At 37.2% G+C, this 144,179-nt stretch overlaps 1 protein-coding gene across 2 annotated transcripts; it reads left to right on the forward strand.

The window, feature by feature from the left end:
- Window positions 1–7,999: 7,999 nt before the first annotated feature.
- Window positions 8,000–111,479, forward strand: TBC1D32 (TBC1 domain family member 32). 2 transcript variants are annotated; one of them, XM_084889605.1, is made up of 33 exons: window positions 8,000–8,222; window positions 12,615–12,776; window positions 14,607–14,784; window positions 15,431–15,499; window positions 18,021–18,146; window positions 21,309–21,387; window positions 21,532–21,635; window positions 21,729–21,790; window positions 22,724–22,868; window positions 25,090–25,149; window positions 34,578–34,668; window positions 38,322–38,462; window positions 39,816–39,908; window positions 44,230–44,372; window positions 47,379–47,506; window positions 48,064–48,265; window positions 48,958–49,040; window positions 51,786–51,924; window positions 54,850–54,937; window positions 56,008–56,126; window positions 58,692–58,808; window positions 66,864–66,952; window positions 74,918–75,040; window positions 77,707–77,815; window positions 78,858–78,951; window positions 81,855–81,980; window positions 82,899–82,982; window positions 90,356–90,425; window positions 92,277–92,392; window positions 93,142–93,296; window positions 96,037–96,177; window positions 102,665–102,853; window positions 109,666–111,479. In XM_084889605.1, exons 1-33 carry the CDS (start codon window positions 8,065–8,067, stop codon window positions 109,783–109,785), a joined length of 3,903 nt encoding a protein of 1,300 aa, XP_084745731.1. In that variant the 5' UTR covers window positions 8,000–8,064; the 3' UTR covers window positions 109,786–111,479. The 2 variants fall into 2 exon arrangements, with proteins under 2 accessions (XP_084745731.1, XP_084745732.1); XM_084889606.1 differs by lacking the exon at window positions 8,000–8,222 and adding an exon at window positions 8,249–8,347.
- Window positions 111,480–144,179: the final 32,700 nt, after the last annotated feature.

Raw genomic sequence — 144,179 nt, forward strand, 5'->3', positions numbered from 1 at the left:
TTCTCCAGCAGAGATAGCTTGTTTTCTAGGGCAGAGCCATGGGTCCTGACAGTTCTTTGAGTGGGAACCACAAAAATGATAGTCTGTTAATCTCACCTAATTCCCACGAGGAGAAAAAAACCATTATTACATGGAGTGGCAGAAATGTCAAGTTTCCCAAATGAGATCTTTCTCAGGGTCTCCCTTAGAGGTATTCATTTCTTCACAATAGAAAGATCCCTCACAAAAATAGCACAAAATACGTTCAGAGTCAACTAAACAGCTTTGCAGATGAACTCATCTACAAATTAAGATTTTAAGTTTTTAAATTCCCACCTTTAGGGAGTCCTATGGAACAGCACAATAGGATGGTTTGGAAATCAGCCTAGTCTAGGTGATTCTGGGAATCCTTTTTAGAATGTTACTGATGCTCTCACCATTCTCAAGATACTCCCTTATGTACTGTTTTTCCATGAGAAAGTCATTTTCTAAACAATTCCCTATAAACGTGGCAATTTTATTTCAATAACTAGAGAGATGATCGGTAAAGCCTCAGAATAGTTCATCCTCAGAGAACTATCTTTTGAGATGGTGAGGGAAAGGTCACTCCATAGCTATCACAATTGTTACCATGGTGATCATTGGATATGTTTGTCCATAGATTGACCCTTTTGGGGCTTTGCTAAGGCCATTTCCACATTTCTGTTACATGCATTACTCTCTAAAGTGACCATGAATTTTAACTGAAATCGGTGTCCCCAGGTTCACACTATTATGAACCTAAAACAGCTCTATTATGCCCCTAAAATAACAATGGAGAAATCGGATATAACTTTCTCAGGAAGCAGCCCACATTCAACAATAGGATTTATATCTATTAGTTTTGCCAAATATAGACATACTATTCCCCCCACACATACACTTACGAAGAAAAGTGCAGAAAAAAAAGTGACCTGCTTTTTTTCTCTCTCAAATAGATTTGTGTGTGCATTACTCAGTAATGGCAACAATGGCAGCTCTAGCTGGAAAACAAAGTGAGTAGATGAATTGGAGTAAATGAAATGCAGTTAAAACTATATTATTTGTATCATTGAGAGTAGGACTGTTTTGAAATTCATATTAATAAATTTTATTTCCTTATATATGCTTTGTTGTTAATTATGAAATGCCTTTATATTCCAATATTTTTTTTTTGTATTTGGGCAAGTACCAGTAATAAAATATTTTATAGTTTATAAATTAGCTATAAGCTTTGTTTGAAGAGATGGTATAATGCAGAAGTTAAGAAGTCTCCTTCTAAACCAGACTGTCTGGTATTGTTCTTTTTAAAAAATGTATTGTTTTACATTTCAAAAAATATTTTTATTGATTTCAGAGAGGAAGGGGGAGAAAAATAGAAACATGAATGATGAGAGAGAATCATTCATCAGCCGCCTTCTGCAGGCCCTCACCTGGGAATCAAACCTGCAACCCGGGCATGCACTCTTGATTGGAGCCTCTTCAGTCAGCTGATGCTCTATCCACTGAGCCAAACCAGGTAGGGCCAGACTAGTTGGTTTTGAATACAGTACCACTATCTACAAGCTGGATTGTGTGACCTTGAACATTTTATTTATCTTTTTCCTGGCTCTGTGTATTTTTCAGTGTACAGATTTTTTATCTCCTTGGTTAACTTTATTCCTAAGTATTTTATTGTTTTTTATGTTATTGTAAATGGGTCTTCTTTACATTTTTTTTCAGGTGTTTCGTTAATGTACAGAAACACATTTCTGCATGTTGATTTTCTATCCCATAACTTTTTAAAAAAATATATTTTATTGATTTTGTACAGAGAGGAAGAGAGAGAGATAGAGAGCTAGAAACATTGATGAGAGAGAGTCATCGATCATCTGCCTCTTGCACACCCCCCACTGGGGATGTGCCCACAACCAAGGTACATGCCCTTGACCGGAATCGAACCTGGGACCCCTCAGTCCCCAAGCCGACGCTCTATCCACTGAGCCAAACCGGTTTCGGCTCTATCCTATAACTTTACTAAGTTCATTTATTAATATTAACAGGGTGGTGTTTTTTTGTTTTTGTTTTTGTTTTTTTTTTGGAGGGGGGGAGTCTAGAATTTTTATCTTTATAAGATAATATAATCTGCAATACTTCTTTCTTTCCAGTTTGAATACCTTTTTTTTTTTTTTTTTTTTTTTTTTTCTGCCTGGCTGCTCTGGCTAGGATTTCCAGCATGATGCTGAATAGGAGAGGTGAGAGTAAGTACCAGAACACACCAGTACAAGCCAGTGATAGAAGACAAGGCCTGATCCAGGCCCACAAACAGCGGCGAGGGTGCTGGCTGTCAGCCTACATCTGAGTAGGTAAACCCTCACATACAGTCTCCACACTTGAACAGACCAAATTCTGTTATCTCCTTTCAGCATTCTCTTTGTCCTTGTGGGTTTATATCTTTTGTATTTTTTTAAAAAATCATTTTAGTGGAGTTTCTGTACAGAGTAGAAATAAATACATATGTTCAAGTTGCCATATCTAACAAGCCAAATAAATTTTACATCATAAAAATTCAGTAATACAGACAGACAGACCCATAGATAAGAGAGCAGGCTGACAGCTGGGTAGGTGGGTGGTAGGTAGGGGACTGAAGTGATTAAGCAAAAAAAAAGAAAACAGAGAGAATAACTCATAGACACAGACAATAGTATGGTGATTGAGGTGGGGAAAGGGTGGGTGTTGAAGGAGGAGGAAAATATATGGAGGGGATAAAAAAAAAAAAAAAGGTAAAAAAATTCCATAAGATGTTTCTTGTAGTGTGTTTCTGGTTATAACAAAGATATATTGTACAGGTGACCTTGCTTAATAGAAAAATAAGTCTTTTGAAATGGTAAGTGCATTAAAAATCACTCAGATTTTATGGTTGGTAGTCTAACAGTACTTCTGTCATTTTATTAGAATTTTATAATTCACTAGAATATTTGGGATATTAATGGGCTATGTTAGTAATTCTTTTATCTATATTAGAAAAAAAATTACAGAAAAGATTAATCATCAAATTCTATTAAATACATTCCTTTGTCCAATTCAAAGTCTATTTTAGTGCCTTTCTATCTTCAAAATGCCCTGTCCTAGTTTTCATGGTTAGTACCCACAGGATAAGAATCTGGGAAAGAAAAGATTATGGTCAGTTCTACTGTTGTGAGACTTAATATCAATAAACTTGAAAACTACAACTAAAAATATTGAATATTATAAGATATTTTAAATCTATATGTAAAATAACTGTCCTGAAAAACAGATTTCAAAAGTAACATAGGGATATGGGCAGCTCAAGAATTTAAGTTACACAATTACAACTTTTCTTAGATAATATAAACATATATGCCAAGATTAAAAGTAAAAATAAAAATCTTTATATGGATATATAATGGATGAACTGAAAGATCTCCTCAGCATAGTTCTTAGAACTAGAGAGAATCATTCAAAATGATCTGTAACATCCTGTCTAATTATTTGTACACATGTCTCCTTTACATGTGACATGTCTCTCCCACCAGACTGTGAGCTATTGAGGACAGCAGTCTTGTCTTACCTATCTCATTGTTCTCTGGGCCTAGCATGTCATGCAGCAAAGTGTCTAGCACATAACAAATATTTGATATATGTTTGACTAGTAGATGGCTGGAGACAGATTTTGTGGAGATGATCAGTGACTAGAAGAAGAAACATAATACATCTGCTTCCAATCCTTTCCTTTTGAGTTTTAACTTGAACCTTGTGGTACAGCATGCATGCATTCTATTCTGCTCTCCGCCTGCCACTGTGTGGGTAGCCTGCCGTTTTACAGCTATGCTATAGGATAGGTAAAGGCTAATTTAGTGGTGAAATATTAGCAGGCCTGTTGTGCTAGATACATAAGTCACATTCTTCAATTAAACTTTTAATGAAGTAGATATTTTATCTCCAGCTGTCTGACTTCTTTGTTTACCTCTCGGTTACTTCTGACCTTGAGTGAGAAAGAGGAGGGCTATTTATTGGTCTCCCATGAACTACCAGCTTTTAAAAGGGCATTGTGTATAAAATGAAAGTACAAATGCATGTTCATGCAAGTAGTGTAGAAGAGCATATTACAAAAAGCAAGAGCCTCATTGATGCCCCAACTCCATCGCAGTTTCAAGTTCTCAGAAGAAATCATATTTAAATGTTTGTTTTCACTTTCTTGATAGTTTTCTTAGTAAGTCAATATATTACTACAATGCCATTATTTGCCAATCTATCAACTTTAGATGTAATCCATTGGCTTTCTCTTATAGGGGGCTTAGTGAACTTATAGTATTCTTGCACTAAGATTTTTTAAGGTACAGAATGATATATACTAATATTGCAATTATGGTAAAAAAAAAAATTTTCACTTAAAGCTGTGTTATGTTTGTGTGTGTGTGTGTGTGTGTGTTGCCTAATACATGATCATGCATTGCACATTATAGACATTTGATAACTGCATATTGAGTGAATCTATATAATCTATATTCAAATTTTTCTATTTAAAATGTGAATATTTCCCCTATGAATGCGGTTAAAAATTCACAGGAAACATTTTTTAAAATGTTTAACAGCATATGGCTGCACTATAATTTATTTAACCTTCAACACATTATGAAATATTTAGGAGGTTTTCCAATTTTTTTAAGTTACAAATAACTTGTCTGTAAACATTCTTATAATGAATCTATTAACTGCATCTCTGAACCTTGGAGTAGATTCCTAGAAATGGAATCACTGAGTCAAAAGTTCTTGATAACATATTGCTGATTTCCTTTCCAGGAGGACTTTGCTTATTTGTACTCCTAAAAACACTATAAAAGAGTGAATCCTGTCCAGTACAGTCAGGGGTGAACCTGAGAAGGGGCAGTGAAGGATTAAATAAAACAGACAAGAGAATACTGTTGGGGCCAGGTGGATCACTGTGCCCGGATGAGGACACAGTGACACAGCCTGTAAAGCCGAGGCATTATTTTATAGTTAGATCACAGAAAGCAAAACAAGGGCAAGATGTTTACAGTGTTCTTGTGAATTTAAAATCTGCTTTTTTCCTGTTGTTGCCATTCTCTGAACTCTACCAAATTTTGTTTAGGCAGGACCTGCTGCACCTCTCACAATCCAGGACTGCTGGCTCCCAACTGTTTGCCTGCCTTCCAGCCTTATCACCCCCTGACAGCCTGATCAATGCCTAATTGCTCCCCTGACACCCTATTGCCCCTAACTGCCCTCCCCTGCTGGCCAGTACACCCCTAACTGCACTCCCCTCCCGGCCTGCCCCTCCAACTGCTATCCCCTGTGGACCTGGTCCCTCCCAACTACCCTCCCCTGTTGGCTATCTTGTGGTGGCCATCTTGTATCCACATGGGGGCAACCATCCTGAGTTTTGGAATGATGGTCAATTTGCATATCACCTCTTTATTATATAGGACTAGTGTGCATGGGTAGGGTCTCTAGGCCTGCTGGTGGTTAGGGCCAATCTGTGGGGTGATCAGAGAGGCAATTGGAGGAGCCCTTGCTGGTACCCACCTTGGCTGGCCTGGCAATGCCTGTTTGCTGGCCCTGCCGCCCCCACCGCCTCCACCGCCCCCGCTGCTTCTGCTGCCGTCGCCGCTGTAGGTTGCCTCCCTCTGTGGGGTGATCGGTGAGGCAATGGGTGGGGGGAGGCACCCGGCTTGGCTGGCCTGGGGTCTGCTGGCTGGGGACAGCTCCTGCGTTGAGCATCTGCCCACTGGTGGTCAGTGTGCATCATAGCGACAGGTCATTCCACCAGCCATTATACCGTTTGGTCTATTTGCATATTAGGCTTTTATTATATAGGATATGTCAGACCTGGGCAAGTTCTGTGAAAATAGTCAATTCAAAGTTATAGAAATGGGCAAATATGATAATCATATCCAATAATTTTAAAACATTTTCCCTAAATTCAAGGCCTTTATAACGCTTGTAAATGTGCTATCTCAATGCAAATCCATGAGTCCTGAGCATCTGTGCCCACAGCCTAGTTTTTGTTTCTGATTAAAGCAAACACATAAAAAAAACAACCACCATGTTTTAGGCAACTGACACATCTGTGTTCATATGTTTAAAACATAAATCAGCACCTTGGCAAAAGTCTACCCTGCACAGAACAGATATAAAGAAAACCAGCAGTTCAAGCCATCATAACAAATTCATCCTATTAGAAATATTAGGTATTGGATAATGGGATAATATCTAATTGACTCAATCAGATTTTTAAAGCATGATATTTATTTATTTATTTATTTATTTATTTATTTCCAAGAAACATGCTGCTAAGGCCGGCAAAGACATATATTTTTTGCCCCTGGAAGTAATAGCAGAGGCATCAGAGCCCATTGATCCTGGATAACATGTGGTGTCTACCAGATGCTGTTGGAGGGGGAGTAAAATATAAGACCGGATAAGAGAATTTATTGACACTGAGCCACTTTCCAGTAGCTGGGGATCGCGTTGGCTCCTTGGAGCGTGGACACGACTATGGTTTGGGGATGTATCTGGATTGAAAACCTGATGAGGAAATGTGATTATGCACTGAGCTTCCTGCACAGTGAGCTTTGCCTGTGACATCCTATGGTGTCATTCTGAAACCCAATTGTGCCCTGATGCTTGCAAGATATGTTGTATCGTAAATCAGCGAATGAGATACAAGACGCCTTAATAAGCCAATTGATTAGGAGTCATTTATTGTGCACAGCCCAGAGGGAGGTGTCTTTTCCAAATCTCTGAGCCCCACATATAGGAAGTCTCCCATATTTATACCTTTCAAGCCTCTTTGCAGATATTTCAAAGGGCTCTGTGTGTGTTACTGTTACAGACAGTTGTAACCTTGAATACATAATGAGTTTGTACTTGGCATAAGAATATGGGAATTGTTATCAGTATTAGTCAATTTTAGTCTATTAAATTGGATGCCTGGCTTGCAAGGTCGGAGAGTTAAGTTTATCTTTTTCTATTATTTGAAATAAAAACAAAGTCATTTTACAGAATAACAGACTGTCTTAAAGTGACAGAGTTTATAATGACAGAGTTTATAGGACTAGGGACTATCTAACAATAGCAGAGCGTTTCAAACAGCAGTTTTTTATACAAGATGGAAGTTACTACGCTTCAGATACATCTCTAATCCCCTAAACCTGCCAAATAGGACTCTTTCCGAGGTGGGCCATTTTCTTCTCTCCCCTCCTCATGAACTCTTTTTGCCTACAAGCTCAGTACCAGACTAGGCTACACCTTCTCTTAGGTTCCTGTTCTACATGTCCAGGGGTTTTTCCTTTTTCCTCAATTCTGCTCTTGGATGAAAAGGTGCTTCTGGGTTTCCACTGGCCATTTAGTTTTTGTTTCTGATGAAAAAGCTGTGTTCTCTCATTTCTTTCTGTGTCTGTTAGATTTTGAGGGCGCACTCCTCACACTTCTCAGCAAATCCTTACAGGATTATAGCTGAATGTTCAAGGAAAACAGCACTGCAACGGTTCAAGACCATTCTCTCTCCAACTGAGACTTGAGGGGCCACTTTCAGTTTCACTTCTATTTATTGCCTTTCTTTTATTGGCCCTTTTCCTTCGCACTCTCTCCCCCTGCCCCACCTACCATCCCCAAGGTAAGGCCAGTTCTCCCGGAACTCTGCTAGTTGGCCACCTGCACTCCCTCTCTCTCCCCTCCCTCCCAGGGAGCCACGCGGGCGTGCTGACGTCACGCGTAGCGCCGCCATCCCGCCGTCACGCCCACCCGTTAGCGCCTCGCTAGGTTTTTTTTCTTTTTTTCTTTTTTGTGGTTATATTCGGGGCATCTTGAGCTCTGTTGGTACTGAAGACGAACAGCAACGAGGACCCAAGGCGTGGCCTGGAGATCCCTGCTTTCCCGCCGCGAGGTGACTGGTTTCCCAGCCCAGGGAACGGCGCAGTCTACCCGACGCGCGTCGCGGTCTCCCTGGTAACGGCGCACGCGCGGGCCGGGCCGGCGCCGGCGCGCGTGCGCAGTGCGCGGGGCGGCCGGCCCCGGAGGCAACGGGCGTTTTGTCCGGGCGGGATGGCCTGCTTCTCCGGCGGCGAGGACCCGGCGGCGCTGCAGGGGATGCTGCGGCAGCTGTTCCAGAGCGTGAAGGAGAAGATCACGGGCGCGCCCTCCCTCGAGAGCGCCGAGGAGATCCTCTTACACCTGGAGGAGACGGATGAGAATTTCCACAAGTAAAACGGCTTTTGTTGTCTTTGCAGCAAAACGAAACAGCTGGCCCAGAAAAGTAAAATATGTAGCTGGATTAAAAAAAAGAAAAGTGCATTTGATGATGGTTAAAATAGCACCCACGTGGAAGGTGCATTGTTTCACTTACCCAGATCCGAAATTATTTATTCTTTCCTTCTTTTCCAAAGCATCTGCTTGCTCCTGTTTTTACTGCTGCACCAACATATCCTAAATCTCCATTATTTTTCTCCTCGGCAACACAGGGATTAATTATAAATTCATGTTCTTTTAGGAGTATTCCTGTTACTATAAAAAACAAAACAAAACCCACATATTTGAGTTCCAAAGGTTCTTGTTCCTTTGCTGATCTACTATCTCAGTGGCGGCACCAGTTATCCATTCTGAGGTCTGCAGGAATGCTAAGTGAGCTGGTTAATCTCCTGTGGAATAGTTCACCTTTCTATAAGGGATAAAGCCCATGCTCAGATATCTGTTGTGCAGGGAGGAATAGAAGTGTAGTGTAAGTATGGAGTCCTTCGGGTTGGGAAGGAGTAGGGGTAGGAAGTTTAGGGAGAGAGGTAACCATTTGGATAGGCTTCTTTAGACACCTGTGTTTTTCTTTTGACTTGAATCATAATTTAAATTAAGACATTGAATCGTATACATCTGGTGTCTCAAATGTATCGGTAGTAGTGGTATTTATACGTTAGTGTTTGCATCTTATTTTGACCTTACAGAGATGACATTTTAATTGTTTCTTGGGTGTTTTATCCTTCTCTGAAACTTCTATTCCTTTCATATATGGGCATCAGGGATCCTGGAGCCCTTTATTTAATATTTTAAGCAAGAGTTTGTGTTTGCCTGCAGTTTTATGGGGGAAGCATATGCTTTTTCACCAGATTCTCAAAGAAGTTTTTAAAAGCGTGGAAATAATTTTTGTTAATGTAGAGTTTCTAATTTCATTAGTGTTTCTGGCTTATACATGTGGTTTTTGTTTTGTTTTTTTGTATTTTCATGATTTTCTTGTTTATTTCTTCATTAGATTCACTACTCATCCCTATTATTGGATGTTAATTTCTGCTCTTTGTATTTTTCTTTGAGAGAAACTTTTAAAACTTTTGTAATCAATGCTCATTAATTGCAACTTAAAAAAAATGTAATTTATGGCTACACAATTGCCTATAATTACTGCTTTAGCTGTGTCAATTTTAAAATGTTTTCTTTTTTTTTTTTCCAAGCTAAAGATGGATCATTGTAGTTCTTCTCAGTAGGCTAACAAATGTTATAATAATGTAATTTACTCTTCTTCAGCAACATTCAATTAGATAATTAAATGCCTGCTAATTAACTTGCATAGTTAATGTTTACTATTTGCTAAAGATATTTACTTGAGACCTACCTAAATTAATTTAGACATACTCAAATTAAAAGTAAGATTTATAATCCTAACAGCAGTTGAGTAGTTTGTAGTGTAAAAAGTATAGATGGTAAAATTCATGTGTTATCTGCACTAGCCTGAGATCTGTGCCTTAGGCGGAAGGAATCTCTGTGTAGGAGATGATAGGGAGAGGAAATTCTTGTCTTCGGTATTTTCATAGAATCTTACAGTCTCAGATTGTCTCCCTCCCCCTCCCCCCCACTGATTTAATAACTCTCTTTGAATATTAGATGTTCTTGAGTCACTCGGCGATGTATTGATTTCCAAAGTGTTTCATACTTCAAAACATCTGTTCTCCCATCTCCACTGTCAGAACATTGCTTTCTTAAGTCCACCTGCTGTTGCCATGGTATTAGCAAGAAAAATAATCTTATTAAACAGACTTACAGGGGAACCTGCTATCTCTAGGCTTTTGGCATTTTTGTAAGAAAATGATTGCTAAGATAATTGAATCCTGCCCAGCCAGTGGTTGACCAGAGGTCATGGTTTGATTCCTGGTCAGGGCACATGCCCCATTTAGGGCTAGATCCCCAGTAGGGGGCGTGTAGGAAGCAGCCCATCAAGGATTCTCTTTGTTGACATAAAAAAAAAAAAAATATATATATATATATATATATATATATATATATATATATATATTGTGTGTGTGTATATATATATATATATATATATATATATATATATATAATTGATTTTATTTTATTTATTTTTTTTATAGAGAGGAAGGGAGAGGGATAGAGAGTTAGAAATATCGATTAGAGAGAAACATCAATCAGCTGCCTCCCGCATTCTCCCCACTGGGGATGTGCCCACAGCCAAGGTACATGCCCTTGACCAGAATCGAGCCTGGGACCCTTGAGTCTGCCCATGCTCTATCCACTGAGCCAAAAGGGTTAGGGCTCTTTGTTGACATTTTTATCTGTGTCTCCCTCTCCCTTCCCCTCTGGGGGTGGGTGGTGGGGAAAGAGTCTCTAAGTGTTGGGATTTCAGGCAGTGTAATAAAGTGGGAGGAAACGTAGTCATTTGGAGAGAAACCACAGGATATCCTGTACGGTGATTTGCCCCAGAGGGCAACTGGCCTAAACTCCATGCTTCTGTAGCCTCTTCCATTTTTCTACTGTAAACTCTTGGCATTTTCTAAAAAGCCCAAGTTTCCCCCTTTCTCTGAAAGTGGCAGCAAGGATTTGAGGCCTGTGGGTGGGGAGACGGGAGGGAAGAGAACATTGCTTTCAGCATGTGTGCATGTGTTGTGGGAATTTTTATGCTTGGACTGGCCTCTGTAAAACAGACAGCCCTGGTTTGAATCCATTGAAGGATGTTTAAAAAAATTCTGATGAATCAAAATATCCTGGGCTCTGGCAGAGGCTGAGCCTCGTGATTTTGAAAAGCTCTCTAGGTGATTCTGATATGCAGCCACGAAATACTTGCATTTCAATGACGATTGTATTATTGCAGTCCCCCTTATCCCAAGAGGATATATTTCAAGACCCCCAGTGGGTTTCTGAAACCTAGGATGGTACCAAACCCTGTGGATATACTAGGTTTTTTCAGACAAAACTTTTTGCTTACAGGAAGCACTTTACAGCTTCTCTTTGGCATATCCAAATTGTCAGCATCATTATTCTTGTGCTTTGGAGCCATTATGAAGTAAAATAAGTTTTACTCGGACCCAAGCACTGCGATACCACTACAGCTAATCTGATAACTGAGATGGCTAAGTGAGTACTGAGCAGGGAGCCTATACAGTGTGGATATGCTAGACCAGTGGTCGGCAAACTGCGGCTCTTTGGCCCCTTGAGTGTGTCTCTCCCACAAAATACCACGTGTGGGTGCGCACATACTGTGCGATTGAAACTTCATGGCCCATGCACAGAAGTCGGTTCTCGGCTCTCAAAAGAAATTTCAATCGTTGTACTGTTGATATTTGGCTCTGTTGACTAATGAGTTTGCCGACCACTGGGCTAGACAAAAGGATGATTCATGTCTAGAGAGGGATGGAGCAGGAAGGCAAGCAATTCATCGTGCCTCAATTTAAAGCTTATTGGTTCTTGTTTATTTCTTGTTTACTTATGGAGGTTTTTTTTATTTAATATTTTTAGACCATGGGTAATTGAAATGGTGGAAAGAGAAACCTCAGATAAGGGAGAACTATTGAGTAGTTTTAATTAAAAAACAAACCAACAATTTACCAAATGTAATGATTGTAACCCTGTACCTGATATTTTGGCTTGATATGGAAGGAACACAATATTTGTTGAGTTGGGTTTATTCTTTGTTTTACAGAAGAAGCTACCAGTGAATTTAAATTAGTGAACTCCAGTGTGTTTAAGTTATCTTTGTCATTTGAGAGACCCACAAAACTCTAACCTTTTAAAATCGTGATATCAATTATAATCATTGCTCTTTATTTTCAGTAAACATGTTTCATAAAATATACACTTTTGGAATTCTTAACCTCTCACGTTTGTTATATTGTCTAAGTTTGCGAACTGATTTTAATGCTAGCATGAACCTAATAATAAGAAGGAAATATATTAGATCGCCTGAGATAGTTCTCTCTGTAAACAGAAAAGAGCTGATTAGGTGGAAGTTAGGTCAGTTACCACTTTCAAAATGTACACAAACCTCTTCAAATGATTGGAGCTTAACTTTTCCTATTTATTCCTTCACAATGGCTGTTATTCCAGCTTGGTTTTCCTCATCAGCTTGAATAGTAGTAAAAATCTTTAACAACGGCTTTCCCTTTCCTTTAATGTGCATTTTAAAGATGGGAAAAGACTAACCCACTAAGGGTTGAGCTGGTCCCCAAATTTGCGCTCCCCTCACCTCCCACTGTGTTGTTCAATGATTTGGGATAAAATTTGAATGTGTCACAGATCTTTCTGTGCTAACACTGTTTCTGGATGTGGTTACTGAGTTCATCTTATTTACTGCACTTCTTCTAAAATATTGGTTTCAGCTATGAATTTGTGAAATACCTCAGACAGCATATATGCAACACGTTAGGGTCTATGATTGAAGATGAAATGGAGAAATGGACAGCTGATCGGAATCAGGGTGAGGAATCTGGCTATGACACGGTTGTGCAGCATGTCACTAAAAGAACCCAGGAATCCAAAGAGTGAGTATGCCTACAATACTATTTTATAGTAATTTTTCTCTCAACAGGGCTCCCTGAAAGCACTCCTAGCCAGTGCCCCTCCCCCTGGTCTGTGTCCCTCATGGCAGCCAGAAGATTCCCTAAAACAGCGAATCAGATGGTGCCACTCTTCACATAACACTTTCCACAGGGCTCTCATCTCATTCACAGAAAAGTCCAGTTTCTTCCGGAGCCTACAAGGCCGACCGTGAGCCTTCTGCTCCCTCTCCTGCTCCCTCTCCTGCCCATTTCTTATCATATCTCCTCTGACGTGGCTCTAGCCACACTGGCCTTGTTCTCAAACAAGCGAAGGGATTTGTATTCACCCTTTTCCTAATTGTTTGTGTGACGTACTCCTTCACTTTTCTTTAACAGACTTTGCTTTTTAGAGTTGGTTTAGCTTGATAGCAAAATTGAGCAGAAGGTACATATTTCTTTCCCTTAGACCCCAGCTCCTATACATGCAGAGACTTCCCCATTATCAGCATTCCCCACGAGAGTGGTACGTTTGTTATAATTGAGAACCTACACTGATGTATCACTATTATTCATATTACTTGTATTACTCATTATTACTCATAGTTTGTTGATTGCATTAGCATTTTCTCTTGATGTTGTGCATTCTATGGGGTTTGGAAAAATTTATAATGATATATATCTATCGTGAGAGCATCTTACAGAGAGTAGTTTCATTGATCTAAAAATCCTCTGTACTCTACCTACTACTCCTTCCTCCTCCCAACCTCTGGCATCCACTGGTCCTTTTATAGTCTCCACACTTTTGCCTTTTCCACAAGCTTAGACAGTTGAAACCATACAGTATGGGGCCTTTCTGTTTGGCTTCTTTCACTTAATAATCTTCATTTAAGTTTCCGTGTCTTTTCATGGTTTGATAACTCATTTCTTTTTAGCACTGAGTAGTATTCCATTGTCTGGATGTACCAGTATGACATATGACACATAAAATACTGGGATTAAAAAAATATATATATATATATATATACATAATGTGTATTATATTAATTTATTTATAATTACACATTATGTAAATCATATATGTGTCTGTCTGTCTGTCTGTCTGTCTATCTATTTATCTATCTATCTATAAAAGCCTAAGCAACTGTTTCAAGTGAATGACCAGAACGACTGGAATGACTGGTCACTATGATGCTCACTGACCACCAAGAGGCAGATGCTCAACTCAGGAGCTGCCCCCTGGTGGTCAGTGCACTCCCATGGCCCATCTCCTGCAGTCCCTCTAACCACTTAGCCAAACCAGCTAGGGCAGGAATCCCTGTCCTAACATCCCTGATGGTGGGTTCTCTAACCTCTACTGAAAAGAGCCACTGACAGCTTACTTCTTATTGAGATCTAAATTGTGGTTACAGGTGCTTATAGATAGAAAGAATAGGCAGGGGATAAGTAAGGAAAGAAAATAAAGGGAGGATAGAGAAAGAGAGAAATAAAACATGCAAGTATAGATTAAATAGGCTGTGTTTTGTTAGTGTGATATTAACAAATGAGTTGTTAATTACTGGAATCAGTCTTGCCTTAGATTCTGTCCAAGTAACCAGATGAAAAAAACCTTCAAAATACTTGTTTTTGGGTCCCTGTTAATTTTTATTACTGTCATGTACATTCTGTTGTACCAGTAGTTCTTTAAGAAAAACTGACTTGGATTTTTTCCCCTCTTCTTTAGAATTGTGTTCTTAAAGGGATATTACAGAAAAAGTAGTCAGATAGTTTAATTTAGTTGAATATTTCAATTTCTGCTACTAATCTTTTTCTTACTGAGACTGCTTTGAATTTAAGATACAAAGAAATGATGTATTCCCTGAAAAACAGCATGATGGTGGTGGTGGAATCTATGATTGACAAGTTTGAAGAAGATGAGATGCGAAGTCGAGAGAGGCAGAAAAAGATCCAAAAGGAGAAAAGCAGTAGTTACTGCACAGACAATTGCTCTGACAGCGATTCGTCCTTCAATCAGGTGTGTTGTTTAGTTTTGTATCTATGTCTTAAGATGGTGTTTAATAAACACGAGCTTCAGCGCATGCTGTATTAGCCAGGCTGTTTTTCTGCTTTCTAGTTTTAAGATTCAGAAGAAAAAGAAACAATAAAATCTAATAGTAAGGATGTAGCTCATGAGATAGCATCTCCTGGAATTACCTGTCCAGTGAGTGATTGCTCTCTGTCTGAGGCGTGGAGGAAGGCTCAGGGAGGAGCAGGACCAAAAGTTCACGCAGAATCGTGGTTACGTCCAGGGGGCCATCAGTGCCTTCTCGTTTATGTTGTTTTATCTTTCCGTATTATTTATCTCCCATTTCTGAGCACAAAACATTTTGGCTTTTATGTCTTTTGAGTCTTATTATGTTCTACACCTTGCAGTTGCTCAGCAAATAATGACAGTTTTCATTTGCACGAAGGTGCACTGTTCTGGGACATTCAGCTCCCATTTAAGTGCCCTGGGAAACAAAAATTCTATATTTGCTGCCAAATCAAAATACATCATCCCTTTCTCTTGCTCAGAATGCTTTTTTTTTTTTTTCTTGCTTGGAATTATATTTAAAAATCATTTATAGCAGTACTTCTGAAAGTCTACTAAATAAATGGCTGTTCTGTCGATTGTGTTACAGAGTTACAAATTTTGTCAAGGAAAATTACAATTGATTTTAGACCAGTTGGATCCAGGGCAACCCAAAGAGGTATGTTTAAAGGAGAACTGTCAAGTCCATCTGTATGTGTTTATGTATATGATTAGAATCAGAAGCAGCTGGGCTGTTTCTTTTTGAAGATTGACAGAACTAGACAATACTAGACTGATCGGCCTGCTGGACCCCTCAATCTTGAAATGAAAGGTCCGAGTAAGGGACACTCTCCTTAGAGCGTAGTCATGGTTTGGAAGAGGACATTTTTATTCCTAGCTTTAATTTTGAAGGGCTGAAGTTATGAGCAGTTTTGCCCCGAACAGTTCCTTCACTGTTGCTTTGTATTTCTTGGAAGTAAAGAAAACCACTGAGAAAAACTGGCCCCAGGGAAATTTTTATTTTATTTTTATTGATTTCTAGAGAGAGAAGAAGAGAGAGAGAGAGAGGGAGGAAAGGGGAGAGGGAGGGAGGGGTATAGAGAGGTGTGAAAGAGAGACATGGGCTGCTTCCCTCGGGTGCTCTGTCTTGGGTTGGGACCTGAAACCTGAATTGGAACCTGAACCTGGGTATGTGCCCTGACCAGGATTCAAACCTGTGAACCTTGGGTGCTTGGGACGACTCTCCACCCAACTGAGCCACACTAGCTAGGGTGCAAGTAGGGAATTTTTTTTAAAATTTTATTTATTTATTTATTTATTTATTTATTTATTTATTTATTTATTTATTTATTTATTTATTTATATTAGTAAGGTCCTGCACTTCTGACTGTGTGTGCTGTGACCTAGTTCATTAACATTCGGCTTTTCTTTTTTTTCTTTTAAAAAAATATATTTTATTGATTTTTTACAGAGTGGAAGAGAGAGGGATAGAGTTAGAAACATCGATGAGAGAGAATCATCGATCAGCCGCCTCCTACACACCCCCCACCGGGGATGTGCCTGCAACCAAGGTACATGCCCTTGACCAGAATCGAACCTGGGACCCTTCAGTCCGCAGGCCGACGCTCTATCCATTGAGCCAAACTGGACTCGGCAAGTAGGGAATTCTTAATGGTATTTTTGTCTTAAAAATTAGCTGAAAAGGAGAAATGTTTTTGGAAACTCTTCATAGTCCTCCCTAAACCATATCATAAATAAAATTGTATTGAGGAATTCTTCTTTCTAAAACACATGTATATTGTCTTTTTTTTTTTTTTTTTTTTTTTTTTTTTTTACCTAAAACCTGATACCCTGATTCAGAGTGCCTGGTTTCCTGAGGTCTCAGCTCTTGTCTCTGATTTCTCACTTTTTTATTTTTTATTTTTTTAAATCTCTAGGCATTGGTTATTTCAGCTGGGAAACAACCAGGTTTTGAGGGACAGGCTGGAATCTGTGTGTTATACTCACTACTGGGAGAGTGAGTGGGGGAGAAGCTTTGCCACCTTTCATAATTGGAGTAGAGCTATTATTCTCCACTGCTATCCCCGGGGTCACACACTTTTGAGTGAATTCTGATTGGATTTTGAGAAAAATGATTAAGAAGTAAGCTTTCTGTGAAAATACAGAAATTCAATTTTGCATCATGCTGCTGAGTGACTTTTTTTTTCTACCTCAGTGGTTAGAAGGTCAGAAAATCTGGTGTAGCAGCAAAAACAAGTATAGATTGTTTTGGGAGAATTTCATATTTCCTGGAATGGGAATGCTTCACCATGAAAGCCTTCGAACTGTAGGACCAGTCTGCCCCTTGGGGCAGCCTGTGGGACCAGCCACTGGAAAACCTTGCCCCGGTGATCCAGTTCTGCCACCACCCTTCCTCCTCTCCCACTTGGGAGATCCAGGTTACAGGTCTAACATACTTAGTATTTTCATTTTCACTTTATATAAAACTAGAGGCCCATTGCATGATATTCGTGCAAGAATAAGCCTTTCTATCCCTGGCTGCCCGGGAGCCAGATAGTCCCCCCTCTCTGGCCACCTGGGAGCCGGCACCTCCTCTCCTGAGGCACCCGGAGCCAGCAAGTCCCCACTCCCAGGATTCCTGGGAGCCGGCAAGTACTCGCTTCTGTGTGGAGCACCACTCTAGTAGCTCCCTCCACAGTCCCCCTTCCCCTCATAGCAGGCATCACTCCACTCTGGAGCCTGTATATGCAAATTTGGTTAGTTAATTTGTATACTCACTCTGATTGGCTGTGGGTGTAGTGGAGTGATGGTTAATTTGCATGTTTCTCTTTTATTAGGTAAGATAAGCCATTTATTTTTTCGTTTTAAAACATGTAGTTTTAAAAATGAGTTCTCAAGAATCTTGTATAATAATAAAAGAGTAATATGCTAATTAGACCAGACATCTTTCCAGATGAAGGCAGAGAAGCCCAGGTCCTGGGTACCAGAGGGAAGCCTGTGCTGGCAGCTGGCGGAAGGAAGGCCTACTCTTGCACAAATTTCATGCATTAGGTCTCTAGTTGTTTTATAAAAGGACATCTGATTCTTTTCAGTAGCCTCTTTAAAATAATCATCCAGACTTTCAATGTTTGTTAAACATTTGGAGAATTGGTCTGATTCTAGCAGCTGAGTATTAATGAAACTCTTTTAAAAAATTACAGGTCAGGTATGAAGCCTTGCACATGCTGTGTTCAGCTCCGCCGTCTGATGTGCTGAACTGTGAGAACTGGACCACTCTCTGTGAGAAACTGACAGCGTCTCTCTCAGATCCGGATCCTGTGTTCAGTGTAAGGAAACAGAAATATTAAAAATAATTTGTGTTCCCTACCAAAAGCAAAGGGAATATGATAATCTTTAACAGTAGCTCAAAAATTCATGAAATGTCAGTTTCAGCTTTTGAATTGTTAGGAGTTTTTAAAGGAATTAACTTACTATTGCACGATTAGATTCAAAGTATGGTCAATATCACCCTTCATTGACAAATTATAGTCAGTTGTTTTACCTGGTTCATTTTGTTTTATCTTGTAAAGGGATATCCAAATATGTATCACTGTTTTTGAATTAAGAAAATTATTTTAAAGTAATTTTAAAGTGTTTTTGAAAGAGTTTGTGGTTTATTAAAATTTGAACTAAAATGATTATTTAGAATTTATTCCAAAGGATTCATAAGAATACTTATGCATGTAAGTATTATTTAGAGAATACTTATGCATGTAAGTATTATTTAGAGACTGCTTAAAAAGATAAGTTAGAAAAGCATAAAGTTAAGAGTTAGAAGATAATTGAGGTGAATCATAACGCAAATACAGAAAATTCCCCAAATTCTATGAAGTCCATAGAGATAAGTGATTGTAAAAATGATTTGTATATAAGTTCTCAGGAATACTTAGCATCTGATTTAAAATAAGATGATATTAAAAAGTACAGTAATTCTTGGCTATATTTAGATTTGAATTAAATAAAAATCCTGATTATATCCTAGCATCACATTTGAATACAAATTGGGTCTTTTTAGAGAGTCTTTTTCTTCATAATTGTTATGTCAGTGAAGAAAAATTTGGCTTTAAATTTGATACAGCATGTTTGTACAGAATTTTTGAGGCATTAGTGCCGAGTTAAATATTTTTAACTGTTTAATCAATATGTGTTGAATACTTACAGTGTACATCATTTTAGTTCAGATGCTGGGAACACATTGTGTCTGACTTCATAGAACTTACATTCTAGTGGAGAAGACAGTACATAAGAAAAATCTCAGTACATTTGTGTGTTTAAAATCACTCTTCCGTTGCCCTAGCCATTTTGGCTCAGTGGATAGAATGTCAGTCTGCAGGCTGAAAGGTGCCAGGTTCAATTCTGGTCAGGAGCACCTGCCCAGGTTGTGGGCTCAGTCCCCAATAGGGGGCATGCAAGAGGCATCGGATCAGTGATTCTCACTCATCATTGATGTTTCTTTCACTCTCACTCTCTCCCTCTCCCTTCTCTGAAATCAATAAAAATACATGGAAAAAAACAACACTCTTCCATCAATGAAGATATAATTATACTAGTAGCCCTGAGCACGAATCTGTGGGCCAGTAGCTCACTGCTGCCCTCCTGTAGCTCTCCTCCTGCTGTCCCACTCTCCAGTAGCTCCCTCCGCCCCTCCACCACCCCTCATAGCTTGCTGCCCTGCCCCCGCCTGTAGCTCTCCACCACCTGCTGGTAGCTTGCTGATCCATGATCTGGTTGTTACCTGGTCGGTCAGTATGCTTCACAGTATAACGAACATTTGCATATTACATCTTTATTATATAGGATTTGTAAACAGAAGTAGGTTGTAAACAATTGGTTTGTTATTTTTATAAGGAGGGGAGGTGTTTAATTACTTAATATCTTAATACAATTTAACCTTACTAACACCAGAAGGTGATGCAGACTTCTGTAAAACAAAAACAAAAACAAAACAAACACAAAAAACTCCAAACTCAATGATTCAGGAACTTCAACAGGGAAAAACGTATTTTAGGGTCACCTTTTAATATTTCAAGGCTCTCTGACAGGAAATACAATTGTAAATTTTCCTGTTTCTTCTTTTACTTAACAAAGATAAGTTTTCTGTAATTATTAAAAAAAATTATATAACAATTTTATAAACACAGTAAGGATCCTAATGGGTCCATATAAGTGGTTTTATTTGGGCCATTATAGATCACTGGGGGTCCAGTGCATGAAATTTGTGCAAGAGTAAGCCTTCCTTCCCCCGGCTGCGGGCACTGGCCTCCCTCTGGCACCTGGGACTCGGGCTTCCCTCACAGCCTTGGCTTCATCTGGTAGGGCGTCTGGAAGGATGTCTGGTCTAATTAGCACATTATACTTTTATTATTATAGATTACTCCGTAAGAGTCAGTGTCAAGAGGTAAGTTAACCAAATTGGGAGAAGTTGTTAAAGAGGGGAAGTGGTAGTAGAACACATCATTTTGGAGTATAAAACTAGACATGGTAATTTTTTCATTTGGAATTTATGCTTGATCCAAATTCATTTTTGAGTTTGATTCGATTCATTTCCTATACTAAAGGATTCTTAAGGTGTAACTGACTGAAGTGTATAATATTTGAAGTGTGACAGTAACCCATCAATTGCTTCAACTGTAAAAATAGACTTCCCAAATAATTTAATATTCCTGTATATAGCAGGAATCTTTTGGAATTTTTAGAAAATATTTTAGTAAGTTGGGTAACCATTTTCTGTAAGCATATTATGATAATATTTAATATAGATAAGGTGGTTATTCCCCCCCCCCCCCCCCCCAGAGTATAACATTTGACGCAATTTTATGTTTTCATTTCGTTGGAAGTTGAATTCCACTAACAAGGTTAATCATATCTTAATATTAAAGTTGGTATAATTGAAATGATTGTAATGCTATCATTTTTAAGTACCTACTAGTGCCAGGTACTGTTCTAACTATACCTCTTATCTTAATTAATTTACCTTGTGCCAGTTTCTACTTTATGTTTTAATAATATAAAGTTCTAAAAATATATTAATACATAATACTTTTTCTTGGGAATAGGAAATATTATTAGAGTCCTACATATGTCAGCAATTAAATAAAAGGCAACAAATGTTGGACTCGGAAACAGGTGTTTTTTGTTTGTTTGTTTGTTGGTTTGTTTGACAACATTACATTGTATTATACCTTCCTCTGTCAAACCTCACCATCACCCAGCCCATGATTCTGTCTGCTATTACCAGATTTTACGACAGTATCCTGCTGCCTTAGATTTACTATTAGTTTAGTCAGTTTTACTTTTTATGACCAACACAGAATGTGTCTTTTTTTATAGGTACTACACAAGTTCCTGCATGATTTATTTTAAAAATTTTTTATTGTGTGAAAAATGATTCATCTCTAATTTATTTCTGTAAGAATTTTGGATGCAAATCTTTTGTTTTATTTCCATAGGACCGGATTTTAAAATTCTATGCACAGACATTTACACTTTCGCCATTCCATATGACCAAAGAAATTTATACAAGCTTAGGTATGTTGTTAACATTGTTTAAAAAATATTTTTTCCTTTTATTTGTGTTTAAGAAAAATGGATCAGAACTAACTTTTCTTTTCAGAAAGCACCATAATTCAATAGTATACTAGTCATATATATATTTTTTATTTTTCTTTTCAGCTAAATATTTGGAGTTATACTTTCTTTCTAGAGAAAATCATATTCCTACTGTTTCAACTGGCATAGATGTAACTAATCCTAATGTGATCCGCTTACTTAGAAAGGTATTCATTGGCTGTAATACTCTTTTATCTATTTAAATAGTTCTATATTTAAGAATTCTTATTTTTTGAGAACTGTCATACCCTGCTTTATAGGTTCGTCTTCTCAATGAATATCAGAAAGAGGCTCCATCTTTCTGGATTCGTCATCCTAAGAAGTAAGTCCTCTAATTTATGCCCACATAAAATATAGGAGTGTTACTATCCCACATATATTTCAGAGAAAGAGTAGAGTGTGTCTTAATTGATTTATGTAATTGGGAAAGAATTCATAAGGTTTTATTTTTTTAGCTTTTCATTTTTTTAAGAATATATTTTTTATTGTTGATAGTGTTATAGATATTTCCCATTCCCCCCCTTTACCCCTCCCTCCCAGCCCCTAATGACCCCTCTCCCCAGGTCTTCACTATCCTATTGCCCATATCCATGGGCTAGGCCTATAAGTATATAAGTTCTTTGGTTTCTCTCTTCTCTTTCTCCCAAACCCTTATTGAGGTATGTCTGTCTGCTCCATTGGCTTCTCATGCTTTGTACTTAGCTTTGTGAATGGCTCTATGCAGGTTATCATTTTCCATCGATTTATACAAGGTAAAAAGAGATGTTGTAGCTTCTGGCTCTTTCATTATTGGTCTCTGCTACTTTGGATAAGTTCCTTAAGTGTTCTTTAAATGTTTCCTTTTAATTTAATCGTTTTTAATATGGCTATAAGAGCAACTGTGAGTCTTGAAAAGTTAAATTTGGAGAGACAGTGTTGAAATAGAAAGAATATACATAAGTCTCTAGAGCAAAAAAAGCCACTTTCTGAAATATAAAAAAAAGTTGTTTCTAAAGGTTACTTAACACTATCGTTTCATAAATATAAAGTGTATCACCAGTTTTTACCTTTATATACTAGAGGCCTGGTGCTCGAAATACACGCAAGGGTAGGTCTTCTTTCCCACAGCTGCTGGCATCGGGGACCCAGGCTTCCCTGGCTTTGTCCGGAAGGATGTCCAGTTTAATTAGCATATTACGTTTTTATTACTATAGACGTGTATTTATATATATGTATATATGTAGTTACATTTGTTTTTTCTTTCCCAATCTTTAAGGTACATGGAAGAAATTGTGGAGAGTACTTTGTCCTTATTATCAGTTAAACGTGATCAAAGTCATCTTGCCTCACAAAAGATTTTACATCCCATCTACTTTCTTGTATTGGTTGATGCCAAGGCTGTGTGGTTCAAAAAGTGGATGGTGAGGAAAAATGAAATAAGTTTTTATACCTTTCAGTGCATAACTGTAGTTCAAAGAATAGGTAATGTTTGATGTTTATTGTGTACTAAAAGTTATAATTGTGTTTATATGTGTTAACTTATTTACTTTTTATAACAATATATGAGATAGGTAGCATTATTATTCCATTTTACAGATGTAGCAATGGAGATATAGAGAAGTTAAATGACTTGTTCAAGCTTTATATTTAGTAAAGATTGCTTATCTTGTAAGCAACAAAGCTAGAATAGATTTGTTTTTAAAAAATATATTTTTGCCAAAACCTGTTTGGATCAGTGGATAGAGCGTCAGCCTGCTGACTGAAAGGTCCCAGGTTCGATTCCGATCAAGGGCATGTACCTTGGTTGAGGGCACATCTCCAGTAGGGGGTGTGCAAGAGGCAGCTGATGATTCTCTCTCATCAATGTTTCTCTCTATCCCTCTCCCTTCCTCTCTGTGAAAAATCAATAAAATATATTAAAAATATATATATATATTTTTATTGATTTCAGAGAGAGGAAGGGACAGGAAGAGAGAAACATCGAGGAGAGATCTTGATTGGCTGCTTCCTGCGTGTCCCTACTAGAGCCTGTAGCCTGGGCATATGTCCTGATCTGGAATCAATCTGGTGACCACCTGATGCATGGAATGATGCTCAACCAACGGAGCCACACTGGCCAGGCCAGAATAGGGTTTTGAATTCATTTGAACTTACTAAGCTGAATGACCTATTCAAATCTGGTCATCTTTAGTTTAAAAGCATCAGATTTTTAAAGCAGGTATGGTAGAACATAAAGATTCTATGCTCACTTTTCTCTGACTTAGGCGATATGTCTGAAAATATTCCTTGATTTGCCTCTTCCTGAGCCTGTAGTTGGGAAATGTGTTTAAAGCTTATCATTGTCCTTAAACTGAAACTAATATTAAGAGTACAGAGGTCTTTATACTGTTGTTGAATAAGAGTGGTCTGTGTCTGGCAGTAGAAGCAGCAGTGTTGGCTTATGTTCTCAGATCTTTGTCCCTTTCAACCTGTCTACTGAACATCGTGTATTTGTGGGGAAGGGAAGGGCTGGCCCCAGGACTTGCCATGCTAATCAGCAATATGTTCACTTATTACTCAGCACAACAGCTTAATTGTAGGTCAACATATTTCTCTTATTAAGCCTGAAAAGGATTAATGGTTTTGAAAACGTATTTAGCTATGAGTTTAAAACACACAGGATTTGATTAATCCTCAATTAACTAAACCCCCATTTAATTAAACTCTATTCCCCAGAATTTTGATATATTTTACTTAATAGTATTATTTACTAATTTTTATTCTCAAATAAAATGAAGAAACCACATTGAACACTAATGATATCTAATATAATTTAGGGAAATAATATTCATGTGTATTTTCCCCTTGCTTTGTACAATGCAAATGAAGCAGGTTTTAATCATATCCATATTTAGCTCTAAGGAGAGAATGAAAGATCTTTTGGCACTTTGAATCATTTGAAAAATGTAATTGGCAGAGCATGATTAAGATACTGTCCCTTCAGAGCATTTCATCATTGTCAAATTTCTGCATATGTAGATAATACAGTATCTTCTATAGTCTAAGGGTTGAATTTTCAACCCCCATGCCCACTTTTGTATTTTTCCTTTAGGCTGTGTCATGCACTGGTAGTCAGATTTGTTTTTTGGTGGTGGTGGTTTTAAAATAGCTTAGTATGGCCTGGGCAGTGTTGCTCAGTGGTTGAGCATCGACCTATGAACCAGGAAGTCATGGTTCAATTCCCAGTCTCAGGGCACAGACCTGGGTTATGGGCTTGATCCCCAGTAGGGGGTGTGCAGGATGCAGCTGATCAATGATTATTTCTCATTATTGATGTTTTTATCTCTTGCTCTCCCTTCCCTCTCCAAAATTAATAAAAACATATTTAATATAGCTTAGTATGGAGACTGGTCACAGTTGAGGGTTAGAAAGTTTTTCTATTGTTCTGTCAGTAAACCCATAGTTTTTTATATAATTTGGATTCTTCTGATTGCTGTGCTCATAATCTATTATACATTGAAAAACCTGTTTGGCACTGATTATAACAATTTGAAACTAAGTTATTATGTAATATATGATATTATTGGAAATTATGTAAGAAAAATACATTTTGAATGGTATAGCTTGAATATTAAATACCGTTTTTTTCTCTCCTAATTTTAGCATGGATATTGTAGCAGAACTGTCATACTAAGACTTCTTGAAAAGAAATATAAATCTCTGGTATGTCTATATTTCTCTTTTTATGTTGAGACATATTATCACAAAAAATATATGATGTAATAACTTGAATGTGCAAAGTTGAGTGATAATCAGTATTGAATAATGAAGGAGTTGCCTTTTCATGTGACTTTTAAACTGCCTTTGCATGAAACATAAAAGGAAAAAAGTAGAGATTTAAAATACAGTCAAAATAACAATTAGGAAGTACATAACTGAATAGTACTTTGGTTGCTAAACAAGCTGGTTTGAGATATAAGCCATTTTTTGAAAGTATTATGTAATTTAATTCACATCAGGTACTTATAAAGGAGTGAGTTCTACAAAGTATATCCATGATTTTGACTAAAAGTTGAATGAAAAACCTCAGAATGATATATGCTTTTGCAAAAATTGATCCAAATTACACCAAATATAAACTAATACTATAAAATTATTTTAGCAAAAATGTTTAATATTTCTTGCTGCTTAGTAGAAATATATGTAAGGACAGTGAAATAAATTGAAAAGAAGCAATTCAGGTAATTGTGACAAACATGAAAAATTTATTAAAATATAATAAATTATGCTAATGTGAGTTTGAGATGATAAATATGGTTTATGTAGTTAGAATCTCGAGTTTAGAAGTCAGGTGAAGGGAAAGATGCATGAAATTGTGAATTTTTGGGTGAAGGTAGTAGAACATAAAATAAAAGAAAGAGAACAGTTATTGTTTTGTGTTTGAGAATCAAAAGAATGGAGCTTCAGAAATGAGAAGAGGGATATTGAATAAAAGGAATGGAATTTATTTGTAGAGGTAATAGGTGCTTCAAAATCTTTAGACAAACTGAATTGAAATAAAGTCTTTCCACATCTCATTTCTCTCTCATTCCCATTTTAAGTGAAAATTTGTTGTTACCATATGATCATAGACTGATCTTGTTAGAATAGAGAAAGGGGAAAAACAAAGAATGGAATGGTTATTTTACCCCTGTGGTTTGGGATACAAATAACTCACTGTTACTAACACAGAGGCCCTGATGGGAGTATTTCAAATATGGTTTTTATAGATTAAGTTTTAAGTCCATTTGTTGCTTGAAAAGTTAATTATGCTATCACCAATTTTTAGCCTGCAAATAGTTACATTATTATAAACAAATTTACTATTTTATTGACTTGGTCAAATATTTTATTTCCTGAACATAATTGGATCAAACTTGCAGGAGATTTCAACTTAAATTTCATTTCTCTTAAAAAGCTTTCCTAAATTTATAAAATATAAAAGTATCCTATCTAATAAAGAGGGAATATGTTAATTGACCCTCATACTGTTGCAAAGATGGCGATGCCCACAGCCAATAATGAGGGAATATGCTAATTGACTGCCCCACCCTCAAAGATAGTGGCACTCAGAGCCAATAAGGAGGGGCTATGCTAATTGACTGCCCCATCCTCAAATATGGCAGTGCCCACACCCAATAAGGAGGGAATATTCTAATTGACTGTCATGCCCTCAAATATGGCGGTGACCAGTCCTCTCAGCCCTGCCAGGGCGGCAGGTGCATGGGAATGCCTGGGGGTGGGCCTGGTTGCTCTGTGCACATGCCTCCAGAATTTCCCAGTCCCCTCAGCCCCCTAGCCGCCCAGGGTCAGCCCAAGGTGCAAGTAAGCCTTGGATGGTGGCTACCCAGCCACCCAGGGCCACCCAAGGCTTAGGTAACCAGGGCTGACCAAGGCTTGTGCTGTTGTCATTGGCAGCAACAGAGGTGTGATGAGGCATCTCCTTCCCCTGATCACCAGGTTGCCTCCTGCCCCTGAGGGCTTTCAGACTGTGAGAGGGGACAGGCCAGGCTGAGGGACCCCCCTCTCCAGTGCATGAATTTTCATGCACCAGGTCTCTAGTTTAATATATATATTAAAGAGAACTAAGCCCAACTTTTGTAAAAAACATTGGGAAAAATGGATGCAAGATCTGTTTGTTCCCATTTTCCTTTCAGAATTGATCAGATTTTTTGCATCTACAGTGGAAACTTTGGACCACTCCATGTATTTATCTTTTTAAAAATTCCTGTGATAAGGACTTTAGTCATAGCAGCCTATTTAGCCTGGTTATCTGCTATAGCATTTCGTTTGGCTTCTCTTAAGTGCTGTCTGATAACATTTTCTGTAAAAATGGAATGTCTGCATTGTCTAATAGGGGACCCACTAGCTATGAAACTGAGAAAGTGAGTTTCTAATTTTCTTTAATTTCATTTTATAACTAATGTCTGGTTTGTGGCTTCTCTGTGCAGTTCTATTTGTTACAGTTATGGCATGACATTTTCAGTAGGTAGCATTAGACAAATAATTTATGTGTACGTGCTCTCATTTAAAAAATATATTTTTATTGATTTTAGAGAAGAAGGAAGCGAGAGAGAGAGATAGAAACATCAATGGTGAGAGAGAATCATTGATCTGCTGCCTCCTGCTCGCCCTACATTGGAGATTGAGCCTGCAACCAGGCATGTGCCCCTGACCGGGAATCATACACAGGACGTGTTTCGTACACAGGTCCATGCTCAACCACTGATCATGCTGGCCAGGCTGTGTTGTCATTTTTTAAAAGAGATAATCTGAGGAAATTGAAGGCTTTATTTCCATTGTAAAGTCATGAAATACTTGGAAAGCATTTGGCTATCAGCATAAACATTTAACCTTTTATTTTTGACAACTTGAATCTTTGCACACCCACCCTTAACTGAACAACTTCTGAAATGGCTTTGTTTAGTACATTTCCTGTTTTTCTTGTCCTCTCAAAGACAACTAGGTTATTTAAATTCTCTTTGTTTTTCCTATCATAGGTTTTTCCTACTATTTTTATTTATTTTTTAAAATATATTTTTATTGATTTTTTACAATAGGAAGAGAGAGGGATAGAGAGTTAGAAACATCGATGAGAGAGAATCATCGATCAGCTGCCTCCTGCACACCCCCTACTGGGGTTGTGCCCGCAACCAAGGTACATGCCCCTGACCGGAATCGAACCTGGGACCCTTCAGTCCGCAAGCTGACGCTCTATCCAGTGAGCCAAACCGGTTTTGGCCCATCGTATATTTTTAACACATACCCACCTCTCGTCTTGGTATATATTGATTGTGCAATAGAATGAGTATCAAATTAGATCCTGAATTTTACAGCAAATTTCTATCTATTTTCCTGAGGTTTAGGAAAATAATTCTTTATACTTTTAACTGGATTTTGTAGACTAGTTTTAATTTTACTGACTCTAAATATGCTTTCTACTCCTGTAATTTAAAGGGGATATTATATAATGTGATTGTTTCTCTGCTGAGATTGTACCTTTTCCTGTGATTGTTACCTTTTCTCAAATAAAATGTGGCACATTTAAGAAGTGAGGAAAGGAGTAGTAGGACCAGAAGTGGGTGTAAGTGAGTTGTAAAGGTAAAGCTGGGTAGAGATGGGTGTGAGGAGTTGGGGGTTTCAGAAGGCTTGAATGGAAATGGATGAAAGAGTCTTTGAGAGATTATTTTAGAGATCGTGTTTCAAGTTCACAGTTAAGGAAGCTGACTATTCTTTGCTGTTTTGTGTCTTTATTCTTTAGGACTTCTGTTAAATGTATTTATTTTTTCCAAAACGGCACTTGTCATTCTAAGCCATATTTGTGGTTGTTGCTTTTTACCAAGGTGTTGACTAAGAAGTAGGCTTGCAGGAGCAAGTTTATCTAGAAAGAGGAATTCTATCAGGAGGTTTCAGCTTTGACTTAGAGAAACTCATGACAAACAAACAAATCACTGAAGTTTTTGGGGCAATAGTGTGTGCTTTTAAATGTTTTCTCAGGTTCTGACCAAGCAGAAGCTAAGACAGGGGTGATATGGTCATTGGTATGACAATCATTGACTGCCCTCTTTCATGAATTGACAACCAGGGAATGTTCTCATGAAATTTTTGTAGGAGTTCAAGGCAACTTGCCCAGGTGCTTTGCACTATGTTTTTGCTGTTAGCTGGTAATCTCAGAGTTGGCTTGCATTGATTGATTGGATTGGACTATGCGCTTCCTGTTCACTATTGGATACTCAGTACATGCAGGGCAAACTGGGATAAAACAGGAGTTAAGACTGTACAAATAGCAAGCAAAACAAGCGAAGAATAAACAGGTTAGTAGCACAAATTTTTACCCAATGGTGCCTCTCCAGAACAAAAAGCTACTTTGTACAAATTTCATTACAAATCATAGGAAAACAAATTTTGCAACGAACGCCCATGAAGCAAGTTGGAGCTCAGGTTGTTGTTGACACAGACTCACAAGATGGCAGATCTGAAGGGCTATGAGAATTTGGGACTCGAGGGGGCTCAGTGAACAACTCTTGGAAATTCCCACTGAATGTTGGCAAGTCAGAGTCTTCAAGGTAATTTTAATGGTAGGCCCAGGATTAAGGCCATCATTCAGTCTGAAACAGTGCATAAAGCTGAATGCGTTGCTTAAGTTAAGCAAAGCAGATTCTTCATCGGATAGGGTTTGGGGAAAAGCTTGGAATTCAGGGAGTGATGTGCTCTCAGATGAGTTTCCAGGGGTCCTCAAACTTTTTAAAGTGGGGGCCAGATCACGGTCCCTCAGAGAGCTGGAGGGCCGGACTATATGAACTACTAATTCCTACTGTAACACCTCGGCTGCGCTCACTGCCCAAAAAACCTGGCGGGCCGGATCAGACTCCTCTGCGGGCCGCATGTGGCCCGTGGGCCGTAGTTTGAAGACCCCTGGATCTCAGGTGAGATTATTGCTGGCTGATTGGCTTTTACAAATGTGCTTCCTGGAGTGTGTCTGTTATTGGCTGATTTTCAGAAGCAAGTAGCTAACACTATTTGCTCGGCTTTCAGAAGTATGTTCATTGAGATTTTTTGACATATATTGATTTACAAAATTTTAAACTTGCTCTGTTGTACACCTGTTACCATGGTTACATAGCTTTATCGTTGATTTATTAAGTAAATTGAAGTCATCTCTGAAACAAATTACACTTTTCTGAGGATGGTGGGGAACTTTTTATTCCTAATGAATAGGTGCTTTCCTGGAAAAGTGAGGGGGATGCTTTTGGTAGTGGTAGAAAAATATTTCAAGGCAATATAATAGCATGTTTAAAGGCTTAGGATTTGGAAAACACGTAGTACGGATGGAAATTGCACATATTTTATATGTCTGGACATACATTGCTAAGATAAATGTGAATTGGAGTTAGGGAAATTTCTTGAAAATTAGTTCTCCGAGAGGAGAGGATCCAAGATGGCTGCTCGGGTAGACACCTAGCCGCAGCAGCTCACAACAATTTCAATGGAATACAACTAAAATGTAGAGTGGACATTGCCCAGAGCTGCAGGTGGTCGACTGACTGAAAACTCTACAATAGGAAGGAGGGAGAAAACCAGAAGGAAAATCAGAGGAGCTGAAAAAAAGCCTAAGGTACGGAGACATGCTGCGCGCTCGCACGCACGCGCGCGCGGAGAGGTCACAGCCGGAGAGGAGGAGAGGGCTGGGTGCTGCCTGGCGTTCCCTAGCAGGAAGGAAATAGAACCCCCAGCCTGGGCTGAACCCCCGAACCGGCAGCGCTGAGCCCCAAGTTATGGGCCAGACCCTGGGGACCCAGGCTCCGGCAGGGGGAGACGGGGCTGTGAAGAGGAATCCCGGGGGACGGCGGGGCCCCCGGAGTCGCGCCCATGGCGCGCAGAGGACTGAATGTTGACTCTGATGCTGGATTACCCTAGCCGGAAGAAACAAAGCCTCCGGTGGCGGCGCTGAGCCTCAGTCCAGACCGCCCCGAACTCCAGGTCTGGGCCAGTCCCTGAGGACCCAGGCTCGGGCAGGGGGAGACGGGGCTATGAGGTGGAGTCCTGGGAGCGCGGCGAAAGGCCGAGCCCCCAGAGTCACACACACTGCGCGCAGAGGACAGTCTGTTGACTCTGATCCTGGACTCCCCTAGTGGGAGGGAGAAAGAAAGCTCCAGACTGGAGGAACGCGACGAGGAGCAGGAGCCCCTGCCGGACACCGGCCAGCCGGGCGCCAGCACGGAGCCGGGCGACGGGGCCCCCCGGGGGGGGGTGCCCCTGAGCCTTCGACTGCTGAGCGCAGGCAATGGAGCCAAGGACAGGGGCTGCTTCCTGGGCGGCGCCGACCCCGGTGGCAGGCTGAAGCAGCGCAGGAGCCTGCGGAGAACAAAGGGGTGCCACAGGCCAACCTGCTGAGCTCCCAGGACAAGGACGAAGAAACCAAAGAAGTTCTCAATGTGAAGAAATCAAGTGAAAGCAAATGATAGTAAAATTACTTAAGAAAGAATACAAAGAAGATCTTGAAAAATCAAAGACTAAGTCAGAACTCAACTCACCAGCCAACATTGCAACATAAATGCGTGTTTGTTTTTTTAAAAAAAAGAAGAAAAAAAAGAAAAAAGGGACAGAATGTTGGAACAGCGGCGACCAGGCCTAGAATGGCCAGGCACAAGGCAGTGGCAGCTGGGCCCGGAGCAGCAGTGGCCAGGCCCCAGAGCAGCAGCAGCCAGAACAAGAGCATCAATGACCAGCACTGGAGCAGCCAGACCTGGGGCAGTGGCAGCCAGGCCTGAGGCAGAGGCGGCCAAGCCCAGGGTGGCCAGTCCAGGAACACCCAGACACGGAGTGGCCGGGCCCGGAGAAGCCGGGCCCAGAGCAGCCGGGTTGGGAGCAGCCAGGCCCAGAACAGCAGTAGCCAAGCACGGAGCATCCAGGCTGGGAGCGGCCAGGCTCGGAGCAGCCGGGTTGGGTGCGGCCAGGCCCGGAGCAGCGGCTGCCAGGCTGGGAGCGGCCAGGCTCGGAGCAGCCGGGTCGGGTGCGGCCAGGCCCGGAGCAGCGGCTGCCAGGCTGGGAGCGGCCAGGCCCGGAGCAGCGGCTGCCAGGCTGGAAGCGGCCAGGCCCGGAGCAGCCGGGTCTGGTGCGGCCAGGCCAGGAGCAGTGGCTGCCAGGCTGGGAGCAGCCAGGCCCGGAGCAGCCGGGTCTGGTGTGGCCAGGCCAGGAGCAGCGGCTGCCAGGCTGGGAGCGGCCAGGCTCGGAGCAGCCGGGTCGGGTGCGGCCAGGCCCAAAGCAGCAGCTGCCAGGCTGGGAGCGGCCAGGCCCGGAGCAGCTGGGTCTGGTGCGTCCAGGCCAGGAACAGCGGCTGCCAGGCTGGGAGCGGCCAGGCCCGGAGCAGCCGTGTCTGGTGCGGCCAGGCCAGGAGCAGCAGCTGCCAGGCTAAGAGCAGCCAGGCCCGGAGCAGCAGCTGCCAGGCTGGGAGCAGCCAGGCCCGGAGCAGCGGCTGCCAGGCTGGGAGCGGCCAGGCCCAGAGCAACAGCTGCCAGGCTGGGAGCGGCCAGGCCCGGAGCAGCCGGGTCTGGTGTGGCCAGGCCCGGAGCAGCCGGGTCTGGTGCGGCCAGGTCCGGAGCAGCGGCTGCCAGGCTGGGAGTGGCCAGGCCCGGAGCAGCCGGGTCTTGTGTGGCCAGGCCAGGAGCAGCGGCTGCCAGGCTGGGAGCAACCAGGCCCAGAGCAGCTGGGTCGGGTGCGGCCAGGCCAGGAGCAGCAACAGCCAAGTCCAGAGCAACTAGGTCGGGAGCGGCAGTGACCAGACCCGGAGCAGCTGGTTGTGGAACGAACCAGAGCAACAGAGGCTAGGCCCAGAGCAGCCAGGCCCGAAACAGCTCGCTCCTCGCCTGTCCCTGCCCACGGCTGCCTCTCAGACATGGCTGAAAACTTTTGCGGGAACTTGAGGGTCTGCTGAATCAAGTGATGAAGGCTTAGATCTGGATGTGATGAGATAGTATAGCGCTGGGGTGTTGATCTGTGAGTGCCTTGGGTGGGGCCTGGATGAGGCTGGTTGACCTATTTGGAAGTGTCTTTTGTGTGAAGTGTATCATTGGGCATGTGGAGGTATTATTGATATGAGAAAATGCTAAGTAACAGATTTACTATCTGAAAAGGGATTTACTATCGGGGAAAGGGAGGGAGGAAGAGACTGAACATAAACTGTGCACCTATGGATGAGGACAATGGGGGATGGGGAGGAGGCAGAGGGTGGGGTGGGAACCTGGTGGAGGGGGGAAGAAATGAGGAACCTTTGTAATAATATGAACAATAAAGATTGATTTAAAATAAAAAAATAAATAAAAAAAAAGAAAATTAGTTCTCTGAAAGCTAATATTAAGTGGGTAAAGGTGTTTAAAACATTCTTGGGTGCTTTAAATTGGGTACGTGTCAATTAACTTCACTTTATTTCACACATGCGTAGGGCAGAGCAAAATTCCATAAAAATAGAAAAGGTATTAGTCAAGGAAATCTTCAGCTCCTTCCCTTTTGCACAGTGTTGATTTAATATAAACGTCAGGTTGGAGGGTGTTTCAAATCTAATTGGTGTGTTTTGATTGGTGAAATTTCACAGTGAATTTGCTTTTGATGAATTAGTTATTTGGTTGCATGTTGAGTTTGCTTTTGGTGACTGATTTTTACATAGATAAATGTACTTCTGTATTTGTTTGCGCAAGTGAGTGATTAGGGCAGGGGGATATCTGGAGGATCAGAGGTATGACCGTCTGATCATAAAGAGTTTTTGTATAATGTCAACTTTAGGATATTGGCATTTATTCAGAAGGTGTGGTGAGCCACTGGTAGGTTTTTAAGTATTGAAGTAACATCATAGTAAGGCTTGGAATATTTGGAAAATGGGTTTAAGGTGCTAGGTGGAGATAGGGGAGAAGTGTTGAAGCAGAAAGATTAAGAAGAGTCTTCTCAGTAATCCAAGCAAAAAATGATAGAAACATGAATTGGGGCTCTTAGCAGAGTGAATTGGGATGAATGGATGGACTCGGGAGTACCATATTTAGAATGTAGGATTTGAAGAACTTGGCTTTTTGAATGGGGCGGGGTGAGTGAAGACTTAGTTGAGTGACTAATGTCATTCATGGACATAAGTAACAAAGTAAGAGAAAAATAGGGGAATTGGGAAGGTTTTAGATTTGATCATACCTAATTTGAAATTTAGATTTTTAGGAAGCAGTTTTATATTATTGATCTGAATCTCTAAAGTTTGATTTAGAGTAGATAAATATGGAAAGGAATCCCCATGACCACCCCCAGATTTGATGATTTTCTGAGAAGACTCAAAGTACTCAGTATATAATGATAATCCCAGCTATGATTTATAACAGAAAGAGGATACAAAGCAGAATTGGCATAGGGAGAAGGCTCATTTGGAAAAGCCTGGTGGATACCAACCATAAACTTCCATGTCTTTTTCCAGTATCAAATGGGACAGCTCATATGAAATGAGGTCTACCAAAGAAACTCATTAAAGACTCTGTCCATTTTTTAAAACTGGGGGTTGGTTATGTAGGCACCTTCTGCCTAGCACATAGCAGGGCTAGTAGGCTGCAAATTTCTATAATAAGTTATTATTTTATTAGATAACTGCAGCAGTTCAGCAGTGTGTTCAGTACTTTGAGTTATGTGAGACTATGAAGACCAATGAGATTGTGGGACATTCAAAGCATTGTGGTAAGTTTAGTTTTCTTTGTTCTGTACTTTAAAGAAATGGTATAGCTTAGTAATAACTTTTATTTTTTTAAATTGTTAGTAGCGTGGTAAAATTAGATCTAATGTAAAATATTTTTACAAATTTACAATATATACCATAATGAAGGCTTTTTATAACTTACCTACATTTGAAATTAGTGTATCATCATACTATTTCTTACCAAAGGCAGTTCTTTAATTTATATTAGAGTTTATGTCCTAATATGTTATCCTGCAATAATGTTTATTTTTATCTCGAGTGTATCATTCATTTAATTGTCACTTAGACATTTTAGTAGCAAGAAAATTCTATAAAATACTATTTTATTATTAGAAAACTCACCCCACCCCATGATTTTTCTCTGATTATCCTCAGTGTGAGCTATTATAGCTTAGATGATTTATAATCTGGCCCTGTTCTCTCTTTCTCTATCTAAATTTTATCTCTAATTAGTGATTAAAATGAATCTTCTTTTACAGACAGATTATTTTATTTTATTTTATTATTTTATTTTGTTAATCCTCACCAGAGGATGTTTTTCATTGATTTGTAGGGAGAGTGAAAGAGAAACATTGATGTGAGGAAAACACACTAATTGGTTGCCTCCTGCACGAACCCTGACCAGGGCCCAGGCCAGGAAGGAGCCTGCAAGCAAGGCACATGCCCTTCACTGGAATCGAAACCTTTGGTCTGCAGGCTGATGCTCTATCCACGGAGCTATACCAGCAAGGGGTGCAGTCTACATCCTTTACACTAATATATATCTTATTTATTGCGAAAGAATAAACTTTACTTTAAAATGTTCACAAAAGATTATCTGCCTAATTTGGATTTATATTGCTCTTTTGCTTACATCACCCAACCTGCCATGTGAATTTTTCATTCTGTTATTTTGTCACTCCTCTAAGTAAAGAGTAAGTTTTTTGATTATATGAAGATACTTTATTTTATTTATTTTTTTAATCCCTGGGTAAATTTTTCATCTAACTCAAGCAAGAAAAATGGTTAAACACCAATAGTTAATTAATGGGCTTCAAAAGCCAGTGTTTTATAGTGGAGGAGGAAATACAGAAGCCAGAGTTTATTCTTCAAGTGGAAGAAAAAGTTAAAAAAAAGAAGGGTAGATAAGTTTATATAAATATCTTATTTATAAATTTATAGATTTTTCTAATTTCTTGATATTAAAATGTTTTTATCCAGTGTTTCTACCCCCCTCATCCCTCATTCCACCGGCCCTTAGTGACTCCTTTCTTTCCTTTTTCCCACGGTGCTACACTGCTTTCTCCTGCCATTTCTTTCAACATTTTTGCTCTTTATTTTCTTTCAGAGTTTCCTGCCTCCGATTTCCCAACTTTAGATCAGTCCAAGCTTCCATCTCCTCTGGTCCTTAGGAAATTGAGCAGAGAGCACTTGTATTATAAATCAATAGTGCACACATCTTTTTCTAACCACAGCCGCTCTCTTTGTGTTACTTTGGGATCTTAGATGTTCTTTCTTCGTTGTTTCATGATAGCGTATTGCAAACCTTCACCAGTCTTGTCAAGCCCCGTGCCTTGCCCCTGCCCTCTTTTCTCTCGATAGAAGTCCTTGCATCCTACTTCCCTAAGAAAAATGGAACTTTGCAGATATGAATTCCCCACGTATCCTGCTTCTGTGCATGCAAACACATGTTTGTATGCCATTATTGATATCTCCTTTCTCTGAGCTACAATGGAGGGGCATCCTTCTGGTCCAGATTGGTCTCCATCTGTTCCTGATTTTGTTTCTGTTTGGTGTTCTTTGTTTTTGTTTCTAAACCAGGACATGGCTTCCCTTGTTACTGTGCCTCCCTTTATATTGGTTCCTTCCCCTGCATCCTCTAGACCTCCTTGTAGGTCTTTCATATAAAAAACTGAGCAAGTTCACATGTACCTTATCTCTGCTTCCCTTCAGAGAAAACTCTTCGAATTATTCTTTATATACCCAGGCCACATTTTTTTTTTTTTACCTCTTACTCGCCTTTTCTTTCTTATTCACTTTTTAGCCACAAAAATGAGGCTTCTATTTCTGCCACCCCATGACCTTCCCATTGTCAGTTCCCCCTCTTTCTTGTCCTTGTTTTACCACTTTGGTGTCTGTTGACCCTTTCCCTTCTCTTCCTGGCACCATTCTGTTTTGGATTTCCTCATTCTTGTCCAACAAACTCTTAGTCACTTGAAGGCTCTTTTCTTTTCTTTATATGTTTGTACTCACAAAAGTTTTGCCCTTTGTTCTTTTCTCACCTTAGTCTACCTGTTCTCTCTTGGGAGAGCCATTCACTGTCATGGCTTCAAATATTCTATATTTATATGTATATTGTAACTATCTGGATGCTCCATGGGCTTTCAGTATTAAAATATTGAGGACTGAAATAACTTCTTTCTCTTTTTAGGACTGTTTTTATTTCCCCCATTTAGAATTACTCAAATAGAAGACAAATTCACTACATACACAGATATTTGAGTTAGGAACTTGAAAATTTTTTTATTCTTTAATACTTCACATATAGACCTCTCTAAGGCATATTGATTTTCTTTTCTTAAACATTTATTTTTATCTACCTGCTCTTCTCCATTCTTGCTGATGCTTTTGTTCATGATTTTTTTTTTTTTTTGGATGAATCTTATTTCAAGCCTTGACCTTCTTCCATTCATATTTTATGTTGCCATCGGAGTCAGTTTTTCACATGCATATTTGATAGTTACTTTTCTGCTTAAAACTCCTTTGTATCATCCCAATTGCCTCTCGATAAGGTCTATGTTGCTTCTGTAGTTAAATCTTCTGTGCTTTGCCCTGATACCTGTTACCCTCTTGTCTTTCCCATTTGTCCTCCTTATTCTCTGGCTTTTTCACACTATTTGCTGTACTCTGAATTGGAAGCCCAATTTAATTCTTCTTACTGGTTTTTGACACCAGCAAATATTCAACATCTTGTATAAAACAGGTACTCAGTAGATCTTGAATGTATGGGTGAATGGATAATAAATATTTAGAGGGTTTCTGTATTTCAGAGACTTGTTTCATTTGCTAACAAGATTATAATAGGAACTTTTGTAGCATTGACTTAATTGGTAGAATTAAACACTAAATGATGTTTTCTATTGATTTCCTCCCTTCTTTAACTTATTCTTGAAGTCTTTCTTGATGACAGACAACTCTGACAAACTTAGGCTTTTTTGTTGTTGTTTTGTTTTAGAATGGATGCTCTATGTATATTGCACTTTTCTGAGTTTGTTAAGTTTTATAGGAATGCTTTTCTCCAGAGAGTCAGGTGTCAAGGGATGTTAGGAAACAGTAAGAAAATGATTTCTTACAAACAAAGGACTTGTATGCATGCAGATAAGCATAACCAATGGATATAGATATTAGGGGAGCGAGGACAAGTGCTGGGGGCTTGGGGGGCAGGAGCGATCAATGGGGGAAAAAGGAGACATATGTAGTACTTTCAACAATAAAGAATTTAAATTAAGAAAAAAAATGATTTAAAAAAATTTATGCCAAGTGTCTACATTATAGACCGCAAACTTGTTTAATGTTTAGAAGGGAATGATGACAGGTACTATAAAACATAATGGCATTAAAATAAATGTAATTGTTTGTTTGCTTCTCTCTTAAGGGAACAAACAGAAAACTTTCTACTACTCAGGGCAAGAATTACAATATATTTATTTCCTCCACTCATTGTGCCTTTTGGGAAGATTATTGATCTATACACAAGGCAGAAAGCTGTTTCCCATAAAGCTGAGGAATAGAAAAGGTACGTACAATCAGGATAAATGAGTATGCGCATATATGGTAAGATTAATGTACAATGGATTATTAGAACTTGGAGATGTCATATGGTCTCTTCTATGGTACTTAGCAACATACCTTTTATATTTTTGTTCTTTTCCAGTATGTGCTTTTTCTTTCATGTGTATTTTTTTTTTTTTTTTCTATTTAGCCTTTCATGCTTACCTTATTTCTCTGCCTTTCAAAATCCTATACCTACTAAATGCGCTGTCCAGTTCTGGATTTAGAACTAGTCTATATTATCATTTTAAGTTCTGGTTCCCTATAAACTGGTGGTGATCTTTTGGGCTAATCACTTACCTGTAGTTTCATTTCCTTTATTGGGAATAATAGACTAATGATATCAGTGTGGCTGGGCTCACAGAATTTTTGTGGTGATACCAAAGTGAGGTTTGAGAGCACTGTTTTATAAACTGCAAAGCCTTGCATCATTTGATACTATTTTGCTACGTTATATCCCAATTCCCACTTAATGTTTTCCCCGTCAAACTTCAGCACATGCTATGCATTATCTTCTTTACCTCCCTTAAAACTTTAAGTCTATACTCAGTATCATAGGTCTTCTATAAACTCAGTTTTGAGAAATCTATTTTACTGTATTAGTCTAGGTCAACATTTACTTTTAAGTTTATTAATTTCACCAGAATTTTTTTAGGTGAAGTTTCGGTAGTAGAGGTTGGTAAACTGTAGCAATTGGGCCAAAACTGGTACATCGTTTTACATGGCTTGTGAGCCAAGAATGGTTTCTGTGTTCTTAAATTATTGTAAAAAGTAAACAGAATATTTTGTGACATGTGAAAATGATGTAAATACCAAATTTGCTATACATAAAGTCTTATTGGAAAATGGCCACAATTGTTCACTTGCATATTGTCAAGGTCAGAATTATTTATGAGAGATACTATTTGACCACAAAGTCTAAAATAGTTAATATGTGGTTCAAAATTTGTTTTCTGACCTCAGTTCTACAGTGTTATTTAGATAAGTTAGCTGGACCAACACATTAAGCTGAATTATATTGCTCCTAATTGAATAAAATAAAACAGTCCTGATCAGATTGGTAGATCTTCCTATGGTAGGTTTATATTAACTTATTTGTCCAACATAAATAGCAAAACTTCACTGTCACTAAAGCTTACTTGCCGTCTTTTAATTTTCTATGTTTAATTTGTTTTTTTTCTGGAGTCTTCTTTCTTCTGATTATAGCCCTGATTATACTGTAGTCTCTGTGAAAACTCAGAATTGGAAGCTCAGTTAAATTTTTTTTAAAGTTGTAAGGCTGTTCTAGAAAATAATTACTTTCTGTTTCTTTTTGAAGATTCAGTATCCCTTACAGATCTTCTGGTTCTGTTTATCCAACTTATCTATTACTCACCAAGTTGTCCAAAGATGACATCAGCTGCACATTTAGGTAACTCTATGCTTCTGTTTTAAAATATTTAAACATTTTAATATTTACATCCAAGAAATATGTAAATATTTTATTGTCTAGATGTTTTGAATGATTGACCTAGTTAAGTTGAGAGGTTTCCTAAGATGCAGTATAATTCATAATAAATTACATTGGTCCTGGAAGTAAAGCATGAAATTAAAATTTTTTCATTGATGTTTTAGGATGTTTCTAATCTACCTTTTTATTTAAAATCAATTTTGCTGGGAATTTTAATATTGTTGTGTATTAAGATTAAGATGTTCTTAAGAAATGCTATTAAGGGACGATCTGTTGATAGGTACTGATACATATATGTATATTTTATTCATTTAATTTTTTAATTTTTTTTATATATTCCTGGATGTTTTGATTACCTTGCTTGTTTCAGCTCACACCCAAACCTTCAGGATCTTTTCTTCTTACTAAAGAATAAAACCAAAAAACCCCAACATCACATCTTTATGTTTTTTAGTAAAATGCATATTAGTTTTTAATTTTTATTTATTTATTTTTTTTTTTTTTTTTTTTTTTTTTTTTTTTTAAATAAGTTTTTATTTTTCAAATTATTACAAATGTTCCTTCCCCCCCCCACCACCACCATTGCTCTCCTCCACCAGGTTCCCACCCCACCCTCTGCCCTTTCCCCTCTCCCCATTGTCCTCATCAATAGGTGCACAGTTTATGTTCAGTCTCTTCCCACGCCCCCCTCTCCCCTTTTCCCCAAGAATCGTCAGTTCACTCCCCTTCCATACCTCTGATTCTATTATATTCAACAGTTAATATTGTTCATCAGATTTTTTTAATTTCCTTGGTTTTTAGATTCACTTGTTGATAATTACGTATTTGTTGTTCATAATTTTTATCTTTGTTTACTTTCTCTTCTGAAAGAACCCCCTTCAGCAATTCATATAATTCTGGTTTGGTGGTGATGAACTCCTTTAGCTTTTTTTTATTAGTGAAGCTCTTTATCTGGCCTTCGATTCTGAGTGATAGCTTTGCTGGGTAGCTTATTTTTGGCTGTAGGTTCTTGCTATTCATCACCTTGAATATTTCTTGCCATTCCCTTCTGGCCTGCATGGTTTCTGTTGAGAAGTCAGCTGACAATCGTATAGGTGCTCCTTTATAAGTTACTACCTTCTTTGCTCTTGCTTCTTTTAGTATTCTCTCTTTATCTTTTGCTCTTGGAATTTTAATAATGATGTGTCTCGGTGTGGTCCTCTTTGGATTCCTTTTGTTTGGAGTTCTGTGTGCTTCCTGGACTTGTAAGTCAAATTCTTTCACCAGGTGGGGGAAGTTTTCTGTCACTATTTCTTTCAGTATGTTTTCGATATCTTCCTCTCTCTCATCTTCTGGGACCCCCATAATTCTGATGTTGGTTCGCTTGAAGTTGTCCCAGAGGTTTCTTACATTATCTTCAATTTTCTGGATTCTCTTGCCTTCTAGCTTCTGTGGAGGAGTGTCTTCTGGCTCTTTATGTTCCAAATCTTTGACTTGATTCTTGCGATCTTCCCTTCTGTTTTTAGGACTCTGTAGAATATTTTTTATTTCAGACAATGTATTCTTTATTTCTTGTTGATCCCTTATCATTTCTTGTTGACTCCTTATTAATTCTAGTTGATCTCTTTTCATATCCTCATAGGCCTTATCCATCTTTTCTAGGAAATTCTTGAAAAACCTTATAAGCATAGATTTGAACTCTATATCCAGACGCTTTTTGTCCTCCATTTCTTTCGTTTGTGATCTATTTTGTTGTCGCATTTCGCAGTTACACATGGGACGGGGTTTCAGGGTGGAGCCTGCAGCTTTGGCTTCCGTCAGCCCCGCCCTATGCGGGTCCTTCAGTGCTCGCTGCCGGCGCCTCCGAGAGAAAGGTGCCCTCGATTTTCGCCTGCTGCCAAACAGTCTATGCTCTCCCACAATGAGCCCGGTATTGGGGTTCAGTTCAGTTGGAAGTGGAGTTGGAGGTGGCGTTCAGAGCAGTCTGGAGCCCCAGTCTCCTTCCCATCAGGGCAATCCCGCGGCACAGCCGACCGTCCCTTCTCTGGGGGCAGTGTGCGCGCCTCCGGCACCTCCTTTCTCCGCTTCCCCAGGTTCCGCCTTACAGCCCAGCTCCCTATGGCTGAGCCTGAGTCCCCGGGGTCTGGCCCAGATCTGGGGTTCAGAGCAGTCAGGGGCCCAGCACAGTCGGAGTTTTATCTCCTTTCCGCTAGGGAACGCCCGCCAGGCACTCGGCCTCCCTCCTCTCCGGCTCCGTCCTCTCCGCGCGCCGCGTGTCTCCGTACCTTGGGCTTTTACAGCTCCTCCGTGCTTCCTTCTGGTTTTCTCCTTGCTTCTTGTTGTAGGATTTCCAGTCAGTCGACTTTCCTGTAGTTCTGGGTAATGTCCATTTTATATTTTAGTTGTATTTTATTAAAATTGTTGTGTGCGGCTGTGGCTAGTTGCCTACCCGAGCAGCCATCTTGAGAGTCTCCTAGTTTTTAATTTTTAAAAAGTATAATATTTTAAATATTAACTTTAAAAAAAATAACATATATATTTTTTTAATATCAATGAAAACTTCCAAAGCTTTATCTGAACACCCTCAAAATCCATAAGCCCATAGTGACCTAACGCTGGAAGCTACTCTAGAAATGCTGGCACAAATTCTGAGAGGAATTCAACTGAATCATAGAAAAAATGGTTTGGGCCATATATAATTGACAGATGTAGTAATTGATAGACTAGTATAGGTGTGCAGTTATAACAACTGGTTAGTCCTAACAATGGCTCTCAGACTTTCTGCCTTACAGCATTTATATCTATAAAGTACTAGGCTAGGTTCCCCTGCGCAGTGGTCCTACAATATACTATGCTTCCTTTATGATAAAAATTTTCTTCTTTGTTATAACATTTGTTAATGTCTTGGCTTACCATCTAGTTGACTTTTACAAAATATTTTTATTTCTTTTTAGAGAGTGAGAAAGAAAGAGGGAGAAAGAGAGAGAAGGATAAGGAGAGAGAAAGAAGGAGAGAGAAACATCAATGATGAGAGAGAATCATCAATGGGCTGCCTCCAGCAGGCCTAGGAATCAAGTTGTAACCGGTCATGTGCCCTGACTGGGAATTGAACCAGTGACCTTTTGGTGCATGGAACAACACTCCACCAACTGAGCCACACTGGCCAGGGCATAGTGTACTGTTTTTAATCTTATTTATTCCTGCCTACAGTGTTCAGTATAGTGTCTGGCATACAGTAGACACCCCTGCAGGCTTGATCACCCCCAACTACTCTCCCTTGCAGGCTTGGTCCTTCCCAACAGCCCTCCTCTTCTGGACTGATCCCTTCCAACTTCCCTCCCCTGCTGCCATCTTATGTCTACATGGGGCAGCCATCTTTAATCACATGGGGCAGCCATCTTGTGTGTTGGAGTCATGATCAATTTGCACATTACTCTTTTATTAGATAGGAGGATAGAGGCCTGGTGTATGGGTGGGGACCAGCTGGTTTGCCCTGAAGGGTGTCCCGGATCAGGGTTAGGACATGGGCTGGCTTGAAATGAGGGATCTGTGGTGGTTTTCAGGCTGGCCACACCTCTCGGCTACCCAAGCGGATGCCCTGGTATCTGGGATTTATTTATCTTCTATAATTCAAAGTTTGTAGCTTTGAGCAGAGGGCTGGGCCAACCAGGGTGTGCAGAAAGCTTGGCTTCCTCCATTGCTGGGGAAACCCAAGCCTCCTGTTCACTTCGTGGCTGCAGCCATTTTTGTTGGGATTTATTTATCTTCTATAATTGAAACTTTGTAGCCTTGAGCGGAAGGCCTGGGCCAGCCAGCGCTTGCAGGAAGCTTGGCTTCTTTCATTGCCAGGGAAACCCAAGCCTCCTGTTTGCTCCATGGCCACAGCCATCTTGGTTAGGTTAATTTGCATACTTGCTACTAATTGGTTGGTGGGCGTGGCTTATGGGTTTAGCAGAGGTATGGTAAATTTGCATATTGCTGTTTTATTAGATAAGATAAAAGAGAAAGTATTTGCTAGGAGGAACAAAGCTCTAAATATGCTTCTAACCCCATCCTCTCGGTGTCAAGCAATGATTTAATGTCTTTTGGCATTCATATTTTGTCACTTTTATTAACTTGAAGATATGTTAAGCTAGGTGATACCTCCTTAAGTTTTAGGTTAGAATTTGGTATTACATGATCCTTTGGGCATTGAGTTATGTGATTTTTCAAACTGTTTAATCTTGATGTTGAACTTTTTTTGGGAACAGTAATAGCCAGTCCATAACCCATAATTAAAAAAAAAATACTTCTTCCATTACAGAGGATTACTCTCCTGCAGGTATGGTGACTGAAGTTCTGCAGATACTCTGTGATCAAAAAGAATGTGCAATCGAATGCTTATGTAACAAACCTGTGGTTGAGGCGCTTCTTCAGCCTATTCATAATGTAACGAAAGGAACTAAGGTTGGTATTATTTACTAAAGAGAAAAAGTCTCTTAGTTGGGTTTTAGTGACTATTCAATGGGGTTTTATTTCTAAATTTGATATATTTAAAATTATTTTATTACACAATCTTTCCACACATGAATGTATTTTATGCCAACAGATGTTTATTTATTGCTAAATTATAGTTTATGCAGTCAGTTGATTTATTAGTTATGGCAATATAGGAGAAAAATACATATTAACATTTTAAAATTCTTTTTTTTTTAGCTAGGCTTAGAGCTGATGGTTGTAAGGACTAAGAAAAGTTATTCTATTAAAAAGCTATTTGTGTTTTAAATCTAATAAATCTTGTGAATGTTTTATTATTTGTTTTAATGGCAATTTTATAGCCTTTGGAAATGTGATTGTTTTTCTAAAGAGCCAGCTCGGTTTTATTTGAAGAACTAATGTTACTTGAGGAAAAAAGCTTATAAACATCCTGGTTCCTGACATTTGTATATCTCTCTACAATTTATACATTATATTTCTTCACATTATGTAATGTAATGAGCGACTTGTTCAAGGTCACATTTTTAAAAATATATTTTATTGATTTTTTTACAGAGAGAAAATGAGAGGGATAGAGAGTTAGAAACATTGATGAGAGAGAAACACCATTAGCTGCCTCCTGCACACCTCCTACTGGGGATGTGCCCATAACCAAGGTACATGTCCTTGACCAGAATCGAACCTGGGACCTTTCAGTCCACAGGCTGACGCTCTATCCACTGAGCCAAAAATTAGGGCTCAAGGTCAGATATTTAACAAGTGGCAGAACTGGTACCACTACTAGTACTGCTGTCTGTAATATATTCATTCCTCCACTTCTGTGACTTCAGATTCTGGGGAATGACTCAGAATTTATCAATGAGTTTATCAATAAGTAAAAGTTGCCTGGCCAGTGTGGCCCAGTAGTTGACCATTGACTCATGAACAAGAGATCACCACTTTGATTCCTGATCAGGGCACATACCTGGGTTGTAGACTTAATTCCCAGTAGGGGCTGTGCAGGAGGTAGCTGATAGATGTTTCTCTCTCATTGATGTTTCTGTCTCTCTCCCTTTCTCTACAAAAATTTAAAAAACAAAACAAAAAACAAACAAGAGAGACCATAGAGTGTGTGCTCCCTCTCTCTCTAAAAAAACAAAAACAAAAACAAAAACCCAACAAACCCCCTCCCTCCAAAAAAGAAAAAAGAAAAAAATTAAGCTAAATGTTTTTGTCCTTTTATGTCTGTGTTATGTAGTGTTTTTATTGGTTTCATCTCTCTCAAAGGACTGGGCAATTGCTCACCCATCCATATATTCATTATTCACTGCCCATTCAGAAAACATTAAGCATTTATGTGAATATAGTACACAGTATGAAATTCTGGGAAATTAAGAGGATAAAATGATAAATTATTTTGATGGTCTTATAGTCAAACTTTAAAAACAAAATAGAGAAGAAACAAATGTAATACCTAATACAGCTTAAATTAATAAAATGCCATAATATAGTGTTGTAAATATAAACTGAGAAATGTGTTCTTGGATTTTAAACCATAAATATTGTGTCTTTGCTTTTATACATCTTTAACTTCTTATTTTCTTTTGACACATCGATTGGTTGTCCCTGCAAACTTTGTGTTTCTATGAGAGAAAGATTTTAGGCAGAGAAGTTGCTCTAAGAAAGATATTTAGTATGAAATAAACTAACATCTATAATAATAAAAGGGTAATATGCTAATTAGACCAGACGTCTTCCAGACATCCTTCTTGATGAAGCAGGGGCTGGAGGGAAGCCAGCCTGGGTCCCGGGTGCCTGCTGGCAGCCAGAGGAAAGCCAGCCCAAGTCCCCAGTGCCTGCTGGCAGCCGGAGGAAAGCCAGCCCAAGTCCCCAGTGCCTGCTGGCAGCCGGAGGAGGGAAGCCTGGGTCCCAGGTGCTGGAGGGAAAGAAGGCCTACTCCTGCACGAATTTTTGTGCATCAGGCCTCTAGTGTCTGATAGAATTAGGAATTCTTCAGGTGAATATACTTGACTCATAGTTAAGTTAAGCCACTCAATTTATTGGAATTGGAATACTAGTTGCAATGTATATTCACGTTTGCTATAGACAATATGAATATTGGCATCCATGCAGGTACAGGTAAATAAGTAGGTCCCAGAAAGAATAGGAACTTTAGTAGACTTTGGCACCTTGATGGGGTCTAGCATTAACATGAATCTCTAGTTTTTAGTATTTGCTTTGTATAATTTGCTATACACTGGCAAACATTTTTTAGTACATTCATTTAAAATAAAAAATGAGGATATATGATTGGTCTAGCCTATGTTTTCTCATTAGGGGACATCATTGGCTATTGGCCAGCCCATGAATTGGCTGTCCTTAAACCTACAATTTATGTCTAGTTAGTTGTAGGAAAGGATGGTGTCCCTTAAAAAGGATGGTAGTTTGTTAAAGACTCTGTATAATAAAATTAGATTGGATACACAGGTAAACCTTATTTTATTCTGCTTAGATTTATTGCACTTTACAGACGTTACATTTTTTACAAATTGGAGGCAAGACCCTCCACCAGCCAAAAGATTACCCCTCTTTATTGCCATGGTCGGGACTGAACCTAAATATCTCCAGGTATGCCTGTACAGGAGCCCAGTGAGTGGGAAGTAAAGGGAAAAATGGAAATAGAGAAGCTATTGCATTTGTCCACAAGAATTACATATAAAATTGTAACAGTAGCAGTTCTCTCAATTGTCTTAATAAACAATAACTGATTTGCGTAAAAAGTCTGTATGAATTTTCCTCATCGACTCTGCTGGTAAGAGACACTAATCTAATGTTACTTTTAATTCAGACATATTATTTCACAGCCAAACAACCATAACATTCTTTTTGTTGTGGCAATATAACTTTATTAGATTACACTGCTGCCCTTGAATTTTAGTCTGTGCTATGCTAGCATGTCATCAAATTATGTGACTCTGTGCTCTTTTTAATGTACAGGCTGCTCCACATTGCTCCGGAGCAGCTTTAATTTACACAGCTGATATTTTGACAAGAATTGCATCTGTAGAAGAAGGGCTTACCTTACTTCTTTATGGAGAAAATATGAACTCTTCTGAAGAAAAAAGGTATATGTCTGTGTTTTAAACAACTTGTGGAATTATTAGCATATTTTGTAAATCTGACTCAACATTTCCAAGATGCCATGCTATATGTTAATTGAAAACATGGATAACTATTTTGGGTATAGTTAGCTTCCTGACCTGCCACTAATAACATATTAAGTCATCAGAAAGTTGAAGGAGTAACCAGGATTATGGACTGTGCCGAGGAAAGAAGAGTATTCTGGGAATAGATGACAAGAGCTAGCTACTGGGCTCAGAGAGATTTGGAAAGATACCACAGCCATTAAGTAAAAACCAGATGAGCAGAATAGCCGATTACTCATGATATTAAACCAGATACTTTTCTATTACATTTTCCCTCTGTTCTACTGAAAGCGCTCTTATTATTAGACATCTGCATGTGGGTGGGAACAAGAATATTGATATGTCAGGGAAAAGGTTAGAGGAGAACTAAAAGTAAGCCAAGCAGATGAGGCATTTGTGATAAAGCTAGCCTTTGGTAGTGATTTATAAATTCGTGATTTATAATCTTGGAATCACCTGTAGGTATCTTCTGTTAGTTCTACAGGTGCTCATAAAATAGCCCAGTTTTTGAAAAAACTTCTTGATGGAGATATTTCTATTTTTTCTGCATCGGAAATGTTGCCCATGGTGAAAGGAGCTTTTATTTCCACATGTTGCCAAATATATGGTACATGTGAAGGCTTGCAAGTGTTAATTCCTTATGGTCTGCATGAATCTATGGCAAATGTATGGAAGAAGGTAAGTATTTTCAAGTTTTTTCTCCCTCCTTGCAAATCTTTATTTTAAATATAATTACTATTGTAGTGTCGTATTGCAGTTAAAATACAATAGTATTTTACTGGGCACATGTGACTTCTTTAGAATCATAGTTCTCTGGAGGGCATAATGCTTGTTAATTTGGCACAGGATGACTTGAGTATTTCCCCTCTCTAGAACACAGTTCTGGGACCTAACAGTACTACAGAGTCTTTTCTTCTGGCAGGAGAAGCTTAGATAAATTATCTCTGCACAGACTGACATTCCTCTTTGGAAATTATTTCTGTGCAATTTTTACAGATGCTGGATTTTTGTTATGGACACTGTAGATTATAATGTAGCAATAGTCAAATATAATGTATATCAATAGACTGTCTTTTTTTCCACATTCATATGTTTATTTATGTTAATTAATGAAGTATTACAGATGTCCCAACCCTCCCCCCCCACCCCGCCCACCCATTAACTCCTCCATCCCACTCCCATTCCCTCCCAGCCCTTCACTGCACTATTGTCTGTGTCCATGGGTTATACGTATATACATATAAGTAAATACTTTAAATGACATTTAATTAAGAACCAAATTTAACTTTGGTAGGTAATTTTTAAAAAGTTAGGAATGTGAGTAATGCTATCAGTGAAAAAAGAGTGCAAATTAATCTGTTATGTTTTAGACGAATTTGGTATCAGAAAGAATTCCTACTCCAGTAGAGGGTTCCGATTCTGCCTCTTCGGTAAGCCAGGAATCCCCAAACCTGTAAGTATAATTGATTAAATAAATTAAAAACATAATTGCTGAAACATTTTTAAAAATGAGAATGTAACGGACCACTATAGCAAAAACATTTTATGGGAAGGTAAATTATACATAGGACCAAGGAAAATTATACTTGGAAGTTTAGAGATCAGATTTATAACTTTAAAAAATCTAGCAATATTTATTATACTTGCTTCATTCTGTATTTATATTTTGGGTTAGGAAATTTGACGTGTGGAGCTGTTTCCAGAAAATCTGGAGAATTACCAAATACTAACATTGGAAACTTAACTAGGGAGTTCAGTAGAAGGAAAGTATTTTCGAATGCCAATGAAGTCCATGTATATTTAAATTATGATTTTTTCAAAGTATGCGAAAATGTGTTTTAATAAGACTTTGGAAGGGGAAATAATTTACATCAGTATTTATACTCATTTTAAATTTAGAAGTCCCTTTGTTTCTTCATAGATATCAATAAGTCAGATTAATGGGGGAAATATGCTTTATTTATTTATTTATTTATTTATTTATGTAAGAGAACATTTATTGGGTAAATGACAGAGGTAGAAGAAGTAATTCCTAGAAGAAATGGGCTTAGGAAATGAGTTATGGAGGTAAAGAAAGGGCCCTTGGAACTTGGGAGTGAGGAGGGCAATGGTATAATTGTGCCCGAGGAAGGAATGACAGGGAGAGAGAAGGAAAAAGGAAAGGCCACGGGCACTCCAGGAAGGAAGAGTGCACTGGGTGCTCCATCCTAAGGGTTTGAAGGGACTTTCAGGGAGGTCTCAGGGAAAGATTTCAATAGAATATTCAGTAAGCCTTCCAGGTGTGTCCCCTCAGGTTTGTGGTCTCCACTGATTGACAGGCGGCACCAGGGCAGGGGGTCAGCTGGTCCTGACGTCAGCCATGGCTGGTTTGTTGCTTCTCTCGGCCTGGAGTTTCTTGGCTGCAAACTTCTGTGGTGTCTTAATGGGCTTTGATGTGCACAGGTCAATGGACCACTTCAGTCCAACAGCAAAGGCTGATCATCCCTCCAGCGATCCTGGATGAGCCCCAAAGATGAGACAGGAGTGTGAGCTGTTGGGTTCATTGTCTCAAGAAGTTGACAGATAAATCGAAATACATATATGTATTTTTAAATTAGGATGTGGTGACAAATGTTCCTGGATTCTCTTCTTGAGTGCTGGCATAATCTAAACAGATCATAATTAGAGAAGAATCTTGAAGGATACTCTGAATAGAAATCCAAACACTAACATTTGTAGATAAAAACAAACGAACCAGTTAGTAAAAAAGCCTTTTGCATTTTTTAAACAGTGTAATAGTTTAAAAAACAATTATAGCTAGTTTTTAGAGAATTAACTTTTTATGATATAGTTGTCATAAACTTAAAATCAACTGGCATTTTTTTTCTTTGGTGAAGGAGTGAGGAAAAAAACATTTCTGCAATTCATTTTTTGAGGTGAATTTTAGATCTGTATTTTTGGAAGTCTATTTTCGTTCATTTTGTACTCATTCATTCAGCTATTTATTGGACTAATTTTTTTGCTGAGTTCTGAGGATAACTATATACTTTAGAGAACTTATTTAGTGGTATAGAAAACAAATGAATAAATATAATATAGCAATATGGTATGTTCAGTTTATATGATAAGGGTCATGCAAGGTACACTGGGAGTCAAATATTTTAATCTCTACAGTTTCTTTCCAGGCAATTAGGAATATCCAGTAGGTAGTATGTTGTCTCTTAATTCTGATATTTCTGAATGAAATTCTCATATCCCTTCTGTATTTCCAGATTTCTATCTTTCACTCTCTTATTAACAGTATGCCTTCTGACTGTATCAGGTGTTTTCTCTAGAGAATGTTACTAGCTTTCCTTTTAGAACTGTTCTGAGGGGGGAAAAAAAAATCATTCTTTAAAAGTATAATAAAAACTTATGAAAATAAATATAATATGCCTGGGATGCTTTAGAAAGTCAGAAAACAGATATTCTATAATGAAAAGGAAGTAAATTTCAAAATAATGGAGAGTTTGGGCTCTGGAAATCTAGGCATAGCGGAATTATAATAGGAAGGCAATTTAAGCATGGGTAAGAGAATCTACATACACTAAAAGTGATGACATGTGCAGGGAATATTTGATTCATTCAGTGAATTAAAATTATTGGGATGGACGATGTAAGAATAAAAGAATTATTGTCCTGGCCATTTTGGCTCAACAGCTAGAACGTTGGCCCACAGACGGAAGGGTTGTGGGTTCAATTCCAGTCAAGGACACATACCTTGGTCATGTTTGGGAAGCAACCAGTTGATGTGTCTCTCTCACACTGATGTTTCTCTCCTGCTTCTCTCTCTTTTTCTCCTCTTCTACTCTCTCTAAAAATAAATGGAAAAATATCCTATTGCCTGTCTAGTGTGGCTCATACCATGCACTGAAAGGTTGTTGGATCAATTTCCAGTGAGGACACATGCCTGAGTTGCGGACTTAATCCCTAGATGTTTTGCTCTCATATTGATGTTTCTCTATCTCCCACTCTCCTTTTGTCTCTCTAAAAACCAATAAAAGTATTAAAAGAGTTCACTATTGAGGAAACTACGCTTTTTATCATATTTTAAAACATTTATTGAATACTTTACAACCAATATGTACTCTTAAATTTAATTATCATTAGTATTAAGGTAAAATATTTCCTATTCCACTTGAGTATAAATAAACTTATACCTTTTCTTTACCTGTTTCAGTATGGCTTGGGAAGAGAATTTGTTAGATGGTTTATTGAATTTTGCTGCCACCCCTAAAGGACTACTACTTCTTCAAAAAACAGGTGCCATCAGTGAATGTGTGACATTTATGTTCAACCGATATGCAAAGAAATTACAGGTACGAATTACCATCTGCCACAGGCAAAAGGAGTTTTTGTTGCTTTAAAAGCCGTTCAGAACATTATCCTGTTTTCTGTGCTTGAAGAGGTTATTAAACCCGAGTTAAAAAACCATACAGCACTGTAATGTTGAACTTGGTTTTGTTTTTTTGGAAAGCATTAGAGAGTTGATGTTGGTATCTATGGCTGTAGTTAACAGGATGGCAAACAAGCCTATGCAATTGAAAAATTCAGTTAATTATCCAGGTGTTTTATAAAGGGGCTATCAAACATCTGGTATACTAAAACTGGGTGGAACCTCAGGAGAAAAACCTATTGGGTTTAAATGTATGTGCCAATGGCAATGCAGGCCTCACATTTGAAAAGAAACAAACATGTGAAGAGGGATTTTATTGTTGCTACTGTTACATAAAATTTATAATATAATACAGCCTTTTCTCAGATAGAGGTGATAGAGGTATATGCAGTTTTTGCTGTCACAGAGAATATCCCTAGACCTCTGAGCTTTTCAGGATCATAGATAGTATGCCTTTATTCTCTGTCCCTAGCAGCTGTGGTTTTTTGATGTTATTAGGTTGCCTGCTTATAAATATCAGGAGAGGCCTGGTGCATGGATTCGTGCACAGATTTGTGTGGGGATCGGACCTAAACCGGCAGTCAGACATTCTCCAAGGGATGTAGCAGTGCGCCAAGTGGCAGGCGGCCAAGGAGGAGCCTGAGCCGGGGACAGGAACCGTGCTGCTTGTGCTCATCCCTCCCGCAGCACTTGTCACTCCATAGCGCTGCTGCTGCTGCAGAATCAGGAGAGGCTCCCGCCACCAGAGCCGTGCTAGCCAGCCGTGAGCCCGGCTTCTGGCTGAGCAGCACACTGACCACCAGCTCCTGCCTTGAGCATCTGCCCCTGGTGGCCGGTGCGTGTAATAGCGACTGGTTGACTGGTTGTTCTGGTTGTTTGGTTGTACCGTCGCTTAGGCTTTTATGTAGATTGTATTTGTTCTTTCTTAGTTGTCATTGTAATTTCCTGCTTTTGTTTAAGCCTATAAAAAAACAAAGAGTTAACTTTTAAGGATTGCTTTTGCCAATGTAGATTAAGTAGTTCCTGAGGGAGGGGCCAGAACATCTCTTTATAAATAAAACATATGAACATCTGCTTATTACACTAGGTTAGTATGTGCAGATGTGTTTTTATTTGTTTAAGTGGACCTCAAGTATAGAGAATTTAGTTGTTTACATGTTTCACTTCATGGCATAATGTTCCCATCTGTCCATGCAAGATTTCTCTCTTGATTAATTTTATTCTCTTATCAGTCCTGATTTACTCTGCATGAATCCCCCTACTCCAGGCTTCATACCAATGTGCTATGTGTAATATTTTTGAATGTGCATACTTCTTGTGTAATATTATCTTAGCCTATGCAGGCTGCTATTCCAAAATACTACAGTCTGGGTGGCTTGTAAGTAGGTTTATTGCTCACAGTTCCAGAGGCTGGAAGTCCAAGATCTGGATGTTAGCATGGTCAGGCAAAGGCCCTCACATGGCAGGAGCTAGGAAGCTCTCAGTGGTCTTTTTTTATTTTTTATTTTAATATATTTTATTGATTTCTTACAGAGAAGAAGGGAGATGGATAGAGAGATAGAAACATCCATGAGAGAGAAACATTGATCAGTTGCCTCCTGCACACTCCCCACTGGGGATGTGCTCACAACCAAGGTACATGCCTTTGACAGGAATCGAACCTGGGACCCTTCAGTCTGCAGGCGGACGCTCTATCCACTGAGCCAAACCAGTTTCGGCTTAACATGAATTTTTTGAGGACGTACATTTAGACTATATCAAATATAGTTTACATAAATGAAATTGTGTTGTTCTAATTGGAATTTATCTGATGGTGAATTTTAATCTCTTTGAGTACTAGTTAACCACTCTCCTACCTGCCAGCCTGATGGCCCCCTAATTGCTCCCCTGCTGGCCTGATCAATGTCTAACTGCTCCCCTGCTGGCCCAATCGCTCCCAACTGCTCTCCCCTACTGGCTCAGTTTCCCCCAACTGCCTTCCCCTGCTAGCCTGGTCATCCCCAACTGCCCCCCTCTGCTGGCCTAGTCACTCCTAACTGGCCCTCCCCAACCAGCCACTCCTTACAGCCCCCATGCCAGACTGGTTGCCCCACGCAGCCTGCTTGTTCAGTCATTTGGTTATCCCTCACCCCTGCCAGCCTGGTTGCCCCACACAGCCTGCTTGTTCAGTTGTTTGGTCATCCCTCACTAAGCCCCCTGCTGGCCTGGTCGTAGGCAGCCATCTTTTGAAGATGTGTGGGTTAATTTGCATATTGCCTCTTTATTATATAAGATTCCCTTCCCTAGGGGGAAAAAAATCATATTGCCTTTAAAAGTAATTATAATTTTTAAGAAGATACCATTGTACTTTTTAAAGTTGTTTGATTACTTAAAAGCCATGTTAAAAAAGTTGTTGTCAATACAGATTTATTGATGAGGAAATTTATCATTGAAGAACCAATCTAAAAAATTAAATAATAAGCTAATAGAATTTGGAGTTTGAAGGAATCTTACTTTACATCTTGTCAAAGTCCCTTATTTTATGTATGAAGAAGCGTTAGACCTAAAGAGAAAAGTGACTTCTTAAGGTCAAAAGCTACTTAGTTACCTAGCTGGGATAAGAACCTAGATCTGAAATTAAATTGTCAAAAATATTATATTAATATTAACTCAATTATGATAGTTTCTGAGTTTGTTTTTGCCACTCTTATCTTTACTTGAAATAAAATCTAGGTTTTTGTTTGTTGGTTTGTTTTTTGTCTGGTATTTTAATAGGAAAAATTAGTAACTCTACATGTAACAGGTAAGTAAATACTAACATGCTATGTTTTCCTGTCTCTCATGGTTGTTCCTTATTTATGTTGTTTAGATCAGCAGGCATAAAAAGTTTGACCATGGAGTTTTGGTTACCGAAGTGGCATCAACAGCAGCAGGTACAATAGCACTACAAAGTTCAGGTACGTTTTTTCTTTTAATCCTATATAATAAAGAGCTAATTGCTAATTAGACCAGACAATGAAACGACCTTCCGGAATGACCAGTGGGTAGGGGGCGGGGCTGTGAGGGCACGAGGCAGCCAGGGCCATGAGGCAGCCGGGGCTGCGAGGGCCAATGTGGCTGGAACTACGAGGACTGAGCCCCTTGCATGAATTTCATGCATCAGGCCTCTAGTTAAAATTATAATAATTTAAATATAATGAGTAAGCCAATGGAAAATTTAACTGGCAAGGTCAAGTATCAGGAAATTATTCTAAAGTTATTTTTCCCACATTAGGCCTTAGGTCACAAAAAGTTATAGGGTTTCCATTTTCCAGGTCAACCATCAACATTGACTGCAAGGCCAAATCGCTTTGGAAAGAATGCTTTGTAAAGAATGCTTTGTGTTTAGTGGGATCAGGAAGGTGTGGTGTATTATGAGCTTCTAAAACAGGGTGAAACCGTTAATACTGATTTCTGCCGATAACAAATAGTCAATTTGCACCACGCTTTGATCATGAAACAACCGAACTATGCTAGAAAACATGGCAAAGTAATTTTGCTTCATGATGATGCACCATCACACACTTCAAAACCAGATAAAGACACGTTAAAAGATCTTGCCTGGGAAGTATTAACCCACCCGCTGTATTCACCAGACCTTGCTCCTTCAGATCACCACTTGTTCAGATCGATGGCACATGCACTTTCTGAGCAGCATTTCAAAACAAACAAATAAGTGGAAAATTGGGTCTCTGAATGGTTTGCCTCAAAAGAAGAAAAGTTCTATAGGGAGTGTATCCACAAATTACCTGAAAGATGAGGGAAATGTGTAGCTAGCAATGAACATTACTTTGAATAAAGCACTTTTGATGTTTCTCTTGAAATTATCGTATTTTCTTTGATTAAAAAATCTGCCATTATTAACTGGGATTCCTAGTATGTATCTTTTGTCAATGTGAACCAATCTAGTTAAAGGGATAGTTGTATCTTTCCTCCATAATCCAAAGGAATAGCATACTATAAATAGATTTAAAACACTTCATTTTAGGGTTCATTAATGCACTTATAACTGAATTGTGGAGCAATCTGGAATGTGGAAAAGATGATGTTAGAGTAACCCATCCCAGAGCCACTCCAGTGGATCCTATTGACCAAAGCTGTCAAAAGGTAAGAGATGATTTTCATTGAAATGGTATCATAAAGTTATCAAAATTAAAACAAAAAATAGAAATTCTGCTTTTTGTATTGGTGGACTAGTCCCCTCCAGTAGAAAACACAACTTGGGAAAAATAACTTAAAAATCAAACTCAGGAAAAATAACTTAAAAATAAGTTTTTTGTTTTTTTTGAATGGCAATAAACAGAGAAGAAATGGAGGGGAGTCAGTACAGATGAAGAAAATCTGCCTGAGATTCTACATTTAACAGATATATTTGCCTAAGGATCAGTTTGTGATCCACTGAAGATTGGATAGATATTAACAATAATGCAATAGTATGATCAGCTTTATGTTATGAATTCAACTAAGATAAAAATGGCAGGTTTCTTAAAAATATGCTTACCAAAATGGACCAAATCTAAAACAGAAAATCTAAATTGCTATTTATTATTTAAAGAAATTGGATTTGTTATCAGAAACCTCCAGCTAAGAAAACCAGATAGTTTCACCAGTGAATTCTGTGAAACTGTATAGGAGAAAGAGTACCAATGACACACACATTCTTTCAGAAAACAGAGATAGAGAAGTCAGTTTCTAACTTGTGTTATGAGGCCAGCATAACCCCGACATGGAAATGAGACAAATGTTACCAAAAAAGAAAATTATAGACTAATATTTCTGATGAATATAGACTTAAAAATACTTAACAAAATATTATCAAGTTGTATATAGCAATATGTAAAGTGATCATTCATTATGATCAAGTGGTGTTTAGCCCAGCCATTCAAAGTCCAGTTAGCATTCTAAAATGAAAATCTAGTTCACCATATTAACAGAATAAAGAGAAATATCATCCAATGATTTCAATAGAAGTGGAAACAGCATTTGAGAAAATTTAATACCCATTTATAAAACTCATCAGATTCAATCCTCAATCTGATAATGCTGTCTTTGAAAAACATGAATCTTTAGCTTTTCATGGTAAAATATCATACCTAAAATTTGTTTACTCAATTTGTCTGATTCTTAAATTTTCTGAGTTTAGTAAAAAATTTTTAAAAATGACAAGCAGGAAATTTAATAGTTACAAATTAGTATAATCAATACAATACAAATTAATATGTGAGTATTGGCAAATATAGGGCTTCTAGAGGTGGGTAGAGTTCATTGGAAAGCCTTATAGAAAAGAAGGATGTGACAGCTCATGAAGTGTGATAATGAGGATGTGGGAGGCTAGGAGGGGCATGTTCCTGGGTAAGAAAAGTTTGTTTATGTGTCAGTCACTTAAAAAAGACCACAGGGGCCGAAACTGGTTTGGCTCAGTGGATAGAGCATCGGCCTGCGGACTGAAGGGTCCCGGGTTCGATTCCGTTCAAGGTGGTACTATGTACCTTGGTTGCGGGCACATCCCCATTAGGGTGTATGCAAGAGGCAGCTGATTGATGATTCCTTCTCATCGATGTTTCTAACTCTTTATCCCTCTCTCTTTTTCTCTGTAAAAAAATCAATAAAATATATTTAAAAAAAAAAAAAAAGAAAGAAAAAAGAAAAAGACCACAGGGCCCTAGCTGGTTTGGCTCAGTGGAAAGAGCATCTGCCTACAGACTGAAGGGTCCTGGGTTTGATTCCAATTGCAGACTCTGTCCCTAGTGGGGGATTTTCAGGAGGCAGCCAAGCAATGATTTTCTCTCATCATTAATGTTTCTATCTCTCTCTCCCTCTCCGTTCCTCTCTGAAATCAGTAAAAATATGTTAAAAAAGAAAAAGACCACAAGCAGATTCGATTGATTCAAGTGGTGACTTCATGCTGAGGAATTATGGGCTTTTGAGACTGAGAGAAGAGAGGGTCAATTAGTAAAGTGCCTTGAAATCATGGAAAGGAGTTTAGATTTGATGTTTACTGACGGGCAACTATTGGATGCTTTTGCACAGAGGATCCAAAGGATGCAATGTGCCTGAGAAAAAGTATTCAGGTTGTCCTGAATAAGGCAGAATGAGATTGGGAGTTTAAAAACGTCATGGAGAGATTAACGTGGGAAGATTGCACCAGAAAATGGGCTGATTTTGATAGGAAAAGCCATGGCTTTAAAAAAATTAATTACAATTAGGGTAATTGGATTTCCAGTGAATGTAGTTAAAGGATAAAGATGGCTTTGTGTCCTACATGAAGAATACATAGAATTTATTTTCTTGCTCCAGAGATCCTAAGTATTATTCTCTGGTATTTTCTTACACATCAGATATAACAAATGCAAAGAATGAGAAATATGGATCACTTAATATTTTTTCTCAGAACCACGCTTTTCAAGAGATACATGATATTTTAAAGTATTTCCCAACTCTCAAGGTTGTTCTATTACAGTTGTTCTTACGCATTGTCAACACAGATTATTGTTAATGTTAACTATTTTGTTCTTATTATATATGCGTGTCTTTCACACTTATGTGTTAATTTGGCTTATTTAAAAAATTCTTGCATTCATACTGCTATAAAACTTTAATGATTCTTCTGTGGATGTGGTTGAAGAAAATGAGCCGTTTAAATGGCTTTTCCTTCTTCTCCCTCCCCCCCAGTCTTTTCTAGGGTTGGTGACCTTGTTATCTTATCCTGCTATTTATGAGCTGGTCGGCAATCAGGATCTTCCTAATAAAGCAGAATATTCTCTTCGTGAAGTTCCCATATGTATTATTGTAAGTAATCTTTTAACTTTTCCCTGTTATAGGTCATTCTTATGGAGATTGATAGTGAAAAAGCAATTTGACAGAAAAAAAATGATACAGAAAAAAAGAAACACATTTAAAGACTGATTTACTTACTCATGGAATATCAGTTTCTGAGTTATCTGCCAATGGAATCTTTGATCCAGGCCACCTAACAGTTGCCACACCCATGGGAGTGAATACAACATTAGCACTCCCCAAGGAAAGAGATTTGGCACAAATAACATATATGTGTGAATGATTTTTTGGTGACTTATCATGTTATTAGTCACACCAGTGCTGCTCTCTTATTGGCGAGGATAATTAGGAATAAGCTGCATTTGAGGAGTGCAAAATGTTTTCTCTTTATATTGTAATGAGCTATATATTAACTGCCCCATGAGGGCAGTATATACATATTTATTTAATTTGAGATTTATTTCATAATCTTGCTCCCAGATGAGCTTGTTTTAAACATCCAGAGATATTTAGCTCATTATCTTAGGGTAAGTTTTTGGATTAACACACATAAATGTATATATGTATTAGTAAAGAATTATTTGGTTAATACTGAAATCCCATTATTAATCTTCACTTTTTATTTTTCTGGTCACTTGTCCTGTGTGGTGGTATCTTTTCACAGTTTTGTTCTTTTAAATACTTTTAATTCTTATTAACTCTAAATATTTTAATTTTTTTTTAAACTTTCTCTACTTTGGGAAACTTTTGATAATTTATACGAATAAAATATAAAAATAGGTACTCTTTCATTCAACTTTTATTTTATATTCTCTGTTCCTTGAAGTGTGTCAATTTGGACTTCTGCTTATTTGGATCATTGTGTTTCTGAAGTAGTTTTATAATTAGCCATTTCTGTGCCCGTCTTGCCTTGAATTCATTTTGCCACCTTGTGGCATTTGGCTCAGTGGATCCAGTCCTTATTGTCCTCTCCTCTGTGACTGGTTCTGCTGCTGGTTCCTTCAGGCTTCCCTGGTCTCTCCTGCGTGCTCTCCTTTCCTGGACTTCTCTTCCCCTCTGTCTTGTGTTCTCATTGTGGCTTTATTGGAAGGCATTGCACAGTGTAGTTGTTATAAATTTGTTTTCTGAAGCCAGACTGCTTGGATTAGATTTCTGGCTCTGCCCTCTTAAAAGCTGTGTGACTTTGGACAAGTTAGACCTTAGTTTTTTCCCCCCATTAAAAGTGAGCAATAACATTCCTATTTGAGGGTTGTTGTGACAATTAAGTGAATTAAGTGAAACATAAAATGTCACTGCCTGGCAGATAACTGTTATCTAATTTTTTGCTGTAATTATCATTAGTAAGCTCTTCTTCTCCAGATGGCATTCTCAGTGGGAGAGGACATGGGGCTACCTGTTACTCCATATTGACATCTTCACTGTCTCCCCTGGTATTTATTTCCTAGAGATTTCGTAACAATCACCACCCACCAGGTGGCTTAGAACAACGGAAATGTATTCTCTCACAGCTCTGGATGCCAGCAGTCCGAAAGCAAGAGGGTAGCCGGGCCACATTCCCTCCAGAGGCTCCAGGGGAGACCCCTCCTGCCTCTTCCTGCCTCTGGGTGTTGGAGCATTTTGTGGCTTGTTGCTGCATCACTCTACTTTCTGCCTCTATTTTCACAAGGTCTTCTCCTCTTCTGCCTTACATCTCTCTTTGTTTTTCTGGTCTAACCCAGGATGGTCTTAATTTAATTTACTTACCCCGGCCGGGACCGGTTTGGCTCAGTGGTAGAGCGTCGGCCTGCGGACTGAAAGGTCCCGGGTTCGATTCCGGTCAAGGGCATGTACCTTGGTTGCGGGCACATCCCCAGTAGGGGATGTGCAAGAGGCAGCTGGTTGATGTTTCTCTTTCATCGACGTTTCTAACTCTCTGTCCCTCTCAATTCCTCTCTGTGTAAAATCAATAAAATATATTAAAAAAAAATAATAATTTACTTACCCCGGCGAAGACCCTTTTCCCAAATAGGGTAACAATTATAGGTTCTGGGAATTAGGACATAGACATCTTTTTTTTGGGTCGGAACAAAGTCAGGATTGAACTCACTATCCCTCCGAACAGAAGAGGGGCCTTTTTCTCCACGCTCTGCTGTAGACTGAATATTCACTTCTTGCGTTGAAATCTAATTCCTCATGTGATGCTATTTGGAGGTGGGGCCTTTAGAAGGTGATGAGTGCTTTATAAAAAGAGACCACAGAGGAATCCCTTGCCCCTTCTTCCCCCCCCCCCCATAATTATTTACAATTTTATTTGCTAAAACTGAGGTTTCTTTATCCACAGTCATGTTCACTTCTGCAGTAGGTCCCTTGCCCCTCCTTGCCATGTGGAAACATAACTGTCTATGAACCAGAAAGTAGGCCCTCACCAGACACAGAATCTTCTGGCACCTTAATCTTTGACTTCCCTGCCTCCAGAAATAAGATTTCTGTTGTTTATAACGTACCCAGTCTGTGGGATTCTGTTATAGCAGCCAGAGCGGACAGAGAAACTCCCCGCTTTGAATAATTCCAAGGAAGCACCTTCCTTAACAGACCAAGTTTGTTGATGGATGTTCAGGGACTAACCAGTCACAAGCCACTCCTAATGGAGCAGCTGCAGGGATACTGGCATTATGATTGACCAGTCTTACCCTTCAGTTGGCCCTTTCTTAAGTGAACGGGGACAGATAGTACACACATGGTCATTGAGACAAGTGTACAGAGAGTAGGCACTCAAATGTATTATTTATATAGAAGAGATATTCCTCTTGGTTTTTCTAGTCTTGGTCTCATTTCAGCCTAAGGCTTGTTGAATATATCCTCAAGCTGGATAGTGTCCTTTAAAAAAGACAGAGTTGCAGACTGGTTTTGTGAACTCCAAGCCTTTCTTGCACTAGCTTGTTGCCGGGAAGCTGCTGATTGAGGTGACTGCCTCCCTGACACGCGCTGCGGTGCTTAGGAACTGGAGTTCCCCATAAGGCAGGCTTCCCGGGAGCTACGTTCTGTTCCCTAAGTGGTGATCCATCAATGCAATCCCCTTTGAAGAAGACATTATTTACTGTAGCATTTGTTTTCTGAAAATGCATTGTCACTGATAGATGGCTGTAATCTGTTCTTCCCTTAGCTTGTTGGTAACACATTCTATATTTCTTTATTCTTACTTAGATCCATAGCTAGAACTTTGGAGTCACTGGGTATCATTAGCTATCAAATAGTCTGAATTTAGTACTCAGATGACTATTCCAGTTTCAGTCACTTGTATCAGTACCCTGTGAATGAAGAGACATCTATAATAATCCTTTCAGAAACTGCCATGCACGGAACTCATTGGCAGTCTCCCTCCTCTCAGACAAAAGAAAGCTAGTGATGCATGATCAATTCCAGATCACTCTGTGAAGATGTACTATGGAAAAAAGTGGCAGTAGATTGTTTCTTAAATTTTATATCAAGCACTAAAAGTCTGTACCTATTTGAACAAATACTGTTTGAAAAACCACATAGCATACAGTTTCTCCCTGTGACTACTGCAGCGACTACTTACTAGATAGTATCTGGTGCCCGGGCAAAGTCAAGGAGAGCTCTGTGGCTCTGTCTCCAGAGCTAAATCAGGGCTGTCAGAGTGGGAAGTTAGTAAAGAGAGGGAGAAAGCAGGGGGGCAAGTAATGAGACTCTAAATATGAAGCTGGGGATATGAATGAATTGTATTCTTTTTTTTTTTTTAAATATATTTTATTGATCTTGTACAGAGAGGAAGGGAGAGAGATAGAGAGTTAGAAACATCGATGAGAGAGAGTCATCGATCAGCTGCCTCTTGCACACCCCCTACTGGGGATATGCCCGCAACCAAGGTACATGCCCTTGACCGGAATCGAACCTGGGACTCTTCAGTCCCCAAGCCGACGCTCTATCCATTGAGCCAAACCGGTCTCGGCGAATGAATTGTATGCTTTCACAATGTTTGAAACAAGAAATGTCCAAGCTACAGCAGTAGACAGTAATGACACATTATTTTAAGATCTCAGTCTTTTTATTCTTGATTATTGAGGCAGTTTATTTAATATTTGATGATTGTAGGTTCTTGTGCTAATATTACTTACACATTTAAAAAAATATATTTCATTGATTTTTTACAGAGAGGAATAGTTAGAAACATCTATGGGAGAGAAACATCCACCAGCTGCCTCCTGCACACCCCCTACCGGGGATGTGCCCACAACCAATGTACATGCCCTTGACTGGAATCGAACCTGGGACCCTTCATTCCGCAGGCTGATGCTCTATCCACTGAGCCAAACCAATTTCGGCAATTACTTACACATTTTTTTATAAGCTATCTGTAGAATGGTAAATGCATTCCTAAGTGTTAGGTGTCAACTTTTACTAGATAAGTAAAACCACATACAATCTGGTTTTTACTATGTTTTGATCAGTATTTTTTAAATGTGATTTTGAACTATCTATTACATCCTCCTAACAAACTCATTCCCTGGTCTAATGTTTATTTGATAACATTTGTTCTCTCACCCACATAGACAGTATATATTATATGACTTTACTCCATGGCAAAGCCTTCCTTCTTTGCCCTATTGGTCACATAATTATCTTGATTTTAAACACACTGGAGGGAAGCAAGTTTCTTGGTTAGGAAAATGAGCAATTTGAGAAACAAGTGTTTGCTTATGAATAAATTTCTTAGGCCTGAACCCAAAGATATATACAAAAGGAGGGCATTATGGGAAGAAAGGCTTTTATAGAGTGCTCAAAATTGGGTGGGAGGCTGAAATTGTCAATGTTTGGGACAGCTGGTGGCACGTAGGTCATCAGGCTTTCCCTACACGTGCATCAGTGATATTTATGCCTGTCTACCCATTGCAACAACTTGGAGAGCTTTTAAAAGAATTTTTAATGCCAAAATCATACCCTATCTATCTATCTATCTATCTATCTATCTATCTATCTATCTATCATCTGATTCCTTAGGTGACTCCAACATTTAAACAGTGTTGGAAACCACTGATTTACGTACATAGAGATTATATATGAACAAAACCTCAAATAATTAGTAGAGAAAACTGTTCAAATCTGTTCATGCTTCGCATTTGAAGATTTCATATTTGTTTTTCAAAGTAATTTACATTTGAAGCAGTTCAATCAGTATTTAACTGGTTTTATAAGCTTTTATAATAATAAAATTATAATATGCTAATTGGACTGGACATCCTTCCGGATGACCTTCCAGACCAAGCTGGGGCTGTGAGGGCAGCCGGGTCCCGGGTGCCAGAGGGAGGTCGGTGCCAGCAGCTGGGGGAAGGAAGGCCTGCTCTTGCACAAATTTTGTGCGTCGGACCTCTAGTGAAATATAAATTAGTATTTCTTTACTTTGGTTAAACATTAGATAATTTATTTCAGGAACTTTCTTTTTATTTATTTATTTATTTATTTATTTATTTATTTTTAATATATTTTATTGATTTTTTTTTTGCCCCCCTCCCTCCCTCCCACACATCCCCTCCCTCCCCAGAGTTATGTGTCCATTGGTTGTACTTATATGCATGTATAAAAGTCCTTCGGTTGATCTATTATCTCCCCCAGATCTTCCTCCCCTCCCCGCTGTAATTTGACAGTCTACTTGTTGATATACTGTCTCTATATCTATCTTTTGGTTCATCAGTTTATAATGCTCTTTATTATCCACAAATGAGTGAGGTCATGTGGTGTTTCTTTTTCTTTTTTTCTTTTTTTTTTTTTTTTAAATAAGTTTTTATTTATCATATTATTACAAATGTTCCTTTTTTCCCCCCCACCATTGCTCTCCTCCACCAGGTTCCCACCCCACCCTCTGCCCTTTCCCCTCTCCCCATTGTCCTCATCCATAGGTGCACAGTTTATGTTCAGTCTCTTCCCACGCCCCCCTCTCCCCTTTTCCCCAAGAATCGTCAGTTCACTCCCCTTCCATACCTCTGATTCTATTATATTCAACAGTTAATATTGTTCATCAGATTTTTTTAATTTCCTTGGTTTTTAGATTCACTTGTTGATAATTACGTATTTGTTGTTCATAATTTTTATCTTTGTTTACTTTCTCTTCTGAAAGAACCCCCTTCAGCAATTCATATAATTCTGGTTTGGTGGTGATGAACTCCTTTAGCTTTTTTTTATTAGTGAAGCTCTTTATCTGGCCTTCGATTCTGAGTGATAGCTTTGCTGGGTAGATTATTTTTGGCTGTAGGTTCTTGCTATTCATCACCTTGAATATTTCTTGCCATTCCCTTCTGGCCTGCATGGTTTCTGTTGAGAAATCAGCTGACAATCGTATAGGTGCTCCTTTATAAGTTACTACCTTCTTTGCTCTTGCTTCTTTTAATATTCTCTCTTTGTCTTTTGCTCTTGGAATTTTAATAATGATGTGTCTTGGTGTGGTCCTCTTTGGATTCCTTTTGTTTGGAGTTCTGTGCGCTTCCTGGACTTGTAAGTCTAATTCTTTCACCAGGTGGGGGAAGTTTTCTGTCACTATTTCTTTCAGTATGTTTTCGATATCTTGCTCTCTCTCATCTTCTGGGACCCCCATAATTCTGATGTTGGTTCGCTTGAAGTTGTCCCAGAGGTTTCTTACATTATCTTCAATTTTCTGGATTCTCTTGCCTTCTAGCTTCTGTGGAGGAGTGTCTTCTGGCTCTTTATGTTCCAAATCTTTGACTTGATTCTTGCGATCTTCCCTTCTGTTTTTAGGACTCTGTAAAATATTTTTTATTTCAGACAATGTATTCTTTATTTCTTGTTGATCCCTTATCATTTCTTGTTGACTCCTTATTTAATTCTAGTTGATCTCTTTTCATATCCTCATGGGCCTTATCCATCTTTTCTAGGAAATTCTTGAAAAACCTTATAAACGTAGATTTGAACTCTATATCCAGACGCTTTTTGTCCTCCATTTCTTTCGTTTGTGATCTATTTTGTTGTCGCATTTCGCAGTTACAGACCAGACGGGGTTTCAGGGTGGAGCCTGCAGCTTTGGCTTCTGTCAGCCCCGCCCTATGCGGGTCCTTCAGTGCTCGCTGCCGGCGCCTCTGAGAGAAAGGTGCCCTCGATTTTCGCCTGCTGCCAAACAGTCTATGCTCTCCCACAATGAGCCCGGTATTGGGGTTCAGTTCAGTTGGAAGTGGAGTTGGAGGTGGCGTTCACAGCAGTCTGGAGCCCCAGTCTCCTTCCCGTCAGGACAATCCCGCGGCACAGCCGACCGTCCCTTCTCTGGGGGCAGTGTGCGCGCCTCCGGGACCTCCTTTCTCCGCTACCCCGGGGTTCCGCTTTACAGCCCAGCTCCCTATGGCTGAGCCTGAGTCCCCGGGGTCTGGGCTAGAACTGGGGTTCAGAGTAGTCGGGGGCCCAGCACAGTCGGAGTTTTATCTCCTTTCCGCTAGGGAACGCCCGCCAGGCACTCGGCCTCCCTCCTCTCCGGCTCTGTCCTCTCTGCGCGCGCCGCGTCTCTGTACCTTGGGCTTTTCCAGCTCCTCCGCGCCTCCTTCTGGTTTTCTCCTTGCTTCTCGCTGTAGAATTTCCAATCAGTCAACCTTTCTGTAGTTCTGGGCAATGTCCGTTTTATATTTTAGTTGTATTTTATTGAAATTGTTGTGTGCGGCTGCGGCTAGGTGTTCACCTGGGCGCAGCCATCTTGTCGGCCTCTTTTTCATTGATTGGCTTATTTCACTCAGCATGATGTTCTCCAATTCCATCCAGGTTGCTGCAAATGATGAGAATTCCTTCTTTTTTATGGCAGCATAGTATTCCATTGTGTAGATGTACCATAGTTTTTGGATCCAATCATTATTTCAGGAACTTTCATAAATGTTAATTCCAGATCATAATCAGACTAGTTAATTCGGAATCTTTAGGAATGAGACTTGGGCATTTTTTTTTTTTTAAACACTTCCCTAGGTGATTAAAATGTAAAGCCAAATTTGAGAACCACAAATCTAAATAATATTTGTTGATTTGATTTTCTTTAAATGTTTTCAGTCAAGCACAGTCTCACAGAAAGGCTTTCTTTTTCAGGATATTATTGATAGACTTATAATTTTGAATTCTGAAGCTAAGATCCGTTCTTTATTCAACTATGAACAATCACACATCTTTGGCCTAAGGTAAGGTGCTAAGTTTTACTTGAGAAATAGTTCAGTGTTGCAAAAGCATGCAAAAAATATGTTCTATATTCTTCCAAAAATATTTAAAATAAACTACTTTAAAGCATATCTAAAAGTGGTTTATCTTCCTGTAATATTACACATGAAATAAATTATAGCCATTAGGTTTTTATATTAAGGCCATTGTCCACATTTAGGTTCTATATTATTACAGTGTCTTCTACTTCTAGATTTACTAGAGACATTTTGCAGACTATTCAGTTTACTTAGGAGTCAATTGGGGCTTCCTGGGTTGGTATTGGATTGGACTCCTGCAGTAATATAGTCTTGAAAGAGGCTCAGAAAAACCTGATTTATCTTGAGGCCCACATTCTGCTCTTTTATGTTAATCATATTATTTACTAGTCATTTCAGTTTCCCAAGTTTTAAATCTTTCTGGTTGAGTGTATGTTTCTTAAGATGTAATTTGGCATGTTCAAATGGCTGGGGTGAAGGGGGGTTAGTAGAAGTGTTTGTTTGGATTATAGAGACGCATAAATTCTTAATCTTTTGGTCATATTTAGACATATAACTTGCTTCTTTATCTACTAATTACTACCTTGAAAAGCAGCTGAATTAAAGAAATTTTCCTAGGTTTGTGATTTTTTTCTTCTTTCTACTAGCAAAATAATGTTTTTGGGCATGAGGGAGTGAGTCAGGGAGAATGCTCTATCTAAGAAATAAAGCAATTACTTTTCTAAAATGAGAATTCTCTGATAGTAGTATATAGTATAGATCTTGTACTGAAACATATATATTATAGATCTTGTACTGGAACTTTTCATTAATACCGGCACTTCATTTAACCATTCATTAATACTGCAAAGAAGATAGGAAAAAAGCTACAACTGTTATAATTCATTGGATCATATGCACTTTATCTTTAAATGAATTTTACATTAAATTTTAACTTTCTGTGTAGGACATCAGATACATCATATAGCAATCTTTGATGAGGAATATTAGTAAAAATCCATTCAGTAGAACCTCTTTTTGCATAACAAGTATGTGTCTGAGTTTTGTAATGATAGAACATAGATTTTGGCCTCTTGCTATTGATATATTGAATGAATTTCTTCCCTTTTCTGCATTTTTTTTTTTTTTTTGATAGACTAGTGTTTTTATTATTCTGGCAAAAATTCTAGCAATAGGATTTTAAATCATGTACTAAGCAATCCAAGAAGTGAAATGCTCCTGGGAATAAAATACATTAATTTTCATAGTGGGCACTTTTTCATAATATCCAAACCGAGTCAAGCTATCCCAACCTAGGAAATCTGCCATTCCATTGTTGACACAGTAGTTGAGTCATGCATTATAGTAGTAACGAGGACGGTGGAGTCAGACTGCCTGCTGGCATTGTCTGGTTCAAGTGCCACAATCTCTGATTTGAAATTCTGAAGTTAAGAAAAAGTTTTAAAAAACTAAAATTTTTTTAATAATGTATTTTTCTATCTGTACCTAATCTTACCTGAAATGATATAAAACTTTATAATTTCTATGTAACCTGATAGATTGGAATATAAACATCTTTTCCCAAAGAAATATTAATGTGCTTGATTATGAGGTATTGATCCAGAGTCCACATGTACTATATTTTGTTGCTGAAAAATTCTAAATTCTTTGTCTTAATGTTTAAAGATAAGGAATTATCGACCTTTACATCATGACTTTGCAATTTTTAAATCACTTAGGTGTAAGGAGTTGGAAAGGGGGGGAGAGAGGCAATAAATTATACAGTGTGTTGTATTTCAAAATCTAGCTTTGCAGTGATATTAAAATGCCCATTTTCAGACTAGATTGGGAGGCGCCCTTTGCATCTGAGGCAGAACAATGTCTGTATCTTCCTGTTAATAGCAGAGTCTCAGGCTCAGCTACAGAACTCTTGTCATCATGGCTCTCTTAGGGTACTGCGGCCTCTCCTCCAGTCAGCAGTGACAGGGAACCTACAGAGGGCTCACAGCATGGTTGGTGTGAGCTGGTGCCCCTCACATCCTGACCAGTTGATAAGAGAACAATCTAGCCCAGGTCTGTTCTAGATTATGCTAGCTATGCTTGTTGGTGCATATTCAAAGATACATTGATGTCTGCTAGGAAGCATCAACAATTTATGCAGCTGTCTGTGGTGCTACAGTGATAAATTGGATGCTTGTAAATTATTTGGGGTCATACAATGAAACATCTTAGGAGCATTTTTGCAGTGCATAAGAAGCTCTTAATTATCGATAGTATATATATATTTGATAATATTTATAAAACATAAGTGTATCATAAAAATTTTAGGGTCAGTTTAAGTTAATATTAATGTTATATCCTTAATGTGTACATATTATCTTTTAAGAGCAGTGAGCAATTTGAGTCTTAATGTTTAGCAGAAAATCCTGCAATCTTGGCACATCTGGAAGATGCTCTAATGAATTGAGCTATCCAGCAAGGGATAAAGTTAATCTATTTATTTTTTATTAATCTTCACTGGGGGGTATTTCTTCTATTGATTTTAGAGAGGAAATAGAGAGAGGGCAAGAGGAGAGATGAAAGAGAGAAACATCGATGTGAGAGAGCCACATTAATCGGTTGCCTCCTGCATACACCCCAACTGGGGTGGGGAACCTGCAGCCTGTGTACATGGCTTTGACCAGAATTGATTTGAGACCCTTCCGTTCTTGAGCCGATGGTCTAACCACTGCGTAATGCCACCCAGGACAAAGTTAATCTATTTTTAACTGTATCCTGGGAAAGACACACACACATACACGTAAATACTTCTTACTTCTGAAATTTGTCTGTGTAATTGTTGATATCTTTACATTAATATAGTTTAAGTTTACTTTTAATACTTTACCTCTGTTCATAAAAGAACAAAAATGTACCATTAAAATTTTATCTAGTTTATCCATTAATTTGGATTCACCTTAGATAATTGTTTGCTTTCTTTGGAATACTTCTTGATATAAACAGCTTGCATTATGTGAGAAGTAAGGAGCAGAATCTTTTTTCATAACTTGGGAGAATTTGGTTTGGAACTAAAAAAAATTGAACTTTACAATTTATTGCTTATAAGCCTCCGTAATATGTACATTTCAAGACATCATTTTTTTCTAGATTAGTATATATAAAATAATCTGTTCACTTTGTAAACCCAGCCTTAATATTATGGTTAGGCTAAAAAAATAAAATTATCTTAAAGTTACTTTTCTTTTCATGTTTACACTAGCTTCTAGCTTATACAAATATGCTGGTATAATTAATGAGTCATTAAGATCTGTTTATTATACAGTTGCATAATTTAATGTTAAATGGCATTAGTTGTTATCAGGTCTTACAGTAATCTTTATGCATAATCTAATATTCAAGTATGCATTGTTTTATTAGTATTCTGAATTTGTTCATTGGTTTAATACACATGTATATTTCTTATGGTGATATATCTTTCCCCATTACCTACCCTAGTATAACATTTAATTTTTTAAACGAAATATTAAAAACATAAATCTTGCATAAAATATAAACTTAACAATTTGTTGTAAAATAAATGTCCACTTAATCCCAACCAAGTAAATAAAGAAGACTAGTGTGGGGGTGTTCTCACTTTTCATCATTCAGAACGGAAAAGGAATGGGTCCAGTTCCAGAGTAGAGGAGCTGGGGATTAAGAAATAAAAAAGAAAGAAAGAAAGATGCAGAAATAGAAGCAAGCTGGGAGCCTGGTGGGTTGCTGCCACTCTGATAGAGGGACAGGCGCATTTATTTTATACCCTCAAATACTGGGAAGCATCACCAAAACTTAGGATCAAAGGAGCTTATTTGCATTCTTGAGTAGGCCCGAGCATTCCTGGATTTACATATCAAAATCACAATCTAGCCTAGACCAGTTTGGCTCAGTGGATAGAGCTGTCAGCCTGCAGACTGAAAGGTCCCAGGTTCTATTCCAGTCAAGGGCATGTACCTTGGTTGCAGGCACTTTCCCAGTAGGGGGTGTGCAAGAGGCAGCTGATCAATGATTATCTCTCATCGATGTTTCTAACTCTCTATCTCTCTCCCTTCCTCTCTGTAAAAAGTCAATAAAATGTATTTAAAGAAAAAAAAATCACAATCTACCCCGACACCTGGGCTGAAATGAAGGCCAAGCTGATAACATGTCCAGCCTTTTTGGGGAAGCATGTTCCCAGGGCGTGGCTCGGCCTATAGCCCTGAGTTCAGCGACAATAATTAAAGAAATGCCCCTGTGCCTTCCCAGGGAGCCCTCTTCAGACTAGCACCAGGCATTTGTTTGATCATGACTCCCACCCTTGTCCCCAGTAATAACCACAATTTTGACTTTTGTGGTATTTACATTATATTTTTTATTTATTTTATATATTTTTATTACATAGCTATGTATTCCTGAAAAATATATTTTAATTTTTTTAACTTTATATTATTGGTACAATTGACTATATATCCTGTCATGTTTGACCTTTTCTCTGCAGTCTTATGTTTTGTTTTCTAAAATTAATGTTGCATACATTTCAATGAATTTATTTTTGTTGCTGTATAATATTTCATGGTATGAATATACTGTGTTTTGTTTATGTATTATGCTACTAATGTCCGGTTTTCCAGTTTTGGCTATTATAAACTATTCTGCTACAAATAGAATATTAGCTAAGCTATATATCTCTTTGCAATACATACATATATGATACTTTAGTGTGTTATAAAAATCTGAATATTCTGTTTTCTATATATCCTGTATAAATATCACATTATTTTAATTGCTACAGCTCTGTAATAATTTATAATAATTGAGGGAGAAATTCTATTTCACTTTGTTTTCAGAAATATCTTGGCTACTTTTAGTCCTTTTCTTCCACATAAATTTTAGGTTCCATCACAGAGCCATTCTTTTAATTAACAGATCGTCTACTGACAATACCTGGTGTTAAACCATTATGTCATCTAAATAATTGCTATCGCTTTTTTGTTTGTTCGTTCTAAACTGGTTTCTCTAACTCTGTCCCAGCCAGAGTGAACCTAGTAAAATACAAATCAGATCATCTCAATCCTGTACTCATTTCATAGAATAAAGCCATGCTCCACTGTTTCTCATGCCCTCAATGAAAAGCTTGACAGGGGCCTTACAGAGTCCCAGGTGATCTGGACCCCTAATATTACTTTGGCCTCACCTCCTCACAGTTCTTCGTTATTTATTCTCCTTCAGCTACGTGGCCCCCCTTCCTGTTCTTAACACAAGCCAGATGTGCTCCCCCCTTCTGTCCTCGGCTCAGGCTGCTTGCTGTGCCTGGAGCCCTTTTCCCCAGATCACTTCCTGGTTTGCTTCCTCAATCCCTTTAGGTCTTCACTGAAGCACCACCGTGGTGAGGCCTTTCCTAGCCCTCCTGTTTAAAATTGCATGCAGGTATTCATCCACACTGCCCCCTTGTTAGAACTTTATATTCACGTTTCCAGTTTTTGTCTTAGCTTTCACTTTTTATTTTGTTCATTGTCTGTGCCCCTCCTCTAGTATTTGCATCCCATACAGACTTGGATTTTTGTGCATGTGTGTTCAGTGAGGTACTTAAAACAGTGGTCGATACTTAGTAGGTATTTAGCCAGTATTTCTTAAAATTAAGTAAATTTAATTTTATGTCATGGACGAAGTAGTGTCCAAGAAAACAGTTTTATCATCCCCTAGTAATGGTTATCATTATCTCCTTTCAGAAAGCATGCCTTTCTATTTTTTTTTCTCTCATGTTCTTTGCATTGGCTTAAACTTTTAGAGCACACTTTTAAATAATAATGGATGATTTTGCCTTCTTCATGACCTTAGTGGGAATGCTTTTCCTGTTTATGCTTTTAGCTCTTGCCTTGAGATAGATTTGTTTTGTAAATCAAAGAAGTCACCTTTCTTTAATTTACTTAGGAATTTTTGGAGGACAGAGACTAGAGAGTGGATGTTGGATCTTAAATCAAGTGGCTTTTAAGCAACTGTGGTCAGATGACAATGTGGTTCTTTTCTATTACATATTGATGCCATGAATTACATTAAGAAATGTTTTCTTATTAAACTATTCTCTTCTTCCTGGAATGAACTGTACTTGGTTGCAATATGCTATTCTTTTAATTTACTGCTGGATCAAATTTGCTAAGATTTACATTATTCTCAGTACTTGTGAGATCTTAAAAGTCTTAACATCATTTGTTGAAGTTTTGATTTACTCCTGTAATGAGGAAAATTCAGCTCAGATATTTTTTTTGCCTTCTGAATTTCTCCCAGTTCATCTTGGATTATCTTATTGTCCTTCTAGATCAAGCATGTCAAACTGATGGCCCATTGGCTGCATGCCTCATTTATTTGGCCCATGTTAGCCTTTGAGTTTGACATAAGCTGGAGTACATTGGGGTTCGTTTTCATTACATGCTCACTAAAGTAGCAGCCTAAAGAAAAGAGAAAGGGCCTAGCTGGCATGGCTCAGTGGTTGAGCATCGACCCATGAGCCAGGAGGTCATGGTTCAATTCCTAGTCTCAGGGCACATTCCTAGATTGTGGGCTTGATCCCCAGTAGGAGGCATGCAGGAGGCAGCCAACCAATGATTTTCTCTTTCATCACTGATGTTTCTATCCCTTTTCCCTCTCCATTCCTCTCTCTGAAATAAAGAAAAACATTTAAAAAAAAGGAAAACAGAAAGGCTACTAGGTTCTCCCTAAATCTTCATGTTAAAGAGAAGTTAGGGTGTTACCGGATAGCTGGCATTTTTCAGTATACCCCAAGTTTATTTGTGTGGGTTTGTCCCTGCTGACCTTATCATGGAGGAAGTCAATTTTATTTATTAATAATTGCCTCTTCAGCCAATAACCAATAATTAATAATTGGTTTGTCTGTAACTACTAGTTCTGCCTTGTTCCATCTATTACTAAGAACTATGATAGAACTGGGGATGCGCCTGATGCTGTATTTCCACTGGTGCAAAGGAGGGCTAGGTTTGTTGAAACTGGTTTGGCTCAGTGGATAGAACATCAGTCTGCGGACTGAAAGGTCCCAGGTTCGATTCCGGTCAAGGGCATGTACATTGGTTGCGGGTACATCCCCGGTAGGGGGTGTACAGGAGGTAGCTGGTCGATGTTTCTTTCTCATCGATGTTTCTAGCTCTCTATCCCTCTTTGTGGAAAATCAATTTTATATATATATATAATTAATATATAATATATAATATATAATATATAATATATAATATATAATATATAATATATAATATATAATATATAATATATAATATATAATATATAATATATAATATATGGGGTAGGTTTTCTGTCTGAGTATCCTCCTGGGGTCGATTATTTTCAGGTTCAGTTTTCTTGGCAAGAGTATTTCATGGATGGTGCAGGCACATCTTCTTGTATGGCAATAGGAGCCACATGATTTCTGTTTACCTCTCTTTTATTTAATGTTAAGGTAGAGCAGTGTATTTAGGTATTCTCAGATTGACCTGACAATTATAAAGTTATCCATTGACATTTCACCTAATAAAAAGTTCCGGGACTGGTAGCAAAATGATTTTTGTTATTTCTTTTATAACTAATTGTGGGGAAAGAAGTAGTGGCAATATGCTGTTTTTATCAATTTGCTGATGTTCACTAATTAACTTTTAAATTAACTAGCAATTGAGAAAAAAACACCAAAACTTACTATTTCTAGATTTAATTAAAAAAAAAAAAAAAAAAAAAAAACTTGAGTAGAAGTTACCCAGGGTTTTTAAATAATATTTTCATAAGAAAAACTTTTGAAGTCATTTGCTATTCAAATTAACTAAAATATATCTGATGTAACTATTTGATCCTTCTTAAAATTTCTAATTTTATAAGTATATATTTAAGACACTAAGAAAGTCTAAATATTTAGGATGTATTTTATAAAATCTACTTTTTATTTTTCTCTCTACATAGGTTATTAAGTGTTGTATGCTGTAATCTAGACACCCTTCTTCTATTAGAGGCTCAGTATCGCGTGTCTGAAATCTTACTAAACGCTCAAGAAGAAAATATCTCAGAGACCTCTGAGAGCCACAGGTAAAATGAAAGGAAATAAAGTCAGTTATGACATGACGATAACAACAGTTTTCTTTACAGATGCTCTGTGATGAGAGTAATTTTCTGTATAGTTTGTTTAATGTTTCTGGACTACCTGAATTCAACAGATTTAAGTAAACAGTAGTAAAGCAATTAAAGCATAAATGTCACAGCTAGAAAGATTGGGATAGATATTCTTGGAGGTGGTTTGCAGAGTACCACTTTCTGAGTTTTTATTTAACTTAGTTTCTTGTTTGTAAATTAGTTAAGTGTTAACTTTTTGTTATTGTTGCAAATATTTTATTTTATTATTTTTATTGTCTAAAGCACTTGTGTCAAACACAAGGCCCGCGGGCCAAATCCAGCCCGCCAGGCCTTGCAATGTGGCCCGCACCGCGCTGTCATCACTGCACTCCGCTGTCAGTTTATGACATTGTCAGTTTATGACTGTTCAGTAAACCATTCGGCCCGCGATTTAGGCTGGATTTTAGATTTTGGCCCCTTCTCTGATTGAGTTCGACACCCCTAGTCTAAAGTGTTACATATGTCTCCTTTTTCCCTGATTCACGACCTCCCCTCCCCACACCAGCCGTATCCACCCCGGGCAAGCCCCTACTGCTCCACTGTCTGTGTCCGTCGGTTATGCTTATATGCATGCATACAGGTCCTTTGGTTGCTCCCTACTCCCCCCAGGAGTGCTAACTTTTTTAATGGTTCCATGAAGTTGTATCACTTTTGAATTCAGTTTGCATGTTGAAGATGACCCATTAAACACATTTTATTTTGTGCCCCTTGTAGAGGAACTCTTTTCTCCATTCTCTTAGTTATGTTAGTTCATAGTCAGTAAATACTGATTATTACAAAATGAGGTTATGAAATATCTTGATTTTGTTGTTGTTAATCTTCACCCAAGTATGTTTTCCCATAGATTTTTAGAGAGAGTGGAAGGGAGGGGGAGAGAAACATTGTTGTGAGAGAGGCACATTTATTGGTTGCCTCCTGTACACACCTTTATCAGAGCCAGGGACTGAGCCTGTAACCAAGGTATGTGCCCTTGACTGGAATCGGTGCTCTGTCCACTGAGCCAAACCAGCTAGAGACTTGGTATATTTTCCTGTTAATGCTATATCATACATGCCGTCACCTCAATTTGGCTGACATGTATTGAATGCACATTCAATAGTTGGCATTATTTTTGGGTCTGTAATTTTCAAAAAAGTTTGCCTCCCCCTACCTAGGTCTTGGAAAATTATGGAAGACCAGGCACATACCTGGGTACTCTAGATTTGACACAGAAGGATAGTATTGCCAGCTGCAGGAAGTGTGGAGGCTGCTGAAAAGCAACATTCAGATTTTGAATTTAAGGCCCTAGTCTAGAACTTAAGGAAACCTTGACTAAAAATGTAATAAAATCATTGTGAAAATAACACATTTTATTCCCATTTCTTTAAACGCAGTGATATTTGTCAAGGAAATATTCTTTTATTAATCTCATTTCTTTTCTGATATCAATTATATTTCCCTCAATTCTTTGCTTTCTAGCAATGAAAGCTAGAAGATAAAAAGTGAGTTTACTTTTTTTTTTTTAAAGGTATACATAGATAATCTTAGAGATATATTCAAACAAGCACAATGGCTTACATATAAAGATAAGTTTTGATAAAGAATTATCTCCAAGATAAAGTTAAGTGAAAAAAGAAGAGGCATGGACATTGCATACAGTGGTATCATTTGAGTAAATATAAAGAAACGTTTGGATATATACATGAACACATATTTGTCTTTATACAGACCCTCCAAGGACAAAAAAGAAACTAATTGTTAGCTCTGTAGGGGTTGGAGGAGAATCTGAGAGACTAGAAGAGAACATACTTCTCACTGTATATTTGTTATGGTGTTTGAATTTTTGTGCAGTTGCATGTCTTAGCTACTTAATAGCTTTATAAATAAAAAAATTTTTGGTGGATTCCTTTAAGAGTCAAAAATACCAATTCAATATCATTCCCCAGAACCTGACAAAAATAGCCAAATGCATATAAAATTAAATCTGTCATTGATTTGGAGAAATGTTCTGTACTTAGTTTATTTTGCTAGATACAGTGAAATGGAACCAAAACAAAGCAATACTTCTAGTTTAAATAGGATAGTGTAAGTTAATATTTCCCCTTTCTCATCCTGGAAGTAACTTCAAGGATTGAGTGGGAGTGGAGGGATAGCATAACATCAAAATTTGTAGCCACAAATGTGTTTTGAAGGTCAGCCAAGGGCAGTCAAAATAAGACAAATACTACTAAGGCAGCTGAAGAACTTGAAAAAGGATAGCATGGCTGCCATCAGTGTGAAAAACAGCAAACTACGATTCTCAGAAAAAAAAGGAAAAAGAAAAAAGAAAATGAATATACAGGGTGGGTCAAAAGTAGTTTTTCATTTCAAATGGAAAATAATATAGTAATAAATAAATAATAATAATACAGATATAAGCTGTGTTTTGTGTATTCACAAGTATAATCCACGTTTGCCCATCTTTATTTCTAAGTAAAAATAATCTATTTTCCAGACTTTTCTATAGAATTTTATCTGCCTTTTTTTCTTTACATTCTAGTGACTTGATTTTAAAACTAAATTATATCCCATTAGATAACAAAATTGCTATGTTTCTTTTTCAGAGGTTTTATAATTGATGGCTTATCAGTAGAGAGAAATCATGTTCTTGTTAGAATAAACCTTATTGGTGGGCCGATGGAACGAGTTTTGCCTCCAAGGATACTACAGAAGGTGAGTGGGTCAGAGGAAGGGGAAGTGTTTTCCTGGAATATTTTGAAGCAACAATGACAACTAAGATGACACTAAACAGCAACTATCAAATGTCTACACCACAGAGGTGAACTTTTATTACTAGAAAAACTTTAGGATGAAAGAAAATACTTTAAGACAAAAGTACTGATTTTCATGGCAAAGAGTCAAGAGTACTAGTTTGTGTTGCAGAGTTGGGTACTACGTTATTAAAAAGTTGTCATCTTCCTTTTGTGTCTTTGACTTTTTTAGTTTTAATTTCTTTCCCTTTCATGACACTTAGTTTTTGTTAGATGTCTATATTCTTTTGTATTTAATTGGCAGTATTGTGTACCTCTCTTTCTATCAATATTAATAGTTTGTTTTTTCTTTTGAAGTTTTAAAAAAAAATTTATTTACTTATTTGAGAGAGGGGGGAAGAGTGGAAGGGAAAGAAAAACGGAAGGAAGAAGGAAGGGAGGGATCAATTTTTGTTGTTCCACTTATTTATGCAATAATCATTGGTTGATTATTATATGTGCCCTGAACAGAAATTAAATTTACAACTTTGGCATATTGGGATGGCACTCTGACCATCTGAGCTACCTGGCTAAGGCAAGGGCTGGATTTTTTATTGTTCTTAAGTACGTTTTACTTTGTCTGTCACTCTTTGGACACATGAGGTGGAAACGATTGACAGTACAAAAGAAACAGTTTTGTGAGTGACATAGGAAATGCAGGTTTCTTTTAAAGACCATAATTTCCCTTTCATGACAGAAATACTAAAGCCATCATTCTCCGTCCTGCTTGCTAGAACAAGTTATCATACATTTGTCTTTATTGCTTATTTAATGTTGTTTCTATTGTATTTCGTTTTAGTCATTATTCATTAAGGTATTGAATTATAATGTCAAATAGCTTTTGATTAGTTGGACCACAACTCTAAAATTTTTATGAAACAAAGCCAGTTTCTATGAATAATATTTCAGAAAACCTTAAAATTCAATGCTGTCTTCAAAAGTGAGTGGTCTTGCTTCATTTTTAGGGTGATGATCCATATCCTTGGCCAATGTTTTCATCATATCCTTTACCAAACTGCTATCTGTCAGAAGGTACAAGAAATACTGATCAAAAACAAGGTAAAATATTTGCTATCAAATGCCATGTTATTTTAGTGCTTTTGTTATAATTTCAAAAAAGAAAAATATTGAGAAGGGAGATTAAAACTATTTTCCTTCTGTTTGTAATTGTGGATATAGATACCTATTTATTTGTACATTTTCATTTTTCAAGTTTTTTATAAAATTAACATTTGTATGATAACAAATAATTTTTATCAGAACATTTTTTTTGGTTTAAAAAAGTAACTAATGATTTTTATTAATTCATTCTATTTATATAGAACTTTATTCAGCAGAGTAATATTTTTTAGTGTCTGTGTGATCAAAACTTATTACATTTATACAATTTATACAAGTATATAAATTGTATAAATGTAATAAAATAAAAACTCAGATAACCACTTTAGAGTATTTTATGAATTTTTAGAGACTATATTCAAATAATCAGGTAATTGGATGGAAATAAAGTGTGATGGAAGTAAAATAGACAATAAGAAACTATGTTTAAAGCAAGGAATAAAGTATAAATATGTGTTTTCTGGTTTATAGAAGATAATTTTTGACAGAAAAAATGACAGAGAGGTTCGAAGGAGCAAATTCAAAGAACTAGGGGTAGGTCAAGAATGACTGAGATTTGTAATGTGAGGGTAAGAGTCACTAGAGATAAGACGAGACAGGTAAGCTAAGCTCAGACATAAGGCCAGTTGTAGCTCAAGTTTAGGTGCTTAGACTTTTTCATAAGAGCAATGAAAATCCAGACAGTTTTTAGGATAGAGAATTATAAGATGAAATATAAACATATACAAACAAACTGTTCATTAATTTGAGAAGTTTAATCTTAAATCAACATGAATTCCTTTATAATGCCATCAAACGTACATTGGAAATAAATAATATAAGATTGATTTCACATAGGTTAGATTCTATGACATGATTGTTGAAAAATAAGGATTTTTTTCTTCTTTGTGAGACTTTATATGCCATTTGCCTTTCCCTACATTTATTTGCTTTAAGAGAATCAATAGAAGCCATAAATCAATATACATTATTTTTATTTCTATCCAGTGTTTGAGATATATATTATATATTTCACAACTGCATAGAAACAAAAATTCTATTTATTTTTCTATTTACTTAGTGGTTAGGGAAAGAACACGAGGGAGCTTTTAAAGTTTTTAATATTTGTCTTTATGGCTCACTTTAAATTTTGTCCTTGTGTTTTCCTCTTGCGTGACCTAATCTATTGCTTTCAGAGGTGTGGGAGTGATATTAAGTAGTTTTCCAGAAGAGACTCTTGAGAGAGTATCATTTGGACTCTTTCCTACTTGGCTCATATCTTTCCATGAACCCAAACTGTTCTCACTGTTACTCTTCATTTTCCAGTCTAGCTTTTAGTCTTTTTAATAAGTCCTTATATTTTGTCATCTTGTTTTAGGTTTCATCAGTCATTCTTCCACTCACTCCTTTATTTGACATGTTTTAGGAGCGTTGATTATCAGGTGCTTCCCTAGACATTGAAGATAAAATGATGTGTGGGACTTGGTCCATTCTCAATGCCTCCTGATCTCTTTTCCTTATTATGATATAACATGGTGATCTCTGCTAAGTTTCTCTTGGGACCAAATAGTTACTTATCAGTTTTGTTTTAACAATAAATTCATGATTAGTTTTATTGAGTGACTACCACATTTGATAATTTTCCCCAAAAAACAGTTTGGTAAAAAAATAATTGACTTATTTTAAGTTGAACAAGCCAGACAGAAATAAAAAAGCAAGAGTAAATGGACACTTACCTAGAATAGTTTACCTCCTTAGGGATTTCTAAGAAGTAAACAGAGTGACAGCTGATGTGAGCCACGTGTATAAACAAACGTATGACTTCCCCATTATTTCATTTCCCTTGCCATTTACTTCATGTCTTGTTTTTTTCTGTTTCTGAAGTAGTTTATCCTACATATTCTGTATCAACCATGTGGGTCTTAATTTGTACTTTTCAAAAACAGCTTTATTGACACACAGTTAACATACCATACACATCACTAATTTAAAGTGTGTAGTTTTATGGTTTTTAGTATATCCACAGTTAGGTGCAGCTATCGCCACAGACAATGTTAAAACATTTTATCCCCTCAAAAAGAAACCCAGTGCTCTCTTTTCCCTCCTTTCCTTACCCAGTCCTGAGCAACCACTAATCTATATTCTGTCTCGAGAGATTTTTCTAGTCTGGACTTTTGTAGGAATGGAATGATATAATAGGTGATACTTTGTGACTGGCTTATTTGCCTTGGCATAGTGTTTTCAAGGTTCATCCATGTTGTAACAGGCATAAGTACTTGCCTTTTTTGGTCAAATAATATTCTGTTGTACAGCTATCATATAATTTGTTTACACATTGGTCTGCTAATGGACAATTGGGCTGTCTCCACCTTTTAGCTATTATAAAGAGTGCTGCTATAGACAGTCCTTACAAGTTTCTGCATGTTTTCATTGATCTAGAGTATGTTACATACCTAGAAGTGGAATAAATGAATTATTTGGTAATTCTATATTTAATAGTTAGAGTATAACGTCCATGTCAGTTTAGTGAAATCTTAAGGTCCACACTGTTTACTAAATCAAATACTCAGTAATGTGTCATGTTGTATAAAAACAAGAATACTCAGGAATTATGATTATAAGTCAATCAATTTTATAAGCTTTGAATATATCAACAATCCATTTTTATGAGTTTTTAATAAATGTAAATAGTAATTGATAGTATAAGATGTGATTACATAAAATTGTTTTCCTTTGAAAGCCATATATATTCTGTTTTAAAAATAGAATTTGTATTTTTATATGCTTAACAATAATACTTATTTTTCAATGTATCTAGCGTGTCTTATAATAATAATACCAGTACATGTTATCTTTCTAATTAGACAATGATCTTGGCAAAATTTTATTACACTTCAAGATGTCTGATAAGCAAACTGAGTGGATAGAAAACTGCCGAAGACAGTTTTGCAAAATTATGAAGGCCAAACCTGATATAATCAGTGGAGGTGGTAAGTGCACTAATTTTTGTGTTTTTATTTATATATATATAAAAATTATATTAACAGAAGCAGTGTTTCCTGAAGATTAGTGCTAGAATACATAATACTAAATTCCAGAAGTCATTGATTTCTAAAAATGCGTGACCCTGGAGAACTAAAATTAAAATTTGAGATTACTAAGCTTTTTTAAAAAACTGTCTAAGAGGTCTCGGTAAGCAAAACTTAAACACTGTTTTATCTTTGCCCAGGTTTTGCCTGGTTTTACTCACTTTCACCAGCACATAGCATACTGCTTTGGATAGTAATATCCTAGAGTTAGTTTGTTTTTAAACTTAAGAAGGGTTTCATGACATAAATTAATTTTCTTGAGTTATGGATAATGGAATTTCAGGGAATTGAAGAGCTTCACTGCCCTACAAATCCTGTGCGCTGCCTACCCTGGCAAGCTTATTTTTGGTTCAGTTGCCTTGAACATATACCATCTGTTGCAAAGTATATAAAACAAATAATATGCACGGGTTTTGAAAAGGACATGAGCTATTCATTGATCTTGGATATGGAGTTCACATAATTTTTTTCTGTGTGCGTGAATAATTACGATAAGATATTGCAGTCTAATTAGTGATAATTTTCTTTCTGTATTGAAATCATTTAGCATTCTGAAGTAATCCTTAGAGGATCTAAAGATAACAGATGATTCTTTTCCAGTTTTACATCCATAGGTTCTCAGTGAAGCTATTAAAATTTAATTTATATCAGACGCATTGTTAAGAATATTAAAATGCTATGTGTTTTGAATTGGACCCCCTTAAGGGCGTAACTAAAGATGTTCAGATGACTTTTATGTACCAGTCTGTTATTTAAAGATGCATTATCATGTATTATTCGTGTTCTTTAATATTCTAATTATTCTCTTGTTTATTACAGCTTTAGTAGAATTACTTGAAAAATTTGTGCTTCATCTCTCTGAAAGCCCATCGGAATGCTATTTCCCCTCCATAGTATATACAGGTACAAATTAAACATTTTGAATTTTGAAAAGTATTTAGTGTGCAAATAGCTATTTCATAGAGATGTGTAATTAGATTACAGATATGCACAAGGTTTCTCATCCTAAAAATCTCTCATATACATTCCATATATCTTTCAATCTCTTCTGTGTAAATGTCTGAGTTTCCTTATAACTTTCTAACTTTAAAAACAGTGTGATTTCAGTGAGGAAGGGAGAGGGAAGGAGACATAGAAACATCAATGATGAGAGAGAATCATCGATTGGCTGCCTCCTGCATGCCCCCATTGGGACCAAATCCAAAACTCGGGCATGGAATCAACTGTCCAGGAATCGAACTGTGACCTCCTCATTCACAGGTAGGCACTCAATCTCTGAGCCACATCGACTGGGCTTTTAACTCCTTTCTGGGCCCTTTTAATCTGTCTACCTCTTAAAAATTGTTTTTCTTAAGATGATGTCTTCCTTAAGGTGAAGACGTCATTTAATCTACTCATCCCCACTTCCCCATGATCTCATCTGCTCATACTGTTTTACAAACCTCACATATTGATGGTTTCTACATGTACATCTCCCACTCAAAGACCTGTAAGCTTTATTTTCATATTTCCAAACTGCTTAACAGGTAAACATCACCTGGATGTGCTACAGAAACCCTCAAATTCTAAATGTCCAATAGGGACTTTGCCTCATCGTACCTTTTGATATACATCCTCTTCTTACCTTGTCTATTTTGGTTGGTATTATTGTCATCTACTGTCCATCTAAACCAGAAACCAAGGAAGGATGAACTCTCTTACACCCATATTTTCCTCCCAGTTACCAAACCATTTTAATTCTGTGTTCTTAATCTATCCCAATATTATCTACACACACACACACACACACACACACATTTAAATCGTTATTATTGAAATTATTATATGAGGTCCTCCTATTCCCCCCATTAACCTCTTCCAGCCTGCTCTTGTCCTCCCCCAACCTATCCCAGGCCCTCACTACCCCATCTACTTATATTGATTTCTACTCTTATATTTTATGTTAGTTTATGCTACTATTACTTCTGTTTAGGGTATTATAACAGTCTCTTCACTTTGGGTCTCTAATTGGAGTCGATTTTCTTTCAAAGGTATTCTTTATGCTGCTTTCAGAGTGATATTTGAAGCCCAGATCTGATCCACTCATTCTTTCCCCCATAGAAGCTCACCATTGACCACTGCATAAAGTATAGGACTCTTACCATGGTACCCGAGGCCTCAGATTAGGCTTGCCCTTTGTTCCTCTCTAGTATCATCTCTTTCTCTCCATGCCTCACAATTATTTTTTTAGGAACACTAAACTGCCAACTTCCTCTTCTCTCCCTCACCACACACACATTCGTTTATTCAACAAATAGATATTGTCCTCTGCTATGTGATGGAACTTCTCTAAGCATTCAGACACAGCATTGAACAAAAGAGAGAAACAAAATCATGCCCTAATAGAATTGACCTTCTGATAGGAATACAGATGATGAACAAGTACAAGATTCAGTATACCAGATAGTATAGTTGTAGATGAGAATTTTTCAGCAGGACAGGGAGCTGGGGCCTGCTAGTTGAGGTTGAGGATTACAATATTAAATAGTGTTCAGACCAGCAAAATGAATACAAGACATATGGCTATTTTCAGGGAAGGAGAATTCCAATAAGTGACACTAGAGGACTAGTATGGCTAAAAGGAAATAAGAGGGAAGAATTGTTTGTGTGGAAGTCATAGAGGATATATTTTGGAAGTTACTGCAGGGTCTTAAACATAGGATTGACATGCTCTGATTTACATTGTTAAAAGATCACTGTGGTTGCTATACTGAGAAAAGAATGAACTCAGCATAATGATTCCATTTAAAAACAGAAAATTGAGGTAACTAGGAAAGAAAACAGAAATTGTGAAGACAATTGTGAACAAAAGCATTTATGAAAAGAATTATAACTTTTTAAATGAACCTAATAACGTACATGACAAGAACACAGGGAATAATGACCAAGTCAATGAGTAAGAGAGGAAATCTTTAAGCAGTAGTAATCATGGAGATTTGCATGGTCAAGAGTGGGGATCTCCAGTCTGCAGCATAATAATCTCCAATTTCTATAGCTTTCCTTTGGCACATTGTTCTCTCAGATTATGTTTTCTGTATTATCTAAAATTAACATTATGTTGTATGTGCTATTCAAATATTCAACCTGATTGCTCAGTATTTACTGCCCTCTGTTGGACTTAATTATGCTGAGGGAGATCTCATGGGTAGTCTTTTTTTTAATGTAGTATCTAGGCAGATAAACCCTGAAGGTGAATTTAAATTTCTTTAAAGGCTCCATTTGAACAACTATCCATTAGAATTTTAGAGTACAGCCAAAAGTAAAGTGGCTTCCTATTGGTTAACTGTTGAGTATTTATTATAATATGATCATTTTGATGGTAGTATTGTTTTTTTCCCATGGCCTTAGCTATCTTCATCCTTTATCATTTGTTTTTTGGCTGGTGGAATAATGGCTTGCTATTATGAAATTTCACTTTATTTACTTTAAATTATAAAAAAAACCGGTTTGATATAAGGATATTTCAAAGCAAATGCTGGATAGATATATTCAATGCTTTTTCATGTTTCTGGAAATGAGAAATTGATTGTCTTTTTAAAAATGACAGGTTGCTAAACCCTAAGGTAGCTGAAATTAGAATAACACAGTTATCCATCTGTTAGCTCCCTCGGGATTTCAATCTATTATAAAATTTGAAAATCTGAAAAAAAAATCAAATTAGTTTGGCTGTTTATCTCCTTGAACAAAGAGGAAAGAACAAACAGAGAAAGTTCTGCACATTTGCAGGTTAAAATTGATACAGGTATCTTTCCAAATCTTAACAGACATTAACATTTTGCTGGCTCAATTCCCTGAAACAAGTTGGGGATTTTCTTTTACTATAATTGCATCTTTGAGATGATAAATTAAGTAGTCCTTTTAAGGTAGTAAATATTTTAATGTTAACTGCTTTTGTCTTTATGTTGTTAATCAAAAGGCTGAAAAGGTATTTAAAAAGTTGCAGTTATGTTTTTTGACTACTAAAATATTTTTAAACTTAATATATACAGTTAAACATCTTTATACTTTCTTTGGGCATTCAACAAATATGCTCTTTTCTATTACATTTATGGAGCATGTTTGTATGTTCTAACATTGCAAATATAAATATCCCTCTCCTCAAGGAAGGAAGATAGAGCATGCATCTAAAATGATGAATTAGCCGAAACCGGTTTGGCTCAATGGATAGAGCGTCGGCTTGGGGACTGAAAGGTCCCAGGTTCGATTCCGGTCAAGGGCATGTACCTTGGTTGTGGGCATATCCCCAGTAGGGGGTGTGCAAGAGGCAGCTGATCGATGACTCTCTCTCATCGATATTTCTGGCTCTCTATCTCTCTCCCTTTCTCTCTGTACAAAATCAATAAAATATATTTAAAATAAAATAAAATAAAATGATGAATTAAGTAAATGGCATCATAGGGAAAGATAGAAAATGAAGAAATGAGGGAAAACTGATCATTTTTAGCTGGCTACTTTGTTTCAAATTAAGGGTTTTGCTGTGAGTGCCATAGTGTTTAATGGAAAGGATGATTATTGTTGACTATACTGGAAGATAAGAGGAGGAAGTGGTAATAGAGCAGGACTGATGGCACTAGCACTGCTATTACAGATGAAAGAGATAGGAGAGGAGAAGACTTACGGAGCCAGCATAATTGCATAATTAAAGACATGGAAAGAGAAGTGCCAGTTAGGAGACAGACTCTTATACTAGTAGTAGCTTTGTCACCAGGAATTAGGTTTTAAGTCATTACGAATTGAATAAAATAGATAGATACAACCACATGTAGAAAAAGAAGCAACAGAATCTTCAGACTTGCTTTGGGGAAGGAAGGATCTAGGAGGAAGTATACTGACCGGCTAATATCTTTGAGTGATTGAGAGTTTCTCACTTTATAACCGATAAAGCAGCACTTCAGGAGAGTCAGTAAACAGGCAAGCAGTCACTGCTTCTTCAACCAGGAATTCATCTTCGAGAAAGTCTTTACTCTTCTGAAAATTTATTTTTTCCATGCCATTAGCCAAGTGCCAGGCAGGCTTCTTCTACCACTACTCTTTGTTCTGGCTCTGCAAACCAAAAAATAGAACAGAATGCATGGCCAGAGTGAGTGCTATCAGTGAATATTAAGTAAAACTTTTCAACTCATTTTGTTCTGAGACTATGATATTATAATTAAAATGACTGGTTATTTCAAATAGTTGCTTGAGTATTAATGCTGAGATTGAGTTACACATTGCTAAGTAATTAGGGTAAGTAGGGTACTATAGGTATCATTGTTTGGTTGAATTTTTTCAACAACTTATTTCATTAAGCTTTTTATAGATTCAAGGGCTAAGTGAGGCAGATTATCCACTTGTTAATTTATTTCAATATACAGAATACACACACACACATACAAATATATGTGTGTGTGTGTATTTAAATATATTTTAATTATGTTTTTTACAGAGAAGAAGGTAGAGGGATAGAGAGTTAGAAACATCGATAAGAGAGAAACATCGATCAGCTGCCTTCTGCACACCTCCTACTGGGGATGTGCCTGCAACCAAGGTACATGCCTTTGACCAGAATTGAACCTGGGACCTTTCATTCTGCAGGCTGGTGCTCTATCCACTGAGCCAAACCACTGTTCTATGGGAATGCAGACTGGTGCAGCCGCTATGGAAAACAGTATGGAGATTCTACAGAAAATTAAAAATGGAACTCCCATTCAACCCAGTAATCCCACTTCTGGGAATATTTCCCAAGAAACCAAAAACACCAATCAGAAAGAACACATGCATCCCTATGTTCATAGCAGCACAATTTATAATAGTTAAGATTTGGAAACAGCCTAAGTGCCCATCAGCAGATGCGTGGATTAAAAAACCATGGTACATCTATACAATGGAATACTACACTGCTATAAAAAAGAAGGAACTTTTACCATTTGCAACAGCATGGATGGACCTAGAGAGCATTAGGCTAAGTGAAATAAATCAGTTGAAGAAAGATAAATATCACATGATCTCACTCATAAGTTGGATATAATGAACAACATAAACTGATGAACAAAAATAGATCCAGAGACTAAGAAACACTGATCAGACCATCCATCCTCAGCGAGAAGGTGGAGGGATGGGGATAGAGGGGGGCAGGAGGGCAGTAAGAGATCAACCAAAGGACTTGGATGCATACATATTAGCATAACTAATGGCCACCGACACTGAGGCAATGGGAATTTGTCCTGGGGGGACAGGAGTGGCGCAGGGGGCAGGTGTCAATCAGGGAGGGTGGGGGGAGAAGACAAATTAATACAAAAGAAGAAATAAAATATAAAAAAAAGAAAAAGCCACTCTAGGCAGATAGATGGCCAGCTAGTTTAGTTTGGTCCTGTGAGGAATTCCTGGGCATGAGACTTTCAGTGTTAAAGCCAGGAAAGTCCTAGGTAATCTAGGAGAAGTAGGTTACCTTAACTCTAAGAGTGCTAACAGATGAAGTATTGCTGGTACAAAGAGTAGATGTTTGATAACAGCAATGCTTGATTTGTTCTTCCCTATCTCTATAGATCTCAAGTCTACCTATATTTTAAGGTTCAATTTAAATGCCTTGCCTTCCTAATCTCTCCCTTTTCTGAATTCACATAACATTTTATCTGTACCTCTCTTACTCTTCTGAGCACTTTAAAAAATTAGAGCTATCTATATACAAATTTTATCTCTGACACTACATGGAAAGTTCCTTTAGAACATGATGTATTATTTATCTTTTATCCTTACATAGCTTCTAGCCTGGTGTGCTACACCTACTTTATCAGAAAGGTCTATTACAAGGAATGAATGAGTCCATGGGTTAAGCAGATTATATTGATAGTATGCGATGCATCAGTATGTAATGGGAGGAAAAGGAAATTTGTGATGTGAGATTCGGAAAATGTAGCCTTTGGTCTGCTCTACCACTAGATAATACGTGATTTTGGACAATTTCCTTAATCTTGTATATTTGTGTATATGCACACTACCATTTCTTCAGCCCAAAACTGAAAATTTCAACTGGACCTTCAGTGCTATCTAGTGATGCTTTTAGTGTTCATTGTTAGCTTGGCCATCCAATGTTCTCAAGGACTAATCTAAACTTTCAACCTCTCTTAATGGTTCTCCATCTGAACAACCCCTCCTTTTAAAAAATGTCTTTGTATTTTTATTAATAGGTAAATCTTTCCAGGTGCTTTTTTTAAATCGAATTTATTGGGGTGACATTAATAAAATTATATAGGTTTCAGGGATACAGTTTCATAATACAACATCTGTATATTGTATTATGTGTTCACCACCCCAAGACAAGTCTCCTTTCATCACCATTTATCCCCATTTTACCCTCTTTTATCCCCACCCCCCTCTTCCTCTGATAATCACATACCGTTATCTATAAGGTTTTTTGTTTTATGTGTTTTTTTTTCTTAATCCCTTTTTTTTCACCCAGTTCCTCTCTGACAGTCTATCTCTGTATAACTTTGTTTCTATTTTGTTTGTTAGTTTATTTTGTTAATTATATTCCACATATAAGTGAAATCATATGGTATTTGTCTTGTCTGACTGGATTATTTCATCTAACTATCATCGTAAATCAACAAACAAGAAGTGTTGGTGAGAATGTGGAGAAAAGAGAATCCCTTTTTCACATTTGGTACTTCCTACTTCACAGAGAATTCGCCTGAGGAAGAAACTTGTTCACTCCACCCCCATACATTGTTGTACATTATAAGTAGAATACTGATTATTACTTCCTGACACTCATGCCTAAATCTTTAAGAAGTAAATGGATATATATATATATATGCATATGTATATACATATACACCCACTCATATACATACATACATGTATACATATATACACATATGTGTATATATATTGTATTTGTAATTCAGAATGTTATATATAGTTTGCTTAATGAAAGTGAAATACTCTAGACTGTTTTGGGGTTAATAGCTTTTGTGTTCTGAGAACCGAGTGAAAATAGATTGATTCAAAACTATGATTGTTTTGTATTTAATATGCTTTTAAAAATGCTTTTATAGGAGAAAAGTTATTTGTAAAAATTTTCCTGTTAATTCCTTTGAAAACATAATTAACAGTTCTTAAAAGAACAAATTCATCAGTGTTTTCAAAATTCACAGTAAAATATGTAAAAAATATTGCTTTCATCAATTTTCAATTAAAATGTGATTATTACGTAGACTTTTGTACATTTTTATAACCCAGTTTCCTATTGTTTTTAGCTACTGATGCAGATGTGAAGAATGAAAGTCTTTCATTGGTGCAGCAGCTTGGCGTTAAAATAACTGTCAGGTGGGTGGGTGGTTAGAGATCAGCAAAGAACTTGTATGCTTATCTGTGTAACCCATGGACACAGACACTAGGGAGGTGAAGGCAGGGGTGGGGGGCAAGGGTGGGCTGTGAAGGTCAGTGTGAGGAAAAAGGAGACATCTATCATACTTTCAACAATAAAGATTTTTTTATAAAGTGACTGTCAGGGGAATATATCTCCCTTGTGTATATCTAGAATTTTTTTTATCTACCTGATATGTGTTTAATAGTATTTAATTTAACAACCAACTATTTAGTATATTTTATTTTGGTATATTTTAAATGCAGAATTTATCATTCAGAAGATAATTTTATTTTTAGAATATTAGAAATTACCTCTATAGGTAAACCAGTTATGATATATTATTATTTCAGAATTTAATTTCAGTGTATTTAAGCCTCTATGACTATCAGATTTCCCCCCACAAATAACATTATAAAAATCAGAACACTGGCAGCACAATGATGCCATTTCTAAAATATGATTAGCTTATCAAGCTATGGTGATGATTACAAAAGTATCTTAAGGATAGATGCAGAAGTTAAAATGAATAAACCAATTAGAGTAGTTTGAGGTTTTTGTACTCAAATTGTAATTTTCAACGGAGATGGACAAGCTAAACAGCAGTCTGGGAGTTAAGGGCTAAGTCCTCGACCACCTCCACCCTCATTCTTGCTTTTAAATGGGACCTTGATAGTCTCATTCAGAAGGAAAAGAATCACAATCAAGTTTTAGGAATATACATGTGAAAGATGTTGAAAAGACTGGGTGTTTTTGTAACTTCATAGCCTTGGAATGAAAACTATGGTACTCAAATAGCTCACCCACCTTTATCACATAAGGCATATAACACAGGGATTAAGTTTTGAAACCTTGTTTTTATGTTAAATACCCTATTTCTGTTGTGAAATGGAATCCATAGATAATGTAAGTCACATGTTTTAAAAAATTATTATAATATCTTATTGGTAAGAAGTAAGTGGAAAATGGTTTATAATGAAATGTTTGTATATAAAATTACAGCCTAAGACATAGCTGGCACTCCTCTTCATGACTGGCAGCTGCAAACGGAGGCTTTATTTTGGGGCTTCAAATCCTGCAAGAGTTGCCACTGGCAAAACGACTTTCCAAAATGGTGAACAGTGCTTAGAAAGGCTTCAGATAAAGTACTAGCTTTCCCTGTTTTGCACCCAGTTGCATTCAGAATATGTAAAAAATGTAGGAAAACATTTTATATAAAACAATTAGTTTCAGATCCAACCCATGCAAAATAACAGGCGGGGCATTGCACGTTGTTATCATGTTGTCCCATGTCTAACCTCCTGGCCCTCACTCACCGCCTGCCACTGGTGCCCCAGTCACTATGACAATAAAAAATGCCCCCATGGGATTCCAAAGTGGCCCCCTGGGAAGTACCACTCCCATTTAAAGTCATTGGAACAGATGAACTCAAAAATTGCTTCTTAGATTTAACATTTGACTTTGTCAATTTTCTGTGTTTTAGATTAAGTTCTGGTTAAAAAAAATACTTATATTCTATTTGTCAATCTATGGTATGTATGTTTTCTCTCATTATTGTTTTATTTTCCTTTAAGGTTACCAGTATTCACCAGATGAATACTGCTAATTCAAATATATCATAATTATTGGTACCATACTAGTATATTGTCATTTTTTTCCTAAAGTAGCTATGCCGGAAGTATTATAGAAATTTGAAAACTTAAAATCTTGAAATTTTAAGAGGACTCCACTTAGAGAGATTTCTATAAACGGATTTACCATACAGGGCCTAAACTTTATCCTTTTGTATGTTTTGTGGATTTTTAATGTAGGTATGGCAAGTTCCTCAACCTGTTAAAAGAGAGTGCGGAAAGTGATCTGACGTGGGTGTTAAAGCACTGTGAGAGATTCCTGACACAGCAGCAAGCTCACGTGAAATCTTCTCTTCATATCCTTTTTTAAGTGGATTCACAGTTCAACTTTATTCATACACTTAAGTTCTTGATGGGATATATTTTATAGAAAATATTACTTAAACCTATATTAGTGATTTATTTGTTCTGATATATCTTCATAGCATTTTATTCTGTATTTTAGATGTGCATTTTATTAAATTGAATAGTGATTAACTTCATTCTTAGTCATTGACTCTGCAACTGAATAATTGAAGTTAACGGAATATGTTTTCAAACATACATAAGAAAGATTTAAAATTAGATTGCAATCTAGAAAAATAATATTCTATTTGCATCGGTTTTATTGCAGAAATAGGATTTGACTTGAAGAAAAAAAAAATATGCAAACTATTTGCATTCCTGAATCTAAAAATGTGTGATTTTAAAAATACTTGGTTGTGCCAGTAATTTAGCGGACAACCTGAACTGGAGAAAGATGGTACTTTTGTGTCCATCACTTCGCGAAGAGTATTCTACAAAGCAGAAGGTTTCCTTCCAGTTGCTCGTGCCATTGGCCTCCACAGGACATTATAGAAAACGGTACATTATAATAGTTAATGTGAATTTTATTAATAAAATTTAATTTTACATCAGTATCTTATAAATTGATGAAAGACAAAATGAGGATTAAGTATCATTAATATATCTTTCCTTATAGAGATCCTGGAAGTGAGTATTAATGGAGTTATATTTCATTTTGTAACGTAAACTATTACAACAGTTCCTTAACTGTGCTTTTTAGTCTGCCTGCAGGGGAGTTATGCTGGCCATGACTGGTTTGTATCGTCTTTGTTCATGATAATGTTGGGGGACAAAGAGAAAACATTCCAGTTTCTTCAGCAGTTCTCCAGGCTCCTGACCTCTGCTTTCCTTTGGGTGCCAAGACTGCATGTTTCTGTAAGACTTTTTAGCCTGTTTTTAAAGAAGCATTTTAAATCTTACGGCAAATGCTGTTTAAATTAATTGGGATCTTATTTTCTTTGTAGAGAACTCTGTATTAATTTATACATATGGTACTCATACCAGCTCACCCACAGGTTGAGAACTGCTAACAGGGTCACCTAAGACCATCGGAAAACACAGATATTTACATTACAATTCATAACAGTAACAAAATTTACAGTTATGAAATAGCAACAAAAATAATTTTATAGTTGGGGGTCACCACAACTAGATTAAAGGGCCACAGCATTAGAAAGGTTGAGAACCACCGCTCTAGAGCATTGTGACTAAGCAAAATACATCAAAAACACTAAATGTATAACAAACATAATTTATAATTTGATGATTCAGAATACTCTTTGTTGTATCTGTATGGCTCAGAGCTGTCATTGATCTGGGTTTATGAACATCATTTACTATAAATTAGAGTTCTGAAATGGAAATTAATAGAGCAATTAATAAAATTAGTATAGTTAAGTTATTGGGATTGTGTGCAATTATTAGAATATTTTCGTGTCATTTAGGCAATAATTTGTTGCAAAGCTACTCTATGCAGGGTTGGTGCTAGGAGCTTTTTTGGTTACCCAAAAGTGTGGCATAATTTTTTCCAATCCTCTATAATAAAAGGGTAATATGCACATAGACCGAACAGCAGAACAACCGAATAACCAATCAAAGTGTAGTATAATGATATGCTAAGGTTGCTCAATCGCTCGCTGTGATGTGCATTGACCACCAGGGGGCAGATGCTCCGACCCGTAGGTTAGCTTGCTGCTGGGGTCCTGCAGATCAGGACTGAGCCAGATGGGCCAGATACGCCCTGGAGCTCTCTCACAGTCCATCTTTTACCTGATCGTGCACAGGTGGGGTCCCTCAGCCTGGCCTGAGCCCTCTTGCAATCTGGGACTCCTTGGGCGATGTTAGAGAGCCGGTTCCAGCCCAGTCGCACAGGCCACTCCCTTTGGGAGGGTGCCAGATGCAGGGCTCATGGCTTGTGGGTGCTGCTGCGGCAGTGGGAGCCCTCCAGGTCAGGACCAATTGGGTGCAAGCCTGAGGCAGGCGCAGTGGGGCTGGAAGGAGTGGGAGCAGCAGGTAGGAGCTGCAGGCGGCATTGGACTGCAGGTTTCAGCCCATCCCTGCAGGCCACCCAGAGGGACCCCACCCAGGCACGAATTCATTATACATATATTCAGAAAAGTATTATCTAAGTTTGTATTGAAAATTAACATGTTATGTATGTATAAGTTGACTTTTGCTTTTATATATGTTTATTATATTATATTCATTAATCTTACTCTTTAAGTACTCATTAATGAAACACATTGTGCAGTCCATATTATTATTTTTATTTACTCAATAGAAAGGTTAGTTTTTGGTTTTAGACATTAATCTGCAATTAACTACAAGAAGTCCATTTAATATGCTATGTAATGTCTTGTCATCAGTATGGAGAGTTAATGTTTTGTGTGTGTGTGTGTGTGTGTGTGTGTGTGTGTACTGTGAGGTATCTTCCTGAGAGCCTATCATAAAATATGTTTTCCTACAAATATATATTTCTGCATGTGAAATGGTAAATCATCATTTATGCTGATGAATGATAAAACTGGAAAACCATTAATAAATTATTTGACTTCTTTTGTAATTGTTTTATGTTATTTTTATTTGTTTTAATTTAAAAGTTATTAACATTCTTTCATTAAAAAGGTTTAAAAATAAGAGTTGCACAGTAAAGGCAAGAACATAAAATGTCTTTCTGAAACTTTCTTAATTATGTATTCTTCAGATCTAATTTGAGTATCAGTTTTTATTATAAGTCTATAAGATATAATTGTGGATCTAAGAATTTTTCTTCAAGTTTCTTCTTTGTTTTTAAAAGAAGCTGTTGTGGTTAAATGATGTATTTATACTAACTCATTAAAACATTATGAACATTCATGATAATAAATTGTATCTAACAGCTAAATTTAAAAATAACCAGCTTTATGTAGATATTGCTGAAAAAATACAAGTTTGTAAATATTTGTGTTTATATATCTACACATATATAGTATATGGACATATAAATATACATATAAGTATATGTATAAAACATTTATAAAATATGTGCTCTGAGAACTTCGATGTGAATGCATTATGTATTTCAATGTCTACCCCCCTTTTATTTGGGGTGGGGGAGCAAATTTCTTATAGAGTTCCCAATTTCAGTTATTAGTAACACAAGTTTGTATTTGGATTAACATTAACTTAGAAAAAGAGGATTAGGCAAATACCTCTAAGAGCTGACAAAAACCTTTTAGCATTATGGAATCATTGGCCAAAGCCAAGGAAAGTAGGTATATTGAAACATCCTAGGTATTAAAAAAATAAAGCATGTATTACTCCTGAACTCACTCATTTAGTCTTTAATACAACACTTGCCTTCATCATTCCACAAAGGATTGAAGTTGCCAAAATTACAAAGTGTCAACTTCATTCCTGTGTCTCGGAAAGTATATCATATTGCCTTTATTGAGATTTATGCTTTCTACAGAGTTTAACATTCTGACTTTTAAATTTATGTAACTATAATATTTGCATTATTTGTGATCCCACCGCATTAATTTTGAAGCAGCAATTCAGAGGCAAAGATTTAGGTGTTTGATTATTTTAAATTAGCTGCATACTCATTCACTCTCAATTTCTTTTTTTTATGCAGAGGTACCTACCTGTTGACACTATAGAATCTGGCATCCATCCCATCTATTTCTGCAGCACTCACTATATTGAAATGCTGCTGAAGACAGAGGTGCCACTTGTGTTTTCAGCTTTTCACATGTCTGGTTTTGCACCATCACAGGTAATCTATAAGGGAGTAGCATTTCTTCAATTCCCAGATTTCATTGTTAAAGAAAATTACATTCTCATCAGGTATAGGAAATACATTTAAATTAATAAAACTATTTTTGTAAGTATTTATGCCTTTGTGTTTAAATACCCAAACTGGCTTCTTTTCCTTGGACCTGTGGTAACAGATAGGTTTACTTTATAGGAGGTACCAGCCATTCACAAAATTCAAGTTCAAGTTCAGTTATTCAAAGGTATAGACATTCTGAAAGTCTATGACTTGTAGGCTTTTTACAGATAATGGAAACTATCTTTTTCAGAAGGCTAATTTATGGATTAAGTAACTAAGGGCAATAATTGGTATTAGCACTGAGTATCTGTTATGTGAGATATTGTGTCTTATCTAACAAGAAAGCCTAGAGCTGTGTCTGCTGTTGGAATCAGAAAGGTTTTAATTAGTTTTCCAGGGCCTAGAATTGTATATGTGGTCACATGCCAGTAGTTGCAGATGTTTATGGTTAAGAATATCTTGACCTCGGAGCTTATTGGACCTGTTTATGTGACATATTGGGTAGATTTCTTAACAGTAAACTATACTCCATTCTCTTGTATTTGTCCTACTAAAAACACTTTCCTCTTGGTTAGATGGTATTTTTCTTAAAATGACATGTGCTTTTATACTTATTTTGAAGAGCCCTTGTGGCATTTTTTTACATTTACTTTTATCCGGTTATTAGAACTGCTGAGTTTTCAATTTCCTAAAATTAATGAGAAGTCTAAATATAGCAAGGAATGCATATAGTGGAAAGCGACCCGCTTCCTCTGCCAATTCTAGCTCTTACTGTGTCTGTACCCAACATACTTCTGTGAATTTTGAATCACAAAATGTTTAATTCTGGTTGAAAGTAGTTACTTAAATATTTACTATAAGCTCAATAATCCATTCTTTCAGTTCTAAAAATCCAAGTCAGGGAGCAACAGGTTCTTGAGAATTTATTTTTGCCATGATTATCTGGATTAATACAATGCATTGTCTAATACCTCCAATCATTCCCTGGTCCCTAACATATATCCTGTAATTTAAAAATAGACTACCAAAGAATGTGGGAAAAACTTGCAATGCCTTAGGCCTCACTGTATCAATTTGGTATCTATCACTTTGGATTCTGCTTATCAATTTGACATCTTTTTATCAATTTGATATATTTTTATTAATTTGAAACTGCTTACATGTAACAAACAGATTTATCTAATACAAACCACAGCATTGTTTCTCATCAGTAGTATTATGTTTCTTAAGTTATCTAATTTAAAAATGCCTTTTTAATGGTTCTCTTTGTGAGCCACTTTAATAAATTTAAAGTATATGCCATTGTTTTATTGAAGTATTTGCCATTTTATTGCTATTATAGAACATGAAAACTACTTTTGTACGTGGTTAAGTAATTATTTGGGTATTAATTTTGTATTTAAAAGCTTATTCATTTTGATCTAACTGAAAGCAGTGCTTTTTCAAGTTGTTAATTTATAGACAACTAATGGGTTGGGATTACTTGATTAATGAAAGATTTGTAGGTAGGTTGCTAAATAAAATAACAGTTCTGTAGAGTAAAAATAATCTCAACTAGAATAAAAAATATAGTTAGAATTATATATTTATTGAAGAGTTTCTTTTAAAAGTGAGGTTGGAAAGGAAATAAAAATTAAAATATATATTCTTTCCTTTTAAATGAACAGAAAATTACATGTTCTAATTAACCTTTTGACCAGTTTTACTTTTATTAAAAACTGTCCTCATTGAATTTTTTTTAACTTTCCTGGCTTAAGTAGAACATATATTTAATGATTTATCTCTTGTAATTCCTTTGGAACATCATTTGGCATATCACTCATTATTGCACTGTGCTGTGTCAGCAAGTGGGCTAACCTGGATAATCCTCAGGATATACTCTAGAAAAACCTCTTGATTTTTCTCTTTTGCTGGATCTCTGCTACCACCACCACCACCACGAAACATGTGCTAATGTTGCTACTTGAAATTAAACTGTCTCGCTCCCTGTGTCCCATCTTTACTTGTCAGATTCTTATCCTTGAATGTCTGTCCAAATATGGTGCATTTCTTTCCAGATATTTTGCAAGTGATTTTTCTTCCTTATGAACCCAAAAAGCTATTTAAATGTTTTAAGTGTAATTAGGTGTAAAGAACATTGGTTTACTATAAAACAATGCTTGAATGTATTGGGTCGGCAGCTAAGTAATTGCGGGTTTCACACATATATGGCTTCAGTTGAATTTTTAGGTTTGCAGACGTAGTACAAATGTAAAACACATTTTGCTATTTGATAGTTGGCTATTCAGCTGTTAATCAGTAAAAAAAGTTTTTTGATCTGTTTTGTAGTTTTCGTTTGGCATTCGTTGAAAAATGGAAAATCAAAAGGAACATTTTCGTCATATTTTGCTTTTTTATTTCTGCAAAGGGAAAAACGCATCGCAAGCTCATAAAAAGTTATGTGCTGTTTATGGTGACGAAGCCTTAAAAGAACGGCAGTGTCAAAATTGGTTTGCCAAATTTCGTTCTGGTGATTTTTCACTCAAAGATGAAAAACGCTCTGGTCGTCCAGTTGAAGTTGATGATGCCCTAATCAAAGCAATAATCAATTCGGACTGTCACAGTACAACACGTGAGATTGCAGAGAAGCTTCATGTATCACATACATGCATTGAAAATCACTTAAAACAACTTGGCTATGTTCAAAAACTCGATACATGGGTTCCTCACGAACTGAAAGAATCACAGTTAACGCAACGCATTAGCAGCTGCGATTTGCTAAAGAAACGTAATGAAAATGATCCATTTTTAAAACGACTGATAACTGGCGATGAAAAATGGGTTGTTTACAACAATATCAAGCGGAAAAGATCGTGGAGCAGGCCAGGTGAACCAACTCAAACAACATCAAAAGCTGATATTCATCAAAAGAAGGTTTTGTTATCAGTTTGGTGGGATTACAAAGGAATTGTCTACTTTGAACTCTTACCACCCAACCGAACGATCAATTCTGATGTCTACATTGAACAACTAATGAAATTAAACAATGCAGTTGAAGAAAAGTGGCCCGAATTGACAAATCGAAAAGGTGTTGTATTCCATCATGACAATGCAAGGCCACACACATCTTTGGTCACTCGGCAAAAATTAATGGAGCTTGGTTGGGATGTTTTGCCACATCCACCATATAGTCCTGACCTTGCACCATCTGATTACTTTTTGTTTCGATCTTTACAAAACTCCTTGAATGGTAAAAATTTCAATAATGATGATGATGTCAAATCGTACCTGATTCAGTTTTTTGCTAATAAAAACCAGAAGTTTTTTGAACGTGGGATTATGATGCTGCCTGAAAGATGGCAAAAGGTCATTGATCAAAATGGGCAATACATTACAGAATAAAGTTATTTAGTTCCATAAAAAAATTGTCTTTGATTTTCTTTAAAAAATCCGCAATTACTTACTTGCCGACCCAATATATAAATGCCAGAAAATTGCAATGGAATTAAAAACTATATCAAAAAGAACTAATTGCAGATTCTAGGGAGACTTTATTTTAACCAATTTGGATAAAGGAAGATGGATAAATATCTCCTTACATACATTTGAACTTCGGGTCTATTGTTGGAACATATGAAGTTGGTAGGTTTAAAGGTTAGACAGAGTTAGTGATCAGCAGTTTCACACCATTCAGCCAGTAGTAGAGAAAGGCCAACTAGAAAGATGGACAAAACCTGTGACCTTTTTCATCTTTGTCTCCTTGCTAAGTTATCTCTGAAACTTAGAACTGAATGAGACCTTTTTCTCTGGCTACAGGGACTATTGTATTAATTTCCACTATTCAGCTGTTTCTCCTTCCTTTATCCAGAGATTCTCATTTTTATTTACAAAGCGTAGTCATAAGTTGATCAGCATTAGTAACTGTAGCAAAAAACACAGAGAGAACCCTGGCAACAGTGCTTTAAATGAATTGAAAGTATCTCTTCTAGTCAAAGAATCATTGACTGCTTTAACATATGTAGTCAGGTATTTTTCTTCCCAGTCCAGTAGAGCCACATTATGTGGGTATTTGCTGGGCAGTGAAAGTTGGTAATGAGCTCTGCATGCCAACTTACCCTCCTGGCCGAGGTCTGGAAGAAGAATCCTTTCAATGTCAAGTGGACAGTGAAGTTGGGACCAAAGAAAATTAACTATATTCTGCCTATTGACAAATATTAGACATTTATAGACATACTCTGATTCAATATTGAATCAGAGTAAGCTCAATGAAGAGATTTTGGAGCATAATAGAAGGGAACTTAATATTTATAAAGGAAAATTTTATATCTGAGAACAGAATTACAATAAAAAACAGAAGGAAATATTTGATCATATATAGTTGGCATTATCAATAACAAAATAGAAATTATTACCAGAAGATGAGATGAAGAGATATGCCCATAATGGCTGAAATTTGAAGTTTAATGGCTGACATGAGTAGTATATGGAAAACAAAAATTCATTGATACCATCTGGTATGGACTGAGTTGTATCCCCCCAAATTCATATGTTGAAGTTTTAACCCTCAGTACCTTAGCACGTGACTACTGTGTTCCCCCGAAAATAAGACATCCTCCAAAAATAAGACCTAGTGCATGGAAAAATAAGACATCCCCTGAGAATAAGATCTAGTGCATCTTTGGGAGAAAAAATTAACATAAGACACTGTCTTATTTTCGGGGAAATAGGGTATTTTGAGATAAGGTCTTTAAAAGTGGTAATTACACTATAATGAGGTCATTAGAGTACCCCCTTACCCAGTATGAGTGGTGTCCTTAAAGGAATAGCAGATTTGGATGCAGACATGTACAGAGGGAAGACCATATGAGTGTGAAAGAAAACTGCCATCTATAAAGCAAAGAGGTTGGCCTCAAGAAACCAACCCTGCCAGCACCTTGATTGTGGACTTCTCTAGAATTGTAAGAAGATAGTTTTCTGTTGTGTAACTCACCCAGTCTCCAGTACTTTGTTACAGCAGCCCTAGAAAACTGTTACAACATGTAAGGGCAGTTAAAAACAGAATCGGTGTACCAAACATTTGAATCAGAGGTATAAAACAAATTTTAGAAACTATTTTTAAAGGGACAAAGTGATAGAGTAAAAGACAATTTGTGTCTCTGTATCTTTTGTATCTATGATAAATTGAAATAAGCCACCCTATCTGTTCCCATTTTCCCCTCCCTTCTCTTTAAGACATAAAACTTTAGAAGAAGATAGGTTCAAATAAAGGAAATCTTTCCTTCATGGTAATTTGTTGATCATTATGAAAACTAAAATATTGGAAAATAATTGTCTTAATTTCTCAAGACTGCAGTATCAAAGTATTATAAACTGGGCTGTTAGAACAACAGAGAAAAACAGAGAGGTACTGTCCCAGAGATGCGGAGACTGGAAATCAAAATCAAAGTGTTGGCAAGGCTATGTTCCCTCATAGGGGAAGAACTGTTAGGAAGAACTTCCTAGCTCCTGGTGGCCTTAGATGTTTCTTGGTTTCCACATACATCAATCATTTGTCTTTTAGTCTGACATTTTCTGTGTGTGGCTTTCCAGAATCTTCCTTCTGTGTGTGTCTATCCAAATTTTCCTTTTTTTATATGATTGCCAGTCATATTGGAATAGGGTTTACCCTATGACCTCATTTTATCTTGATTACTTCTTTAAGACCTTGATTCAAAATAATGTCACATTTATAGGTAGTGGTATTAGGACTTTGATATACTTTTTAAGGGAATACACAATTCTATCCATAACATTCATGTACCAAAATGTTAGCACTGTTGATATCTGTGTGATTATTTTTTCTTAAACGTTTCTGTTTGTCTACAACAGCATGTATCTCTTTTATAATCAGAACAAATATTATTCAGAAAGTAAGAGAAATTATTTTTTTAGAAAGACTCATTTTTTAATCTCTTCCTCAGCTTTCAGTTTTTATGTTATATAATCCTGTTTGGTTTAAATTGTTTTCTGATTCAGCAAGAGTCCATTTGCATTAATGTAACATTTAGCAATCTGTTATCTGCATAATTATACATCTGTGATTATAGGTAGGGTAGAAAAAATTCCACCTCTGAATTAATACAGTCTCTCAGCATTTGTTATCTGTAGAGAGCAGACTGGTGTTATGAAGAAGAAGAGACAAGATGAGTAAAGAGGGCATTTAGCAATAGGCATTTGTACAGTGTGAACACCATCAGTTGCCCCGAGGTCCCGAGTCCCAAGGCCATGGGAGTTTTCTCATGCACTAAGCGAATAGGTGAAACATACTTTAGGCTTATGTGCAGAATGTCTTTCTATTTTTATTAAATGTTAAGCTCTTCATTGGTTTTTATGTGTGTTATTGGTTATTGCTTTTTGAAAGTCAAATATGGCCATATAAACTTTCTAAAGAACTGCTTTCTCTTTTTTCCAGATTTGTCTGCAGTGGATAACTCAGTGTTTTTGGAATTATTTAGATTGGATAGAAATCTGCCATTATATTGCTACTTGTATTTTCCTTGGTCCTGATTATCAAGTGTATATCTGTATAGCTATCTTCAAACATCTACAACAAGACATTCTACAGCACACCCAGACTCAAGATCTTCAGGTCTTCCTAAAAGTAAGTGTCTTTCTATCTGAAGGGAAAGTAATTAAGAGTTAATAGCTAATCTTTATGGGGTACTCAATGTCATATACTCTTCTAGACTCCCGTATAATCCTACAGACAACCTTTTGAGGTAGGTACTCTTATCATCCTCATTTTAGAGATGAGGAAACTGAGGAACCGAATTAAGTAAATTGCCCCAAACATAGTTGCTTACTTTCTCATTTACAATATTTTGACTTTTGAAGTTCTGGGCTCTAGGAAACACATATGGAAATATCATGTATTTTCTGTGTGCAGTTTTTTATGGCAGTTCAACTCTATTTGTTTTAAGTTAAAATCTTTCCTTGAATTTAAAATGTTTTCCTCCATTTATTACCTCAATCATCCCACAGACACACATTGACATACATACTCCAAAACCAATATTTATCATTTGCTAGTTTTTCTCTAGGTCAGTGACTAATGTCTATGTAAATTAATTTTATTTTTATTCTTTACCATTACATATTTGTCTGAGCTCTTTTCCATTAAATGATGATTTTCTGTAAATAAATATTATTGATAATTTGATTGCCAAACTTTTAAGTATGATTATTTCATAAGTACTAAATTAAAAAGGTCTCAAATTATCATATATCACTAGAATTATGATCTTAGAAACATTCTTAATGAAAAAGTATACCAAGACAATGCTTGTACATATAGGAAGAAAAACTAAGGTAGAAAATGAAAAAAAGGACCTGCAAGAGGTAATTGGAGTACAGGGGGGGTTAAACAAAAGGGAATTATGATGAGGGCCAAATATGAATTTCTTTTCAGTAAGGAGTGTTTTCATCAGCTACATAGTCAGTTAGAGGGGCTTCCGAGTATGAAAATGTCCCGAACTCGTATTTGTGTATTCCCCAATTTTCTAACCTCTTATCCTATTTTAATTTTGCTTGTATTGTTTATAACTAGCTGAAATTATTTTATATATATTTTTGTCAATCTTCCCCAGTGAAATGAGTAAGCTCCCCAAGAATTTTGATTTTTGTCTATGTTGTTTATAATGTATTTTCAATGTCTGGAACAGTACCTAATACATAGTGGGTGCTCAATAAATAATTGTTGATAGAATAAACAAAAATATAAATAAGTATAAAGGAAAAGATGAATGAACTTAGTTTTAGTCACATTGAATAAGAAACGTTACTGAATTCTTCAAAGGGTTGTCACGTATCTTCCTTCCTGCCACAATTGTGTCTTTATATTTTATCATCTCTACATCTGACTAATGGTGATTATTGCAGTTTTATCTCTTTCTTGACTACTGCCGGGAAAATTGTAATAGAGTTTGCAAACAGTGACCTCATTAAATGTGTCCCAAAACTCTGTTGTTCTCTACGAATAGTGCTATCAATTTAAAATGAAAGAATTTTTAAATGAGAGGAGAAAATTATCTTTACTAACTAAGTCATATTTAAATTACTAAAATTTTAATTGAATTGGTTTAAATCCAAATTAAGGACACACTGGCAAAGAATTAATCGTTAGTACTTGTCCTGGAACAAACCTCATTTCTTACTCCTGTTGTTTGCAGCCATCTAAGGGATTAGAAAAAAATGCCTGTCGGATATTGACTTTACTTTTTTTTTTTTTTTTTTTTTTCCCAGCAGGTAAGTCTCAACTTCACTGGTCTCTTTGGTGGGCAGTTGTTTTTCTTGTGAGATAAATTCCAGTGTAGTTTATTTAAATATGCATTCACTACCCTTTTTACTACTCTATTAAGCCCTGTCTTCTTGTTTGCAAAGTACATAAACTTCTGTACACCATTTTTCACTTACTGATGTATTAACCAATAATGAAAATTTGATTAATGAAGTGGTTTTTTTTAATATATTCCTTGGGAGATCCCTTAAGTCAGGAATAGCTATATCATTCAAAAATTCCTCCTTTAACTATAGTCATAGGGATTAAACCTTGGAGATTATGCTTTATACTTTCTGATCTAAAATCTCAGCCTAGTACTAAGGGAGAAAAAACAAAAGATCTTAACAATTCTCCACTAGTACTTGTCATAGACATGCTAATATTCTTTTAAATTACATGTTATTTTCTGACTCTACATATTTAGTAATAATTGCTTCTGAGAAGAAAGAAGCTGTAGTATAATATGAGACTTTTACTTGTTATATATATACTTCTGTATATATAATATATGTGGACTTTTTATTTTTAAAGAATGGGCTCATACTTTCTTTGTAAAATTTTTATATTAATATTTATTGTTGAAAGTATTATAGATGTCTCCCTCTTTTCCCCCCATTGACCTCCTTCACCCCTCACCTGTCCTCCCAATACTTCTTTTATAATAAACTAATTTTCAAAAGGAAATGGAATCCTATATAACAAAGAGCTATTATGCTAATTAGACTGAACAGCCAATCACCCTTCTGGACGACCTTCCAGATGAAGCCAGGGCTGCGAGGGCCAGCTGGGGCTGTGAGGGCTGAGCCCCTTGCATGAATTTTGTGCATTGGGCCTCTAGTCATTATATAGAAGTAGATAAAACAAATATCTGATTGTTGTAAATCAGTTCAAATAATCAGGCCCAATTGAATTAATTTCCAAAATATTGACAAACACAAATGTTTTTCACTATTATCAGTTATCCTGATAATCTATACTAATAAAGGGCCTGTGGTTGTGACGCCATAATGTGGAATGACCCAATGGGCAGCGGCTCTCACAGCTGGTGGGGTGGGGTGGGGCTGAGCTACTAGTGATGGAGAGCTATGAGTGACAGAAGGCGGGGCAGCCAGCTGAGGCAAGCAGAAGCGACCTACCTGCACACGATTTCAAGCGTGGTTGGCCTCTAGTTTTCAGATAATGAAATGGTTCCAGAAGATTGAAATGATGCAGTTTCTTTTCCTGGTTTAAGTTTTATCTATAGACAGAAAGTGACATGTTAGGAAAATAAAGAAAACATCAACCTATTTGACTTTATTTGGGTTTCAGTTCAAGATTTTATATCAGGTAATGGAGAGTCTAGATGCAATGCCTACATATGTACTAGCCTACTGAATAGTTCTTCATGATCAGTCAAATACTACTTGGAATTTCTTATACCAAAAGCTGCTGAACACTCATAGGCAGCGCAAGTTTACCAAAAAATAAAACAACAGCAAAAACATAACAAAACCTTATTTTTTCTCTTTTGATTAAACCACTAAATATTAGATTATATGAATAACAGGAATATAAATTGATATCAGCAAAGAATTGTCTTCTTCACAATATCATTGCTGACAACAAAAATGTGAGTTGGATAATACATCAACTAAGTGCATTATTCCCACACTATGGTGATTAATAGGTCAATGCTGAGCTAGATGACAGCTTCCGAAAGCATGCTAAAGAACACAGTCCTGCCTGGCTGGTGTGGCTCAGCAGTTGATGCATCGACTTTTGAACCAGGAGGTCACGGTTCAATTCCCGGTCAGGGCACATGCCCAGGTTGCAGGCTTGATCCCCAGTATGGGGCATGCAGGAGGCTGCCAAATAGTGATTCTCTCTCATCATTGATGTTTCTCTCTCTCCCTCTCCCTCTCTGAAGTTAATAGATGATATATTAAAAAAAAAAAAAAAAGAAGAAGAACGTAGTCCTTGGAGCCTGGGGTCCTGGACATTTTTATCTGTGACAAATGGTGGTTTAGAAATTCTGGAATCCAGACAAAAATACCATCCAACAAAATAAGTATTCTCAAATATGTCAGCCAGCTTGGATACCTAACGTACAGAAGACACACATACAGACTGGCCTTATTGCATTCCTCTCAGCATGCCAATAGGCTGGCAGTGAGCTTGGTTTTAGTTTGTGAATTCCACCTGGGGACAAATGTCACTGAAATGCCAGGCCAAGAAAAGATTGCCTCCCAGTGAATATTAGACTGTGAAGGCTCAAAATTCTTAATTAAAATGCTTCAAGTAAATCTTGCATATTATGGCAAAATCAATTTAAAATTATGAAAAAATCAGATTAATTTCATCCCAATCAGTCAGTCATCAAGCAGGATTTTCTTTGTGTGTTGCTATTGCAGCTGTAGCTCCAGGACACATTGGCAGGCTCAGATATGGAGATCAGACTGAGAAAAACCAATGGAGGGCTAAGCTTTCAGAGACAAAAGTATACATATTACAAATAACTCACTGTCTGAGGGGATAGATGCAATGTGTTCATTATCTTGTAAACTGTGGTTTACAGATGTTTTCTGCACCGTCCTTATATCACTTGAGGTCACCTGGATTAAAATTCTGGCTCCGTTGCTAACTGTGGGACCTGGGGCATGTTGCTTTACTTTTCTATGCTTCTGTTTCTTCATCTGTATAATTGAATGTGGAATAAAACCTATTACATAAGGTTTTTTGAGGAATGAAATGAGATGATATCTGTATAAAAGTACTTTTACACATTATCTGGCACATAACAGGTTCTTAAAAATAACTTATTTGAGTTTCTACATCCCTGTTCATTCCTCTCCCATCCCTCTCTTGTTCTCGTTTAAGAACGAGATGTGTAGAGCATACAGCAAAAGAAACGGTTTTCTACTGAGTTAAAAGCTAGACTATATACGTTTGTTCCCATTTCTCCCCTCTAGCCCCAAGAGGTCTTAGTATGACATATCATAGTGATACCTGGCACTGACATAAACTTCAGTTCTACCTCAGGAACATTCATGCACATTGCATCTGATCGATGTCTGTTTCTTCATGTACCCAGCCAAAATGGAATCGTCTCTCTAGTCATTACATATGCCTTTCAGCTGAATTAAAAATCTTTAAGAGCCACATACTCTATTCTAAATGTTTAAGAACCTCATATTCTATCCAAAACCACAGTATTTTAACTTCCCTGATGCTAAGAATCACTAGGGGGCTTATCAAAGCTCAGATATCTAGACACTCCCAGACGTTTTAAAACAGAATTCTCATGACAGAGGCCTCAGTTGTCAGATTTCAGTACAAATTCTCAAGTAGCTTGAAACTTTCAGACTATGAAAAATGTCAACTTTGGAGCTTGAATCCAGAATGCCAAAATCGAGATTTAAAACTTTTTGAAATATGATATCCAGGCATTGTTTTTTGAAATACGTTTTTATTGATTTCAGAGAGGAATGGAGTGGGAGAGGGAGAGAGATATAGAAACATCAAAGATGAGAAAGAATCATTGATTGGCTATCTCCTGCATGCCTCCCACTGGAGATCAAGCCCATAACTCTGGCATGTGGCCTTAGCTGGAATCGAACTAGGACCCTTCAGTCCTTAGGCCAATGCTCTATCCACCGAGCCAAACCAGCTAGGACGATATGCAGGCATTTTTAATTTTACCAAGTGTCTCAGGAGGGACCCACCAGAAGAAACAACTTGTAGATTGGTCGTGTTTCGACCCCTTTGATCTGGTGAGGTTATTTTTCATACTGTAGGTCATACACAGCATACAAAGGGTTATGTCTACCAAGGGTAAAGAGCAGAGCTGTGTTCACAAAACCCTTTCTCTTATGTGACTGTTATTATATCATTTGTTGCTTCTTATGTGAAATTTGACATCATTATAAACTCTTTAAGTGATCTCAATGTAGAGTCAGTTCTACACCTTTTGTGGTAAACTTTTATATCACTTCCTGGTGATTAAAAATCAACTCTTTATTCCTATTTAACATCTCAAAATGACTTACCTTACTTTTTTCCTTTTTATTGGGTGGCATTGGTTAATAAGATTATATAGGTTTCAAGTATATATTTCTATTATACATGATCGGTATATTGCATTGTATGCCTACCACTCAAAGTCAGATTATCTTTCATCACCATGTATTTGGCTCCCTTTACTCTTTATCCCCTCCCCCCCCCCCCCCCATCCCTTTGGTAACCTCCATACTGTATCCAGGAGTTTCAGTCTTATATTCCACTTATCAGTGATTTATGGTTCTTAGCTTTTTTCTGACTGACTGACTTGGCTCAGAATAAAATTCTAAAGGTCCATCCATGTTGTCACAAATGGTAGTATTTCATCTTTTTTTTACGGCTGAATAGTGTTCCATGGCATGTATGCACCACATTGTCTTTATCCATTCATCCATCGAAGGACACGTTGGCTAAGTGATCTCAGTGTAGAGCAAATTCCATTCTTGGCCACTTTGAATAGTGCTGCAGTAAACATAGGGGAGCATGTATCTTTGTGCATAAATGTTTTCAAGTTTTTCTGACGGATACCCGGAAGAGGGATGGCTGGCTGTATGGTAGCTCTATTAGTTTTTTGAGGAGGCTCCTTACTGTTTTCCAGAGTGGCTGTACCAGCTTACATTCCCATCAGCAGTGAATGCGGATTCTTTTCCCCACAACCACTTGGATGGCTATTACTTGATTGGTTGATAATAGCCATATTAACAGTTCAGGGGTGTTATCTCATTGTAGTTTTGATTTGCATTTTCCTAATAGTGAAGCAAGCTTCTTTCCATACATCTGTTGGCCATTTGTATGTCTTCTTAGGAAGATTTCATTATCTCTTAGGAAGATTTCATTATCTAAGAGTCTGTTTTATTTTTTGTTAGCTGTATAGCATTTTTTTTTGGTTTGAAAACAGACAAACTTATTTTATAGGTACTTGATTTCTTGCTATCATATACAATACACTGCCTACTAAATAAAAAAACAGCACACATTTACCAACAACATGAAATTCCTTGTTTGAAAAAAGGGATACATCAACTATTTAAAGTTTATAAATTTAGAATTGTGTCTCTTTATCTGAACTAATGAACTGTTCCCTTTACATTTTTTGACAGGAAGAAGCACTGCATGGGTTTCGAGTGAGTGATTACTTTGAATACATGGAAATTTTGGAACAAAACTACCGACCAGTGCTGCTGAGAGACATGCGGAACATTAGAGTACAGAGCACATAGATCATGAAACACACAGTTTAATTTATGTTTTATTTATTTTAAAAGGAAATGAAGCGACAGTATTGTTTCCTATCTGTATTCATAACATATGCTTTGTGAATATACATATTATAAATCAATACTGAGAGTTTATTAATATAATAATGTATTCCAGTAGGCATTTGCTTAATTTTTTATATGAAATGAATTCATTTTTATAAGATTGCTTTTTTTTTGTATGTTATAGAATCAGATCTAGCTAACCTATGGCCCTTCATGTTTCATAGGTATTTCCTGCCTACATATCCTGTTTCACCAGATGTTTAAAATATTTTCTTAACGAGTTTGGAAAGAAACAGCAATATTGTAAATGATTGCTTTCCTAGCCAGAAAGAATCTAGAGAGTCAAGGAAAAGACAATTGTTTTCTTTATTATTATTTTTTTGTCTGAATATTTAAGGAAAATAGACAAAACCACAACTGCTTATTTGACATGTGGAGGAACAAATGATATTTACCATGGCAAGTTGTAGGAAAAATGTCATCCCCAGACATAATTGTTTTTCTAGGAATTGTTTTTGATACCTATATCAATTTGTAATTTTCCATATGAAATGGAGTCTCTACATGGTTCATTTAAAAGATAGATTAGTTATTTCATACTGATAAGCATTTCACTCTCATTAGTTATGCATTTTCCTTGGTGATAGATTTGATTTGTGCTGAATTGAAAACATTAAGAAGAATGGATTCTAAATTATTTTAAATTATCAACAATATGTCTTATTTAAATAGAAGTCTCTGTTTCAATGAGATTAATATAATATGTTAAGGTCTATTTTCTTATAACCGTCACATTTAATACATGAAAGATAATACATAAAAATATTAAATTGTTAATTTTTCAGTCAGCAATTGCAACAAGTTTTTAAGTCAACCCCTCACCTTTTCAACCCAAAATGGCTCACTCACAATCTCAATTTCCTTTTAGGATGTTGAAACATCTGGTACTGTGCAGTTTTCAATTTTGTGGTATTTAAGCTATTGCAATACCAACCTTCCAAAACCAGGTCTTCTGCTGTAAATGCCAACGGTAGCTTCTCAGTAATGGTGTTCCTAAAGGGCATTGAAAAGGTAGAGAAAAGAAAATTGAGCAAGTTAATTTGACATATTGTTCACTTTATCTCTGGCTGATACAAGTAAGGGAGTCCTAGGTGACCCAAAACACCAAGTTTATTATATAGTAGTGTACTTCAAACTTCGTTTTGAAAAGCTGTTCCACAGAACCTGTAATACATGTTTATGGGTCCATTCCCTTCCATTCTGTTCCCGAGTATTGTTATTGGTGCTAAGAAATCTACAGCTTTATTTCTTTTTAAAATTTCTTACATGGTAATTAGAAATGCGAGCGCAGAAGAAACTAATTTTGTAATATCCATTGGTGATTTTGACTGGAAACTGAAGTAAGATGTAGATAATAACAATTACATTTTGGAAAAGTGACTTCAGCTGGAGCCAGAAAGCTTTGATTTTCATTTGATAAGTATCTTATGAACAGTGACATAAACGATGAACAATTTGGTGAATAAATTCCAATGATAGCTATGCTATTAACATGTTAGCTATTGTATTGCTAACACTGTGAATTATTTTTGCACCTATTTTTATTTTAAGAATACTCTTTAGAATAGAAATAAATACATTCCTCTCTTGCCTCTCAGTTTTCAATTATTTAAAGTACTAGTGTCCCGGTGCACGAAATTTGTGCACATTTAAAAGGGAATTAGAGGAAATATTTTAACGTCGCTATTTGCCCTTTATAATAGAAGTGTCAGAGATGTAAGAAAATTAGTAAAATGTATATGAAAATCTTCCTCCTGTCAGAGTCTGAGGCGCACTGCGAGACCCAGAGTCAAGTCCCTGCCCAACTTCGCATGCGTCGAAATTGTGCAAGACCCAGACCCAGCTGGCCCAACCCCCATTGGGCAAGATCCAGACCCATCAAGCCCCAGTGGGCAGAGGGCGCAGCCTCAGGTCCCCTGCCAAGCTTTTGCAGGTGCAGGGATACAACCTCAGGGCCCATGTCAAGCACAGCCAGGTGTGGGGGTACAGCCTTAGGTCCCCCATCAAGCTGCACTGGGCGGGGATGGGAGGATGCGCAGCCTGAGGTCCCCTGTCCCAGCACCGGGGAGGGGGGTGTGGCCTGAAGTCCCCAGGCCCAGCATCAGGGTGGGGAGTGCACCTTGAGCCCTGTTGGGTGGGGGAGTAATGGCCTGAGGTCCAGCGTCACACAGCCTCAGGTCTCTGGTGATTGCTCATTAAGGCTCCTTACGGAACCCGGCCTCAGCTTTGGGCACAGCCATCTTGTGTTACGGGGACCCCAGCTCTGCTGTGGGTGAAGCCATCTTATATTATGGGATCCCTGCCTCTGTTGTGAGCACAGCCATCTTTGTGATGGCGTGATGCTTAATTTGCATATTACCTATTATATAGGGTAAAATTTATTTTTAATTTGTGAAGGGACCTCATACATTGTACAGAATTGTAATAAACTATTTTTATAAAACAATGTATATAAATTTATGAAAATTTAAGTGCACATATATAAAACTTTGAATATCTGTTTTCAAAATATAATCTTTATAGTTATGCCTTCTCATGCTAAAGAATATGGGAAGGTAGAGTAAGTCTTACAAATTCATGTTAACTTCCCAACAGAATTCTACTTAATTTAGATTATTAAATTATGGGATGCTCTAATTTTCTCTTCTAAGCATTCAATTAATTATACCTATTTGCCATTGTGTGGCTAGTTGGTGTTAGCATGGTCTGGAATCTTTAAACTCAATCCTCTTTCAACTTTATTATTTATTTATTCGTTTAGTCACTCAATATGCCTTAATTAAATTCCTACTGTGGATAAGGCACTTGGTTACCTATGGTTCTATTCCCTCATTCAGATTTTTGTGGGAGTAGCAAATTATATTTTTCTCATGTTTTCCTTACTAGTTAAATATGACAGAGAAGAAATAAAAGTCCTGAACAATCCAATGTTAGACACATTTTTGTAGTTTTTCCAATTTTTCTTTCTGTTTTAATAGATTAATTTTTCATATTCTAGATTTAGTGATGTAGACCAGATTGATGTATTATGGGCTTTCAGTGCATTTTTAAATTGTTTTCTATTTTCAAGTGATAAATTAATATTTCCTTTTATGTGACATTGAATTTCACTAATGTTCTTTGTAGCAAAATTAACATCTGTTTTTCTTTAGAAGGCTAGTAAGAGAGTTATTACTTAAGTCGGTGCCAATATATTTACTTATCTGATGAGTTTAAACAGGGTCAAGGTCGTTAGCTTCATATAAACCTAAATTTTCAGCACTAGCAATATTTTAGCCTTTAAAGTCATTTAACTTCTTTGGCATGTTTCCCATCCCATAATCTTCTATTGGCAATAGGCCATCATGAAATGCTAAGCACCATGGAAATAATTGAACTGTCGTGTTTGCTAATAGAGTGCATTTGAGATACATTGGGGGAGACAGTTATTAAAATGTTGGCTGTTCAAGTTTGATCATCTAATCCAGGATTTAAATGTTGAACTGCTGTTATCAGGATATATATCTGCTATTTTTTATTGAATAGCACATTTTTATTTAACCTTTATTTATAAAAATGCTGAAATTCATTTCTTATAGGGCACCTTTAAAATATAATCTTTTCTTTTACATCAAATATAATTAACTACAGTTTTATTAGAAATCACCAGAAAATGGAAAACAAAATGCTTCATATTGTGTTCCATAACTGTCTACTTTTTTCTTTCAGTTGCCCTCAAAGCAAAGTTTTCAAATTAATATTTTGTTTACTGTCATGAAATTATTTTGACTTGAAAAGTGTATTCATTGGAGTGGATGATGGGTATGGCAGAGGTTGGTGATACTCTCCAGTCAGTTTCCTCTTCTGGGCTAAGTGTAATGCAGGGTGTTTGATCAGCTTCACCAGGTTAATGAGCGAACCAAAGCATAAATAGCAGGTGTGCTTTCTCTACGAGTTTCTTTTCCCTCTTTCTTGGTGCTCCCTGGAGCCTGGATGCTTGAATTCATGAAGAGCAAAATCTCCTGCCAACCCACCTTGGGCCGTGAACTGAGGAAGAAATCAATCTTGCATTAAGTGATTGAAATAACATGGTTGTTTATTATTGTATACTAGGAGCCCAGTGCATGAAGTTATGCAGTGCCTCCCACCCACCGGCCCCCCCCTGCCTTGACACCCGAACCTGTCCACTCAGAGCTCCAGTGTGCCTGGCCCAGCCCCCAAACCCTCTGGCCTTCTCTGGCCACTTCAAGCCCCGCCCTCAGTCTCTCAAGTCACCTTGGGCTGGTCCCGCCTTCCCCAGATGGCCTCCCCGCTGCCCTATCCCTCTACCTCCCCTCCCCCCCCCTCTCCAGAGCACATGGTGGCTCTGCTCAGTCACAGGAAGAGAGCATGGAAGCCTCCAGCCTGTGCACTATGCTCCTTCCCCTGGCAGGTGGGCTGCGGGGCCCTCAGAGTGCCAGCGGTGGGTGGCGAAGGACTGGTGAGGGGGGCGCTATGGCTCTCATCCCTGCCCTCCTGGCACAGGATGGTCCCGCCTCCTCCGGGCACCTCCCTGCTTCCGCCCTGTCTCCAGAGCAACACCCAACTAATATGCTAATGACTTGGTCATTACCCGTTAGGGCATATCTACTATTAGCGTGTTAGCTCTTTATTAGTATGGGTAGTATGGAATACCCTGTTTGCTTCTTTGAGTTTCCCCATTCCTGTCCATCATTTTTAATAATTTTTGAAGTGTGCAGATGGGCATGTTCTTACTTTCATAGTGTTTTATTAGATTTAATATTGAGAATCTAAGCATATTGTCAAGTAATGACAATTAAGAAAGTTTTTTTTTTATCCTTCATTGATATCTTTGCCAACCTGCAAATAGTTCTGTGGAAATAATGGATAGCATTTTGCTATTGATGGAAGTGGGGTACCCCCTGGTGGAAGTGGGGGATCCCTTTTCCCGCTGAGTATTGAGGGGTTGGGAGAATTTTCTAAGATTCCTACGGGAGGATGAGTGATCTTTATTTGCATGGAATTACATCCCTGCATTTCTGAAGTTCTATTTCCCTTAAACCAGTCCTGGAAGTGGCACAACCAGGGGCTCAGTAGAGCTAGAAGCAAAGCCAGTGTCCAGAGTTTCCGTTCCATGGCGGAGTTGGGTCCAGCACAGCATCAGGCTAGTTCCAGTCCATCAGTCCATTGAGTGGCGTCCACATGGCTGTGGGTGAATGAATACAGGAGTGCAGCCTGGAGCAAGAACCAAGAGGAGAACTCCTTTGTTTAGGCCCTTATGTATCTCAAATCTTCCTGGTTTGCCTCAGTCATGCCTCCTCTTTGAAATGTCCTGTTCCCAGGGTGTAACTGACAGGAAAATACCTTCCCTGTGTCACCCAGACTTGCCTATAATATTTGCTTTCCCTTTGCTCTTTCCCTGATAATTAATAATAAACCTGCTGTTTACAACAACATCAATTAACTAGCAGATATGTGTACTATCGAGGAAGTCTTGGTTCTGTAGATGAAGGCTAGGACATCTAAAGAGAGCCATTAGGGTAGCAATCTCATTAGCGAACTTAAATTTGATCACAGTTATGTATTTTAAACATTATCCTATATGATAATTTTTAGCAAATGTAACCTAATTCTACTTTCTTCATTTTTATACTTAGAATCATTTGTACATTGAAAAAATATTGCCAAGTTTGATTTTCTTCAATGAATGTAAAACCACTGCGCAATGGGAAATTGTAACAGGGATCAGAAAAGGCACTGGAGTGTGCAAATAGAAGGGCTTTTCAGTTGGGCTCAGGATTAGCAGGAAGACCAAAATAAGCATGCAGATAAGATAAGGTTAGAATAAGTTTCTGATCTGTTTAGCCTTGGATGTAGAAAGTTATCAGGATGTAGAAAGTTATCAGGATGTAGAAAGTTATCAGGATCTGTTTAGCCTTGGATGTAGAAAGTTATCAGAAAGTTAACAGGATTAGGTGCAGTTTATTTAATGCAGGTTCTCAGGCCCCTCAGTCAGCAATTAGGGAAGCTGATCTGCCAGTGAATCTGCAGATTCACTGTGTGATGTAAGATTAGAAAAAAAAGCCCCTTTCCCTTGTCCCCATTATTTTATGTTTGAGCTTATACCTGTACTCAGAAAGAGCTTGCTCATGCTCTTCATGTTTCTGTGGTTGAAAAAATGTTTACAAACTTTGGCCCTGCTGGTTCTTGACCCACACTAGAGTCTAGTGGAACAGACCACTTTTCCTCTGGGAAGTCAGTGCTTGAGATAATTACTGACATTAATGAAGCAAACTCCTGAATTTAATAGAGCTGGGTTTATGTTGTCATTCATCACTGTGCATCTTCGATCTTCTCTTCTGTTACTGAAAATGTCCCTAAATGGTTCAAGATATTTTAATATCCCAGCAATTTATTTTAACTATAATACAACACGAAGCAAAAATTCCACATCTCTGAGTTTTATGTACATTATGGTAGGTAGCATATATACATATATATAATCTATATGTATATCATCTATAATATGTATTATAGATTTTATATATATGTACATATCTGTATATATGTGTGTGTTTATTTTTATTTTTTAATATATTTTATTGACTTTTACAGAGAGAGATAGAGAGTTAGAAATATCGATCAGCTGCCTCCTGCACACCCCCCGACTAGGGACATGCCTGCAACCAAGGTACATGCCCTTGACCTGAATCAAACCTGGGACCTTTTAGTCCACAGGCCAATGTTCCATCCACTGTGCCAAACCAGTCTCAGCTTTGTGTGCTTATTTTTGCCAAGACTTGAGAACAGTGGATACTCATAAGCTCCACACACCATGTCATCTCAGTTTGTCATGTGCGATTTGACCTTATACTACAATAAACTGTTACTACTTAATAAACACCTGGTTCAATAAATATTTTTCTAGTCTTCAAAGGGAGAATTTTACCTAGCTTTGTTAGATAACTTTGTTCAGAATTGGACTGCCTTTTCTGTTACTCAAGTAGAAGTACAATTGATTTTCTTGAGCTCAGTAGCAAAGCGTGGGCTGGAGAAACTTCTAGCTTCATGGCTCTAGGGCTCCCTCTTCTGTGCACGTTCGGAAGTGTCAAAAATGTGACCTTTCTGCGATGTGTTTCCTTTTGATTTTTTATCTGTACCATCTCTTTTCTTAGCCACTTTGTCCTCGTCTTGCTCAATTTAGATTCAGTGTAAAATCTCCTCTTTGGTAGGGCTTCCCTCCCGAAAGAGAGCTTTGGTTGGCTAGTTTCAAAAGTTCCTAAGGCTCATATTGCCCCAGCAACACCTGACTGTTGTGTTCCCCTCTCCCTTACCCATGAGCTCTTTCACAGATATCTCAGATCCGCCTACTGAGGAGGACTCTGTTTTAGGGGTGAATGCCTGGTGACAATTCAATTTCTGGACTTCTCAAAGTTCTTTTGCTTTACCTTTGCTTCTTGTTGGGCACACTGATACCACATGTCTTGTTTTATTTTTGAGTTTGTGGTGTTAACATGCCCTTTAGTTGTAGCTTTGTTTGGATTTTTTTTCTTTAATTTTTTGGGGGAGGTAGGGGTGGGAGTTTATCCACTGGTCAGCCCCATGTAGCTACACTTTTAATTTAAAAGCATTTATGGAACTTCTTAGGCTACTATTTCTTTTCTAAGTTGGTAAGTTACATTTTTAAGAAATATATTTTGCCCTGGCTCAGTGGATATAGCATTGGTCTGAGAATTAAAGGGTCCCAGGTTCGATTCCGGTCAAGAGCAAATGCCTGGGCTGCAAGTATGGTCCATCGTGTAGGAGGCAGGCAAGCAATGATTCCCTCATTATTGATGTTTCTATCTCTCTCTTCCTCGTTAAAATCAATGAAAAAATATATTAAAAAAAGAAAAAATATATCCGTTTTATCAAGTATTTAATTATATTGGCATGAAGTTAGTTTTTTTCTTGTTTCCATAGTTAGGTCTTCTTTTGCATTCAAATACCCTTTGTCTGTGCCTTCTTTCCTCTTTTTATGAGATTTTTGTTTAGTATATTACTCTTTCCAAAGAACTGAATTTTGACTGTTAATTATCCCCATTGTGTCTTTATTTTTAATTTTTTTTTAAATTGCTTTTAACTGTATTATTTCTTCCCTTTTTATTTAAGTTTATTCTATTTTTATTTATTAAGTTCTAAGTGAAGAACTTAATTTATTAATTTTAAGGATATCTTATTTAAAATGAAATGGCTAAAATTTTTTCTTGCAGGTCTGCTGTCACTGCATCTTTAAATATTTGGTATGTTAGTCTTTCACTATCATTTACTTCTATGGATTTGTATTTGTTTATTTTTAAGTTGTTTTTTTTTTTGTGTTTGTTTTTGTAATCCTCACCTGAGGAGAGACAGTGACAAAGAAACATCTATGTGAGAGAGACACATCAATTGGTTGTCTCTCGCAAGTGCCCGACTGGGGCTGGGATTAAGCCTGCAACCAAGGTAAATGCCTTTTGATGGGATTGAACTGCTACTCTTCAGTCCACAGGCTGATGTTCTGTCCACAGAACCAAACCAGTTGGGCTACTTTTATGGATTTTAAAGTTCACACTTATGATAGTTTGATTACTTAGTACTTTAAAAGAGTTTATAATCTTTAAAGTATATGAAGATTAAAAAAATATATCTTTTTTGTTATTAACTTTATTTCAATTGTCATTAAGGAATGTGATCTGCACCATTGTTTGTGTATACTAGGTGTACCGGATACTAATGCAATTTTTTTTTCAATAGATGGAATTATACATATGTTATATGTATGCTATTTTGTTGTTAATCAGCTTAACAATAACCTACAACCTTTGGACCAACTTATTTTGTTGTATTGACAATAAGCTACAAATTTCATATGTCAAATTTTCTGAAGGTGTTAACATCATAGATATTTGTATGCTTAAAAATGTCGAATTTCATGCCCCAAAAAGAGGATTTGCGAGAAGTCTTAATTCATGCCTTTATTTTTGAAGAAAAGTGCTGCTGAAAGTTATTGTATACTTCGGGAAGCTTATGGTGAACATGCTCCATCTCAAGATACTTGTGAATGCTGGTTTAAATGGTTTAAAAGTGATGATTTTGATGTGAAAGACAAAGAACATCCAGGTCAATTTGAACCACGCTTTGATCATAAAATGATCAGAATGGTCCAGAAGACACGGCAAAGTAATTTTGCTTCATGATGATGCACCATCACACACTTCAAAACCAATTAAAGACACATTAAAAGATCTTGCCTGGGAAGTATTAACCCACCCGCTGTATTCACCAGACCTTGTTCCTCCAGATCACCACTTGTTCCAATTGATGGCACACGCACTTTCTGAGCAGCACTTCAAAGTGTACAAAGATGTGAAAAATTGGGTCTCTGAATGGTTTGCCTCAAAACAAGAAAAATTCTATTGGGACAGTATCCACAAATTACCTGAAAGATGGGGGAAATGTGTAGCTAGCGATGAACATTACTTTGAATAAAGCACTTTTGATGTTTCTCTTGAAATTATCATGTTTTCTTTGAGTATAAAATCCACATTATTAACCGGTACAGCTAAAATTATGCTTGTTAGTAGTTTATAAATGTGTTTTTACTTGCTTCGATGACATAGCAGTGATTTAGACCTGTATTGAAATCACCTAGATTTGTTAGTTTCTTTCTATAATTTAATTTTGCTTTGTATATATATATATTTTTGAAATATATTTTTATTGATTTCAGAGATGAAGGGAGAGAGAGAAACATCAATGATGAGAGAAACCACTAATTGGCCACATCCTGCATGCTCCACACTGGGGATGAAGCCCCAATCCCGGGCATGTTCCCTGACGGGGAATCCAACCTTGACCTCTGGTCCATAGGCTGACACACAACCACTGAGCCACACTGGCTGGGCCTTGCTTTGCATATCTTAGTAGCATTTTATTTTATTTTATGCTTGTATGTCTACAATAGTTTCATCTCTTCTTGATGAATTAAATATTTTACTGTTATTTAGAGACTCTAACGAAGCTTTTTGACTTAAAGTGTTTTATCTGATGTGAGCAGAGCAACATCATTGGTTTGATATACACTTTTCCACTCCTTAACTTTCAAGCTTTGCATATTTTATGCTTTAAATGTATTTTTTTGTGATGAGCATGTAGCCAGATTTTTTAAATACAGTTTGACAACAGAGCTTTTCAACTTTAAATCAATGTAAATTTATAATTATTGTGCTTGCAATCTTTAAATCTCATATTTTAATTTGTCTTCCTATTTGTTTTCTACTTTCTCACCTATTTAAAAATTAATATTTATATTTCATTTAACAAAACAATAACTTTAACATTTTATAAATGTGTCTAATTCTCCCTTATCTTTTCCCAAATACTCATAGATTTATATTAAGTAGGATTTTCTCCTTGGGGCTCTCTCTCAGCCTTGAAGGTAATGATTTTTCTTTCTTTTTGGCATTCTTATATTACTTAGAATTTTATTTGCTTTCTACTAGCTACTCCTTTGCTACCCTAATCCCCTATTATAATAACAATTCTTTATCTTACTCTATCCAAATTACTAAGTGGTTGATCTTAAATAATTCAATCCACAACATGATTAAATAAATTTAATGTGAGACGCCAAGTGAATCTGAATGGTATAAGAGGTGGATTTAAGTGAATAATGTCAGTGTTCCACTCAGAGTCCCTCATATTTGGTGGGTTTTCTTTTCCAACAGCAAGTGCCCACAGCTCTTTTTCAGAGGACTACTGGTAGATACTGGAGGCCATTGGCTGTGGAGGGCCAGAGGGCTACAAATTGTGCCTTTCCTCTCTCTTCCCCATAAATGTTGTGATTATTAAGCTTCTGCTACCTTTTTTCAAGTCAGGAGAACTCGGAGGTGTGGTAACCTTTTTTCTTTCTCTCCCCTCCCGCCAGTGTTGACACTATTATAGTTGTACCCCCTCCCTTTCCCTGCCTTCACCAGATTGTTGTCTGTGTCCACGGGTCATACATATATACATATATGTTCTTTGGCTAATCTCTTCTGTCTCCCCCCCCTGCACTCTGAGATCTGCCATTCTGTTCCTTGGATCCATGCCTCTAGTCCTATTTTGTGAGGTGTGGTAACTTTTATTTTTTTATTTTGTTTTTTAAATATATTTTTATTGATTTCAGAGAGGAAAGAAGAGGGAGGGAGAGATAGAAATATCAATAATGAGAGAGAATTGTTGATTGGCTGCCTCCTGCACAACCCTACTGGGGATGGAGCCCACAAATGGGCAAGTGCCCTGACCAGGAATTGAACTATGACCTCTGACCTCCTGGGCCATGCTGGCTGGACAGGTGTGGTAATTTTTAACTTTTAAGTGACCAGACTGAAGCTTTCTATAATCTGCACTTTGTCTGATACCACATTCTTGACACTTCTCCAGCTATCTTTTTTTTTTTTTTTTTTACCAGCTTCTTCTAGGAATCATTTGCATGGGATTCCTCATCTCCGGTTCTGCTTCTGAGGAAGTTGATTTAGTCCATCTGTTCTACTACCACTGAGCCACACCAGCTGGACTAAAGTAGTGTGTTTTAACTGTTTGGATTTTAGTTATGATGTAGAAGTTGTACTTCTAAACTGTTGTTTGTTTTTATTTCCACTGAAGAACATAATCTGACACCCTGTCCTCTCTCCCCTTCTCCCCACAACCGATCCAACAAAAGAGGCATAATTTTCACCAGCATACTGAACAACATCAAAGACAACCAGTGACTCTCAAAGCAAAACGATTGCTTTCCGGACTTGTCTCCAGCTCTGGAAATAATCTCCAACATGGATCTGACTGGCATCACGTGAACTCATATAAGGGCCCACTCTCTTCATGTCCTTCCGCTGAGCGCTCACTTCCTCTGGTTGGCAAGCTGGACCTTGTTCAGGTCCTGGTACAGTCGCTAGACCAGTGGTTCTCAACCTTCCTAATGCCTTGACCCTTTAATACATACAGTTCCTCATGTTGCGGTGATCCCCAACCATTAAATTATTTTCATTGCTACTTCATAACTAATTTTGCTACTGTTATGAATCATAATGTAAATATCTGACATGCACCCCTGTGAAAGGGTTGTTCAACCCACAAAAGGGTCGCCACCCACCGGTTGAGAACCCCTGCTCTAGAGCAAATGTTGAGGGAACTGAGATGGCGATACTTTACAGAGCTGGCTGGCAGATGTGTAATTAAGAGAAAGTCCAAATGGCCATGAGCAATTCCTTCTTAAGAAGAAATCCTTTTCATTCTCCTCTTCTACTCGGAAGAAGCCTTTCCAGCAGGTAGGAATCTTTGATTTTATTTCCCTTTTTAAGGTGATGGCTGGGTAACTCTAAATAACCCAAAAGTCACTGAGCAGTAATAAGTGGTAGTCAATAGTTTCAAAACTCATGGGGGTTTACAAATGGCAGCAATTCAAACCAGCTGTCAACTCGGTGCTATATTGGTAGTATTGGGTCCTCACACTTAGTGACCCAAACTTTTATGGTAAATTGATACCAAAAAAAAAAAAAAAAGCAAGAAACATTTATTGCACATATTTGCTCTACTCATGCCATGAATGTTTAAACAAACTCAAATATTATTGGGGCACCAAGAACAATCTCATGCAGGTTTGCACTGAGAACAGTGCGTATGCTTCATTTGATTTTATATTCAGAATGAATGCAGACTCCTTTCATCCGGTGTTCCACCCATTAGCAATTAGAGTAGAAATAAAAGGTTAATCAATTTCTACTGAGAATGAAAATTATATGTGAGAACAAGACTGTATTGTTAATAGTAATCCGAAGACAAGACACGCTCTTTAATTAACTTTCCCCCCTCAATATCACTTGCATTTTCATATTTATAAAATAAATATTTTCATATAAATATGAAAATGCAAGTGATATATATATTCATATATATATTCATATATATATACTAATATATATTTTCATATATATCTACTATCTTGCACTGTACCCAGTGTCTAAACACATTGTAGAGTTTTAATAAATGTTAAATACATACATAAGAAAATGTTTAGCTATGTCATATTTTATAATATTTAGATTAAAAAAAAAACAAGTATTCCTGGTTCTTTTGTTTAATAATGGCATATAATTGGACCAATTTTAGAAGTGCATAATGAAATAGTTAAGGGTGAAATCTCATAGTAAATAAAAATATTTTTTAAAATTTTTAGCAAAAACAACATAAATATGGCAAAGTGTAACAGATATTTCTTATATGCCTTTCTACTTTTCTGCATGTTTGTAATCAAAATTACAAAGACAATAAAAGACAAAAGGAAAGGGGAGAAAAAAGGAAAAACATCATTGTGTAATAGAAAAAGTAAAGAAATAATTATAGACCCATGAAACCAAAATAGGGTTCATAACTTCTACTATATATTAAATTATGGGAAAGCCATGTAATCGCTCTAAATTTAGTTTTCTCATTTTAAAAATGAGAATAGCCCTGGCCCGTTTGGCTCAGTGCATAGAGCATCAACCTGCAGACTGAAGGGTCCTAGGTTCGATTCCAGTCAAGGGCATGTACCTTGGTTGCAGGCACATCCCCAGTTGGTGGTGTGAAGGAGGCAGCTGATCAATGTTTCTTTCTCATCAATGTTTCTAACTCTCTATCCCTCTTCCTTCCTCTCTGTAAAAAATCAATGTACACTTAAAACAGAAGTTATTTATACACTTTCCTATATCTCTGCTATCCTTCAATTAAATAGAGTAAATAAAATTAAATATTAATATCTAAATCCTGGGAAGGAGGAGCAAATAAGATATTATAAACTTGTTTACTACATTATACAACACTATACAAATTTCATATGTTATCATTTCCTAAGCTAAACTCTAATGTTTTTACTAAGAGCAAGGGTCTAATTTTAAGTTCTGACCATTAATATTTGCATTAAGTTTGACCCACATTTTCCATAAATCCAATCCATTTTCTACTCAGTCTTGCCACAACCTAGTTCTTAAGTGAGCATTTTTACTATTTTCTTGGAAGTGGAAAAATAGATATCTATGTATTTTCCATTGTCAAACATGCATACAGCAGTTAGTTACATGCCTAATATGTGTCAAACATTTTGCTGGGCACTGGTGACATAAACTTAAATAAGATATGATCTCTTCTCTTTACATCTTCACATTTTAGTTCAAAACTCAGTTGTAATACAATTACTTGAGTACAAAGGAGCCTATTTTTTTTTTAAATGAAAGAAGTCAAAATGATTATTATACATAAAAAAACAACATATTTACCAAATATAATTCTCATTTACATATGAACTGAAGAACTAAATGCATTTATCTTTTTTTGTTTCTACTAAGTTTCTAAAAGCTAAACGTACTTTAAGTTGAATATGCTTTTTAAATAGGTTAAAATAATAAACTTCCAATGATTTAAAAATACATTAAACATTATAATCATTAAAAGGTAGTTTTGACACTGCAAATTACTATGCAGATGATTTCTTTTACAATATTAACACTTCCTTAGAAATGTATTAGTTGTGTCTTATTTTATAAATAATTATTTTAAATTTCTGTCTCTCTCCTGTGTTTTCTCTTTTTTAATCTTCCACGTCCTCAGTAGTAATCACTCAGAGAATAAAATGTGCTTTTATGCCTTTAATATTCTCAGACATATTAGCTTGTTTCTTAAGGTTTGAAGCTTGACTGTTAAGTAGGGGATTTTAGTGTTCAGACCTTCAGATGTTACTCATTGAAAATACTTGATTTTTTAAATGAGTACCCTCTTGACTATAAGTACTCAGCTCCCAACATTCCCATCTTTCAAAGCACTAAATACAAATTGGTTTTTCAAGGAAGTGTGCAAATGATGCACAATATGTCGAACAGCATGTGATCATTTACACAAAACATTTGAAAACAGTGAAGTCACTCAGGCAGAGTCCCCATTCTGAAAGGTAACATATCTTTCTAAAAACCCAGTTATCCTGCACTCATCTCCCAAGATTTCTTTTCATAAGGAAAAAAAAAAGTTAGTTGACTTTATAAACAGATGCTGGAAAGCACTCATCCAACTCATGAAAAATTCAGCATAAGGTTTAAGCAAACATAGCAAAATCACTTATTAGGGAAAAATGCATAGTCTGATAGATGAGCATGATTATCAGATAAATTATTCATTTCTCTTTACAAAGCAATCACCCAGTGAAGACTCACTCATTATTCACAGGTTGTCAGAGAATAGGGGATGAGGAGTGAAGATGTAGTGTGAGTGAGCAGCATTGCCCTGTCAGGTGCAGAGAAATACGGGAACACACACACACTGAATGCAATGTAAGAAGTCCTGTAGAAGCCAGGCTAACCAAAATCTGAGGCCATTAACTCCCAAAGGAATCACGCACTGTCAAATTAGCGCGTCAGTACTGTAGAGAGAAACTAAATCAATGTGGAATCATTAGAAACTATTTCCTTCCAGAGACGAAAATATAGCTGCATTAGAGATGGAAACAAAAGTTCAAGACAACTCTATTTTCAAAATCCCCAAGAACACGAGTAGATTCCATGTTAAATATTTGCCAGAGATTAAATGTTGAATTGATCATCATTCCGTCCATCAGGGATATTTTATTTCATACTCTGTATTAGAAAACCCTAAATGCTACATCTGAATTAGTTGATACAGTATGCACCTTGCTAAGCAATGTATTGATTTCGGTGGGTGATTTGTGGTAAATTATTTGATAGTTACATCTAGTCCAATTGTGCAAGAAAAAAGTCTTTTCGCTTGATCCAATTACACACCTCTTTCATTCATTCCAATAGCCAATATTTATAGCCTGGGCTGTTCAGTGGTATTTGACATTGGCTTTGAGCATGAGTTGTCAGATGGTCTGTCCTCCTATCTCTACAAATAGTCAAGGAGGGCAATAAGATAGATGTCACCTCTTTTAACACAACCATTTTGCTGTCTCACTAGAAAATAATGTCTTCACCTCTCATTACCCATGATTCAATCCTAGTTTCTCTTAGGGTTTGTCTCTACCATAGCATCATGTGGCTTCTGGTTCTGACACTGCAATATGCCAGTTTATTTTGCAAGCAGAGCTCAACTCAATTCTTTTTTTTTTTTTTAAGGTAGGTAATCTTTTTTTTTTAATATATATATTTTTATTGATTTTTCACAGAGAGGAAGAGAGAGGGATAGAGAGTTAGAAACATCAATGAGAGAGAATCATCGATCAGCTGCCTCTTGCACACCCCCTACTGGGGATGTGCCCGCAACCACGGTACATGCCCTTGACCAGAATCGAACCTGGGACCTTTCAGTCCGCAGGCTGATGCTCTATCCACTGAGACAAACCGGTTCCGGCTCAACTCAATTCTTACTTCACATTTAAAATTGGGTCATAGTTGCAAGTAAGTATGTGTCCCCCACACATAATCCACATTCCAAGAAGTTCCACTGCTGCAGAGATCTAATAACAGATCCAGTAGGAAATTTATAAAAAGTAAATTTGGAAATATAGTCCCATCTCAATAAAAAAGGAATTCCCATTGGGGGAAACTGTGGACTATGACTGCTCAAGTTATGCATAAGATTAAAATAGGAAACCACTACAGAATAATATTCAGTTGTAAGGAAATTGAAGTTTCAGTTCAATTTCCCCCCTGATAAAACCCTAGCAAGTCCAAATCTGTCCTAGAATTATAGAATTAGAGGAGCAGAGCAATGGGCATCAGAGATGGCCTGACCTATCTCCCCACCTTGGTATTTGATCACAGTAAAAAGGCCAGGTGTAAACTGGGTATATAGTAAGTTCACCAAAGAATCCATTTATTACAGATGAATGCTTACCATTGCAAAGACAAAGGAAAATTTACTGAAGATGTTGGGTAGATTCAAACTTTTTCTGCTTATCTTTCACGTCCTGCTTTGCATTGCCTTTTGAATTCTTTGATGCACAATTAATGGCTTTTTTTTTCCTCTTATTAATGGTTATTTTGGATGTGGTTGGCCTTTAAAAAGTTTTAAACTCTTAAAATGACTTCCGTGAGGTGCATTCATTTGCACTCTTTGCATTCAAAGTGCCCAAGACTAGACGTGGATTAACATTTAGGAATTGAACAGTGACTGCAGGGAAGCCCACGGGGTAACTCTGAAGTCAGCAGAGAAAGAGCTGTTGGAGACTGGGAAGCAATACGAGCACCGAATAATTAGGAAGGAAGACTGAGTAGGAACGAAGGCTTGGGAATGAGTGGCCGAAAGCACGTGCAAAAAATCAAACCGGCCTTTTGCATACTGCTGACACTTGGTTAACTCCATAATCCACAGAGGCTTTCTCCATTCTGGCAGAATTTTATTACTTAATCTCATTTTCCTACCTTTTCTCTCTGGAAGGTCCCTATCTTTGGGCTCTCTTAGAGATCCTACTAGAGGGCATGAGTTTTCACATCATTGAAAACGTTCAGTTTTTTTTACCCCCTCTTGCCTTCCTTTCACTCTTCCTGTAGTAGTTAGTATGGCTTAGAAAAAGGCCATGGTCCATGTGCTGGGGATCTGCAGTGAACAGAACCCCTGCCTCGAGGTTGCTCATACACTAATGTGTGGCTCAGACAAATGCCCATATTTGTATTTTTGTACACAACTAGCATTCTAATTAAGTCCTGGAAAAGTGAGACGTCACCTGTATTAGTAAGCCCAGTTTGCCATAATAAAGTGCCATAGAATGGGTGGTTTCAGGGAGAGAAATGTATCTTCTCACAGTTCCGGAAGCTGTAAGTCTGGGATCAGGGTGCCAGCTTGGGCAGATGCTTTTGAGGGTCCTCTCCCTGGCCTGCAGACCAGTGCCTTCTCAGCATCTCCTCCCTCGGCAGAGACAGTGCACTGGCTTCTCTTCTACTTCTTATAACGGCATCAGTTCTAACGGATCAGGGCTCCACCTTTATGACCTCATTTAACCTTACTCACATTTTTAATGGCTCTGTTGCTGAGAGAGTCACATGAGAGATCAGGGCTTCCACCTGTGAAATTTGGAGGACAAACTTCTCCTAGTTTGAACCCATCAAAGCTTTTGTCAGCCTATGTCTCCATTTGTCAATTATTTTTTTGTGTGTGAGCGGTTAATGATCACTGAGGATATTTTTTTCATTGATTTTTAGAGAGAGAGGAAGGGAGGGGGGAGAGACAGAGAGAGAGAAAGAGAAATATCGATGTGAGAGAGAAACATCAATTGATTGCCTCCTGGAAGGGCCCTGACCAAGGCTGGTGATTGAACCTGCAAACAAGGTATGTGCCCTTGCCCAGAATTGATCCCAGGACCCTTCAGTCTGTGGGCCAACACTCTATTCATGAGCCAAATCAGTGAGGGCTCCTTAATATTTAAAAATTTCCAGTTCAAAAGCCTTCAGCCCTCCTTTTGCTTACTTCCTAGCTCATAAATTTTGATACATAACCAATATAGCACTTTGTTTTATAATTGGTCATGCATATACCCAGCTACAATGCCTCAAGGCCAGTTCCTAATAATCTATTGTTGTGGAACTAATCACACCAAAGTTATTTACTTCAAACAGGGTCACAATCCCTGCGGATCAAGAATCTGGGGGAGGCTTGGCTGTGTGGTTTTGGCTGAAAGTCTCTATGAGTACGCCATGGCAGGAAGTCCAAGATCACGGGGCCAGAGGGCTTGCTTGCTGTGATGCCCCTCTTCCTGGCTTGCAGAGAGCTGACTTCTCACAGAGTCCTCGCCTGGTCTTTCCTCTGGGTGCCTGTGAAGAAAGAGTGATCTCTGTTGTCTATTGGACTAGGGCTCCACATTATGAACTCACTTAACCCGAATTACTTTCTTAAACGACTGGTCTCCAAATATAATCACCGTGGAGATTAGAGCTTCAACGTATGACTTTTGGGGCACACCATTCAATCTGTAACAGTGTTTGTACGCGGTTTCAGTCAATCTGCGAGTAGAGCTGAAACAGTAGCGAAAAACGAACCTGGCACTAGTAGCAAAACAGGAACCCCAACTGGACACCTCCGCATTCTCTTTAGAGCGGCCTCCCTGCTTCTTGATCCGGCTGTGGCACAAGAGTTTCTCCTTTCCATTCTGTCACATACCTAAAGGATAGTGCCTCTATTTTAACTATGCATTTTATTTTAAGTCTTTAGGAAGAGAGGGTATTTTGCAAAATTTCTCCTTGCTGGGAAACAAAAAAATTAAAAGCAAGACTCCAGGCTCTGGATCAATCACGGGTTCCATCTGGTGTATGTTCTCTTTGATGGCCTCATTTAAAACTGCAAGAGATTTCGCATGGATTTAAAATTCTCATTAAAACCCTTGCCAAAGCATCTTAAATGCAAAGCAATCCTAACTTTAAAAATTTAGAAATTGCTGAAGGAGCCATACCAGTTAGAGCCAATAACTGAAAACTGTGAGATAAAGTGAGTCAGAGGGAGAAAAAAAAATTCTAGACTATCTTCATTATGATTTTTAAAGTTATTTTATATATATATATATTTTCATATAATTTTTTGAAGATTAGGTCCCCTCCTAATTTACAGGGAGATGTGAGATATAGCCTGTAGAGATTTTCCCTGACATTTGCCACTCTCTTCACCTTTAGAATGAATCCCAAGTGAACTAGGTTTTATAAGTTAATGTTTCTTCTGCTCTTCAAGCAATATTGATCTACAAATCCATTTATTTCTCTCCTCCTACGACAAATGGACATCTCCATTTCTGTAATGAATTCTATATAGCCATTTTTTAGTGGACAAAAAAGTACATTAATTTCTTTCCCCAAGAAGCACTACATTTTGTCATTGAATTAACCTTGGCCTACCTTAAAACTCCTCAGTGGCTACTGATTTTAAGCCTTCCCCATAACATCTTCTTCTTACTAGGTGTTAGAGATATTCCGGTAGCTTAACTATTTTATCTATGAAGGTTTTTTCCATATTTTATGTGGACTGCCATAACATTTCCCCCTCCCCCAAATTTTAATGTCCACCCAATTCCCATTTGTATAATTTTTCTTGCACATTTTCCTACCTGGATTTCTAATTTTCATGACCTTCTCTATAGTAAAAAGAACCATATAATATCCTTTAAAAATAAAATAGGAGAGAATAAGCAGCAGAAAAGTGTGCAGAGCCATCATAGTGATAGATTGGCAATATCTTTATAATTATTTCTATCATAAGTCTTAAAGTGATAGCATGCAATGTGTTCAACAGAAGATATGTGAATTTAAGTTTTCTTGGGAATGTCAAACACAGTATGCTAAAGCGAGGTGTAAGGCATATTGCTGTACATTTATAAAGCCAACAATTTGGAAACAATTCCAAAACCAGATAAAGACACTACAAAGGAAGAAAATTACAGGCCAAAATTCCTCATGAACACATATGCTAGAATCCTCCACAAAATATTAGCAAATTGGATCCAGCAATACATTAAAAAGATCATATACCATGACCATATGGGATTTATTCCAGGGATGCAAGGCTGGCACAATATTTTCAAATAAACAAATGTGACACATCACATAAAACAAAGGATAGAAATAACATGATCATATCAATAGACACAGAAAAGGCATTTGACAAAATACAGCACCCATTTATGATAAAAACTCTCAGCAAAGCGGGAATAGAGGGATCATACCTCAACATAATAAATGCTATATATGACAAACCTACAACCAACATCATACTTAATGAGAATAACTAAAAGTGTTTTTCTTAAGACCAGGAAAAAAGCAGGGATGTCCACTTTCACCACTCTTCCTTTTTTTATATAAAAAATATGTTTTTATTGATTTGAGAGAGAGAGAGGAAGAGGAGAGAGAGAGAGAGAAAGAGAGAGAGAAACACTGAAACATTGAGTAGTTGCCTCCTGCACACACTCTACTAGGGATTGAGTCCGCAACCCAGGTATGTGCCCTGAACAGGAATTAAACCAATGACCTTTTGGCGCATGGGAATAAGCAGAAGGAAACCAAAGGAGCCACAGCAGCCTGGGCTGTTTTTACCAGTCTTATTCAAGATCATACTGGGAGTCCCAGCCACAGCAATCAGACAAGAAGAAATAAAAGGCACCCAAATTAGAAAGGAGAAATGAAAGCTGTCACTATTTGCAGATGACATGCTATTGTACATAGAAACCCTAAAGACTTCAACAAAAACTGCTGGATTTAATACATAAATTTGGCCAAGTAGCAGATACAAAATTAAGATACAGAAATTGATGGCATTTTTATACACCATTAATGAACTCTCAGAAAGAGAAACTAAAAAAATAAAAAATAAAAATAATAATAATAATAAAATCCCACTTATCACTGCAACACAATAAAAAGATCCAGGGAATAACCTTAATCAAGGAAGTAAAAGACCTTTTCTCAGAAAACTATAGAACATTGAAAAAGGAAATAGAAGAACATATAAACAAGTGGAAGCATATACTGTGTTCATGGATTGGAAGTATTAACATAATTAAATATCCATACTAACAAAAGCAATCTATAAACTCAACACAATCTATTAAAATACCAATGGCATATTTCACAGATCTAGAACAAATATTCAAAAAATGTATATGGAATTAAAAAAAGAACCTGAATATCCTCAGCAATCTTGAGAAAGAAGAACAAAGTTGGAGGGATCATAATATCAAATATCAAACTATAATACAAAGTCATTATAATCAAAACAGCCTGGTACTATAATAAGAACAGACATATAGGCCAATGGAACAAAACAGAGACCCCAAAAATCTATGCATGCTAGTATAATAAATTAATATTTGGCAAAGGAGGCAAGAGCATACAATGGAGTAAAGACAGTCTCTTCAATAATTGGTACTGGGAAAATTGGACAGGTATATGCAAAAAAAAATTAAACTACACCAACTTACACAATACACAAGAATAAACTCAAAATAGATAAAAGACTTAAATGTAAGTTGTGAAACAATAAAAATCCTCAAAGAAAACATAGGCAGTAAAATCTCAGACATCTCACATAGCAGTATTTTCACCAATATATCACCCAGGGCAAGGGAAACAAAGGAGAAAAAAAACAAATTGGAAAACATCAAACTAAAGAATTTCTGCACAGCCACCAACAAAATGAAAAGGGAATCCACTGTATGAGAGAACTTATTCACCAAAGATAGATTTGAAGAGGAGTTAATTTGCAAAATATACAAAGAACTCATACAGCTCAATACCAGGAAGAAAATCCAGTTAAAAAATGGGCAAAGGACCTGTATAGATACTTCTCCAAAGAGGACATACAGAGGGCCAATAGACTTATGAAAATCTGATTAATCTTAGTAATAATCAGAGAGATGCAAATTAAAACTACAATGAGATATCACCTCACACCTGCCAGAATGGCTAGCATCAATATATCAACAAACAAATGCTGATGAAGATGTGGAGAAAGGGATCCCTAGAACACTGCTGGTGGGACTGCAGACTGGTGCAACCATTATGGAAAGCAGCATGGAGTTTCCTCAAAAAATGAAAAATAAAACTGCCATTTGATCCAGTAATTCCACTTTTGGCACTATAGCCTAAGGATCTTGAAACACCAATTAGAAATATTATATGCACCCTTATGTTTATAGTAGCATTATTTACAATAGCTAAGATCTGGAAACAGCTCAAGTGCCCATCAGTAGATGAGTGGATAAAAAAGCCCTGGTAGGCTGGCTGGTGGCTCAGTGATTGAGAGTCAACCCATGAACCAAGATGTCATGATTCGATTCCCAGTCAGGGCATATGCCTGGATTGCGGGCTGGATCCCCACTGGCGGCTGTGCAAGAGGCAGTTGATCAAAGATTTTCTCTCATCATTGATGTTTCTATCCTCTCCCTCTCCCTTCCTCTTTCTGAAATCAATAAAAACATATTTTCTTAAAAAAGCAAAAAAAAAAAAAAATAGTGGTAGTACATTTACACAGTGGAATATTATTGATTGTAAAAAAGTAGGAGCTCTTATCTTGTGCAACAGCATGGATGGACCTGGAGATTACTACTTAAAAAATATATATATATATATTTTATTGACTTTTATAGAGAGGAAGAGAGAGGGATAGAGAGTTAGAAACATCAGTCAGCTGCCTCCTGCACACCTCCTACTGGGGATGTGCCTGCAACCGAGGTACATTCCCTTGACCGGAATCAAACCCAGGACCTTTCAGTCCACAGGCCAATGCTCTATCCACTGAGCCAAACAGGTTTTGGCATGGACCTGGAGATTATTATGCTAAGTGAAAGAAGCCAGTTAGAAAAAGACAAAAATCACATGATCTCACTTATATGTGGAATCTAATGAACAAAATAAACTGACAAACAAAATAGGTCCAGAGGCATGGATGCATGAAACAAAATGACAGATCTCAAAAGGAAGGGGGTGAAAGTGACAGGAAGAGATTAACCAAAGAATTTATATGCATAACCAATGGAAACAGACAATAGTGTGGGAGGCCTAGGGTAGTGCTAGGGCTGGGTGGAGTAGGGCAAGAGGGGAAAACAAGGGACATAAAAAACAACAACAACCTGATTTTAACTTTTTTTTTTAAGTAATGCATTTATTTGCTGTATAAATGAAAGGTAAAATAGACAAAAAAAAGTAGTCTCAATTTGTAATGGAAATGAAATAAAGGGAAGGTTTCACATATAGTGAGTATCCTTTTTAGGTCAGGCTCTTTCACACAAATCATCTCATTGGTTCTGACAACAATATTCTAATTATTGTGTGTATATATAATTATACCATACTTATGAGGAAATGAAGTCTTAGATCAAGTAATGAACAGAAGGCTGCATTGCTAACCAAAGGTCATGTAGGGATTTGAACCAACTCTGTGTGACACCAACTCTTGATGGTTATGACACTAAGACTGTGGAGCCTGAAGAAGACAAAGAAGCAAAACCACACATAGGATGGTTTTGAGCACATTAAGAAGTCATTTATAAAAAGAATATTCGGCGTAAACTGGTTTGGCTCAGTGGATAGAGTGTCAGCCTGAGGACTGAAAGGTCCCAGGTTCGATTCCCATCAAGGGCACGTACTTTGGTTGTGTGCAGGAGGAGGTGTGCAGAAGGCAGCTGGAAGTGTGCAGGAGGCAGCTGATCGATGTTTCTCACTCATTGATGTTTCAAACTCTCTATCCCTCTCCCTTCCTCTCTGTAAAAAAAAAAAAATCAATAAAGTGTATTAAAATAAATATTCAGCCATTTTCAAATCTATCTATTCCAGCATTTGATAAAAGCTGAGCAAATTTTATTTAATTGGTCATGATGTGGATCATGTACAAAGTGACAGTAAGGCCTATGACTTTGAACTTAACTAGATATATTTTCCATTATTCATGGTTGTATGAATTAAAATAGCTGAAGGATCATTAAACACACAAGACTGATTACTGAAGCAGCCTGCTGAATTGTTTTCTTTAGCACTGTGAGAATGAGAGAAAATGGTCATCTTTTCCAAGTTAACAGATCAGAGGGAGAGCTTCTTCAACACAGCTCCTCTGATAGCTCTACCTTAATGAATTACCTTAACAACTGAATCTTCTATCATGTGCTCTCTTAAACCCCTTGATGTACTACAATGCTTTGTATAGTAATTTATATCTGGTCACTTCAAGTTCTATAAATGTGTTTGCAGTGTTATGTATAGTATTGTTCAATGAACTGGTTAATAGGATTCTTCAGGACAGTGATCAACTCTTTAAATTGTTTGTATTAAGGTGTATGTAGGGGAGGGATTAATGGGAGAGAAGGGCAGGGAGGTCAATATTTTAGCAAAAAAATAAAGCAATAAACAGTACTAAGATAACTTGGTAAGAGGAAAGTAAAAGGAAATCATATTGTGAGTCAAGAGGAGATTCTATAATGAGAGAAGAATCAAATACCACAGAGAAGTTGAGCAGGATGAGATTAACAGAGAAAAGGACATTATCGATAGTAATTTTATGAGAGTGATGAGAGAATAAAGTAGACTATAGAGGATTAATGAATGAGTTGGGGATGAGAAAGTGGAGGCAGAAAGGGTAATTTAGGTTTTATTTACATGTACTATCAATCTACATATTAAATGTAAGGAAAGCCTATTTCTTTTGTTATAAGATAAAAAATCAAAAGTTACTATATTTATTCCCCACAGCCACTAGATCAGTGTTTTTCAACCTTTTTTGGGCAAAGGCACACTTGTTTCATGAAAAAAATCATGAGGCACACCACCATTAGAAAATGTTAAAAAATTTAACTCTGTGCCTATATTGACTATATATAAAGTAATTCTCTTGAATAGGAATCAAATAAACACAAAGAAAGTATTTTATAATTACTTTATTATGAAATATTAAGTAAACAAAATAGTGAAAAATTATAAAATTCTTGTCTTGTCTGCACCTACGGCACACCAGGCAACATCTGGTTGAAAAACAGCGGTTGAAAAACGCTGCACTAGATTATCATGCCAAATTCTCCTAATTCTACCTCCTAAGCATGTGCTTAATTGATCTCTCATTCCTTGCCTCTTTTCACTGCTGTGGTTTAGACCCTCATTTTTTCTTGCCTAGACTGCTTCAAATGATTCATTTTGTGGTTTCTTGACTCTGCATATGCCTTCCTCAAACCTTCACATATGTTTTATTTTATTTTATCCGTACTATACAACTAAACTTTCTCACTCCCTTGCTTAAAACCATGTATTAGCCTTCCATTGCCTACAAGGTAAAACCAAACATTATTAAAAGGCTTTCCATGATCTGCCTCCCTTTCTAGCTGAATGTGCTACTACCATTCAATGCTTTACCGTTTAAATTTCAGCAAAATCAAACTACTGTATTTTCTTAAAAACTCATTTCTCATCTTTCTGCTTTTGAGTGTATTTAATGTCTCTTTGTCTGTTCCACCTTCCCTTTGAAAACATTGCTTTTTCTTACCTCTACTATTTTTCTAGACTCAGATTGGGTGTTTTATAAGCTAAAATGCATTGCCTCTAACTATTGGGATTAGTTGGGTGGCCTACATATATCTGTAGTATTCTATGGACACCTCCATCTTCCTGGAGCTGAATGCAGTGGGAGGCAAGTGCCCAGTCACATTATCCCAAGTCAAGCCTCCTTCCTCACCATTTACCTCCTTTTACTCTCTCCTACCTACATCCATCTCCTTTGTCCTTTGGTAATCATCAGATAAGGCTGTCTTTTGTTTTGTTTTGTTTTGTTTTGTTTTGTTTTGTTTTGTTTTTGTTTAATCCCTTAACCTTTTTACCCAGCTCCCTACGACTCCCCTCTGACAGCTGTCAGTCTGTTTTCTGCAACTGTGAATCTGTTTCTATTTTGTTTGTTAGTTTCTTTTCCCACATACTAGTGAAATCATATGGTATTTGTCTTTCTCTGACTGGCTTCTTTCACTTAACACTCTCCATGTCCATCCATGGTGTCGCAAATGGTAAGATTTCCTTATTTTTTACGACTGAGTAGTATTCCATTGTGTTACTTAAAATTACTTAAGTTGGTTTTTAAAAAGCTATAAACTTTGACACAGTCTGTAAAATTATTACTAGAGTTTTCTAACTCAAGATTATATTTTTCATTTAAATTTTAACATACAAAATGTAACTAGAGTGACCAATTGAAATGACTATACTAATACTTGGACCTTAAAAAAGGACACTCTTGTTTCTGCTGGGAAAAAATGTTTATACTTTTCTAGATCCAAAATTCTGGTTAGTTCCTAATTTATTAATGACAGGGTTAAATTAAAATAAAATACTGGAATTCCAAGTGTTCTGCTATCCTTTTGTTTAATATTAGAAATAAAAATATAGCCCTAACCGGTTTGGCTCAGCAGATAGAGTGTCGGTCTGCAGACTAAAGGGTCCCAGGTTCGATTCTGGTCAAGGGCATGTACCTTGGTTGTGGGCACATTCCCAGTAGGGGGTGTGTTGGAGGCAGCTGATTGATGTTTCTTTCTCATCGATGTTTCTAACTCTCTCTTCTTCTCCCTTCCTCTCTGTAAAAAAATCAATAAAATATATTTAAAAAAAAATAAAAATATAATAAAGATTAGTTAACATTAATGAAATCCTGATCTATAATTCAAACTCTCATGTAATTTATTGCTAGAGAGTCTAATTCTTTAGCATATGCTAACTTCATACTGTCAATAAATTATAACATTATTTGAACACCTTGAAAGATTAATTTATTTTACAGAATTTCATTTCCAACATGATTTATATCACAACTATAGTTCTCTTGGTTTTAATTCCAAAAGCATCAATAAAAGGAAAAATGATTTCCCACTTCTCAAAACTTCTTAATACATTAAACACAGTATTTCTCTGAATGGCTCAACACCACAGCCTTATACGTTTTCTGATTGCACAACAGAAAAGAGAGACATTTGTGATAAATGTGGCCAAATGATTTCTTCTCTGAGTTACTCTGCATACCTCATCTTACACTTTTTGGAAAGGAATAAGTAGTCTAGAAAATCCCAATTTAGTTTCAAAATAAAAGTTTAAGAAATGATTGCAATTAATGCTTGAGCATGCACAAAGTTCAAATGGTAAAATATTTTCCCCTGAAGTCAAGAATCACAGTACCAAAGATCTTGAGAACATACACAGGAAAAATAACTACAGTAAGACTGTTGACATCAGCCAAATGAAAAATGACCATTCACAGAGAGAGAACCCTAAGAGGCAATGATCTTTTAATTACAGCTAAGGTAAATTTGATTCATAATAAATAATTTTATCCTACAACCACAAATGAACAATATATACGATCCACCTTCTTAGAAAAGAAAAAAAAAAATCTAAATGTGTACGCATTCTCTTCTTTCTTTCTAACAGTCTTTGATATTTAGTTATTTTTAGCTGTGATCTTTCTTGCACCAAAAAATGTTATAAATGTTAAGTACCAAAATGTCTTTGAAGGAGTTTTAATTGTCAGGAAATTATTTCTTAAGTGGGCTCTTCCCATGGTAGAAGTGTTGGAAGTGGGGAAAAGTGCAGAAAAAGTAAGGGAGAAGCAGAATAGGTTCTAGGTAATTTTTTTTAGGAACAAAAATCCAAATACCTCTTGATAGCAAACTTTGTAGCTGCTAGGAAATTAGGCCACGCCATTCACTATAAAATTTCAGACTCAATACACCTCACACAGTTCATACTAAATTCCCCTAATTGTCGCTGAATAGTACTCTCCCTCACAGAACACCAAAAAGGTCATGTTAAATTACACAGGCCCATGCTGTTCCACAAATCCGTTGTACCTTGCATCTCTGACTTGTGTGTCTGCCCTACAATTTCCTGAACTTCACTCAACTTTACCACCCACTGGTTATTGGACTCTAATCAATGGAAGCAAATATCCACATAGCTTGACCTTCAGCAAACCTCAAGAAGGTTAGAAGGGCGAGAGAATTCAAAGAGAAAATAAGGTAGTAACTATGCCTTGTAAATCACAGAACTAGATTTAATGTTTGTCTTCTTTTAAAGAGGAAGGGAGTGAATGAGGATTATATAAAGCAATCGACTTTTAAGTTTGAAAAAAAAAAGTATATTATAGCCCTGAAAAATCTCCATAAATCTCCATAAATTCAGTTTTTCATGACTTGTATATATTAAGACTAGATGTTAACATGTTACCAAGGTAGTAAGGCTTCTTTTAAAAAGAAAGGGAAGAATCATTTTCTATCATTTTAGTGCTAGGAAAACAACACAATGGAAATGAAAACGGATCTTTTCCTTTTAACCTTTTAAGTCCTACCACTAGAGCAATTCTTGAATCTAGAACACCTAAAAAGATTGCATGGGGGCATGTCTAGCTTGGCTCCTATCGACCCTCACCATCCTGGAAATTTGCACACAGCTGCCACCCTCCCAAGGAAAGGAGTGTTTGACATCAGACAGAGGGAAAAAAAGAATCAGGAAAACAAAGGCAGCAGAGGAGTCTGTTGGTAAAAGGCCAAGTTTGCCCTTGATAATTAATTTCCCTTTCAGCTCCCATCGCCTTCCTTCTCACCCCACCCCATAGCACTCTTTGTCTTTAGTTTTATTTATTTCATTATTTATTTAGATTTTAATGGAATAAATTGGGGTGACTGGTTCACAAAACCATACAGGTCTGCAGTATATGACTCAATAAAACACCATTTGCACACTGCCTCGTGCACCCACGGCAGCAAAGTCTCTTTCTTTTTCTATTCCACCCTCCTTCCCCACTTCGACCCCCGCTTTCCTTACCTCCCCCTTAATCCCACCTCCTTTTTCTCTGGCTATCACCATACTTTTTGGTGTCTAGATACTATGTACATATGTTTTTTGGCTAATTCCTTCATCTTCTTTCATCCGGTCTCCCCTCCCCCCATACCCTCTGACAGCTGTCAATCTGTTCTATGAATCCATGCCTCTGATTCCATTTTGTTCCTCAGTTTATTTTGTTCACTAGATTGCACATATAAATGAGATCATACGGTATTTGTTTTCCTCTGGCTTATTTCACTTAGCGTAATGATCTCCAGGTCCAGCCGTGCTGTAGCAATAGGTGACCTTTTTACCCCGGCTAGTATTCCATTGTGTATTAAATGTAGCCCAGTTGTTTTTATCTACTCATCTACGGATGGACACTTGGGCTGTTTTCAGATCTTGGCTATTGTAAATAATGCTGCAGTGAACATGAGGGTGCATATATTCTTTCAAATGAGTGTTTCGGGATTCTTAGGATATATTCTCAGAAGTGGGATTACTAGCACTCTTTAATCTTCTCTTTTATAAAAAACTGATTTGCAAATTAGCCTCTTGAACTTTGAGGTTGAAGCATAATAACCTCCATCTTGTACAAAAACTGCTGTTTGAAAGTCTCTGCTATTGTTAGATAATCCCTAGTTCTGTAAACTCTGTGATTGTAAACTCCGTCACTTTAAGACAGTCTCTCATTCTATAAAATGACTTTGTTTTTAGTTTAAGTAATAGAAAAAGATAAACCCAACTGTCTGACCTTACAAGCTAGACATCCAATGTAACAGATGAATATAGACTAATACTGATAATAATTTCCAAATTCTTATGCCAACTACTAACACATTATGTATTCAAGGTTACAAATGCCTGTAACAATAATCCACAAAGAGCTCTTTGTGAAATCTGCAGACAAAGAAGCTCAAAAGGTATAAATATAAGAAACTTCCTGTATGTGGGGCTCAGAGATTTGGAAGAGACATCTCCGTCTGGACTGTGCGCAATAAACGACTCCTATTTAATTGGGTCATTAAGGTGTCTTGTATCTCGATCATTGATTTACGACACAACAAGATGAGTTAAAGTTAAATTAATACTCTTTTCCAATAACATTGGCACATTTAAGCCTAATCTATAATTGTGGAATAAAAGAATTGCCTCTGTTAAAGGATTTTTAGGCATCACAGCGAGGAAGTTTATTATTTGGGATATTGTGTAGCATTTTGAAATCAAATAGTTCCAAAAGAAAAATAATTTCAGTTCTACATTGGTTTAACTTAAACTTTTCATAAAAGCACATAAAGCTGTCTGCTTTGATGCTATTGCTTTTATAATATCAATTAAATGAAGAATAGTAATAAGTAAAAATAAAACAAAATAAAATAAATATCCAGGATATGAAAACTGCTGTTAGAAGAGGCTATTTTAGCATCTCTGAAAAGTCTCTAAGCTTGTGTATTACAAAATTTTACCTACATTCTTTTGGTAAGAGAAGGATGAGGAAAGAGAATGTTGATTTTCCTGAGTCTGCTCTGTGCCAGACACTCTCATAGACACTTACACAAAACTTATTTTTTAATTCAAACAATTACTCCCCCCCGCCACCTCCGCAAAAACCTTTATTGTTTCATTTGTCCAATGCATGTGAGAGAGCTTCAGGGTGGCTAAAAGAATGGCTAGTGATTTCGGGGAGAGGCTCAGGCCAAAGCCAGACCCCAGGGGGATGCAGAGGGGCCCCTCAAAAGCCTCTGGGCTCCACAGGCTCTAGTGATGTTTGAGGGAGAGCCTTTAAGAAGAGATCCTCTCCCAGCCCAGCCTGGGGGCCTGCAGCCTGCATCGGTGAGTCAGGTGTTGCCCATCTCCTTGATGAATTTCACCTCCTCACTCCGGAAGTGGATCTCCAGGAAGTCCCAGAGCTGAGGGTCTGTGTGGGTAGAACTCCACAAGGGCCTGGTTCAGGGTCCTCTCCAAGGGCAGGGTGGCTCCCATGGCGCCCTGAGTTTTGCCCACTCCTCCTGGGGAGGCTTCAGCTCCACCTGCAGAGAATGCAGCCACCGCGCTGGTTTTGCAAGTTTAAGAGACGCTCAGCACCCCCGGCTTCTTCTCCATTAATTCACAGAATCAGTGGCCTATGCCCTGGAGAGCCACATCACCACAGTGGGAATAGAAGCCCAGAGAGAGGTAGGTGTGGGAGGCCCACAAATGCAGGCTGGTCAGGCTGTTGACCGTAGCCTCCCCCTTGGTGGAATAATTCTGACAAATCTGGGAGCCCTTGGTTATTCAGCAATGAGTTAAGGCAGACAAGCAACCGGTGTGTTGGCTGGTCCCGGAGGTGGTTTGAAGGCAGTCACTGGATAAGATGCAGGAGGGTGGCTGGAGGCTGGAAGAAGGGCTGTCCCTGGGCCTGTTCCATCCAAACACTGTTGAAGCTCGAGACAGATCTGGACCGCCAAGAGTCCTACCTAATTACTTCTTTTAAAAAATATGTTTTTAAGGATTCTGGAAACCAAGGTTTTTAAAAAAAATACATTTTTTTTTTTATGGTTATCTGAAATTCTGAAGCAAAAGTCTTATAGCCATTTTGGAGCCTTTTAAAGCCATTAAACACCTTTATTGCCCATTATGTCACTGAGTCTTCCAGTAGAGAAAAGTATTTTTTATGAAATGGTCTAAGAATGTATGTGATTTTTTGCAACCCTTTTGATTAATTACTTTCAGTTTGTAAAATATTGAATTTAAGAAAAGTAGTATATGGGGATGAAAACTATATTTTCTTCTTTCAAAATATTTGTGATTTCATTAGTATTTTTAAAGTCTGGTTTTTGGAGTAATCTATACTAATAAAAGAGAAAGATGCAAATTGACTGTACCTTCACCAACCAATCAAGAGTGAGCATGCAAATTAAGCCAACAAAAATGGTGGGTTAATTTGTATACCCCACACTGCCCCAGCAGCTCTGGGCCTCTGGGCAGCATGGGAAGGCAGAAAGGCGGCTCTGGAAAGGTGACTCTGGGCCGGAGGAAAGGTGGAAGGTGGCTCTGAATGGAGAGAAGGCGGTGCTGGCAGCCAGGGAAAGGAAGACCCATTCTTGCATGAATCTTTGTGCATCGGGGCCTCTAGTATATTAATATGTACATTTGCCCACTTTAAGGGACTGTGTACTTTGCATTGATTTAAGTAACTCCAGAGAGTGACTTAAGGAACAAAAATTTGTAGCTGTAAGACCAGTGATTATCAGTTGGTGTGTCACAAGAATTTTTTAAATCTGAAAAACCTGACTATTTAGTCAGGGACACTGACCTCTTATCCCTGAGATTGTCAAATAAGAAAATTAAAACAGCCAATACAACAATAGCCATTGGGTGTGAAAGAATCAAAATTATACCTACTTTCAGATCAGCAAAAAAAAATTTCTTTTGGTGTGCCACAGAATTTTAGTCATTAGTTTATGTGTACCATGAGATGAAAAAGATTGCAAATCACTGCCATGGACTAAAAGCAAAGGCAGTAAGGCTTATAAAATGCCAGCTGTGTTATGTGGAGAATGATGTCATGCTAAATGTGCTCCGCATCCAGAGGGGAGGGTGCAAGATGCCAGGTAGCTGTCAGACCCTGTGAAAGTGAATCAGCATGGTTTAGAGTAGATTGTGAAAAGATTTCTATCTGCTAACTTACCAGGGCTTTTCACTCCAGGGTCACACAGAAGTGTGGTCAATGGCTTATTTATAGCTGGCAAGAAAATACATTTGGCTTACATGTGTTTATTGACATACAGGCAAAAATTATATATCCAAAATGGTAGGCTCTTCAAGTTCTCATAAGCTTTCAGCCTTATCCCATAGGATGTATGTGTTATATTTATTTTCAATGACTGTGAAGTGGACTCTAAATTGATTACTACCCAAACTTTCCCAAAACTTTGGAGAGATATTCTCTTGAAAATGAGCTCTGTTAACTGTTTGGAGATGACAGCTGTGACCATTATTTGTAAAGCAGACCAGAAAGGTGTTACAATGCAGTGAAGGTCAAAGACAGAAAGCTCACTTTTCATGGACTACTCCTTTAACCATGTTTCTCTCAAAAGGTGTATATTAAAATGCATCCTACCTACTTCTTCCATGCCAGATATTAATTATCTTGACAAGCAATAGGGAAATGTCAAGAATATGTGAGCTGATGAAAACAAAAGCAATGCAGTTCCAAGGATGCACCTGACAGCTCTTAGGGGATCTGGAGAAATGAGTGCAGAGTTGCAGAGAAGATTTCAAGTGTTTTCTTAATAAACTCAGGCAATTTAAAGTTGTAACTTGGATCCTCTGTAAATGCGCAGTAACTTCCTTTGATAACTTTTTTTTAAAAAACTGTGAATTTATATTAGCATGATTTGATTTTATACAGGGTGGGGCAAAAGGAGGTTTACAGTTGTGAGGAACTGAGTTTATTCTTGTATTATTATTTATTAATTATTCTATTATTTTCCACATGAATAAGTATAAACTTACTTTTGCCCCACCCTGTCCTATAGTAAGGTAGACTTCGTATGGATTTATATAATGAAACAGTGGTGTTTTTTTAATTATTGATTTTTTTTTTTTTTTTTTTTTTTACAGAGAGGAGGGGAGAGAGATAGCAAGTTAGAAACATCGATAGGAGAGAAACATCAATCAGCTGCCTCCTGCACACCTCCTACTGAGACTGTGCCTGCAACCAAGGTACATGGCCTTGGCTGGAATCAAACCTTGGACCTTTCAGTCCTCAGGCCAAAACGCTCTATCCACTGAGCCATTAGGGCCAGTGTTTTGTTTTTTTTTTTTAATATTTTATTTTTATTGTGATAGAATTGACAAACATATTTCAAGATAAAACATGGTAATTTGACATTTATATACATTTCAAAACAATCACCACAGTAAATCAAGTTATTTACTTCTATACAAAGTTGATACAATATTATTGCCTATATTACTTATGCTGTACATTACATCCTCATGACTTGTTTATCTTATAATTGGAAGTTTGTG

Source organism: Pipistrellus hanaki, assembly GCF_964339955.1.
Source record: "Pipistrellus hanaki genome assembly, chromosome: 7".
NCBI lineage: Eukaryota > Metazoa > Chordata > Mammalia > Chiroptera > Vespertilionidae > Pipistrellus > Pipistrellus hanaki.

Excerpts from the sequence above, each read along its gene's own strand:
- TBC1D32 (XM_084889605.1), top strand. The coding sequence starts at position 8,065 with ATGGCCTGCTTCTCCGGCGGCGAGGACCCGGCGGCGCTGCAGGGGATG. Across the intron at positions 66,953-74,917 it reads TCACACATCTTTGGCCTAAG|GTTATTAAGTGTTGTATGCT; the intron begins GTAAGGTGCTAA and ends CTCTCTACATAG. Across the intron at positions 77,816-78,857 it reads CTCCAAGGATACTACAGAAG|GGTGATGATCCATATCCTTG; the intron begins GTGAGTGGGTCA and ends CTTCATTTTTAG.